Source organism: Sebastes fasciatus, chromosome 18 (assembly GCF_043250625.1).
Source record: "Sebastes fasciatus isolate fSebFas1 chromosome 18, fSebFas1.pri, whole genome shotgun sequence".
NCBI classification, from domain to species: Eukaryota; Metazoa; Chordata; class Actinopteri; order Perciformes; family Sebastidae; genus Sebastes; species Sebastes fasciatus.
In genome coordinates this window covers 6,587,607-6,731,785 of record NC_133812.1, presented here as the reverse complement: position 1 = coordinate 6,731,785, position 144,179 = coordinate 6,587,607, and the positions used below count along the sequence as shown (strand labels likewise).

Below are 144,179 nucleotides of genomic sequence, written 5' to 3'. Positions count from 1 at the left end.
CAGAACGTTTATTTTTTTCCAGCGTGTTTTTTTTTTTGAGTAAACAGGCGGACACACTGAACGTCAGGCTGCTGCAGAGTGAGTTCACTGCTGTGACCACCAGCAGCCATCATCTCATGTCATGTTGCTTTATGATACATCAGCGGACTAATTTGCCTAATCTTCACCGGGCTTCAGACTGCAGTGAAAACACAGACAACGGTGGGCTGAAGGAACCTTTTAGAAAAGTAGTTCCAGGGACTAAACCCGGCAAAACCTTTATTCTCAAAGAACACTTCAACGTTTTGTGAGCGATAGCAGGTGTCAAATCACTGGTCAAACTGGGATGAAACTTGCTGGAAGCCACTAATCCAGTTATTTCATGCTGATTCCAAGTCTAAAACCAAAATGAATTAGTTCCTGTCTTGCAGTACTGTTGACGGAGTCTTTATGTTGGAAAGAAGAGAGCAAAACTTCTGCTTCCCAAGTCACTAAACATCAGCAGAACAGCACTTTAATCTTCAGGCAATCATTTTATCATGCATTTAGTCGACCTTTCCCGTAAATCACAGCTGAGTGATCCGATCGAACTCTGCAGGATGTGGAAAAAGTTTGCGGTATAATGCAGAGTGTTGGTTTTTGTGTTGCTGGAGAGCAGCTCTGTGCTGGCTGCTGCGTGTCCCTACACTCAGCCTCCCTGCAGATGTGCACTGCAGCTGACAGCTGCGTCGGGGGGGCTGAAATAGAATGAGCAATTGCAGGCAAACATTTCTTGTTAACAATCACAGTTGAATAGTGATCTGAAGGTTAATTTGGTAATCAGTGAATCTGCAGTAATGGTAGCTGCAATAAATTATGACGACAGGAGACATTTATCATTGAATCAAAAAGGACAAGGATGTTTCCCAGCTGAAAGTTGAAAGGATACAAAAGGGAATTCTTTGAAACAATGCTTGAGACATGGAAAAGTATAGTGATTAAATACTATATAAAACAATACATTTGATTAGTTTTATCTCTGTTTTATTTATTACTTCTATAGTGTGTCTCTATTATGCAACCCTGTCTCCTAAAAATTATGTTCCCAGTAGGGCTGTCAAAGTTACGCAAATTTGTTTTAACGCCACTAATTTCTTAACACATTGGCGCAACTTGCGATTTTGATGTTGTAGTGGCTCAGTTTCAAAGCTAGTGAAGATACTGGTATCATATGAAAATAGAAAACCTAAAGAATCCATTGGTACCATGTCATACTAGCTTGCCGGGAAGGAGGTTAAATAACGCTCCAAACTTACGCTCAATTTTGGCGAGGTAAAAAACTGACATGGCCATTTTCAAAGGGGTCCCTTGACCTCTGACCTAAAGATATGTGAATGAAAATGGGTTCTATGGGTACCCACGAGTCTCCCCTTTACAGACATGCCCGAACAGATGGAAAATGTGCGATCAATTTGCGATTAATCGCGATTAACTATGGACAATAATGCGATTGATCAAGGTTACATTTTTTAATTGGACAGCCCTAGTTCCCATACAACTGAACTGCATTCTCCATTACGTTTGGAGGGAAACACTTTAGTAAGAGATCATGATATGGCTTTAAAAAAAGTATGTTTGTTACGTAACTGAAGTTACGTTTTACGTAATGTTAAAATAAGTCAAAGTTTTGGTTTCACACGGGACATGAACAGCGGTCTCCTGGGTGTAAGAGATGTTAGTTTGACCCATCTATCCAAACCAACCTCCTCCCTACATTGACTTTGATTAGAAAACTATTTGTGATGCATCAAAAAACAAACATAATCCTGGGGAAAATACGTTTCCCTCGAAAAGTAATTGCAGTTTTGTTGTACGGGAACATAATCTTCAGGAGACCAGGTTTCAGTTTTGTGTCTTTCTTTTGTCTTTTATTGTGAAGCACTGTGGGAATTGTCCAATATGAACAGAATTCCCAGAGATACTGGGCTGATATGTGCCGCAGAACCTGCAGAAAAGGCTTTGCCACACAAGCCGTCTGATCCAAATCAAAGCAGAGGTGCTTGTTTATCTGGCCTTAAGGCTGACGATGGCCCTTTAGCACCGTGCACAAACATACTCCGAAACCTAGTTTACATTCAATATACCACATCAAGGTCATTAGGGGACATGTAGGCTATACATCATAGCTGTGAGCACTTATTCAAAGGGGGGAAGCAAAGCACTCAAGGGCAGCCTGCTTTTCCAGCATGAGCTGCTCTTTTACTATATTAGCTGGCCTCAGAGCCACCACGCTGCTCTCAGCTGCTCAAACAAACATCTCCCTGACCGGTCCGGTCTATCTGACAAAGTGAACACTTCTGCTCCAATGTGTGATCCAAATTCTGAGAGTGGAAAGCACTTTTTTTCCTTTTTTTTCTGCAGTCTTTTCCATTAGACCCATGGGGGGAACACCGTGCTAGGATCAATACAGGCCCCATTAGGGACCCCTATTGGGTCTGGCTTCTGAGCATCGACCCGCCCGCCCCGGTCGGTGAAGAGACCCTACAGGGCCCCAGCGGCTGCTGCTGCAGCGCTCGTCCATCGAGCTGCAGCTCCTATAAAGGTGCATCCCGCGCATCACTAACCTCTCATGCATTCTTAGCTGAGCGCTGTTATTATTACAGTCATTACTGGGTACTGTGCGAGGCGCGCTTTTATCAGCTGTGTTTATTGAAATCAAGCTTCCTGCGAGAGACAGCCAAGCAGCTGTTAGCCAGTAGGACCGGACCATTATGCATTCAGTGTAAGAGTTGCAATGAATTGTGGGTGATTTCGGAGGCTTTCGAAACGTTATCCGCAAATGTGTTTGTGCAAAAATAAAGCAGAGAAGGGACAGATGTTAACAATTGGTGTTCGTTTTCTGAAAATCTGCAGAGTCTAATCATTCCTAAAGGGATGGCATGTCACGCACGTTATATATCAGTTTGTAAGTAATCTCCTGGTAGCGCTTCCACCACAGCGACTGCATAAATACTCATCTATTATTTTGTTTGCCCGTCTCCACTCACCCGAGCCTTTGGGATCCTCCATCTATTCATTCTCCATGAATAATGTGGCACATCTCATGTCAGATGGAAAGATAATAGTGTCACAATGCTGGCCCCACATCTCCCGCTCAGCACAATTTACAATAGGCCATTCTGTGATTTCCCCGCCACTTCATGCCTCGCAGTGCCGCCCAGTGAGAGGGTGATTTGCAGAGAAGCACGTCCTGACCTTACACAGGCATACACCCACTCAAATCACTCTTGTTGACCTCTGACTGCTGGGATGCTACTGATCAGTCCTGATTGGACTGGTTCGTTCGCTTAGTGCAGCTCTGCTGACGACCTGCGGGATGCAGAGTTGCCTTAAGGGAGAGTCACTGGCTGTTTAGTACATACGGTGCAATGCCAATGAACTTTGCTCTCGATGAACCAGTCGTTCAGATTGTTCTGCAATAAAATAAGACATACATTTAAACAGATAACATCTGCAATCAATGCTGCATGAATCATCCTGGAATTCTCATTTGGCCCTCATTCTCTCTTTTCTGCTAAGTGCCTCGAGTCTAGAGCATGGAAGGTCATCCTTGACGTTCAGATCAGTATGTGTGGCATAATATCTCAAAGTGTTTAATTGCAATTAATCACATGATTGTCCATCGTTAATCGTGATTAATCACAAATTAATAGCACATTTTTTATCTGATTATAATGTACCATAAAGGGAGATTTGTCAAGTATTAAATACTCTTATCAACATGGGAGTGTTTATGCAAATATATAGTACCTGTATATATATATACAGGTACTGCATTTAGCATAAAACATATGCTTAAATCATAACATGGCAAACTGCAGCCCAACAGGCAACAACAGTTGTCAGTGTGTCAGTGTGCTGACTTGACTATGACTTGCCCAAAACTGCATGTGATTATTATAAAGTGGGCATGTCTGTAAAGGGGAGACTCGTGGGTACCCATAGAACCCATTTTCATTCACATATCTGGATGTCAGAGGTCAAGGGACCCCTTTGAAAATGGCCACGACAGTTTTTCCTCGCAAAATTTAGCGTGAAGTTTGGAGCGTTATTTAGCCTCCTTCTTCTTAGTGACATGGTTGGTATCAATTGATTCCTCAGGTTCTCTAGTTTCATATGATGCCAGTATTTTCACTCTAGCTTTACAACTGAGCCCGCTACAACCTAGTAGTGGCATTCAAATTAATTTAAAACATGTTATTTTTTACATTAACTTTGACAGCCCTAGTCTTAAATCAAGGCCTACTTACAAGCATTTTATGAGCTTTCAGACGCATCTCTCGGTTTTCAGCAGCAGATGGAAGCAGCTTAGATGACGTCACATGGAGTCTGGAACGTTGGTCATGTGATAATAAGTGGTTGTATCAGTGAGGAGGAGGACAGAGCAGTGGACGAGTTACGGGGGAGCCGCCAAAGCATTGAGTGGTAGAAAGAAATATATCAAATCAAACTGAAATCTAATGTCACAGGAAGTTAGGTTTAGGCAACAAAACTACTTGGTTATAGGATTAGGGAAAGATCGTGGTTGATGTCAATAATTTGACCAGGTCTGAATTATTAACATAATTGGAGTATATCTTCTGAACCACTCCAGTGTGGTGAAAATGTAACTTTCCCAATGTCTTGTGTTTGTGTCTGTCCCAGGCAGCCTAAAGCCGGTACCACAGAGACCTACAGTAACAGTGCTGTTACAGATGAAGAGGGTTTTTACAAAACTCATTCAGTCCACTTTAAGTTTGAAGCAAACCAAACACACAGCACTTGTAATTAGAGTGAATATCAACACATAAACTATTCAGTTTTTTTTCCAAATGTCACTGCATTACCGCCACCCAAGTGAATCTGTTGAACTTTTCCAAAAATCACTCCGTGGTATTACAAAAGTCATTCAGTCCGATCATCAACAGAGGCTCTTCTGGAAGCTGTTGAGGGAGGTAAAGATGGCAGCAGTTGCTGGAGACCGCTATTTATTTGTACCTGCTGATAATACAGTACACAAATATGTCAAACAAAGGACTTCCACCCAGGAGACCGCTGTTTGTGTCACGTGTGAAAGTCAACGTTAAGGTTTTTCCTTAGCTGTGTTGCGCAACTTCTGTACTTGACGGCAGTTATGTAACAAGCGTGCTTATTTTACGTAAAAAATTTACTTATTTAACCCCAATCACGATTTTTTCCTACACCTAACCAAATAGTTTTTTATTGTGTAAGTGAACCTAAAGTTTAAGTAAAACTAAATTTTTAAGTTTATTTTGAAGAGAGCCTGTATGCATGTGATCTATATAAAGAGATTCTGCATTCGCATGTAGAATCTGTAGCAGTGGGACAAGATTTTGCTCTCAGAAGTGATCTGATTTCCGTTTGTAGTCCGAGTAGTATTGACCAGTTATTCTTGAGCAGGCTTTGGTTAAATGCAGGTAAACAGTCCGTGTGGAGAGCAAAAGAGACGGAACACATTGGCAGAAATGCAATCTGGGGACCCGCAGACTATCATCTGACAATGATTTAGCTTTTTGTTGGTTTAAAATTTGCTTGTAAACTGGCTACTAACTGGCAATGAGCAGCGCACGGAAAAGGAAGTTTTGGCCCGGATACCCACTGGCTACACCGGAACCCTAGAAATGTAGCCCCTTGCCCCCAGAGGCTTATCCGTGGTCAGACCGATAGCCGAGGGGTTCCGAGATTGGTATGCATGCAACGAGCAGAAACTGTATGTTTCCTATGAACTACGCATGTAACAAAAAAGTGACACACCGTCTCTGATACGTCCAAAACTGACGCTAGAGGGTTACCTAGAGGGGTCATAGTTTGAAGCGAGTTGGGAGTGAGAAGTTGTTGACATATTAGCATAAAACTGATAATTAAGGTCTTAAAACTATAGCCTCTGACATAGGGAGCTTTAGTGCTGCATATTCCAAAACACGTTATCAAATGAAATTAGCACAAACCAGATGACACAAAATAGTCCCGGGGTTCTAAGGGTTCTGGGGCAATTGTCCACTTTTCCTGGTTGGTAATTTAGTCTCAGCCAAACGACACATTATTCAACACCAAATTATCTTCCTTCAAGTGCAATTTTTGTATCAAGTTATTTGTTGTATTTTCCTTATCTACTTACTTCATTTGTGATTAAATACACTTTGCAGTTATTATGGTATTCTGTATAATCATCCTGTAACTCTACCTTTATATTTGCTACCTTTATTTATATTCCATGCCTCATAATGAATATAGTAGCTGGCCATAATGTATATTATATTATGAATTTGTACTATATCTGCTCATTTTGCTGCTGTGACACTCCTATTACCCTGAGTTGGATCAATAGTGTTAATCTTATCTTGTTTTATCATCAATTTGCCACCATTATTCTGAGAGATTTATGGTAATACTGAGCTAACATGCCAAATAGTAAATGAAAAATAACATATAGATAACCCTCCCAGTATATTAAAACAAAACATTATAACCATTAAATTATATATTCTATTTCTGGTCTGGAAAAATGATTACTGTAATAGAAGTGATTGGTTTGGTTTTACTCTATCAAACAATATATACATAAAATACAAACACATTTACAATCTAGAACACAACTCAATATTACTACCACTAAAACAGTCTACTAAAACTAGCATTCTTCTGGTCATGATTATTATTGAATCCATACACTGTAATATGATTTCCATGTAGTGCATTAGTCTGTGTGGTGGATCTCCTGAGCTGGAACCAGAACTGAGCTCCTCTCGGCAAGCAGCTAGCTAATGGCAGCAGCACCATCACTCATTCTGCTCCGCTGTGTCTTTGAAGAAACCATCGGATCTGCCAAATCCATCAACCTTTCCCACAGAGGCATTTGCCAGCCTGTGAAACTGATCATCTACCTTGGGGATTGCGGACCATAGCGGTGGAGTGGTGGTGGTGGTGGTGGGGTGGTGAGCTATATTTTACTGCCTCCTTAAATAGTTACCGCAGGAAGGTGCCACAGGCCCGGCCATAAAAAGGACCCCATGAATCCGAGGCAGCCGGGCCACTCTCAATCAGCCCGCAGCATCCTGAGACACTCTGAATACAGACGTTTGATAAAGCGGACTGTAGCTGCAACACTTAATCAAGATGGAGTTTAGTTTGAAGAAGAACAGCAGAACGGTAAATGTAATGCTCTTCAAGGTAAGGCGGTCAGATTTGCATTAGGAACACGTTATCCTCTGATTTGCCAGGAACAAATGATTGTAATCAACCTGTGGTGTACTTATCTATGCTATTCTTTATGAATAACAATATCTACTTTAGTTTCTCACAATGAAATGTTGTTTAAGTCTATGTACGATAGATAGACTTTAGATCTACTATTTAACACTCATTTATAGAGATGTTCCGATACCATTTTTTCCTTCCCGATACTGATACCTGAACTTGCGTATTGGTTGATGCCGAGTACTGATCTGAATAGGACTAATAACAATAATCAATATCAGTGGATATAATAGAGTGATAATACACATGCACAGTACAGATCATGCAGGATGTACGGATCATATAGCTGTTGTTGTTCTTGTGTAACGTAAATTAATTGATAAATGATATGATAACGTGATACTGGATCGGTGCATAGACTCGCCGATATCCAGCAGTTAAAGCTGTATCAGTGGCATTTCTGATACTGGTATCGGAATAACTCTACTCATTTCATTACCAAGAGTTTAAAACCCATCAAAGTCTGCTGTTGTTTGAATAATGTGATACTTCATCTCTCACAAGCACTGAAATAGTTGAATAATAACCAGGACCTGCATTCTTTACCATTTGTAGTGAGACACAAGTTAATTAGGATAATTTTTTTTCTTTCCACTTCAGGACAGTTTTGAAAATGTGCCATGTTGTCCAGATGTGTTTGGGTAGGTCATTTGGATATAACCCTGTTGGAATAAAGCATTTTGATTTGTTCTTGAACTTGTTTTAATGAGTTGTGGGAACTGCTGTACCAGAAGGTGATAACATAGTAAAAATAGCATCAAACTAAAGTCAGAGCAAGACTTTCAGCTCAGTGTCCCTCTGAATTACATCCATATTGGACAGTTCTGCACCTCATGATTTATGTCAGTATCGACGCAAGAAGTAGTGTCTCTTTTATGTGGCGAGGTGGAAAGTAAGGGTGTGGCGGCTGATGTTCAGACAGGAGTTTGTCTCCTGCTAAAGTTCTGCAATTAACATTCACATTTTTTATTAAGCTAATTGTTTACCCTGAGATATATTTATCCCTTATGTCACTCTTTCTCCACCCCAACACAATGGAGGTGAATGGAATTCACTGTTGACAGCAGGGATTATTTCTTTTTTGCTTTATTTTCTAGAAGAAAATACAAACCGTGCAGTCATTATATTAAAGGATAACTTCGGTATTTTTCAACCTGGCCCCTATTTTTCCATGTTTTTGTGTCAATGTGACTAATGGGGACAACAGTTTCTGAATTTGGTCCAGTATTGAGGGAAAACGCTGTGCAGCCACAAAACGAGCTGCGAGGGCAAGTGAGCAGCGTCAATGTAACGTTATGTTCACTATAACTGTTTGTTTTTACCACTGACAGGCTCAGATTGTTATTATAAGTGTCTGACAACATTAAGGAAAGGACCCTACAGAGAAATAAAACCTTTTTCTTTACCTTTCTTGTCCTGCTCAAGGAGAAGTCTTGTTGTAAAATCTGATTATCCCAGTAGCCTGGCTCAAATAAATATTTTCACTCATTCATTCAATTCAAAGACCTCATCCATATTGCCAAAATTATCTATATATTCAGCCCTGACACTGAAAATATTTTAGACAACACCAAGCTACGCTTTCTGTACTCCAACACAAAAAATTCTGCACGTTTCCACCATGGATGTGTTCCACTATTCCACCGTTGTCTTCCAGCAACGCATCACCTCGCCAGATTTCAGAACAAAGACTTCTCCGTGAGCGAGACTCTTTCCATAATATCTATTATTAACATCATGGCTAAAACAAGCACTTTTTAGTGGATGTAAATGACGATGCCAGCTTTCTCCCATAGCACCATATTGCAGCCCTTGCAGTGGCTGCCGTCTACAGCCCTCACCCTCAATACTGGACCAATTTCCGAAATAGTTGTTGCTATTAGTCAGTTAGACACATCCAGGTTGAGAAATAGTGAAATGACCCTTTAAGCACTGAATTGGAAAGAAATGCTGCAGTTGGGATTTTTTTTATGCTTTATTGGATACTGTAAGAAGCACAAAGGAAATTCTATTCACCTCCTTGTTATTGGGGTGGAGGAAGAAATCTCAGAGAGAGATCATATCTATCTGTATAAATAAAATAATAATAAATAAACCTGCATGAATAGATACCACCAGAGGTAAGAGAGAAAAAATAGAACAGAAACGTTCGCCTTGGTGAAGCACTGTGGAGCCTCAAAACACAATAACACAACTCTCTCAAATATGAATATACATTATCCTAAATATACTGACATTTTACAATTTTATTTAGTTCATGATTTAGCCCACTACACACCAAAGTTCCTGTCCATGCGTAATGATGGGACTGTCTGTGCAATGAACAACTCCTTTACGTCATTTATGGTACAGTAAAAAGTGTCAGTTATTACTGTATTAGTTTATTAATGTTATTGACTTCCATGCATACAGCAAAATTGAAGCTCTCCCTATGATAATCAAATTGACACAACAGAAAAAAATATGTTTAATTTCCTGTGATTGAGCTTTGATGGAGCTCCGGACTGACTCAGCATGGCTGCTTAGCCAAATCATTTCACTGTATAAACTTCTAATATGAAATATCTTTTTTCAAACACAGAACACTAATTACCCTTATAGATCTGTGTCGAGAGATTTAAATAATTAAGTTAAAGATGCTGGGCCTCTTAGTAAATGAGCACTTCTTTCAGTTTGGAGACGTACAGATTGATCCTGCTGCAGGTATTTATTCAACTTCAAAGGTAAGAATCCTACAACAAACACAATACTGATGTTTCTACCATACATATAATATTATATTTTTCATGGATTGTCTTTGTGGCTTCCTCTCATTTGGCATGGGTTTTGTTTTTGCAGTGTGAGACAGTCTGAGACGGCGCCAGAAAGTGTCTCTCTACCACCAAAAGCGTGAGAGTTGAATTGATTTAAACATGCAGCAGACACAGAGAAACATTAGCATTCATTTGGAGTTGTGCTGTCTAGTATGTGACCAATATTCATTCTCCTTTTTAGCTCTGTTTTGGCTCCAACTCCTGAGAAAAAATATCTGGCTCTTTAGCTGCTAAATACTCACCAGCTAGAGTGGATATATGAGAACTTTGAGGCAGGTAGCGTACAGCTGCAACCTGTAAGATAGGAATGAGCACAACTGAGGCGCTGCTTCACTGAAACCAGTACTGATTCTTCATTTAGATTACTAAAGACAGGTTCTCCCTTTTAAGGTTTTCAGAGAAAATGTATATAAAAAAAGCATGACTTAATCTTGAATAATCATATTTATTTGGGTTTTTTTACACAAAGGAATTGCAACACATTGTCATTCCCAACTCGTCACATACGGATGCTTGGTCAGGACCACTTTTTAACCCTCTGAGACCCACAATAGACACGTTTTTGTATTTTATTTAGGGGGAGATAGCAGGTCAACAGTAGATGTCACATAGAAGTGGTGTACATCATCTGAAAGCTGAGAACTTGAAGATGAATTTAAGATACAGCTCAGCACTGTGTGTCAAGTTCTTCTAGTCATAAATCAGAAATAAACATGAATTCATTATTTAAAATAAATTGTAAAAGTGTATAAGGGCTTAGAACATTATGATTGAAGTATATGATTTCCATTAGCATGCTCTTCTCTCCTCTCTCTCTTCCATACTCCAACATTGAGTTATGTCTCATAAGTTGTTACACAGATTTGGTGCTAAATTTAACAATTAATTTTTACCAAGACCTGGAGGAACACGATAGAAAAAGCCATGCTGTGATTTGGGATCAAAAACATTTGTCATTTTGAGATTTCTGCAAGAATTGCATTTTTCGGCGATTGGATGGCGAGAGCTTCTGTTATGTAAACTGCTCAGAAACCCCCTTATTATCAATCTAGCTAGGAAGGCCACCCATCCTCTGAATGCTCTAGGTCTCTAGTTTGTGTTTGTAAAGTTTCCTGAGGCTGTGATTATCCTAGAGGTCACCACAGGTCATTTTATACAGTGAGGTCAAGTTTCAAAAAATGGTTTCACTACAATGAAATGGCTACTATGGGGACTAACATCATCACACATGAATACAGTTGGGCTCATTGGATCCACACGAGTCTCAGCTTTACAGTGATACCAAATGTATGTAATTCAAGACTGTTTAGGAACCCCAGTATGCAGAAATATTCAAACACACCATCCATCCATCCATCCATCCATCTTCAACCGCTTATCCGGGATCGGGTCGCGGGGGCAACAGCTCCAGCAGGGGACCCCAAACTTCCCTTTCCCGGGCCACATTAACCAGCTCTGACTGGGGGATCCCGAGGCGTTCCCAGGCCAGAGTAGAGATATAATCTCTCCATCTAGTCCTGGGTCTTCCCCGTGGTCTCCTCCCAGCTGGTCGTGCCTGGAACACCTCCCAAGGGAGGCGCCCAGGAGGCATCCGTGCTAGATGCCCGAACCACCTCAACTGGCTCCTTTCGACGCAAAGGAGCAAGGACTCTACTCCGAGTCCCTCACGGATGACTGAGCTTCTTACCCTATCTCTAAGGGAGACGCCAGCCACCCTCCTGAGGAAACCCATTTCGGCCGCTTGCACCCGCGACCTCGTTCTTTCGGTCATGACCCAACCCTCATGACCATAGGTGAGAGTAGGAACGAAGATTGAACGGTAGATCGAGAGCTTTGCCTTCCGGCTCAGCTCTCTTTTCGTCACAACGGTGCGGTAAAGCGAATGCAATACCGCCCCTGCTGCTCCGATTCTCCGACCAATCTCACGTTCCATCGTCCCCTCACTCGCGAACAAGACCCCGAGATACTTAAACTCCTTCACTTGGGGTAAGGACTCATTCCCTACCCGGAGTAGGCAAACCCACCATTTTAGAATAAGCAAAAATGTTTCATCATGTGGGGTAGTAGACTTCAACATGTGGTTGACATTGACATTGATGTTATGTAAGTTAGATACGTTATGTTACTACATTAGGTTTAGGCACCAAAACAACCTGGTTAGGTTTAGGAAAAGATCATGGTTTGGGTTCAAATAAGTACATTTGTGTTATTTATGTAAGTTAAGTAAGTTACGTTAAGCCCAACCATGATGTTTTTCCTCAACCTAACTAAGTGATTTTGTTGCCTAAACATTACCATGACCGATTCACGGCAATGATGTGGTGCTAAATGACACGCGAAAAGCCTAAAATGCATTATCATGACACGCGGAATGTCCTTAAAATGTTGTGTTATTGGCCATAACTTGAAAGTGGATGCAGACTGATCCTCCAACATTAGACCAATGACGGGGTATTGTAAATTAAATATATTGTATGGAAAGACTCACATTTATTTTAAGGCTTAAATTGGAAAAAGTATTGAGTACTGGGAAAAATAGATTGTGTATTTACACCGTTGATTGAAATGTGACATTGCATATTAAGATGTATTTACAAAAATGTACTGTGATCTGACATTGTAACACCCATGATGACCTCATGTTCTTTGTTCTCAAATAAAAAAAATAAATATGTTGTGTTATTGAGATCAGGTTGTTGCCACGCTGCGGTATTTGATGGGGATTCATACAAATCATGAGCTGGATCAGTGTGGTGATCACCTACCTCCTCTCAGACGGTTCTATCTGATGATTTAACACCACTGCTTATTATTTACTTTTTTTCTTTTTCTTAAAACCAGAGTTGCTTTTCAGATGCCCTTGTAACTGTCACTCAGGGTTCTTAATTACTTCTGCCATAATTGTTTATCCTGATTTGCCGATCAAGAGCGGCTTCAGAGGAATGCGAGTACTTTGTGCAGAAAATGTGATGTTTACCCTCCTAATGATGAAACCAGAGAGAAGATTAAGCCGAGAGACGGTGTTTGATTTTCAGATTATTTTGTTGACATGTGACACATAGAGCCTGAGTAGCTTTTTACTCAGGATTGCACACAACATTAAAGGGAGAATCAAGGCAAAGTTCTGCTGTTTGGAGAAGTAGAAAGCACCTCATCATCTTCACTATACAGCACACAGTGAGTTTAAACAGTTCTGATGGTGGCTAGCTGGGCTGTGGAAGTGGGAGACAGGGATATTTGGGATTTGAAGGATCCTACTCTGATAAATACAGTTAAAAAGTGTTATGACAGTGATGCATTTGATGTTGTTTTAGCTCTGCACTTGGATTTGAAATGAACCAGTAAGTATAAGATTAAAGTCAATTTGAGGGTGTTTCTACAGTGTAGAAATTGCAACCTGTTTTCTGACCCACAAACACCAGCTGCTGTCAGCTTCACTTCTCACTTGTGTCAGGAGCTGTCTGTTCAGATATATGTTTTTGATTGAATCAATTTTCTTTTTAACCTACCATACTTCAAAAGTGAATTTTGAGTCTGTGAACTTCTTACTAGGAATGTATGAACAAAATATATCAAATTATTTATTAATCAAATGGTGTTGTTAAGGTTTGTGTTTCCAGTTCTTGTTTTCCAGTTGTTATTTTCTGTTTTTTTATATATATATATATTTGTACATACATATGTGTGTGTGTTATATTGTATGTTACATGTTATATTACTGTCTAATTTCATATAATGTTGTGTATTATCCCTATTTTATAAACTGATCAGATGTTTTGTATGTAAAATCATGATCTGTAATGTGATTTGGAGCTACAAATAAATGTATTGGAGTAAAATGTATATTTCCTTCTGAAATGTAGTGGAGTAGAAGTGTGAAGTAGCAGAAAAAGAAAAAAAAATACTCAACCAAAGTACATGTACCTCAAAATTGTATTGCAGTTAGGTTTATCTGCTGCATTCACATGGAATCAGGCAGACGGACAACACATTCTGGACGGCACGGGACTAAACAGTCCGATGGGATGGTAGGACGTGAAATCAACACGCCAGAAGCAAGAACGGCGTTGTTATTGCATGCAAAATGACCAAATGATCACGGCCTTGTACCGACCCTACATGTATAGGAGCAATATCCAATAACTGGGGGGAATTTGTTTTCTCCAATTTTGAAACATGCAAAAAAAACATAAAGAACTGTATTTACGACTTGGTCTGATTAGAAAAAACTTTGGAATTAGAAACTTTCAACAATATCCACAACATAATGAGAATGGATTGATGCTCTCCTCCTACAGGCAAGTCGATGGCTAAACTTTTGATGAAGCACCGACTCCTTCTTCGGATACAGGGCCCCTTTCCCCAGAAATCACCTCTATTTTTCTTCAAGACAAGAGCAACAGATTAGGCGTGAAAAGTCTACTTTGTTGCATCTGTAAATACCACATTATATTTCCCCAAAGGACACACCTGAACTGTGAAAAGCAAAGCCTTTGTTTTCTAAATGGGTCATGATCTGTTTTCCCCGTGGAGTCCAACAGGTAAACCATTAGTCAGGCCTGCACGTTCTTCCTAATCAATTTACACAGTTTAAAACCATTCATCTCCATATCCCCGTTTGACTTCTATATTAGATGCAAAATGTCAGATACTGTAATAACGGGGAAGCGGGGCTCTGGATTATTGCAGAATCGCCAAATACAAATGATTTCTTTCCCTGTTATCTTCCTCTGGCAGTCTGCCAGGCTCCACTGTTTTTTTCCGTGGCAGTATACATCAGCGTATCGGAGAGATGTAGATGAAGACATTTTGTACTCTGAGATAGAAAGATCCAATATGTGATCAATTACAGGGTGGTGATAAACTAACAACTGTATTATAAACAATATTTATCTGCAATAAACTAAAGCTTTGTTTGTATTAAGGGGTTCTGCCATACCGGCAATGATTACGTATATAGGCTCCGTATCTGCGTCAAAGCTTGATGGAAACACATCTCGGAAACACATCTCTCCTACTGAACAATGATGCATTTGTAGTCACAGTGCATCTCTTGTTAAGGCTGGTCCAGAGATGTTGAAAATGTGAGAGAGCCCACACATAACGACATGTTAAATTTAACAGTTTTGTTCATATAGTGCAAACAATTTGGCCAAAACAGCACAACAAGAGTCCGGACTAAAAAAAAAAACAATCTTGCAAAATGTCTCTTGATCAAACGTGTCTTTAGTGTAAACAAACATGGCGGACGACTGGCAGGAAGAATTAGCGATGTTAGATTTTGTACCACTTTGTACTGAAAATTCACAAAGAAAAAAAGGAAAATAATGGATGATGTCATGGAGACACATAACACAAATCAACAAGTTGGTCCTCCATTTCTGAGCTCCATCTTACTACTACTTTATGTTTCGTGTTTATCATTAGCTCATGCATTAGCCGCGGCCACCATGACAGCGCTGGTTGTCCTTCCTTCTTCAGTCAGCTTGGTTCTCTATTGGCTATCGTTCTTTCCCACGTGACTGTCAGTCCCCACACACAACTGGATATCCCATCGTAATTACTGAACGTTTAATATTTGAAATCGGTGTGGCTGCCAGGATGGACTTCCGAGCCGACCCTGACATACCTCACACCGCAGGAATATCTGTAAAGATAATCTTTAGAGCCATCAAAAAATGGGGGCTTTGCTGATGATTGTCAGGAGGGGGGAATCGGGCCCAAAATCGTCTTGATTCGTGTTGATTAATGCTTCCAATACAGCCTAAAATGCTGGATCAACACAGGTTCAGGTATCAGAATCGGTATCGGGAAGGAAAAAATGTGAAACATCTCTACTGGTTACCATACTCGACTATACTACCAAATATATACATAAAAACAACGGTTGAAATGATAAGTGGATTAGTCCATTAGAAATGATTGATAATGGGAGGATAATGGATCCATTATACTGTATATTTCTCCAACAAGAAGATTTTTCTTCATTTCATATCTATGTTAATTATTATATGCGCTGGGTTTTTCCAGCACTGCATACAAATCCAAATCATGTGACACTGACAGTGATGTAGCATGACTCTTAGATCAGGTAAGTTGCATGTTGTGACATGATCAACCTGAAGCAATAAGGGACTAACCACTTTCAAGTGAAGACACATCATGATCAACTTTTGACACTGTGAAAACAGAAGAGTTGGAGAGATGAAAACATTACAGAACCCTCTTTGTGGTGTACTTGGCATATTTATGATCAGTGTGGCTTTTGTAGCTTTCTCAATACAGCATGCCAAGATGTGCAGGTGTTCATACCTCAGCGATAACATTTAACGCATGTGGTCTTGGATGAATAATAGCCTTTTAGTCTCTGATGATGGGTTTGAACAAGTTCTCTAAAATTGTCTTTAACCCAATTTAGTCAGTCATTTCATGTGGAATACACTATTATGTGAATGTGGCAAAGAAATCCCCCAGGGGAACAGTTGTTTCCATCCAGCTGTTTTTATGCGCATAAGGAAATCTGAGTGTTTAAAGTTTTTAAAATGTTTTGACACCTTGAGTGGAAAAGTTGGTGTATCAATGAAAACAAAATGCGACAATGGAAAATCACCCAGCAAATGATTCATGATGATGAAGTATATGACTTAAACGTCACTGGTGGAAGACGAAAACTTCCGATATGTGTGGAGCGATGAGGCGACTGTAATGTTCCTAAAATTAATACATGAAATTAACAGAAATGCCATATTTCTTCACGTTTTCGACATGGTTTTTCATCGTTTCAGGTCTATTAATTACATCATCCTGTTGCGCCGCCTTCTTCTGCACATGGTTGATGGCACCGATTGGAGAATTAGCGCCACCGACTGTTTATCTTGATGAACCAACTCCAAAAATTTGGAGTGGATGAAAACTCACATTCATTTTCATTTTCTTGTGCTGTTTTTCTGGAGATTTGGTTAGAATTTGCACTAAATTTGGATGGAAACTTGGCTATAAACACAGAGTAGAGTAAACAAGGTCTATTATAGCTGTTCTGGAGCTTTTTACCATATGACATGACCTTCATCAGCAAATAGAGTCTGCTCATTGTCATGGAATTGAACAGTCACTGTTGCTTTTTCTTTCTGTGTGCTTGCTGCTTAGTTGTAAGAATAGTTTCCATCCAACTACTTTTTACCAAAGAAATAGTCCCTTTGAAAACTGTTGAAAGTCTGTTCTGTTGATTAACCAGCGTAACGGGGACCCTGGTTCTGGATATTGGTGTCCATTATTTAAAATGTCATTGGTAATTTGGGTGAACCAACCCTTTAAGTTTCTGGGCTCCCAACTTGCAACTTGGCTAAAGCCTCGGTTATACTCCCAAACAGATGCGTACACAAACAGTTGAGGACACCACTAATGCGTAGTAGTTCTGTTTATACTGTTGGTTTGGAGGACGTGTTCCAGACATGTGCAGTAAATCGCTATGCTACCACTTGTAGCGCCAAATTGCTGTGACCACAGACTTTTAACTATGGACTTTTAAGATAAGTATCCATCTTTAGATTTTAAAGCCAGGCCCAAAGACAAAGCACCACTTTCATACTCCTACTCCTGCAATACTTCTGCTGATGGTCGAACCATTTAAGCAGGATCAGACTGTGCAGTGTGAGCTGATGGGAAGTTGAGGAATAGCCAGAGAGAAAGACGTGGAGGGAAGCCAAATTCATGTGGAAACCAAAACTCACAGAGAGAGTGGAGCAGAATTGGAGACAGCATGTTGAGCCACTACCGAACTTACCAAAATAAATACCAAAACTGACGAACGAGATGATCAGGAGAGATCCATTCAAGCTCCCTCAAAGAGCTGGAAGATTAAAGTACAAAACAGGGACGTTTGGAGGACTGTTTGGACAGTTCTGGCTGTCTTATCATGTATGCATGTACAAACATGCTTGCAAGCATTGGCCACACAGTCTCACAATACACACACAACCATGACAGCTATAAGGAGAAATAATAGAAAGTATACTGTATTAGGATTGGTGTTCATTTTATTAACAATTAATGGGGTGAAATGTATCTGTGAACAAACCTTTTTCTGTGAAGAGGACAAGACGATGAGGCAAAGAAAACTTCATGAGACAAAAACTGTGACTAAATGTTTATTGTTGACATATAAATAGGAGACAAAATTCAAGTTGATCCATGGTCCACACATGCCTGGGTCTTCTTTGGATCTTCCTCATTCGCCAACCCAGTATCCCCCGTAATTATGTCCATGTTGGATGACTCTGCACCTCATGATTTACGTCCAGTGCCAATGCTCAGTGCTAACGCAGGAAGTAGTGTGGTATTTATGTAGTGAGGAAGAAAGGAGGGCATGGAGGTCGACGTAGTGTGTCAGACTTTCAGGCAGGAGACTGTAATTCACATTCCGTCACAGTCCTGCATAACCCTTGCCTTTTTATTAACTGTAACCACTATCTTCCTCAACCTTGCCTATCCGTGTGCATTGTGTGTATCTTCGAGGTCTAACACGTGTTGATTGCATTTCCTGCTGTCTTTCCTCATTTTGAAAGCATGTTTTGAAGATTTTAAATCCTGCGTTTGTTTACATGTCAGATAGCTTGCGGTTTTCTTCTTCTTTCCTGCAATTGTTGGCGCATTGCTATGTTTTTTTGCATGTTACCCCTGCCAACTGTCAATCATTGGAATAAAGTGAAATCAGCCGCAGGAACGTCATTGTATTGCCCGTGTGCACGTGCGTCTTCTTGCACATGCGCGATCAAAGCTAAACTGGAAACCATTCTTAAAAACATGGTTCCATAGCGCTACCAGTGTGGTCAAAAACTCAAGGTACCTGTAACTATAGTTTATTATTATAACCATGTCCTAACCTTACAATGGCAGTGGGCAGAATGTTGTTGGCATCATTGGGCAAACATTTCATAGTAGCCTTTCAGCATATTGTAATCCAAGTGTTCTGAGAGAAAACTAGACTTCTGCTCCTCCTCATGGCTCTGTTTTCAGGCTTTAAAAAATCGATCCCGTGACGGAAGACTATGACCAATCACAGGCCGTTTCATAGAGAGAGAGAGAGCGTTCCTATTGCCTGTTCATTCAACGGAGGAAGCTGTCAATCACTCGCGAACTCCGATCAAATGGTCAAACTAGGCAGCACTGATCAAATATGAATCAATATTCTGTTACTGTAATGCCTATTTCTCTCGTAAGATGTTTTCAGAAACATCTTGTAGTGTACTGTAAAATGAGAGAGTTTGCTCTGACTGGTGGGCGGTGCTTGGTATTTCCTCAACTGATCTCAATATGGCTGCCAGGGTGTTCAAGGTGACTCTCATAGACGGCAGCTGGACGGCAGACTCCAGATCAGCTCTGACTGGTTGTTTTCCTCCGGTCTGTGAAATCTTGCAGATGCCGTTAGGAGCACCGGAGGACACCGGAGGACACAGACATACATGATTTTTTTCAGATTACCTGTCTCATGCACTACTGTCAGGATATAGTGACCGTTTTATAAAATAACTTTTTTTAATCATATTTGCTCCAACCTGCCTACTGCAGCTTTAATTGTAGTTGACCAACCCGTTCTCATTCCGTCACATACGGACGCTTGGTCTGGTCCCCTTGGTGTCATTTAGGTTTAGGAAAAGATCATGGTTTTGGTTCAAATAAGTATGTTTGTTAGTTACGTACATAAGTTAAGTATGTTACGTAACTTAAAAAGAGTTTTGGTTTCACACGGAACACAAACCAATCCGTCCTCCACCTGCCCCATGCTGACTTTCTCGCTCTTTTACGTCAGGTGCTCTGGTCGTCTAATAATGTCGCGGATGGGTTTATATTGTAGTTAGTTGAAAGCCTTGCTTGTCTCATACAGACGCTAAAGGGCGCCTCTGTGGGTCGGTATCAGATGCTGAAGGGCACTGACCAAGCGGTGGTATTTGACGAGAGTGAGAACGGGTTGGACTAAAATGTCCATGGATTTCATGGACTAAATATTGACTACAAATAAGAAAGACGTAGTTGACTAAATATGACCAAAACCCACATGGACGTCTGATGTCAAGATTATAAATCTAAAAATACAGTTGATATAATGAACACCACCCAGGATATGAAAATGAGTTAGCGATGATAAAAAAAAACACTGCAAAGGACACCCAAAACTTCTATAGAGATTGTATTATATTTCCAAAAATATATGTACAGTCTATTACAAAGGTTACAAAGCAAAAAGAATTGTCTATGTAACAAGAAAATTGTCTAATTAAATGATCTTACAGTTCTGCTGTTGGGGAAAATACTTTTGACCAGTGAATATTCTCAATACTTTCATCACAGAAAAATAAATAATAAATTGACATTTTGTATAACTGTACAACAAACTAAAACGCAAAAAGAAATCAAAAACAAAGTCAAAGTAAAGATGGAAATCCTATCAGCTGTCTTTGGTCCTAAATGAAAAAATTATGTACAACTGAAATCTTGTGGGGTGACAATAATTCATCTGCGAGATAGAAAAATATAGTGCATTTTCAATGTATTCAGAGCTCTCTACCGAGTAATATGTGTAAAAAACAATATAAATAACATTTACAAGTTTTACAATTAGTACATATACAAAGATCCCTCAAATCTCGTCTCCCTCTGACACAATCGACAGTGCTGCACTCTTTGGAATTATCCACCACCTCGCCGAAGCGGTGAAACTAACTTCCAACTGCTGAACCACAAGATTTGAAAAATAACTTCATACTCTATCTGCTATTCCTGATTCCAACCATCTACATCCTGCAGGTTTTTTTTTTTTTTTCTTTTTAACATTTTATATTCTTTTTTTTCTGTTTTTGCTGAAATGAGCCACAACAAAACTTTTCTTGTCCAGAGTTGAGAAACCTGAAGTTTAAAATGTGGATGAAATGAGCTGAAACAGACAGTAAAGTGACTTCTGTTGGTGAAGGTTGCAGGTGAGTTGGACGTTGAATCGATTGTATCCTGGCCTTAATCTCAATTTGGCTCAAACTGCTGTTTCCCCAGCACAGGAAAAATAAAGGACAGAGGCCTTCTACCCTGGGGTGTGAGGGGCCTCCAGGGGCCCCGGTTTTAAAATCAGAGCCGTGAGGTGGGGGGTGAGAGAGAGTGCTGCCTGTGAACTGGGGAGTTTTGTGCTGACTGAATGACTTCATGCCGGTATTCAATTCAAAGGTCTGGCCAAGGCCCAATTGCTGAGCTCTGCTGTATGGATAAAGGGAGTGTGTGAGTGTGTGTGTGTGTGTGTGTGTGTGTGTGTGTGTGTGTGTGTGTGTGTGTGTGTGTGTGTGTGTGTGTGTGTGTGTGTGTGTGTGTGTGTGTGTGTGTGTGTGACACATGGGGCTCAGAGCTGGTCAGGGCTAATTCCTGGTGTCTCCTGACAAAGGTGAGTCCCACAGTGAAAATGGATCAAAGCATACATCCACACTAAGCTGGATCATTCTGAAAACACAGTTTACGTATAAAAACATCCACACTAGCTTTTTCAGGAAAAGTTTGTGAACCGTTTAAAGGTTAGGAATAGGGGTCAGGGTTATAAATGATGATGTGTTTGATTGATGGTAAAAGGTTTTAGAATCATTAAAATGCTTCAGTATGTTTTCCAGTATCACATAAGTGAGTAAAAGCGACTGGCACTTACTGCATTTTAAAGACTGTAAAACCTTTTGCCATCATTTAAACTATAACAGCTAACCTGCTGGTGGATCTCTGTCCTCACGAAGCAGCAGGACAACAGGAAAACAGGACATTTGTCTCCTTTGGTCGGCGATCAAAAATCACAGCCAAAGTCCGGTTGAACAGCGGCCTGCTGGGTCTCAAATGGTTAAACCTCCTGGTTTCTGTCAGTATTCATACCGTGTTTTCATACAGCCGTTGATGTTGTTTCTGTTGTTAGACAATGGAACTACAATAAAATAGTAATTTGATTTACAGCTCATCAATATTACAAAAAGAGTTGCCATTCTACGTTTCTGCAAACCACGGATACGTTGAATGTTGATGTTTCTGAACCAAAAATACGTTTAATATAAGCCTCGTATTATGCTTGCGGAAACGCAATGCCACGTGGTTAACGTTGTGAAACGACTGGTTAGGTTTAGGCAACAAAACTACTTGGTTAAGGTTAGAAAAAAGGTCATGGTTTGTGTTAAATTAATGACATGACAACGTAATGTAACAACCATGTAACTATCATAGATAAATAACAACCGCCCTTAGTGGACTTTCTTATGTAACATTTTGAAACAAGCGCAAAGTCAACATTTACTTTTGGTTTCACCCGGCACATGAACAGCGGTCTCCTGGGTGAAAGTCCAGTGTTTGATGGACACACCCACCTTTACTGGATTGTTATACTCGTTATTGTACCACGTAAGTTTTAATAACAATCGCTCAATATACTACGTCACTCGCTCTGACAGAATGCAAAAACGGCGACATTCAACATATCCCTGGTTTGCAAAGAAACGTACGTATGCCAACATTTTCTTCCTGGCGACTGGGCTTCTGAAAGAATAAGTTGATGAATAAATCAACAGAAAATGTAGAACTGAATAAACATTTAAATCATTCTTTTGGCAAAAAGTGCCAAAAATGTACAGGTTCTGAGTTCAATGTGAATGTTGGCTGGAGTTTGTAGTCCTCTACGCTAGCTAACTGAATATCTCTGGATTTTGGACATTTAGTTGGACAAAACAAGACATTTGAAGTTGTAAATTGGGCTTTGAGAAATCACTATTATAGAGACCAAAGCATTATCTGGTCAAATAATTGGCAAATAAATTGATAATGAAAATATCCATTAGTTGCATCCCAAATAATTTTAAATCATCATAAACAGGATTAATGAGAACACCAGTATTGTGTGATCAGCTACGTTAACATTTAAAATCAGTGATCACAGAGAGGGTTACGCCCAAATTATACTTTCCGAATTCCACGCGTCCATGAGGTCTGCGCAGACCATCTGCATCTAGCCCAAAAAGTATGACTGTATATGCAGACAGTATATGCTGAAAAACATACGTGAACATGCACAACTGTGCATGCCTTCTTTCCATCCATTTAAAGATTATAGCTGCCCCTTTAAAGGTGACAGACTTCACTCAGTAGAGTCTAGACAGGCTCACATCTTCCTTGTTTCTCTACCTTCCTTCCCTTACTTCCTATCCTCCCTGGAGACCCTTCTCTAAAAGCTCCACACGTCTGGACACAAAAAGGGCCAAAACAGAGAGAAAAAAGATGTGTTTTCAAAATGTAGCTGGCTTAATGTGGATGCAGTTGAAGACATAATTGAGAGAATGAAGAAAGCTAGTAATGGTTTTACTGTTTGTCAGTGAGCTCAAGGTTGATGATTCCTGATGTGGTTATGCTTTTTTCGATGCACTTGATGAAAACAGTTGAAAGAAATAACTGTAGCTTTGAAAATATAGATTTATCTCATGTCACAGCAGCAGTAGAATATACGGTTGTAATGGTAACACCACTCCAGCTGAATAACTGCATGTTCCTATCAAAGAATACTGCACTAAAACATACTTAACATGGAAACTTTCTTTTTTTTTTTTGCATTTGAAGTGGAGACAGATGGCACCGAATAGGTTGATTGGCTTTTAGCACATCTTATGCAAAGCCCCCTCGTCTCTGTTCTCCATACAAAGCCGTGTGGAAGAAAAGAGGAGCAATCTTAAGAGACACTTTAATGCATGTTCCGTCACATCTACGCCTGTGAGGGATGAGCGGCGCAGACGCATGAATAAATAAGGGAGCTGCATGGCGTGCCTACAGAGCCGCGACGGTGGGATTTAACAGCCTGATCTGCGTCTGACTCGAGCCCCGTCGCTTGGTCCTAATTTTCAGAACCCGAACCCTGAAGGGGCTCTTTGATTTCTGGACAACGCGTTGGTGTCGGAAGATGATGTCAGCATGGCTAACTGGCACCTTTCTAGTGTTTCAAATGGTGCCTCTTTCATCTCTGCAGCCACTCAATTCAACATGTCCACGCCGCGTTAGATTTTCATCAAACGTTTAGCATATCATAGCGGCAAAATACGACACGATTATTTCGTTTGATGACTTGGCACGGCCGTTTTCTGAGCACTTTTCAAACCGTTTTTTTAGGTCAAAGAAGTACATTCCTTTCCTTTTCCGGCGGTGACTGAATCTTTCCAAAGGGTTTGTCTCAGCACAGCCAACGTGATAAAACCTAGCACCTTAAAAATCTCAGGTGAGGACCATTTCGACCTGGTAATTATTGCTCTGTTTAAGTCCGTCTCTTCTTTGCTGACTGTGTCACTCGTGGCATTAAACCGTGCCCGTGCACTTGATTTCACCAGTTCAAGTTCCAGATAAAAAGACATCACACTACAAGGAAGACAAAAACAAAAACATAGGGAGCTTGTCCACCCTTTAAATGAATGCAGAAAGCATTGCCATTGAAGTGCCTAAAATAGTGGCAATACGTAATCTAACACATTTTAAGGCAGTATTACGTCTACAACGTTCTTGGATCCACCCTAAAAAAATTGTATTTGCAGCTCAACAATGCACCAAAACAAACACGTGTGTGCAACATTTTAGGCAGAATGACGGCAAAAACAATTTGCGGTGGCTTCAAATTCAATAAAACCGTTCAACAGTGCTGCAACATTCTACTCAATAACCAAGTAACCGTTATGCGTTTCCTGTAGTGAACACTAAGACAAAGGATATTGCTACTCTGATATAAAAGTCTGTTGATTCAAAGAACAATTCGCCTCCTCAGTGTTGCACTCATCAGGAAATTCCTTAATAGAAAAAATTGAAAGGTTGAAACCATGTCAAAAAACCCAAACAAGCGTGTGAGGATACCATTTTCACTTCAACAGCACATGAAGGAAAACACGAGTCACTGCAAACAGTTCAAACAGTCCAGCGTGTGTCAGCAGCACGAAAAGTACCTTTGAATCTGCACCTAAAAAGTTCTGCTCTGTTTGGATAAAAGAGAGTTTACCCTGTTGTCAACGTCAAAAAAACTGCTGCATGGTGCCACAATACGTCACTGTGGCAGAAGAAAAGAAAATTAACAAATTTGAAAAAGAAACAACTGAAACCACCGCAAGTAGACAAGTTGTTTTTGTTTTTTTTGTTCTTTTTAAAGGAAATCCATAGCCATGGTGTGCACTTAAATCATTCATTAAGTTAAAGAAACGGAAGTGAAAAACTCCTTTCCAATGCGCCATTTGATATGTGGTTGAGTTCATAAGCGCTTCTAAAAAAAATAAAAATGAAAGGAAGTAAAAAGAAAGTCATCTCGTCCAGGTAGTTTCTTTTTTTGTTGTTGTTTTTTGCCCTTTTCCTCCCTTTAGTGCCCTTTGAAGAGGCGGACCACAATCCTTCACTGAGGAACAAAGGAATGATTTCACTCCAGACACAGCCGGAAGAGTCAGACATAACAGATGTCCGTTTACTTTGACGATAATCCCGGTTACGTCCCAGGCACTGCTCCAGATAAGTTCTGTTTTTTTCGTTTTTTGCGCCCCCGTCTGACGCGGTCTGTCGTCGCAGTTCGTCACACCTGGACACCCGTGCCGTGGAGATGCAGCATCTGGGCTCTCATAGTCTGTATGCTGCTCATGATCTTTTTCTGATGCCCCACCAGCGTGATCCCCAAGCTCATCACGTCCCTGGAAGACAGGACAACACATCAATCAATGCACTGGACCACAGTGAGGGGCCAAACAAGTGCGATTTACAGCCTCAGCTTTTTCATTATTGTGAGTAAAAGGGTACAAAAAAGGCAGCTGAATGCAGCAGGCTTGTTTATGAATCTCAATGATGAGTTTTAACATCAATGTCAAGGATGATGTGGCAAAAAATATGATCTGAAGTTTCTTTTTTTTTTTCTTGGGAAGTATGTTTGGAAAGTTTATTTGAACCCTTGAGCATTTTATGGGGATGTGGAGACGAATGTTGACATCTGATGGTCATTGGAAGTTCTGAGTAACAACTCAATGGCAAGCCGCAGTCTGGGCTGATACTCATATTCAGCTGCTTTCAACTAGTAATAAACAGTAAAGAGTTCACACAAGTTCATGACGCTCAGGATGAGGACCCACCGCATGCAATGTTGCAATGTTTGATATGGCATGGTGACACACCCAGGGATGGGTATCGTTTAAATGATTAGTAGCACCCTTAAAGTGATACTAATACCAATAGAGTACTTCATTTGATATGATATAACAGAATACTGTATCACTTCCAATAATTTGTGTAGATGTTTGCATTAAAAGCCAACCAGGATAGGGGAGAACTACTATACCCTTTGCGCCCAAAGAAGGCTTTTAATGTGAAACATCCTTGTAAGTGTTGAGTGTCATTGAGGGTAGCTTATCACCCAATGAAAAAACTCCAAATTAGAAAAGACTGGAAATATTTAGTGTGAGAAAAAAGTTTTTTTTTCTGATAGAAAGACTTTGAGTAATAGAGCAGTCAGTATACAATGACTCCATTGTTGAACTGATGGAATTAGTGCTGTGGAAATGTACATTACACTGCATTTATCAAGACATCAGATAAACATGGAGGAGGTGTTGAGTTTGCATTTACAGCAAATTAAAACCGGAGCAAATCAATGAACAGGGAGACTTCTTACTAAAATATGTATAGGATATACAGTATAAGTATAGTAATGAATCAGGGAAGAAAAGAAGGCCTGGTTATCTCTGCAGTTTGCTCTGCAGGGTAAATAAAGGCCCAGGCCAGTATTGGAAAAAGTATGGTAGGTTACAGAAACTCGTAGATGTGTTTACTCAGGTTACAGCCCGGACACACTAGGAACTTCAGGAGCGTCTCACAGCAACAACAGACAGTGAAGGTGATCTATTTACAGTATATTGACATCATACCAGCAACATTACTACAGTTTCGAGGTCTATCTGTAGAATATGTTACGGAGATGAAAAAAAGTAAAGACTTATTTTTAAATCAACACTTCCTATTCAATTTCAAAATAAAAGCCCTCAAGCATTTTTTCTATGGACAGAATTCCTTCATTTGTTAACATGATGCTTTTATTCTGAAATATGAGCAGTCAGTGCTGTGGAACTTGTAGTGACTTGGAGAGCTCCATGAATTGATAAAGTGTGGGGTTTAAATCAACACTTCCTGCTTTCATTTAAAAATAAAAGCCCTCAAGCGTTTTTTTCTGTGGACAGAATTCCTTCATTTGTTAACACAAAGCTTTTATTCTGAAATGTGCCGGACAGTGTTCTAGAACATGCAGTGACTTGGAGAGCTCCATGAATGAATATAGTACGGAGTTTTAATTGTGGATTATTACTATTATTTACAAATTACCCCAAGTTTCTTAACCTTTCTCAGTCTAAAATAAATATAAATTATATTTATTATGAAATGAAATGGCCATTAAAAGGCAAACTCTATGTAGAACGAAAGGGCTGACAGCAACAACAGACACATAGCTGGTGTGAACGCCCGACGCGTGTATCACGCAGCCACCCAGCCACCACGCGCTCCTGACGTTCCTTGTGTGTCCAAAGGCTTAGGATAGAAGGAAGTGAAGTGTAGGTGTAATCGCATTCTAAATGTGGCTGGCATTAATGCTCTGTACTGATGCCTAACCACTTGAGGGCTTCATATCTACTTACTCGATTGACATCCTGGCCACAGATTCCAGGGAACTGTAGCCAGCTGCTGTGAAGTTGTCTCTGTATCGCTCCATCTTGATGGCTTCCAGCCACTCTCCCACTGAGCGGAAAGCGGTGAAGTCTGGTGTGCTCTGATCTAACAGTGGACTAATTGGTCTGCGGGATGAGCACAGAAAGATGTTTATGTCTTATGTGAAAAGGAAACGTTCTGCTGAAAACACAATCAAGCAGGAGACGAGACAAAGCGACGACCAAAGGCATCCAGCGGTGCAGTAAATTGCGAGAAGGGGGGAAAAAACTAGCTGATTGGAGGCTTCAATCAATAAGAAATTCACAAACAGATGCTGCATGTCAGCTTTCTGCTTCTGGAAAATATTTCTGTCAATACATTGTCAATCTGATTACATTCACCACATACAGTCTCCATATAATAAAATGCTTTTTAACCAGCTGTAACCTCTCAATCTCACCTCGGGAAAGTATGTTCTGACTGCGAATAGAATTCATCTGACAAACGTCAGAGTGAGGTCTGGAGTTCCCACTGCACTTTAAAGTACCAGGAACTCATTACAGAGATTGATTTAAAAGCCCTGCTATTGACCATAAAGCCATGGAAGCTGCTTTGGGGTATCGATCCCCTGGGATTTATCTTTCATCTGTGAACTACAGAGGCTAAATCATCCGCTGGACACTTTGGATCATCCACTAATGCACTAAAATAAAAGTTCAAATTCTTTATTGTATGAAGGTTCACTCTGAAATGATTCATTTGGGGTTTTATTTCCTCACCTTGTACATGTTCCCACTGGGGTTTTCAACGTATTAGGGTTGCGGATCATCTTATCAAGGATGCCAACTATCTGATCGAATTTGGGACGTTCGGCTCTGTCTTTCTGCCAGCAGTCCAGCATTAGCTGATGCAGGCCTGGTGGACAGTCCATTGGGGCTGGAAGACGGTAGCCCTCCTCTATCGCCTTTATGACCTGGAGAATGCACAACAGATTAGTCAGTCATTAGTATCAGCATTTAGTATCATCCTAAACCCAAACACTTTAGTATCACCCTAACCCCAAACCCTTTGGTATCAGCATTTAGTATCATCCTAAACCCAAACACACTAGTATCACCCTAACCCCATCCCTTTGGTATCAGCCTTTAGTGTCACCCTAACCCCAAACCCTTTGGTATCAGCCTTTAGTATCACCCTAACCCTAAACCCTTTGGTATCAGCCTTTAGTGTAACCCTAACCCCAAACCCTTTTGTATCAGCCTTTAGTATCACCCTAACCCCAAACCCTTTTGATATCAGCCTTTAGTATCACCCTAACCCCAAACCCTTTGGTATCAGCCTTTAGTGTAACCCTAACCCCAAACCCTTTTGTATCAGCCTTTAGTATCACCCTAACCCCAAACCCTTTTGATATCAGCCTTTAGTATCACCCTAACCCCAAACCCTTTGGTATCAGCCTTTAGTGTAACCCTAACCCCAAACCTTTTTGTATCAGCCTTTAGTATCACCCTAACCCCAAACCCTTTTGATATCAGCCTTTAGTATCACCCTAACCCCAAACCTTTTTGTATCAGCCTTTAGTATCACCCTAATCCCAAACCCTTTTGTATCAGTCTTTAGTATCACCCTAACCCCAAACCCTTTGGTATCAGTCTTTAGTATCACCCTAACCCCAAACCCTTTGGTATCAGCCTTTAGTATCACCCTAACCCCAAACCCTTTTGATATCAGCCTTTAGTATCACCCTAACTCCAACCCCCCAATTCCCTGACCCTCAGCCTGTAGTACTCATCTCTATGAGGTAGCTTATGGCAACATTTAATTCTTCAGTTTGGTTGCTGAGATCTTGGAATGATACCAATAGACAGTGTCCCTACATCTCAGCAGTGAAGTTGTTGAGCAAGATGTTATAATAGATCATAGCTGATAACGGCCAAGACGAAGGATGTGGTTTGTTAAAAAAAAAAAAAAAAAAACAGACAAAGGATGTGAGATCCAGCATGTAATACATTAATGAATTTCCATTTGATGGTTGATGGTCATGTTGAAAAGTTTGTGTGATTTATTCTTTTCTCTCATTTAATGATCCTGAAGAAAAGGTTATGTATTATTTTATTTTGCCTTGATTATTGTAGCTCTCATCTCTTTGGGCTCAGTCGGAAAACAATCTCCTGCCTTCAGCTAGGTCTTTAACCAACTCTTTAGGATCATATTACATGTCATATTACTTGTCCTTGTCCGTCTTTACTGGCTGCCTGCATGTTTTAGAATGGATTTCAACATTTTACTGATAACCTTTAAGGCACGACAAGGGCATGGTTACACCGTAGATATTTAGTACGTTACACGCCACAGTGCAGGCTAAATTGTGAGTTTATGTGTAAACAAAAGGCTATATTTAAACAGCTCTGATAAATAATAGAAAAGATCTTTCCACAGAGCCTTTAAACATAATCTATTGTCACTCTGCATCATGCATGCAGTTTAGCACAGAGTTCATTAAAAGTCAATGCCGTGAGAACAGTGGGTGCAGCGGACACTTTGATTTGAGCCCCTAGCTCCCCGTCCTTTATTGTGTGGATAAGGAGCTGTGTACGCTTCTGCATATATTCATCAGCTATTTCTGTCAGGACCGCTCAGACGAGAATGAGTCATGGAGGGAAAAGGTGTCAAAACACTGAAACTATTGGGAAAAATGCAAATACCGTTCTTCCTGCATCCCCGGAGGATGTTTGCTGACATCTTGACAAAGTGCAAAAAATTTCTGACATTGATGTCTGTCAAGTAGCAGAGCGTCAAAACACCACATACGCTACATTTAATGCATGGCCATCTTGTTTAGCATTTCTAACATCTGATTGTTGCAATCAGCATGCTTTCGCTTTGGAGCGCCGGAGAATCTTAATAATGTTTAGGCCTGATGCTGTGGGTGCTAAACACCGGGCGCCATATAGGAATCTTACGGCCCGAACTAACTCGCCGTCTATCATCAATCAAAATGTGCCAAGTGTCCGACAATAAGGAACAGCTTCAAGTGGTCTGGCGCAGTTGGACTCCCTCAGTGGGAGTTGGCAGGAAGGCAGGCAACAGCACTCAGAGAACTGCGGGTGAGTCAATCATTATAGCAATTTGTGACATTTGTAAAAAAGAAGTGTGGGACTTCAAAAGTAAATGTGTTCTTTGAAGAAGAAAAGTCTGGGCAATGTCAGGGGGTCAGCTTTTGCTTTGTCTTGATGGTAAGGCACCTTAAAGATACATTCTCTGATTTAATTACAACACCTACTAGAAACCTGAAATCTCCACATTCTCCTTTCCAGCTGTACTGCACTGAGTTTCACAGCATCAGCAGTCAGGTGGGAGAAGGTTCTGGGACTTTGAAGCTGTGTTTGTTTTTCCACGTTTTTTTTCAGTTTGAGCTGTATTGCCGGAGCTAGAATATCTTGTTTTGACTGCGTTGTGCTTCACTGAGTTCATTTAATTCAAAGTGACTCCTATTAAAATAATGTGTATTGTTGTATTACTCTGGGATACAGCTACAACATGACATGTCATTGACTCATGTTCAGGTTTTGTAAACATCCAACATTAATCCTGCTATGTTTTACGTACAACCAGAGAGATGTAAACTAATTTCCTCTCTTGCAGTATGTGAGTGTACGGGGGCATTTTACATGTTTCATTGACGGGTGTCAAAACACCTATAAAAGGGATAATTAAAGGAGCACTCTATAATTTTGTATTGCACTCCATAAAGTTGGGCGTTTGTGAGCGATAGATTTAATAAATAAAGTGGTCAAAATCAAAGCAGCAGAAGCCGACATATCCTGACGTTTACACACGAGCATGCTCTAAAAGCACTGGATCCTACATTTCCCATAATGCAACCCACAACATATTTTCATTAGACCCTCGCTGACTGGTAAATGACCATATATTTTGAACACCACACCTCCACAGTTTGTAACGCAGGCTTTCTGTTAAAACTGTCTCTTGGTCCAAGCTCAGATAACCTTGATGACATCACTATGACATCATCAGGGCCACAGAAGACATTATATAACTTGTTCCAGAGGTTGAGTACTGAGCATGAGGATTAAACTAATCTTGATGTGTAAAATTGATTAAGTGTCCCTTTAAAATCAGAGTGTATCTATGTCTTTACATCCTTGACTTCTATGTCTAAAACAAAACGAGTGCAACGCAAACTGCAAAATATGCACGAGCTGCTGGCTGTGTAATTGGTTCAACACTGCTACTCACACTGGTTCACATTACCATAAGTAATTATAAACTTTTAAAAGGCATTCGAATCAAAAGCATTCTGCATGACAAGTGTTTTCCAGTCCTGTTACTTATACTAATAGCAGCATCAAAAATCCATGTTCTCTGGACTTCATTTCAATGCGTGTCCCATTCCAGGAACTGTTCCTCCTTCAAATGGATTCAGACTGCATGATTATAGCAAGACTTCTTGAACTAATTAAACCCAAGGTCACCGTCCCCGGCGAGCTGTTCTCGTGAGGGTCCTGCAAGAAGGCCTCAAAGAAGAGCTACAAACTGGGATTTTTGTCTGGGATTCTCTATGTTTTAGCGGGATGACTTCATTAGAGGATAATTAGGGATGAATCTGGGGAGAATATTTGCCCCCTTTCAGATGATCGTTAGTAAAATAGTTGTTCTCCCAGATTGGAAGTAATGCATAACCTCCACTGTAGGAACACTCTAACTAAACTAGCTTGTTATTTGTGAGCAATACCGGATTTATGGTTCAGAAACTCGTCAAAACATGTCAGAACATAGTAAAAGTACCCCTTTAAAATCAGAGCATATCTGTGCACGCTTTACAAAGCCAACTCTTTTTTTTACTAAAGATTATGATCGTTGGTTATGAGGCAGTCCATCAGCAGAATCACAAAGTAACTTATTGACTTTATATCAGGCGGTAACTTACGTCTTGATTGGACATATCCCAGTAGGGCCGCTCCCCATAGGACATGACCTCCCACATGACAATGCCATAACTCCACACGTCACTTGCAGAGGTGAATTTACGATACTGTATGGCCTCCGGCGCGGTCCATCGGACGGGTATTTTGCCGCCCTGTTCAGTAAAACGCAGGTCAGTGGCTGGAGTAAAGATCAAATTCATTATATCCTGAATCTTCCCCTAAAACATCAATTAGAGAGAGTTTTACAATTACACACATGGTCAAAACACAAAGAAATTCCACAAACTTAAAGGGGACATATCATTACAATGTATTGTGCACATCCATATCTGGGTATTTGGAGTTCCTACCAACCCACAAACTGTGAAATAAGACAACCCAGTCAGTTATTTTTGTGGGCTGTCTAGATCAGAAATCATGTGATTCAATAAGCCAATCAGATGTGGCTCCCCTTCCTATGTCACACGCAGGCCCATTAACATATACCGTCCACAGCTTGAGAACTACCTTTGCAAAGGTACAATATATTTTTCTTGCAAGCCAATCAGAGCAGACTGGGCTTTTTAAAGAGACAGGCGCTAAAACGGAGCGTTTCAGACAGAGGGTGAATACAGGTATATTCAGACAGACAGGATGAGAAAAATAATGTGTTCTTTGAACATTAAAGCATGTAAACATGTTCTAGTAGAAACCCAAAATACAAGTATGAACCTGGAAATAAGCATGATATGTCCCCTTTAAGCAAAAATACTGCCACCACTTTCTAATAAGGCATCCTTTGTGGGTTTTGTAAGATGTAACAGATGACTTTAATAATGGTTAGTAAATCATTTATTGAGGTTTTAAATAAAAAAATTATTACTCATTAATAAGAACAAAAAGGTTGTGTACTATCTCATCGGTGGGTTATTAACAGACAAAAATGCCATCAGAGCTCAAGGAGCCATTTTTGCTTCTTTTGTTCGGCCAACATTCTCAAAATTCTCAAATTTGCACTTATATATACAAAGAAAAGAAGCAGATCCTCACATCTGAGAAGCCAGGACCTGCACATCTGTTGGCCCATTTTGACTGACAAATTGATTATAAAAACATTATGTTGGTGATTAATTTTCCGGCCATTGACTAATTGTTTAATCGCTAACTATTTTCCCCATATTTCATATGCATGTATATTAGGGCTGTCAATTGATTAAAATATTTAATTGCGATTACGCATGATTGTCCATAGTTAATTGTGATTAATTGCAAATTAATCACACGTTTTTTAACTTTTCAAAATTAACTTTAAAGGGAGATTTGTCAAGAATTTAATACTCTTATCAACATGGGAGTGGAGAAATATGCTGCTTTATTCAAATTAATGTATATATGTATTATTGTAAATCAATTAACAACACCAAACAATGACAAATATTGTCCAGAAACCCTCACAGGTACTGCATTTAGCATAAAAAATATGCTCAAATCATAACATGGCAAACTGCAGCCCAACAGGCAACAACAGCTGTCAGTGTATCAGTGTGCTGACTTGACTATGACTTGCCCCAAACTGCATGTGATTATCATAAAGTGGGCATGTCTGTAAAGGGGAGACTCATGGGTACCCATAGAACCCATTTTCATTCACATAACTGGAGGTCAGAGGTCAAGGGACCTCTTTGAAAATGACAGTTTTTCCTAGCCAAAATTTAGCGCAAGTTTGGAGCGTTATTTAGCCTATGTAACGATTAGCTAGTATGACATGGTTGGTACCAATGAATTCTTTAGGTTTTTTAGTTTCATATGTCTTCACTTTAGATTTAAAACTGAGCCTGCTACCTCCTTAATATCGCAAGTTGTGTTAATGCATTAAATTTGCTTTAATGCATTATTATTGTGATTTTAACAGTAGTTTGGTGGTGTAGTGCATCTATTTCCATCTTTCAATGATATCCTAAGGATCTTATTGACATTTAGTTACTAATGTTGTGCATCTCTTTTTTGATTTTGGTTTGGCTCAGCATCTGATTGGTTGTTCATCGTGGCTCTCGTATAAATATGCTGTTGTTTCATATTGTGAATTTGATGCTTGCATGCAAAATGTCCATGACCTAAATGTTGCATTTGTAAGTGTATTAGTCAGTGCTGACAGTGCACACATTATGACCTAGCAGAGAGATTCCCCAACCTGGCAACCCAGAACTTGTTCTTATTAATGGCTTATGGCTGATTTATAAAGCATTAGTAAATGATTTACTAACCATAAATAAGGCATCAGTTACAACTTATGAACTCTTCATAAAGGCTGAATTGTCAGAGAGTTGTATGGAAACATATCTTGTTTCACATATTAAAAATGGTGCGGACTACTTGGCCGTGCACCAGTGCTTCTGCTCTATTTTCATGCACCGGCTGTGACTTGATTAGAGGATTCAGACAGGGCTCTGGGTAGGGAGAGCAAGCACTTTAATTGACTCACAGTTGTTGTGTAGACAGCCTCGGGATCGTCGTCTATCACCCTTGACAGGCCGAAGTCAGACACTTTACATACGAGATTGCTGTTGACAAGGATGTTTCGCGCAGCCAGATCTCGATGGACGTATCCCATATCGGAGAGGTATCTCATTCCCGCCGCTATGCCCCGCAGCATCCCCACCAACTGGATGACTGTGAACTGACCGTCGTGTTTCTGCGCGGCACAGAGAGAAAAAACACAGGCAAGTTCAGCCATCTTCACTGACCATGAGGGGAAAATGTAGGTCACAGCACTGCAGCAGCTCTAGCACAAGATTTATGATATGTATGCGATGCATAGATCCTACTGCAGACCGCCTGCTCTCTGGGACACTTTCTAGCAAAAGCAAAGAGAAGTTACAAAAGATGCTGCTTTGAGCCTCCTGCGCTTTCGAAGGTGATACTCACCCTGAGGAAACCATCTAATGAGCCGTTCTCCATGTACTCGATGACAATCATCACCGGCTTTCCTATACGGAACACAAAGACGGACAGAACAATAAGATCAATAAGATGATTCATTGATACCTGAATTTGTTTTGCTTACAAAATGTTCCACAATAAAAACAACTATGCCGAAACTGCTTCCGAGTTATTTTTAGCTGCGTGTTTCATTGGGCTTTTAATTAAAGGTTACCATCTGTTCCTTTTATTACTGTGTCTAAATGAGAAAATGTTAAACAAGGACTGTGGCTAATTTAATCAGATATAATGTCACTCTAACTACGGCACCGTTACCTCCCAAAGCTAAATGCGCTTCGATGAAACCGATCTTACGGGATTTTTAAACCATCTCAAACGCCGAATTCACACTTTCATTTCACCTTCAAGTGTGATTTCTAGGGCTGGCAATCGATTAAAATATCCAATCGCGATTAATCGCAAATTAAACCCATATTGTTTTCAGCTGTTCAAAATGTACCTTAAAGGGAGATTTGTCAAGTATTTGATACTATCATCCACATGGGAGTGGGCAAATATGTTGCTTTATGCAAATGTATGTGTATATTTATTATTGTAAATAAATTAACTATAAAAAACAATGACAAATATTGTCCGGAAACCCTCACAGGTACTGCATTTAGCATAAAAAAATATGTTCAAATCATAACGTGGCAAAATCAACAGCTGTCTATGACTAGCTCAAAACTGCATGTGATTATCATAAAGTGGGCATGTCTGTGAAGGGGAGACTCGTGGGTACTCATAGAACCCATTTACATTCACATATCTTGAGGTCAGAGGTCGAAGGACCCCTTTTGAAAAAGGCCATTCCAGTTTTTCCTCGCCAAAATTTAGTGCAAGTTTGGAGCGTTAATTATCCTTATTCCTTAGGTTTTGTAGTTTCATATGATGCCAGTATCTTCACTCTAGCTTTAAAACTGAGCCCGCTACAACCTCCGAAAGATCGATTGCGTTAAAGAAATTAGCGGCATTAAAACGAATTTGCGTTAACACGTTATTATCGCGTTTAACTTTAACAGCCCTAGCGATTACCTCTCGTCACGACTCCCTCCAGGTGCACGACGTTCGGGTGGTCGAACTGCCCCATGATGCTGGCCTCGCACAGGAAGTCCCGCCTCTGCTTCTCCGTGTAGCCCACTTTCAACGTCTTGATGGCGACCGACGTGTCCCGCTTTCCAGGCAGCTTGAGCCGGCCGCTGCACACCTCCCCGAACTCTCCTGTGTGGGGATGAAGCATTCATGAGTGAGGTGGTTAAAAAAAACAAAACTTCACAATGACAAATTTATTAGTGTATTTTGAGACAAAGCAGCTGTGCAGTGGTGGAATACAAATTGGAGTGCGACATCTTGTTATACTCAGGGGAGTGTAACCAGGACCTATAATAAGACATGCTAGAGATGCACAGACACTGTCATTGACCGCCTCTGTAAAACCCATGTGGCAGCAATTTCTCAGCTGTGGGAAGATCTCTGTGACTGCCTCCACCAGCCCACACGTTAATTGCAATGAACTTTTCCCCCCCCCTTTGCAATAGCACTATCAATATACAATGCATAAAGCTGTGTCAAGGTGTAAATATCTGGCTGTCAGCGTGATATATGAGAGCACGGAGTGACTACACAGCGAGAGAATCAGAATGGGCTCACCTGCTCCAATAACCCGCTCAATTTTAATGCAGGAGGCGTCCAGCTCCTTGGCAAATTGATGGACAGCCCTGTTCGGGTCCTCGTAGGTTTCAGGGTCAATGTAGGTTTTGGTGCCTGGAAATTTAACTGTAGAAAGGTAAGAGGATTACTGTCATGATTAAATATGCACGCTACGCACCGGCGGGCACTTGACAGGCAAACGATTACTAAGACCAGTGGTTCAGACGGAATTGCTGAACAGACAGTGGCCGGTGTCAAAAAGGGGGTTCTCACACAGGGAAATCTATCAGGAGTGGGAAGCAAAGATTTGAGTAACCTTGGACCTTTAACCTCCCTGCAGCTGAGACTACCTCATTGAAGAATAATCTGGCTCACCGGCCACGCTGGTTCATATACTTATCATGCCTGGTGGTCTATTGACACCTGATGTCACAGAGGGGGTTGTTTCGCTACATTTTTTAAAATCCAACAGCAAGTAGATGTTTTCTGTAATAATTTGAATTTTACAAATAGCTGACAACTTCATTGTTTAACTACCTTTACATAATTAAAGGGAACATATCATGAAACACTTTTTCAGTGCTTTTTCTCACAAGCCAATCAGAGCAGACTGGGCTTTTTCAGGAGGGGGGCTTAAAGAGACAGGCGCTAAAACAGAGTGTTTCAGATGTAGAGTGAATGCAGGTATATTCAGACAGACAGAATGATTAAAATAATGTGTTTTTTTTTACATTAAAGCATGTGAACACGTTCTAAGACAAATCCAAAATACAATTAGGAACCTGAAATTGGGCATGATATGTCCCCTTTAATGTTGACATCTTAATTCCACTTTATAGCTTTTACTTTGAAAACTTGGATTTATGTGGTTTAAATCCCCCTCTTTGATATTTTCAGAAGGTAATTTGAAGTTCTGAATCAAAGTACTTAATTCTTTTAGTAGGAGTTAAGATAGAAGATTCAAGCGTACGGTGTTTCCAGTGACTCATCTTTTTTTTGTAATATGAGTGACTGGCCTGATAGGACAGAAGTGTGATCAGTTGTGTTCAGGCTCGATTGCTTGTCCAGCTATAATGTTCAAATCTAATTTTAAATCTGGTAAAGTTGAATTTTCTGAGTTCACCCTAAAAATATAGAGCATATACTGAAAATTTGAAATTGCACCAATTGATACAGCCTTCTGAAATTCACACTACATACATTCAGATAGATTTTCAAAGTAAAATATTTCAATGCTATAAATACATTTCAACATTAAGATTTCAGTGGTGATTACAGTTCGGTATTTAGTTGCTGATTAGTTTCAAATTCTCGCAGCATTTCTTTTCGTCCAAATATTTTTTTTTTGCAGACACTACTTAGTGCTGGGAAAAATGTTTTTGTGTAACATTCTCAGATCTTAGAAACATAATAAGATGGAATTGAATATAAATACAAAGCTAAAGTAGAAAAAGGACACTGCTCCAGTAATTTTCCCAGTAACACTAATGTGAGAAGAGTTCATGAATACCCATGAAGTGAGAGTGTGAGCAGTTTGTAACGAATAAGGAAAACAAACAAGGTTAGAGTAAGGCCAGAGATGGGGTAGTGGGGTTTACATTTTGAACAAATTAACAGCAAATTACAGTTTTATGCACTATTAAGTGAACACACCACTCATGGGGGTGATTACACTACGCATTTTAAACTCCACTGATAACAATATAACCTGTCAACTTTAAAATGTAATGAGCTGCTACAGCCATAATACGCTGATAAACGCTGGCCAGAAACAACAGAGTAGAGCACTTATTTATGTGTGTGGAAGGAAAAGGCAATGTGGCCGATCCGATGGCGTAAACACAACAAATGCATTGTGTTCCAGTGAGGGGACGCCGGCAGCTGAGATTTCCCTCCACTTGCTCCCATAATTGCTTCGTCCATCCGAGATGTCAGCGGATCTGATAGCAGATGTCTTATCGGGACTTCCTCGCTGCTACATGGCAGACAAATTGGGTCTACATGTTGAATTTTGCGCTATCTAGCCTCCTCCGCCCTGGCAGCCTCTCGTCATTTGATATTGCACGGCGGATCGCTCCATTAAGCCAGACACTAGCCTTGTTTGTGTTTTTCTCCCAGTTTTTTTTTGCTTCAGTAGGTGGGACCTGGGGTGGATCTGTCAGATACTTAGCAGTGGCCAACCTGGGCTCACCGGCACTGCCTCTGCTTTAGCCGTACACATCGTGACAACCCCTGACCCTTTGTTTCCAAATCAGCAGTTCGCCTACAGCGTGGATCATTACGGCTCTGCTTGGGGAAGCTGTCTGCAGCTGGATCTCCAGGGGCATCATTAGGGGTGGTGTATCAGTGTTAAAAAAATACCCTCTTACTGATAGAAGGCCCCTTCAACGGAGCAAACACCAGAAACTCTGTCGCTCACTAAAACCACCTGAGTTATCGCTTCTTTTTTTTATTTTTTAAGAGAACACTCCTTCCTCACGGGTCACCCTCTACTCCCTCCCTGACAGCTGTCACATTCATGCGTTTGTAGTTTCCCAAACTTCTTCATCTCCACAGACTGAGTGCAGCCAATCAGCAGCAGATTTTAGCCCGATTGGTCCCAGCTTTCACTCAAATCAAATGAACCGGGATCAAACGCTCATGCCTGTGGGCGCTAATGGGTTTTAAGGCACCCTTCCTGCTCAGTATGCAGTGATTGAGATGTCTATGCGCGTGTGTGTGTGTGTGCACATACATGTGTACGTTATGTGTGCTGATGAATGCAGGCACTCACACTGGAAGTAGAGCTCCTCGTCTCCCTCCTGATCAGCTTTGCTGTACCCGCAGTGCCTGCACAAGGGGGGAGAGGAAGAGAGAGGCAGAATCAACTGATTGTGCCGAGGAAATGAACGCTCTAAATTACAAGAATTTTAATGCGGCAGCTAACGCCGCGCATGACAAATCTCCGGTAGGAACCAAGCTGAGCAGCAGGAGCCGTGAACCCCAAGCAGCCTATATAGCCCGGCTCGAGCATCTATAATCACGTAACATATCAAATAACACATGCACTGTAAAGGACTGTTCAACATGTCTGGTAATATCAATTTTGTAATATTAACATGTTGAAGGTTCCCCTCGAGCAGGTGTGTTTTGCCGCACAAAGTTGGTCTTTGAGCAAAAAAAAAAAGGATGACGTGGGGAAGGTGGAATAAGCCACAAGTGATGGACATGCACACACTGTTGATGAAGTGACACACGTGTAGTCTCCACTGTTCATTCTGTAAACTACAACTCTAAGAATAATGACTTTATTATGGGAATGCTGATTCTGCGGTATTGTTCTTCTAAGATTTCTTCAACTTCTATTTCAACCATACATTTTTTGGACATTAACTACTTCTGCATACTTTGAGCTACAGAAACCATTCAACTATTAAAATATTCAGCTCTTTAAGGACATTAGTGCTACTACTTTTCTTGTTGCTACTATTTATACTTTTAAAAATATTCAGCTTTTTTCACAATTTTTTTTTTAAAGGCTCACTCGGCCAAAATACTACTTTAGTTCTATTACTTTATCCCACCTTTGACAGTATTACAGTTTAGCTTCCTGCTTTTCTAAAAATGTAGTTCAGCTCTTTTTTTGGGGTCATGCAGTTCAGCTTTCAACTCTGCCTGTTTTACAATTCAGTTCCATATTTTCAGCAATGCTCTGCAATTAATTTCAGCTGTCAGCATTCCCATGCATTTTCAGCAGGAAATGCATTTTTTCTAGTTTAATATGCTGGGCTCAGGAGAAAGCTAGTAAGTGAACTTTGAGTTATCTATATATATTTTCTTCCAGTCAGAATTGCTATCAATTGACATTTGCTTGATCTTATACTGTAGATGTTCTATTCAAATTATTTGAATTTGTTTGCCTGTGTTTTGATTTGATAAACAAGAGTGCCAGTCTTTCAGAGATATAAAACCAAAGCTGACCTTGGGACAGTCTATGTAATAGTTTTCTTAAAAATGTACTGATAGTGTGAAACAAACAGGCCAAATTTCATAGATTTGGTCACTCGTATGGTTTTCCTTTTTTTCTCATACAGTAGCAAAGTGGCAGTTCCCAAAGTAATAGTCCATTCATTTCCCACATAGTCAATGTTGGTGCCTGACAGTTGGAGCACTTGAAGGCTTGGATGTGCATTAAACTTGCATTAAATGTTGAGCAACTGCATTAGAAAATACCTGGTTGTTTGATGAAAAATTAATTGCTCGAGAATACATTAAAACTTAAAGGGTAACTTGGATATTTTTCGACGTTGACTCTCTCTTTTTGTGTCTACGTGAGTAATGGGGGACAATGGTTTTTGACACTGGTCCAGTATTGAGGAGAACGCCGTAACCAGCAGCCGCTGTACGGGCTGTGATGTAATCGGTCGGGGTAGCACCTCACCGTCAATGTAAAGTTATGTCTACTAAAAATGCTTGTTTTTGCCACTGACAGGCTCAGATTGTTATTATAAGTGTCTGACAACATAATGGAAAGAACCCTACAGAGAAATAAAACATTTTTCTTACCTTTAGGTAGAAAAATACCGAAGTTACCCTTTAAGGAAAAAAGTCAAGGTGCAGCCAAGATTTTCTTACATGTAGAGCTAACTGCGAGCGAAAGCTAATGATTGTCATACAAATTTGACAGAAAAACATGATTTTTCAGTAATAAAGTTGACATAATTAAAACTGATGGTATTAACATGAACTTATAGTGACATTAGATTTACCACGAGACCCCACACTGTGTTTCAATGTTGAGGAACACTGAGGGAAACACTGAAGGAAAACACTGAAATGGGAACTTGTTTATGTGTTTTGAGCTTGGTTTGCATCACTAGGGTCACTTGGGTGATGCAAACAGGAAGTATAATGTTAAGCACAGTATGTATATGTACATATAAAAACAAATTTGCATTAACACTTACTTATCTATATTATAAACATTTATAATATAAATAAGAACGTTAACGTTAACGCAAATTCTTCTTTTGTTTATTTCTTTAATGCATTAAAGCAACTTGCGATTTCACAAGCTAGAGTCAATATATACATATACATGGAATATCATATGAAACTAGAAAACCTAAGGAATCCATTGGTAACAATACTAGCTTGTCGCGAATGAGGCTAAATAACGCTCCAAACTTAGGAAGAAAAACTGGCATGGCCATTTTCAAAGGAGTCCCTTGACCTCTGACCTCAAAGATATGTGAATGAAAATGGGTTCTATGGGTACCCATGAGTCTCCCCTTTACAGACATGCTCACTTTATGATAATCACATGCAGTTTGGGGCAAGTCATAGTCAAGTCAGCACACTGACACACTGACAGCTGTTGTTGCCTGTTGGGTTTGAGTTTGCCATGTTATGATTTGAGCATATTTTTTATGCTAAATGCAGTACCTGTGAGGGTTTCTGGACAATATCTGTCATTGTTCTGTGTTGTTGATTGGTTTCCAATTATAAATATATACATACATTTGCATAAAGCAGCATATTTGCCCACTCCCATGTTGATAGGAGTATAAAATACTTGACAAATCTCCCTTTAAGGTACATTTTGAACAGATAAAAAAATGTGTGATTAATTTACGATCAATCGCAATTAACATTGACAATTGTGATTAATTGCATTTTAATATTTTAATCGATTATTTGTGATTATTTGCAATTTGTTATTTTTGATGATTCCACTTTGAGAAGACATTGTTTACTGGCAAAAAAAAAATCTAAATAAAGACCTATTTTGATTGTACTGAAGAAAAATTCAAATTTAGACAATTGTAAGGCAACATCAGAGGTTATAAAGTGCATCCTTTTTACATGATTTATACTCAGATTTATGGATCTTTATCTCCAACTGACATCAGAGATACTGCTATCAGTGGCAAGTGAAAGTCGCCCTGATACCAGTGGGATGGCAATGACATCAGCTTGACTAATTTATGACTCGGAGCAGAAGGGGGGAGGGGGGGGGGCATTTTTGAGACAAAACGTGGAGCTAATTCTGATGAAGCCACCATTAAAAGCAGGTTCTGATGAAATGGCGTTCATGCAGATGAAAACACAGATGAAGTATGTGAGGAACTGATGATAATGACAGTCGGCTGGGTGCTTTGTGGTGGTGGAAAAAAAGAAAAGAAAAGTCTGTGCCATACTTCATCCTGCCCTCCAGATCTCTCTCTCTCTCTCACTCTCTCTCTCTCACACACACACACACACAAACACAGACACACGCAGGAATGCAGAGCCTAAGCTTTCTCGCTCTGGAGTACTTGTCTCATAATGGCTCTGCAAAAATAGCTTAAAAATTTTGTTGGGGCTTGGAAGAGGGGGGTGGGGGGTAAAAAATGATGCATCACAACCCATTAGCACAGCATGCCACGAGATGATGGGTGCACGTGTGTGTGCGTGTGACGGCTCCGCAGGCGTGGAGGCCTGTGAGTGACAGAGAGGCTAATTGACAAGCGCAGACTCACAGGAGCGGAGAGTCAATGGGGCCCGCGAGAGCGTACCTTCTCCCGATGATGAAGCCGAACACCATGAACACCAGGATGATGGTCCCCGCCACGGCCACCACCGCTATGATGATGACGGGGTTCTGCTCGCTGGAGACGATCGCAGCTGATGAGACGGACACACACACACACACACAGACACAGAAACACACACGGACAGACATGCAGAAAGACAGAAATGCTCAGTGTGAACGTCAGCACATCAAAGACTACAATCTGCAGGACATAATTGAGCCCAATGAGAGGCGTGGAGATTGATAACCCCCCCCCCTTCTCCTTCCCTGTGAGAGAGAGGAGGAGGAGGGACGCTTCTATTTTTGAGCCGTCCTTATACACACGGCTCTACTGTTTCAGAAAGTGGGCTTAATAGTCCCAGACGGCGACGGCGATGCCCTTCATCTCAAACAAAGACACATTCAGGTTGGATTGTTTCCCATTCAGAGCTCCCACAGTGCTCAGACTGTTTGCGTTGACAAACTGCCGATTGCTCCCGAAGAATGACTCGCCGAAGCGTCGTATAAAGTCAACGCGAGTGGTGTATGATGGGGGGAGAAAATTCATGCATTTTAAATCAAGTGGATCTGCGCTGTATAAATACTTTGAAAGAGAGTGATTTATTTATTTTTTTTTGTGTGTGTGGCCTGTCTGAGGAGAGGCTGAAATGTGTGGCGACATTCGATCAGCTGTTTAAGCTCAATCGAGCTTCAATATCGCACCGATGGTCTATTTTTGGGGAGGAATTAAGAGCAACCGGACTGTCATATTACACACTTGCAGGTTCCCCCTCTTGAGGCTAGTGGTCCAGTGTGCTGGTCAAGGACAGTCTGACTGGACTGCAAACTTCTAACCTTGTTACAGGACACACTTTGCATGCGGTATGAGTAATTAATGTGCCCTTTTATGCAGAAATGTTGAATGTCAGGTGAGTGGGGGTGTTTTTGGGAGGGCTGGTAGGATGCTGGGGCTCAAAACTAAAGAGAAATGGATGAAACAATGACTATGGAGGTATTTTTTTTACAAATTAGAAGAGGACTAACCACATCCTGACTATAATTCAAATCTTCTCATTTCACTCTGGGAAACAAAGCTATTAAGCATATTCCCCTTGATGTTGATGTTCCATTATTTAAGCAAATGTGCATTTTTTATAAAGGAATTTAACTAGAATATTACTGCCTCCACCAACCAGTCAAGTTGCAGTTTACATCTAAGTCTGACCAAAATGTCATCACTTCGTCATTTTATCCTATTAGACATTTGTGTGAAATTGTCATAATTAGAATTCTTGAGTTATGGCCAAAAACATGGTGGTTTGTGAGGTCACAGTGACCTTTGACCACCAAAATATAACCAGTTCATCCTTGATTCCAAGTGGACGTTTGTGCCAAATTTGAAGAAATTCCCTCAAGGCGTTCCTGTAATATCGCGTTCACGAGAATGGGACGGACGGACACATAGAAAACATAATGCCTGCCGGCGCGGAGGCATAAAAACGACAGAATGTCGCCTAACCTCATGTATATCCATGTTAACAACATCTTATAATGCTCGACATTATGATCCATAACACAAACAACCTCACATCTCTCACCAAAAACTCACAATAACACAGAGCGACACTCGGGGCAGAGCTAATGTAACTGATTAGATTTAAATGAGTGTATCCTCATGACGCTACAGTAGCTTGTCCTTGTGCTTAGTGATTTCTCCCATGACGTGTTGTCAGCATAAAGTCAAAGCAATTTCTGTTTGCTTTGCTTGAAAGCAAATTATTTCCCTGGGCTATTACTACAGGAGCTGGAAACAGGAACAGGTTGTGCATACATTTTGGAGTTGAAAGCCTGTGTTGTAAAATGATGTGCTGATATACCACTGTGGTCAAACTCTCGCTCCGTCAGGCGCTTGGCATCGGTGCTTTTGGGAGACTATTACTGCTACTACTAATGTTCTCTGTGGGCTTTTTTCATTCAGGTGATGATCAGACAGGTGCAAACTTGCAAGAAAAGTGGGGTAGAGGTTATCAAATGAAAAGACTGTCGCAATGATACATCGTTAATCACTGAATGCCAAACCACTTTCACACAGATTTTCACTGTACACACACTCTGACTATTACTTGTATTATGTATTAGGCTATGGAATACCGTATTAATTACGAATCATTCATTTGATCTAGCTCCAAGACAGTTAACAAAGCTTGTTTCACGGCCCCGGCACACCGACACAACACCTCTCTTTATCTTCTTATAACCCACCTGCCCGTCAGCGACGGGCCTATTTAGCATACCAAAAAGGAGTGAAAACTAAACAGAGGAAGGTGGGGACACTATTTATTTTGTAGCCAGCAAGGAAACGAAAAGAAGCACACCCGACAACACGGAGTAGGAAGAAGGGAAAATATGTATATTTATTATTTTATAACTGTTTATGTCAGTTAAAGTGCCGTCTTCCTTTGACGAACAAAGTTAGCAGACAGCGAGCAATTGACTAAATGTTTTGATTCTTTTGATCGGTGGACTCTTATTGACTCGTTAACCGATTATTAGTCGATAACTGATTAGTGAGTTTCATTGAGCAAAACAGACAACTGAGTCCTCAGTTCACCCGACCGGGAGAGTTACTGTAGCGGCCACGATCCTGCGTGTATTGTCGTGGACACATTTAGCCACTTTCCCAGTAAGTCTCCACCGCATCATTTAGTTTAGCTGCGGGGTGGTCAGCGTAACGTTAGCGAGTGTCCGACAGACCGTGTGTGTGTTTGTGCTACGGTCCCTAACAGCTCGTCATTCATTTTACCATCTCGAGTCTTGAAGTCTTTGAGCTTCAACATCACATCAGTCAGGTTTTATCTGACATTCAACAACAAATCTAGTAAAAACTGATGCAAAGTTATTGAGGATTAAACCACACTGGATATCTAAACATTGAACAAAGTATCTACAGATATAACTGCAAAGATTTTGGAAGCTGTTTATATCTGGTCAGGGCCCTTTTTGTTCATTTCTGAATAATATATTCACATCATCCCTACTGCATATAAAACACGTAATGCACAAGTAAAGCAGCAGTAATTGTTCTTGCATTAGTAACCTGTTTATGAACCCTACCTGTGGCCTCCTCCTTGGTGGTGATCTCCAGTCTGGGGCCGTAGGTGCCGTACCCTGCCTCTGTGAAGGCCCTGATCTGGAAAACGTAGGACGTGCTGGGCTTCAGGTTGTTCACCGTGGCCGACGTGGACTTGGACCTCACCGTGGAGTACACCCGGTCCTTCTGATCCTGTGCGAGGAATAAATCATGTTTTATTCATGAATGAAACTGTCGAAAATAAAAGAACGTCCAACTGCCGTGTGAAAGTCTGGTTAATAACCGAGTCCCATTGAAGTGTTGTTATCTTTAACGTCTTTCCTTCGAAAATACTGCAGATGTAATTACCTCCACTTTGTAAAAAGGAATTTAACAATGTTTCATCCGACTACATACACAGTGTGGCAATTTAAGATGAAACCATTCAAATTTAGGAGTCATTTTAATATCCAGTATTATAGGTTCTAAAATGCCTTATTAACACTTTATTTACGTCATGCAGCTGCAGAGAGAACCAGACCTTTATATAAAACAGGCTGGCATTATATATATTCTAGTTGTTCTTTTTTCTGTTTTAGTTTGCTGTCGCCCTCAACACCTCCATGTTTATCTGCTGTCTGGATACATTCATTATAATGTGCATTTCTACAGCACTAATTCCACCAGTACAACGGGCATGTCATACACGCCACTCTTCTGCTCTGAGATATACTGTGTTTATTCACAATTCAATTCCAATCACTTCTACTTTGCTGTTTATTAAATCACTGTTATGCTACCGTAAAAGAAACCTCCTGCACAGATGTTTCACATTAAAAGCATTGCAGTGGTTTTAAAAAGCAAAATCCTACCATTTTATGGTAGACTTTAAAGGTGCCACATCAGCTGAAAGTGTTGTGTTTCACTGACAGTGGGTTAACAGCGATAGAAAAACAGCAAAAGTTGAAGCAAATCAATATTTTCTGTTAAAAATACTCAATACAAAATAAAATTAGTGCTGTGAAAATGTGTCCCAAGGCTGAATAAACGACACGGAAATTTGAAATACTCGCCTGTGAATATTATTTGTCTAGGGCTTTTATTGTGAAAGGGAAGAATGGAAGGAGTGGATCTGGTCTGCGTTGCCTTCATCAAGGTTGAAAGGAGTAATAAAGTTTGTAGTCCTGGTTTGGACTACGGAGCCTCTGTGTTCTTTGTTTCATAAATATAGGCGCAACTCAACCGGTTCCGCACACCGGGATTGGTTGATGCCTTTATTCGCGTTGTGAAAGCTAAGAAAGTTTTTCGAAGCATAATATTCGAGTTCTGTTTGAAAGTATTCATGACAAAAACAACAGTTCTGAAAAATATATTGGCGTGCGAATTAATCATACGAAAAAAACAGGCCTTTATTCTGAAAGTACCATATAACCTATTAGGCTATAGTGCAGCAGATGCCCCCCCCCCCCCCCTTTTTTTGAATTCACCAGCTTTTATTTGAGAATTTACAGAATAAAAAAAAAAAGCAAAATAAATTTTGCTAAATATTTTCTTGTACATTTCAGAACATCTCTCATTTTAACTGAGATTATCATCTCAGCATCAGGCAGCCTGCCACCGAGACAACATCAACAACACATGACAATATCTTCTTCACTAAGGTGTTTGGATGCACGGGCTGCACACATTGTGTGCTCGATTGTTGATCTGTAAATGTTTTGCTCGGCGAAAGCCCAAATGGAATGCCAGGGTCTGTTAGGGGTGTAGTTGTTGTTTCCAATTTTCCACTTTTACAGCTGGGCAGACCACAGCCACAGTACGTGACATAGGAGACTGATTCGCCAGTGTTTGTGAGAGGCTGCGGCCAGCAGGACTGGCATCACATCTCTGCTATATGCCCTGCCTTTGATTCTCTGGGTTAAATTCGCTCCATTAAACCTCGCTGTAAAAAAAAAAAAGCTGATGTGTTCAGACTTGAAACACATGGGAAGCAGCGGTGTAATCTATGTGGAAGGGGGGGAAAGGAGATAACAGTAACAGATTACTAATTCTGGCAGTGCAGCAGCCACGGACTGTGTGTGTGTGCCAACATGTGCGTGGGGGCGGCTTTGAAGGACTACAGCCTGATTAAAATCTTATGAGCATCTCATTCATTATTGCAATTATGAGACAAAGAAGGTACTTGCAGAATCTTGTGAATTCCACTCACAGCAGCATGCAGATAGAATACAAAATGAAGAGTCGGCAAAAGTGAATGTGAAGTGAGAGATGGAGGGGAAAGGTTTTTCGGAAAAGAGGCAAGGACGCAAACAAAATCTACTGCCGAACTCACCTTTTCGTAGTATTTGATTTCATATTCGGTGATGACGCCGTTGGGTTGCTGGGGCTCCTGCCAGGAGAGCTGGATGCTGCGCTGCTGCACTTTCTCCTTGATGACCTCGCTGACCTGGGACGGAGCTGTTTAGACAAGAACATGTCAATAAGCGGATGAGAAACCCTTCTCTGCATGCACACACATACACCACTCCTCCACCAGCACTCAGCGGCCCTGGCCAGCTGACTAATATTCATGGGGATGCTTCTAAATGTTTACACCTCATGATCGAAATTTCAATTGCGGTGCAAACAGCAGAAGATAGCGGTACCCCAGCCGGTGGGAAACTGCCACATGTAGATTATGAATTCAGTTCAAGTCATTCCAACATTTCCAAGCTGGCACTTCCTCTCCCTGATGACAGAACTATTGAGAAAACCTCTAAGTGGAAAGGGGTGTACCTGGAACCTTCTGACATCAGTCTTACACCGATTGTCTCGGGCTCTTTGCGTGACTTATTTTAAGTGTCTGGCTGCCTGGATTAACTGCTGCCCCGTTTACATTTGCTAAACAGCGCACACACAGTTCTATTCATAGTTGTCATTATAAATGATGGGAACAACCTTGTGTAGTGGGAACTTAAAGGAGATTTATGCTCATTTTCAGGTCCATACTTGAATTTTGGGTTTCTACTAGAATGTGATCACATGCTTTAACCTCTTAAGCCCTAGGGAGCTGGAGGGTGTGGTTCGCCTAGACAGACCAAAATAAATCAAGAATAGCTCCACAACTACCAGGTCGATACGCATGATCTTGGTCTCTATGGATAGGTAAGACCAAAGATAATTCATCCTTAGTGGAAGTAACATTGTGACTGTTACTATGTCTGAGTAAATTGTGATGAACCAAAGGAAGAATTTACATTTTTATCCTCGCCTAAAATGTTTTCTAGATTAGACAGTGGATAAAACCATTATAGCAATGATGCCATGCACAGATATGCCACTGAATTCATTCAGCAACTACTTGACTACAACTGTGCCAAAGAAGATAGAAATAGCACAAAGCACATAGATTCTACGAAGGTTTTAGTCAGGATAGGACCAGGAGGACTCTCCATTTGGCCACTTGGCTACCCAAAGTGTGCCAAATGGGTTTTCTACCTCTTGAAAAGGAATCTGGATATATAATACTACTGATATCCACTACAGGAGGCTTTGTGCTCACAATGGAGCCTTTGGCCATGACATTTACCCTGTGCATCAACACATTCTACCATTGTGCACAGTATAAAATCAATAAAAATTGTATAATTTTGACTGCAAATGGAGTTGCTTTATTATAATAATGAAATATGATCAAGTAAAACTTAGATAATAACACATAAGATGCACCTTTGCAAAGGTAGATCTCAAGCTGTGGGCGGTATATTCTAATGAGCCTGAATGTGACATAGGAAGGGGAGCCACGTAACAACGTAACGTACCAATCGTGAAAAAAAACATGGTTGGGCTTAAAACTACTATGATCGTAGTGAAAATGACACTGAATGTTGTGAAAGTGGGAACTTCTTCTGACCAAATGCAAAAAACGTCGACATTCAACGCATCCCTGGTTTGCAGAAATATTAATGGCAACATTTTCCAATGCAAACATTTTTTTTCCAAGCATGATCTAAACTTAAGGTTTATTGATGCATTTTGATTTTAGTGTAGAGACCGCCTTATTTTTTCTTTCTAAAGTTCTTTAAACAAGTGGATTTTTATTAGAAAGAAGTTCAAATAGCCCCATTGCACTGACTTACTTCTCAGACTTCAGGAGAGTTTGCAGTGGAACAACTTCCATTACCTTTACATCATCACCATCTTGATTATAATCACCATCATTTTGCAGCACTTTTCTTAAAGACCTCAGTGAAAGAAAAAAAAGAAAAAATGAGGGAAGCTTTTTAGGTTAGTAAATCTCACCCCAAGGAGAAGATGCTTTAAAGGAAAAAAAAAAAAAAGCTTATCTGTATCTGCACTCTAAACAAACCCAAAATCCGCTCTGTAAACATACTGTGAAATCTTGATGACTCATGCTGCTCTCGGGGCAAAACATATTAATTAACACGTCTTAGCAAGTTTGAAAAGGCGTCCTGGGGATGGCGTGAACTCCAAAGTAAAAGCCACTTGTCAGAAGCTGTACTTTGATTCTTACTTTCCTGGGTCTTTCACGGATCAGAGCAGTGCCTTCAAAATGAAATGGGACGCCTGCGAATGACGGATTTGCACCAAAGGAGATGTGAATTCTTTAGTGGCAGTGTGATGATATGAATTTAGTGGATCAACTCATTTGGAGCAATTTACAAATGATGAAACAGAACAAGCTTATATTTCTACCGTTCCAAAATCTGCAAATTGTACAGTCAGCCATGACTCTTTGGTAGTGAACAACAACAACAAGCAAGAGACAAAACCTCTTTCCCTGGACCGGCACAAGCTGCTGAAGTGTTGAGGTGTCATGCTCAGTGACCCAGTGGGAGCGGACCTCTGTAGCCTTAATGCAGCCTGACCCTAGATTGTTTTAAGATGACCTGCCACTAATGACTCCGGCTGGATTAAAACCTCATTAGGCCTCATCGGCATTCCTGACAGTAATGCGCACGACAGCGGACACCCAAGACCTTGTCAGAAACCTGCTGTTGTGACATGTCCCCTCATAATCCACCCAAAACACAGAGACAATGCATCCTTTCTCAGCGCAGTCGGCCGGTCAAAGGGACGATTGAGTTTTCTCTCCCGAGCCACAACAAGCAGTTAGTGCAGCTTAACTTCATCCAATTTGGCTGCTTTCTCTCCCCCCGTCCAGACGGAGTCCTTGAAATATGGACCTTTCTCCTCCTCGATCCTTCGGGTTTATGGGCACTAAATGATGCTTCTTGTCTGTGTTTACTGCTTTAATCTGACGTTTGCTTTCATCCCCTGCAGATGTCTTTTTCTACCCTGCATGTGCACAGAGGAACACTACTTGAGGAGTGTTTTTAACTTTTATAATTCTTAATTTGTGACTATATTCATTGCAACATTAATTTAAAGTAATACTTTTGTGGCAGTGATGTTTTAAAATGGGAAATCACATTACTAATTGAATGGCTATTCAGGATTATACAACATGCAGCGTCAAAGACAAATGTTCTTCAGGAACATAAAGTGTCGATTTTGTTGTCTGCGTGACGTACTTCGGGATTTTTACTTTTTTTCTTCTTTTGAAAACCAATCGATAAGAAATAAAGAGAGCATTGAGGCTGTTTTGAAGAAGTAAGGACAAACCCCCCACACATTGATTCACCCCAACACTGCTGCTGATACAATTCAAACCCTGTATTTCTTCCTTCCATAAATAAAAACCTACTGTAGACTTGTCCCTGTTGTAAAGTAGTACACTTATCTTTGGACTTGTCTGCCTCCAACTTTGGCCTTTAAAGGTACTATATGTAACTTTCAGAGAATCCCTGTTATCAATAACACCAGTGGCTGTAAATATGTGAAAACTAAACTAAAACACATCTATTTGTAAAGAGGCTAATAGCATGAAAAAGCATTCAGAAATATGTCAAAAATATCTGAAAATTGTCGGGAAATTATTTATAAAAAATATTTAAAAAATGATGGAAAATTATTAGTAAAATATGTGAAAAAACAGTAAAAAAAATATTCGAAAAATATGTGAAAACTAAACATTTCCTTATATAGAAATCAGACTACAGGCTGTTAAAGGCAACCGAGAAAGTCGTGGAAGGTCTCAGTTTTTTAGTTACATTACAATCTGAACTATCTACTACTTCTGAAGTATCCAAAAAGGGTTTGAAATGTCATCCATGATTACTTGTGATGAACACAAATGGAATTACAACAATGCAATCCTACGACGTTAAAGGCACACTCCAGCTATTTAGTATTGACGTTCCATAAAGTTGGGGGACTCACAAGAGACTGATTAAAAAGAATGGTAAAAAGTGATGCAGAAGAGGCAGAAATCCTGACTTTTAGTCTGGGACAAGCTTCAAAAACACTGGCTTCTGTACTTCCCATGATGGAACTCAGTAGTGTGTTTAAACTAGTGGGACCAGGTGTGTCACAATAATGAGCCCGGGGCCATATGTGGCTTTTGAATATCCTGAGATATTTGAGATATTTCTCACTTTCACTCCTTGGTATGGCTCACGCTCCAAAAATGCTGGATCCCACACTTCCCATGATGCAACGTGGTATCGACTCAAACTACCAACCAACCGACCAGATGTGGCTTCTTTTGATATCCTGAGATATCTGAGATGACTTTTAGTCTCTAAACATGCTGGATCCTACACTTCCCATGATGCAACTCGGCCGTATCTTTGGTCTGTCCAGGGTCTCAAACTACCAGACTAGGGCACACTCTTGTAATAGACACAACTTGCACCTGCTGAGTCACAGCAAACCTAGTGTTTCGGCAAACACGCCAGTGTTAACATTCCTTTGAATGTGGGTGGTGCGTTTAACCTGGGGTCTGAAAAAATTCACTTTTGGAGAAACGCAACCCAACGTCATGCTGTGGTGGCATCACATAACTGGTGATCCAGATCTGTTGAGGGAACAAAAGGCGTTAATTGGCGTGCAGTCGCTTGGTGTTAATTGGCCATTAAGTGACACTGATTTGATGTAAATACACCCTAAGACTGGTTCCTGTTGCCAAGTCGTACTTAATTTTGACCTTTTACTTCCTCAAATCAAAGTTTGAAATGCCATACCATGTGCATAGGAGTTATTGTACTAATTAAAAAAAAGAATTATGGCTCTTGCTGACAGATGAAGTAAATCTTCATTTCTAAAAACCACATGATTGTCAGAGACACATGGTTTTCAAGCAGCAGCAGGGATACTGCCTGAGCCACAGAGCTAGGGCACAGCATGAGGAGCTACTTTCCCACACAGCGTCTTCTCCCTCCAGAGTGTGACGCAGGCTCAGGCGGCAGATCTGCCCCATTTACCCCCCTTTGGCCCGCGGCTGTAGTAGCAATGACTCAGCTCAGCCCCGCCCCGCCCCATCCTTCACTCCCTTTACCCCGCCACGGGTGGCAGAGCGCCGGGGCCCTGTGTTTCCACAGAGATCATGAGATCAGTGAGCAGTATTAGCAGACGCAGTGTTCCACGGGCTAAAAGGTGATCATTCCAGGAAGGTGATTTTCAGAACTGAAAAGCAGTCATTCTCAATTTCTCGGGGCTGTGAATGAAGACCAGATTTGAGCATTAATTCTAAGAGCAACCTGCTCCTGTGGCTCTCTCCGTCTCCCCCGTGGATCACTCAGGTAGTACTGTGTGACAGCCATTAATGACTGACTAGATATCACCAGAACCAGTCAGCCACTCTCAGTCTTTTAACATACCTGCGGGGCTTAGCACGGCGGAAAATTGTATAATTGTTATGCCGGTCTTAAAGAGACTGTTTGGGAAGGCATTTGTGCATTCACTTGGCAATATTAGAAAATGTGTTAGTGACCCCGAACACCTTCCCCTGTAAAGCTAACTGATCCAGAAGCCAGCCGCCACCGTGCTCTGCATTTGAATATCTTATGAATACATTAGACGGTACGTTTTAATATCCTCTTCTTTCACTCAGCCGTCCGATTTCGTCTCCGAGGCGAAAAAGCAGAGCGGGAGGTAGTTCATTACATAAGCGTCTTTCTCTGCCTGCGTGCTTGCCTCATGGACCGCACCGGCGCTATAAACTCATATATTAATTACTGCTGTTTTTCAAGATGCGATCGTGTATCTTAACGCCAACGGCGCCGTCATTGTTGAGGTGCACATAATTGCCGGCGTTTAATAGTGTTTTAAAGGTTTTTAACAGGTTTTTAATTTGAACAGGAGATTACAATGTCTCCTTGAGAAAATAATAATAATAAAAAAAGAATCCTTTGGGCCCAATATGGGCACATAAACAAGCATAAAGCACAGCATCCTTACAATTGAAACAGTGGGAAGGGAATGTGTTGTGTGACAAAGGAAACCGACTGTACTGTTTGGTGCAACAACTGACACTCTGCGCTGGTTTAAAACTAATCTGACACATTATTAAGAGTAATTTCATCATCCTAAGGCTGCATCGTTTTCTATCAAGAATCTATGTTAACATACTTAAAATCCTGCTTTGCCAGCTGGCTCTGCTCTCCATCATATCAAGTATTTCACACACTGTCTGCGATTGATGCATTTAACATACTGCATAGGTACTATTCAGTTTCCTCTCATCGCTGCAGAGCTGAATATTTACAGTTCAGGGTTAGTCTGGTTGCTACACTGAAGCCTTTTTAACTCATCGTCTCCAGCAGCCTGAGGAACAAAAGCCTGGCGACAGTTTGGTTTGGCTGGGTTGAAAACTAACGAGGTATGACATAATCAAGATGATGCCATAACAGAGCAGAGCGAGGCTGCTCTTAAATGTTGGCATCCTGTGAAACAATATGGACAGTTAAGGAGTAGTCGCTGCATGATACTCTTTAAAAAATGGTGATTGTTACAGATACAAGTAGTTCTCCCTGATGGGGATTATGAGACATGAAGTTAAAGGTGCACTCAAGCAATTTAATACTAGACTTCCATAACGTTGGCAGACTCACAAGAGACAGATAAAAAACATTAATGGTCAAAATTGAAGCAGCAGAGGATGAGATATGATGATTTTTAGGCCCTAGCAGGAGGCAAGCCTACATTTCCCATGATGCAAATTAGTAGTGTCTCAAACGACCATCAGGGGGCAGATAAGACATTTTAAATATCCTGATATATCCTGACTTTTAGTCCCTAGCATGGGGCAAGCACCTGGTCAACGTATCCTCTATCAACAATTTGTATGATATCTTATGAAATGTTATATATATATATTGTGCATTTTCCGAATACGAATGTCGAGCAACACCAGCAATCAGTGTGCCCGCGCAAGCCCCTGCAGTGTTTAGGCAACAAAACTACTTGGGATAGGTTTAGGAAAAGATCGTGGTTTGGGTTAAAATAAGTAGGGAGGTGCCGTTACTTAAGTACGGAAGTAACGTGACAAATAAATCAATGTTGACTTCTGGTTTCCTACGAGACATAAACAGAGGTCTGCTGGGTGAATGTCTGGTGTTTTTAGACCCATCCATCCAACCCTGACCTCCTCCCTACGTGGACTCCGTTGCTCTTTATACTACGTCACCTCTACTGGCCCACGATTACGTGGATTACATACAAATTGATTACGTGGGTTGTATACTAATACTTTTTTTTGCATGTATAGCTATACAGACAGCATATGAGAACAGACCGGCGTGGCAAATGCACCGTTTGTAAACCCAGGCTTTTTGTAGCCTGAGCCGAGATTATTTTCTCCGACTTGAAAAGACTCAACAAAGCTCCTCCAGAGCCACAGAAGACTAGTAAAGTGACTTTTATGTGCACAATTGGTGGAATTCCCCTTTAAGGTCAATGCTAGGTAGTTTAGCTCATGGTTAAACGAAAACAACTTTAGCTGGAAATAAAGACTTCACTCAGGCTGAGAAAAAAATAAAATTGCTTGCATGAGTTGAGAATTGTGCGTGGCTCGCTGGATTTGAAAGCAAATGTATCTGAGCAGTCGCACCCCCTCCTGTGACCTCCACACCCTCACTCTCCACCAGTGTTTCAGTGTCAAACTGCTGTCTACTCCCGGCCCTCTCCTCTCCATGTAATGCTCTCCTGGTGGGGGTCGTTTGTCTCTCCTCTTCATGGAGGAGGCAATTTGCATTTTAAGACAGCGAGATCATTTCACCAAAATTTCATGCGACCCCAGCTGCTTTTTACAGCTGGAATGCCTGCATATGTTTGTGCACAGGTGTGTGGGTGTTTACTTGCCTGTGTGAACCCAGCAGAAAGTGTGTGTGTGTGTGTGTGTGTGGGTGGATGTTATCTGCCCCCAGCTACTCTCCACCTGTCTGTGGAGCTGGCCACACTGAAGCTAGCTTGCAGCTTAGCTCTGAAGGCCATTCATCCAGTCACTGAATTAAAAACAGAATCCCCCTTTAGTAACCCAGTGAGTCACACAGTAAAAAGGATGGAGGACAATAATAGACCCGGGCTCTGATGAATGTGAGGGGAACTGTCAAAATTGGTGTGACAAGTTTCTCGCTCTTGGGCTACAGAGCCAGTGTCTCGCCGGTGGCATTGAGACTCCGCACGGCATTGCGTTTCAACCAGCTGCCCACCCGGTAACATGTCACCTCAGCTTGGACCCAAACATGGAGAAAAACAGAGGACCGATGCAGTCAGCAGCGCTTTTCCATTTTGTCATGATCATGGCTTGGACAACATCCAACAGTAGTGTTTCAAAGAATTTCAAGGCCACGTCCAAAGACATAATCATACTTTTGTCATGAAATGTCTATGTGCAATGCTAAAGGTGCATAGTGACAAACTAATATGGCCGACCTGAATGCTTCGAAGCTTTGAATCTTCGACTGTTGCCATGGTAATTGACCTCCAAATCAGTATTCTAATGCTTCTTTTTTTGTTTTGTTTTTAGGTATGTAATAATAAAGTATAAATCCCAAAATAACCCATGAAATAAGGAATAATCCTGCAACATTTTTTTCATTATTCATATTCAACATTAATTATTATTAGTTATTCTCCGATGGATATCGCTGCATCCCTAGTTATCAGCCGATTGAATGGGTGCTATCAGCGGTTATCAGCCTCATAGATATGGGTTAGAACAGACCTGCTCAACCTACTAGTAGGTTCAGAAGGCCGTTATCATCTATTCATGTATTTGATCACTGATAAAAATACAAGAAGACAACGCCAGCCTCTAGTGGCTGTAGTAATTATGACAGGAGTAAAGGAGGAAGTCAGGTGACGTAGTATAAAGTCTACTTAGGGTAGTGGTTGGGGGCAATGGGTGGGTCAAACAAACACAGGACTTTCACCCAGGAGGCTGCTGTGTCCCTCGTGAAACCAAAGTCAACGACTTATTTAACCTTAGCATTAATTTAAACTCAATCCACGATCTTTTCCTAAACCTAATAATGTAGTTTTTTGCCTAAACCTAAAGTTATTTTGTTTCGATCCACAACGTTAACGTTAATGTTTAAATTTCACTTTCACAACGTGGTAGGTGCATATTAGCCCGATGACGCCCATTCAAAATGTGTGGCTCTTTCCATTATCAGCAGGTAGCTGCTTTCAGAGAGAATGGTCTAATAAACCCATGACTTCTTTGTTTCCCCTCACTTTTTAAACCAAACCCGCACCCTTGTAGGTATCCACATTATCCAATTTAATCAATCCAATTCTGTTACAAGCTCTCCATTAGAAAGATCATATGGAATGCGGCCAGACCCAGCTAAAGCTGCAGCGTGTCCTCCCATCAAAGACTAACGGTATCATCTCTGGAACATTTTGAAAGCCTGATGATTCCCTATTCACCGCCAACACTTCTGGTGGAGGTGCATGAAATACCCTTGAACCAAGTGTGTTTGAAAATAGAGTTTTAAAGAGCCTGGCAGAGGACAGAGTGCTCGCTGCATAACAATGCCGGTCGAGGCGGGGACACCTTTAGTGACCATGCGGGGGGGGTCAAAGGCGGCTCCGTTTGAAAGCAATTAGCTAGGCCTGATTTGAAGGAGACCTAGGCTGGGTCTTTCATGTTCTATAGGGCTGACAGCTCCAGAGGTGATGGGATGATTATTAATACATTTCTGATGCTTTCACCACTGACAGCTCAACACAGCCATCACATCCCTCCTCATTATTTCCCAGTTCAAGGACCCTACTATCATATATTCACATCAATTCTCTGGATCAACACAGAGGTATCAAATCCAATTCTGTTTGTCTTAGAGCTTTTCCATCTTAAGTGTAATAGTCAGCTGCTTATCAAACGGTGGCGGGATGTGTTTGGCCATAAAGGAAATGCATTAGATGTCGATGAGAATTTCTTCTTCAGCTAATAGAATCCCTCCTTGAATTCTCCCTACGCTCAAGCAAGTAAATGCTTTTTTTGGTGTGTGATTTGCTGAGTGCATCACCCACACCTAACAGCTTAAGTATAGCCCTGCGCGCTGCTGCGAAGCCAGGAATCAGAATCACAGTGGAAGGTCAGTGGGGGAAATTGCATTCATGCTACACTGACATGCACACACAAGGCGCACTGTGCATGATTGCCCCTCCAATGCCTCCTGACAGGGAGTTAATTTTAACCCGCAGTGGTGTTCCACGCCGCGCGCTCTCGTATTATATCAAAATGCCATTCAGTAGTGTAACAGATGCAGAAATCATTGGTCAGCTTTGTTACATAATTGTTAAGCCAGCAGGGACCCCGCTTGTTGAAGAAGCACTCAGCTTTCCTGTGTCAGTGTCCAAATTAGGGAGCAGGGCTGGCAGCCTATCATCAGCCACTCTTACCACATACTCCCTGATTTCCTCAGCTAGAATGGGGTCTGCAATCGCCACATGTATTTTTCCCTCATGTAGGGCAAGAATAGAGTCATCGCCACTCCATTGTACCATAGCCGACATTTACATAATCATATACCGGTAATGGCGAAATGATGGACCTGTTCACACTGAAATGCACGGGGTGATCATTTCACAAATGGACAGGTTAACGGAAACACACCGGCAAGTTATAAAGCTCACAGTTTTTGCCCTTTTTTTTAGATTTTCACGGAAAATAGACATTTTTAAAGACCAGGTTGAAGTCATTTTCACCAGATTGAATGACTCAGTGACAACAGATGTAATCTTCTATCGCTGTGTATGTAATTTTATATCACAATTAGAGCATCTTTTTTTTTTTACATAAACAGATAAACAAATTATTATATTATAAAAATAAAATTATTAAATTGTTATTTTTATTTAATATTATAAAATTATAAAATGATATATATATACATATATATCATTTTATAATAATTAAATAATTTAATAATATGGCCAAAAATGTCATCACTATATATATATTTTTATATTGATCAATGTCGGTAATATCACTCATAGTAATTAGTAAATTTTACAGGTTTATTGGTTTACTTTTTTCCCCTGTTGCATTCATTATGGAGGAGACATTACACATGCAAATCAAGTCACTGAAATATTGTGTTGACATTATATAACACATCTACATCTATTCAATAAGGTAATCACATGTGCATTATACTAAATGTAGAAGTGCAGTGTATTCTGGACAGACCCCTAAAGAAACCAGAAGTTTAATTATGGTTTATAATATAAAATTATTTATTATCAGAACGAGTTGTTGAGGGTTGATTACATATGTACAGTTACAGTATATATACAACACTTTGTGTTGCCGTCTCACTTCTGCACGCTATATTGAGCATGTGCATCAGAGACTGAGGATAAAATAATTCAATCGTTCGGCTCTTCTAGACTTTCCAAATGTTTTTGGACCAAATAAATGATAAAATTCTGATAGTAAAACGAGTCATTTCATGGGGTTGTGACGCTCAAAACTATTTATCTGTTTTACAGCCGCCGCAGTAGCGACGGAGTAGGCTATTGGCTGGTTGTCTAGTGTTTTTGTAGATAGACATTGACAATGGCCTCTAGTGTCGATAACAGTTTAAGATATATTTCAAGTGACAGAAAGTGAGAGATTTGGAAAGGCAACGCAAAAGGGCTGATTATTATTATAATCCTAGAGAGACTCATTCAGATTTGAAGGCGAGAGTCAAGTTCTGCGGTGCACAGGGACACATATAAAACCACAACCAAAACTTTTCTCTAGCTTAATCGCCAATTGCAAAATGTAATGTTTCCTCTTTTTCACAGTTTCCCACAGATAACATAAAACAGCCAAGCAAATACGATCACCAGCAATCAGCTGAGACATATTTTAATAATGCCAGGTGTGAACCGCAATTTCCTCCTCTGCCTCGCAGAAAGCAGGTCACGTTTGTAGAAAGTCATAATGATCAGCTGGACAGATGGGGAGCAGCAATATGACTCAAAGGACAATGACATGGAACATAAATTCAGTGCACGCTGCAGCCTGATTGTGCCAAAACCGTGCATTTACCACGGACATAAAGCTGAGCCTCTTGTTTTAAAATCCTTAACCGCTCACAGAAGAAACACACTTGTTTGTAATAAAAGTCCCCGGCTGCCAAATAAGAAACATTTGTTGACTTATTCTGGCAATTGTAATTATAGTGACAATACACAGCAGGCCCGCATATGTGTGCGCTGGATGTGACGTGATGCGAGGTGGCGGCGTGGTGAGACGGAGCTAAACGCTTTGAGATGCAGGCTCGTTTTCAGGGAGGTCGCTGGGAATAAATGACAGGGTCAGAAACGGAGGAAAAAGCTCCGCGAGTTTGTAAATAAACCTTGGTTTTTGTTCACAGACAAACGTTTTCCATCTGGACCCACTTAATCAGAGTAAATCCCCAGGAACTGCTCGGCTGCATGATACGCAGCCCGATATCCTCAATCTCAGTCGCTGAATTTCCCTGAGATCTGCGGAATTCATTGCCCTCAGACGGTCCTGATGAAGTCATAAAAACACGCCAGGCTTGTCCATATCCCCCCTTTGATGGTGTGTTATAATGATGCTATCAGCACACACGGACTGTCAGGGAGAATACACTGTGTGAGACAAACAGGCACAGGCCAGATGAGGAATGAAAGCACTGGTACTTGTTATAATGTACACGCTTGGCTTTGCTTATCCGCCGCTTCGCTGACCTTTCTGCTACAAGCAGCTGCAAGGCATGTCTTTTCAAATACATGACCGGGGCTAAGCAGAGATATGCGTCTGCATACACAGCGGCTTTATCATTTATCTTAATAAAACAAAGACTGCGGAGCGAAAAAGGCACAGAGCCGATTACGGCGGCTGCGGCGGTGGCTGTGGATATTTACAGGAGCTGCTAAGCAGCCAAACAGCCTTCCACCTCTTAAATGTCAAAGCGCAGCCTGAGGGCCCCGCGCTGCAATCTCCAAACTCTGATTGGACATCTGAGCTCTACGGGGATTGATAAGTGAGATAATTCACAAAATGCACTGTGCTGCGGACCGATGGCGCACACCGGGTCACAATCCTGAGGCACTGCTATTATTTCGAGGTTCCAACCCCTATGGTCCCACTTATCTGTGGCTTCACACAGAGGCAGCTGCTCTCGTTCCCTTATTATCGGCGAATAAATCTGATGTTTGGCATCCGGCATGAGAAATATACAAATTTCAAATTAAAGTCAGCGCCGCCGTTTTGCAGAATGCGGGGGGGACATGTGATCGCTAAGAGCTGGCATCATAAACATCCATTTATTATAGAAATACCTCTGTCATCAGGATGATGATCATATTAATCAGTGCTCATATGCTCTTTAATCACAGTCCTGGACAGATTCCATCCCAGGGAAATCATATCCACGGCCCCCTCCAGCCGCCTCTGTAATTTCGCACAGTGGAGCAGTCCAGTCCAGCACACTGCTGATTGCCAACAGATCTAGGCCAGGCCTGCAGCTCTCCGAGACACCATGCCGTTAAATCAGATCGGAGCCCGAGACAGATCCGACAAGCACTGGAAATGACCCCGCTCACACTGCTGTGGACAGTTGCGCAAGGTGCAGAATGTACTCCCCCCGGTGCCGTGTGGTCGGGTTGCTGAGCACCTTGAATCTGTCAACAAGTTCAGCGCTCTGCCAGGTGAAGTGACAGACACACATTCCAGGTTTGGCTACTCCAGCTACTGGGCTGCTGTTTTGATATTTCATTTTTGCAAGAAAGACAGAGAACAATCCGACGCGCAGAAATGTTGGACAAATCTGAAAGAGTGCAAACATATCTCATACTAAAAGGGATCACCTTCATCTCAAAAGTGAAAATAAACCAGCTGGAGACAACAACAACAACCACAAAAAAAAAAAAAAGACTGTTAACCTCTTAAACCCCGCTGAGCCCTTCAGTTCAGACTCACACTGTGCGGTCCAGCTTTGTTCAAAGCTACAAACCATTATTTTAAATTCTAGTGGAGATCCCGACTTCTCCAAAGATACCAAATATGTCGGACTGAATGCTGGGAAATGTGTATACAATGATGAACAATATATCTACAATATTTCCATTTCTAAAAAATGGTTAAATCAAGGATGGATCAAGCAGCAACTTTCGGTTCCGATAAGTGAAGCCACTGCAGAAGTGCCTTAAACCTACATTTGTTCTAATGGCCAGCAGGGGGTGACTCCTCTGGTTGCAAAAATAAGTCCCAAATGTTCATAAAAAAGATACTTACACTAAATATTGGCAAGGAAGAACTGGGAAGGACATTTTCAAAGAGGTCCCTTGACCTCTGACCTCCAGATATGTGAATGAAAATGGGTTCTATGGGTACCCACGAGTCTCCCCTTTACAGACATGCCCACTTTATGATAATCACATGCAGTTTGGGGCAAGTCATAGTCAAGTCAGCACACTGACACACTGACAGCTGTTGTTGCCTGTTGGGCTGCAGTTTGCCATGTTATGATTTGAGCATTTTTTTTATGCTAAATGCAGTACCTGTGAGGGTTTCTGGACAATATCTGTCATTGTTTTGTGTTGTTAATTGATTTCCAATAATAAATATATACATACATTTGCATAAAGCAGCACTTTTGTCCACTCCTGTGTTGATAAGAGTCTTAAATACTTGACAAATCTCCCTCTAAGGTACATTTTGAACAAATAAAAAAACAGATGATTAATTTGTGATTAATTTGCAATTAATTGCGATTAACTATGGACAATCATGATTAATTGCAATTAAATATTTTAATCAATTGAAAGTCCTAGTTTTAGGATCTTTATATCCAGGCGATAGTGTGTTAAAATAGTAATTAATTCCAAATAAATTTCAAAATACACAACAACGAACGAAGCAAGTAGTATTCCAGGATTAGAATACTAGCTGGGCGTCTAGGGAAAAAAACAATGGAGATGTCGTATGAAACAACCAGTCATTTAGTTGATCAACAGAGAACAAGTGTGTTCTTAATGTCAAAGGAGCATCTCACTGAAGCAGTGACTCCTGATGTCTCTATTCTGAAGGTATTAGGTCACATCCACGCACAGGTGTGCTCTCCGACTTTTATTTTCCTAACAAATCCAACACTGATCCAATAAATACCTGCTTCGAAGCTCGCGACACCTAATTCTGCCTGAGAAAACAGAAACTGGAGGGCGATGATGACCGGGAGGTAGAGAACTCATTTTAACTGTACACGCACAGTTTGAGTCTACCGAGTGCATCTGCAGGAAATGGAGCACTGCATAGCCAAGAGTAAATGCACCTGGTGATAGGACTGGAACGCCCAGCCGGCTCAGCAGCAGCCCTGTAATCAAGGGGACGACCTGATGCTGGCAGCCGCGCTCGTGATGAGTAACCCCCCCCTCCTCCACTCGGCCAGACACTCCAGACAGGCCTCCATCCAGACGGCATGTGGGAGAAGAAAAAAAAAGATTGCACAAAAGCCTACTTAGTGGCTTACTGTAGTTTTGGGGATTGGCTTCTTCTGCGTCTGTCATCAGCGGTGAGCTTTTCTATCACTCATCTGTCTGCTATGAGCTCACTTGATGTCTTCTTTATGCGCAGACAAAGAGCAAATGACAGGACGTGAAGGGAAACCAGACGGCAGCGCACGTACGCTTCTGACTGGGTGTGTCGCAACACACTCGACAAAAAACGCCGAGCATATTTGTCCTGGAGGGAAAACTTTACAGCGACGACAGCTCGCGTGTATCACAAAGTGTTGAGCCTTTCATTGATGGACCTCCTGAGCCACATCTTTCTCTTCTTTATGTTCTGTTAACTTATGGAAGCAGCTAACTGATTATGATTAATGGCCGCTAAGCACAGAGACAAGCAGCGACTGGATCTCAGTGGGACTACCGTGGGATTTAAAACACAAATATATCACATGCTTTTTTGAAACAATTTCAGCGTCGGTTTGCCACAACTCACTGCTTGTAACAATCTGTTTCGATCAAATTCATAACTATGATTTATTATCGAGTGTCACGTAAAAGCTGTTTGCGCCGCTAAAAAGCAGCAGAGTCTAACAAGAGCTGATTATTCCCAGACTCGGGACAACAGCGCCTGCCCTCTAAGCCTCCCGACAGTTTTCAACCGAAACTGCGCTGAGTGATCGGCTGCTTGTAGAGACAAAGCCAGCTCTCAGGTTGCCCGGCTGAACTCGGCACGGATCGGCCCCCGGCTCCCTCTGCCCTACAAAGGCACGTCCACTGTCCTTTGTCCCACCTACGCCACAACCCCTCCCCACCCCGCCATACCCACATCCAGTCTACACTGGCTTCCAGGGTAAGTGACTGGCCGTAATCGCCGGGCACAGAGTCAGATTCACTGCGTGGAGAGACGCCCAGCGATGCTGTAACACCTGCTAGATAAACAGGAGGGCTCCCACAGAAAGCCTCTTTCCCATTGTTTTCTGGGGGAAGAGGATCATAATGATGCTCGGCTTTAGGAATGACCAAATATGACCTTTGACCCAGAGGAGGAGGGATGCTGTGGTGGGAGATGCCGATGTTTGCTACTGTGCTTGTTCTGAGTTAAAGGGATAATCTGCTCTAAAGCATACACCTGATTAATGAGCCCCGAAGTTTTTTTTTTAGCATAAAAGAGTCAATTAAAAGCAGATCAAGTATTGTTAGATAATTTTGTGGCCCTGTCTTAAAGAGGGGTCCTGTGTCAAAGTCAAGTTTTAAGGCCTTAACTCTCTAAGACCCGCGGGATCGCAGGTCATCGCCATCCAATCGGCGAAAATTGCAATCTTGCAGAAATCTCAAAATGTCAAAAGCTTTTTGAAACCAAATCACAGCAACGCTTTTTCTATGGTGTTCCTCAAGGTCTTAGTGTGACTTAATGTGGTATTTTGGAGGGATTATTGATCATTTTTATCAATTTTCCAGTGGTAAAAAAATGGTTAAATTTAGCAGCAAATCTGTGTAACAAATGGTATCAACCCCAAAATTGCTGCAATAACATGACTTGCTGTCAACAACAACTTGACACACAGTGCTGAGCAGCATCGGAAATTAATCTTCAGGTTCTCAGCTTTCTGATGATGTACACCACTTCTATGTGACATCTACTGTTGACCTGCTATCTCCCCATAAAGACCCCCTGGCTGTACCCCCCTAAAAAGACAAAAACGGGTCTATTCTGGGTCTCAGAGGGTTAATGGTTTTAGTTTAAATTTTTAAATTACACTGATTACACTCTCACGGTATAGATCCTGTATCTAATGATTATTTTCACTAACTTAATTATCTTTTGATTATTTTTTTATTTTTAACTAATCGATTTATTCTTTATTTACAAAATGTTCATAATTGCCCATCAATGTTAACGAAAGTGAAAAATGATTTGTGTATTCGGACCCTTGATTCGGATCCGCTCCAAAATGTAATGGGTTCAATAAATTAAACCAGTAGTTTTTTTTCCGTAATCCTGCTGACAAACAGACAAATATAAAAAAAATATATAAACATAAAAATAAATACGTGACAAAGAGATCAGCAGTATGGATTAATTTCCTTATTTCAACAGAAAATCGATAAAATGTACATAATAATAGCAAGGGACGAAAAATGTTTCGTGATCTAAAAGGTGTTTTGACAGCTGCCATTTACACTGACCAACGTTCACACGGGGAGCCCTCCAATCATAGAAGAGACAGAGGTACAAGACTCTCCAGCCAAAGAAGAAGCACTCCCACCCTTTCTCCACCTGTGCATAAAACCACAGCTGACAGCAACAAGTTCACACCAGCTCTCAGTGGGCTGTCAAAAGTCTGGGAAATGCAGGATATCACTTACTCACTTCACGATGAGGAAAAAACTGAATATCCCCCCCTAAAAAAAATGAATTACAATATTTCATCACAGAATTTATTCAGTGATGTATCGGACAGCCCGGCTCGTATCTGCAGCACGGTGTCTTCCTTTAAAGCTTATGTTTTAAATTCATAAATCTTAGCAGAAATGTTTATTTAGAAAACAGCCGCGGCTTCTTTGAATGTTTTAGTTCTTGTCTGAGAAATGATTTGCTGTCTGTGAAAAACCTGTGAAGTCCATGTTCAGTATGTGCGAGTGTCGTGTGAACAAAGCTCCATTCTTCATCAGCCTGAGCCCTGGCTCACTATCATTATAATGATGTCATTATTGCGAGATAATTAGCCTTGAAAATGTATCTTGGGAAACAATCTCATAGCGTCTACTTTCTCCATCCAGCAAAGTGTCTCTGTTTCGCTGCCAACTATATATTGGACTTGATAATGACTCTTTTCTTTCTTTGGCTGGTTACAGAAATTTACCTCACACAATATCTGCCGTGATCACTTCGCCTTAGTGCGGGTAATACGAATAACAGACACTCTAATGAGATGTCAGAGATCATCAGTGAAGCCGGGGAGGAAATAACGGTGATATTGAGAAGGACTTCAAAACACTACTATGAGCTGAGCAACATAATACACCCGGCGCGCTCAAGGTGGCACCTCGTGGCATTAAGCAATCCAAGAAAGGTAGTTTTTGTAACAGGTCTATTAGCTGTATAATGTTTTCTCATTTTGGCTGTTTCATGGCTTTGTGGTGAGCTTATGGAGAGCTGCTTTAAACGGCAGAAGCAGGGAACGGTCACATAAAACTGCGGCTGAGCAGATGAATCGCTGCCACAAAGAAGCCTGTGGGAAGCGCTGTACCTCCTTGAAGTCGGGCAGACTGATTAAAGTTTGCAGATTGGCCAGACGAAAAGTAAAAAAAAAAAAAAAAGCTCAGTCTGTACTTAACTGCATTTTTTCTCTAACTGGGAATCATATTTCTATTTTCTTTAAGAAGCAGGTACGAAGCTGTCAAAGTGGTTATTTTACGGAGAAGAAATAAAAATTCCTTAATCTTTCCCCGCTGCAAATACCGTGCTCTGGTCAAATAAATCCTCAGCCTGCACATGGAAATAATCAGCAGTCAATGCCTTGAACACATTGTGTTGTCTCCTATAATGCCCGGCCTAATGCAACTGCCATTAGTCACACAGGGACAATTAAAAAAAGCTGCCCCAGCCTGTCCTTTGTGAATCCGTCTGAATTGCCTTAATCCTTCATTATTAAACTCAAGAAGAGTTGGTGGGACCATTCGTATCTATATAGCGGGCTGCTCTGCGCTGCGCTGCAGCCTAGCTGGGCTGTGTGGATTCAGGCTGAGAAAGCAGCAGCAGGGGGTAAGGCAGGGGGGGGGGGTGGCTGTTTTTGATGCAGATTCCCTACTAGAAGAGGACCACCAGCAGCGTGGAGCACAAACACACACATACACACTCACACAGCGCGCTGGTTTGTCAGTATATCAGGCTGAGCGTGGCCTTGTGGTAGTGTCGGTGTAGTCCCCCGCTGATGCGATGGAAGGAGGTTTAGGGTTTTACTCAGAGCTCTGTGGAGGTGTCAATCTGTCCTCAGCTGGATTCAACAAGCCGATGAAAGAGTTGAATTCATATTTAACATTTAATAAGTTCAGCTTTTTTTTTTTTTTTTGGTAAACGAAGAAAGACTTTTGTAGAAAACATGCTCCTCAAAGTACGTAAAACTAAAAGGTATCGGGGCTCTTTTATTGGACGATATATTGTCCCAGAAATAATTGTGATAAACAATATCACTGTCACTTTAAGAGAAATTCTGACATCATGTTCTAAAATGTTGGTGACATTCTTATGTAAACACAACAGGCAATATCGAGGTCAAAGATGATCAAGGTCATGGCCATATATCGTACGATAAGTCGATGACGTAAAAAGGATCAAGGTTCATGGCCACATTATCAGCCCTGTGATAGGCCGGCGACCTGTCCAGGGTGTACCCCGCCTTCGCCCAATGTCAGCTGGGTTCGGCTCCAGCTGGCTCCTTGAATGGTTTGTATGCTGAGAAGAAAAGGTGCACATTCTTCTCGCTCATCTGTTCAACATTTATATGAGTTGTGAACTTGTGTAGGGGGACTTTAATTCCCCGACCTGCCTGCCCCTTTAAGAAGTAGGACTGCGCTTCTCCTTAAGAATTTGTGGGTAATTTTTTTCCTGCTGTACTGAGGGGAACGGTTACTTGTTTGCTTCACTAACAATATTCCTGTTTTGCTTATGCCTCTCGAGAAGGTACATTTGATTAATATCTTTTGTCAAAGCGATTCGACTGAGATTGAAGCCACCTGAGTTAAAGTGGCACTAATTCCAGAGCTCCTTCCTGATTGTCCACAGACAGCAGGTTACAGTGTGGAAAAGATCTTTGGAGACAGCAAACTGGTGTGTTAGGAAAATGGAGGAAGGCCAGAGTTTTGTGTACCAGAAGATTTTTTTTTTCTTCATTAATTGTGTGCAGAGAACCCGAGTTATAAACTTAATGAAATGGTTTATGTTTCTCCTTTTTGTGGCCGGTCTGGATAAAATTAGTTTTTCTGGAAAATCAATCCATGCATGCTGGGCCATTATTCCCACTCACACACAGACTGTGTGTATTATGCACATACTAAGGTGATTTTTAATACAAATTAAAACTTTGACTGACTAATAGGGATGCACCGATACTGGATCGGATATTGGTGACAATGGTGCCGATCTATTAAATTCAATTCTATAATTATATGCTATATATACATGATATACTGGAATTTTAATTCCTGTATAAGTTTTGACTCATTTGTGACACATTAAAATGAAAATTCCTGTTAATTTTGAAGATGTTTTTGCCAAGCTGTTGGTGTACAATTTATTATTTTACTAATAAATAACAATTGACTAAATGTATGTTATGTCATCTATGTATTTATTTGTCACATTTTGTTTTACAAAGTTAGGAAAGCGATGTTTAAGTCCAGCCTGATGTTGCCTTACACATAAAAGAATGATCCCACTCAATTCCACACAGTGAGGGATGCAGCTTATTAGCCCAGGTAACGCTATCGGTATCGAGACTGAAAAACTTGAATCGGCGCATCCCTACTGACTAACCTCACGAACCCAGTCTAACTAAAACACTTCAGCAGCTATTTTAGTCACAATTTGTGAAAAAAAAAAGTTTTTAAAAGATAAGACACAAAAATGTCAAAGTTTCCACATGATACTTAGGAGTTAATGGCTCCGAGTATACACACAGACGGTCTCAGTCCAAATAGGATAACAGCACCATGTGAAATTGGGCCAAAGCAGCTTAAAGTTGCGTACCAAAGCGAGCGACAGAGGGCTTTGCAAATTGAGAGATGAAGCCCAACATCCTGATTAAGGCCGGCAAGGTGTCACATCATTGTCAGTCTTTGTGTATTGGTCGCAGGATTTGCCACTACTGTAATTGGTGATCTCCGTCTGATACGCGGCGAGGGAGACGAGGCTTAAGACTTAGTGGGAGGGCCAGGCCGAGACATTTTTGCTTTTCAGGGCGCTGAGCTTCTCCCCAAACCACCGTCCCAATTACCCCGGGAACAATGACAAGACAGTGGCTTTTGCCTCTTTGTGTCAGACGTCCGGTATGTTTACTTTAGCGTATCTCCAGCCCACTTTGTCACCAGTTAATTGGAGAGCGGGTGAGTTATTCGAATGCAAATGCCAGACATGTTCACACAATTTAAAGCAAGCTACCTTCAGTTAGCATGAGGTGACAAAATAACAAAAAAAGCGTGTTGGCATATGCATATGCTTTCAATGTGTGTGTGTGTGTGTGTGTGTGTGTGTGTGTGTGTGTGTGTGTGTGTGTGTGTGTGTGTGTGTGTGTGTGTGGAGGGGGCATTGACTTTACAGTATGCATGCACTCGTCTGCAGTGGCTGTCAGACGCCGCACACTGAATTCATCTCGTGTTATCAACTGCGATTTAATTTCAGCCAGAAAGCCGGGGATGTTATCTGTAATGTGTCAGATTAACAAGCCCAAACAGCTGAAATACATCCAGTCGATGCATTAAGTCCCCGAATCTCAAGCTAGACGTAATTTAATTTTGCATAATAGACAAAATCAAATAACGTCATGACATTAATAAGTGATTATCTCTCTTCCTGAGCACCAACGGAGTGTTTTTACAAACCTGCTGAAAACACAGGGGTCTCCTTGCAAGGCCTCCTAATTCCATCTCTCATCTAGACGTCTACCGCCAAAGTACACTGGTCTTAACGCATTGTGACATACTTTTTGGCAGCGTTCGACGGCGAGCCACCAGTGTGACGGGGGAGATGATTTGGGAGGAATTTACAAATTTAATTAGCTCGGTCTCTAAGGATACAAGCTCGTCCAACTTTCATTTAGATGTAATCTTTCTTCGGAGAATACATTTCAGCACGCAGATCTCACAGAAGAATAGCTCCTCTCAGTCTCGACGCTACGCGACATGCAGTAGACGCTGGCTGCTTAGTGTAAAGTGTAATGGCAGAAAATCTGTGAAAATAACACACACACACGCCCAGGACTGAAATACGGCAAAAAAATATCACATTTAGGGGCAATTCTGGGGTCATAATTTGGAGTGATTTTGGTAGACACATTTGGACGCTGCCATGATGGTTTACTTGCCACTCTGCCAATAACAACATACAATAATAATAATAATAATAATATAATAACAACATACTACTAAAAAAAAAAATAAAGGATTTTTTTCTATCTCCCTATTTTGTGCTAGCAATCAATTTTACAGATTACAAATTCATAATAATAACTTTTTTTTAAAACAATATGTTTAAGATTTTAATTTTTTTCCCAAAAAAAGAGAAACAATTTAATCAATACAAACATTATCAAGCCATCAATCCCCCCCCCGCACCCCCCCCAATTTTTTTTTATCTATAATGGAAAAGGAAGGAGAAAAAATAAATCAATTAATTTAAAATAAATGAATAAAAATAAAATGAAAATGAAAACAAGAAACAAAACAATAAATGAATAACTAAACTAATTATGTAAAAAGGTTACAAAGCCTCTCCAACATTTATAAAAAAAAAAAAAAATTCCCTAAGATTAAACATCTTCTCTGAAGGTAAATCATAATAATAATTTTAATAGATCACAATGCAATTTAATGGTATTGTGTGAGCTGGTAACAAAGCATTCTGGGAAATTTGCAGAACCACTGAGTAAGGTAAGGCAGGGCAAGGAAGAGAATGTGCACCAAATAACTCACGAAGCAACTCAGAACATCACAAACTGCAGAGAGTATCCTCAAAGTCATATAAAGAAATATTCTGTTTCCTAAAAACATGCTCTTTCCCCACAATCACTCGCCTGTGAGCCGTTTCTCTTAAGGTAACTGATCTGTTTCCAGCTAAAATCACAAGGTTAAATGGGCAATCATTTTCTCCCAGCAGTGCTTCGGTCAGTCCCAAACACTTCCCACCGACTCTTTGTCCCCGGCTGTCCAAAGGACGCGGCAGAATGAGCAGAGAGGACAGACAGGGTGAAGGAGATCATCCGATACAAAAGGGACTGGGAGACTTTGCAAAAAGCTCTTGGCCGTGTTACCTTGTCACAGCATCCCTCACGCCCTCACTAACTTCCTCTCGCCCAGATGTGGAGCCCATCTGCTCCGCAGCCAATACCAACGTCCTATCAGATCCTCGGCTGCCATAATCTTTTTACTGGTGTTTTATACCAAATAATTAAAAGCAGCCCACCAGATGGCTCTTCGCTGCTTTGATAACAAAAAGGTTTCTGGTGAGCTCTGGTTTAAAGCAGAAGGAGTACAGCTGAGGAAGCTATAGCAGGTGTGCAGGACTAAACTAAACTAAGTTTTGGTCAGGCCCTGAAAGAATTTCAGGCGACAGCTTTTGGGGGTCAAAAGGTCGTCCGTAATTGCCAGCGGCCTGTTTGAGTGGAGGCAAATGGACTTTCAGAATTTTTTTTTTTTTCCCTTCCTTTCTCCAAAGCCAAAGTGGTCTGCCACAAACTCATTATGATTTCCAAGTGTGATGATCTGAATAAAAGGGGAGAGGGGGGCGGGGGGTGAAGCAGGGGGTTGAAGACATAATTAGTTTTCCTCACTGCAGGAGACAGTATGCTGATGAGACAATGAAAGACAGAAAAAAAAAGCCGAGCTGTCAATCTCCCTGGATTCTTTCATCTCACAAAGCACCAGTGAGCAATGTTCACATAACCCACCCCACCCTCCAAAAAAAAAAAAAAAAAAAGAAATCCCCACGCACCCTGCAGCCGAAATGCACGGCTGTGTTACACAACGCAAAACCTCCAGCCAGTTTCACAACCATAAACCAGTCCGTAGACCTCGGGAGGGGAAGACAAGACAACCGCTTTGAAAGAAGACACTTTCTAGTAAACAGAATCCAGGTCACGTTAAGTGCTAGAAACGAATCCCGATATATCTAACACCGTCTTTATCAAAGATCTGATGACCCTAACCCTTCAAGAACGCTTTGAAAGCCGAGTACAAAGTACACAAAATATGAAGAAGACACATTAATCAAGCAGCCTCCTCAGCACTTAAAGGAGAAACCTTTAAGAGCAGCTTTTAAGTGATCACATGATTGATCACAGGAGCGGGAGTAGCCAATCTAGACGCATGGATGAAATCTGCCTTTTTTGCTCATTCTTGCATTTTCTCTGTGATATATTATTCTTTAAAATCAAATATAATTGAAGTTAATCTTGTATGTGTGAAGTATCTTCAGTATGCACAACCAAAGCACAATATAAACTGAAATGATAAGGTCCTTAAAGTGGGTTGTCTGTACCACAGCTATCTATGATCCAGGCTGGCTGTTCTAAATCAAGATAAGACACCTCTAGAGATCTTAAAGCTGGAGAAATTATTATTTTTTTATAGACACTAGGGGGCAACGGAACAAGCTAAAAACAAAACATTTGACGTTTTATCACCTTATAAAGTTGTTATACGGCTAAAGCGTATAGCAACGTTTGGGGGTCATTCCTGTTCCCAGGGTCCTATGTAAGAGATCAGTAAGGACTATCTTCACAAATTACTAATGCATGACGGGAGATGGAAGTTTCAAATGCAGTTTGAACGGTAAAAATCCGTCAAACCACTATGGAGATATCAATGTCTAAAGAGGTTTTCAAGGAGTAAGGAGTACAGGCTACTGTAGAAGATGGAGATGGGTGAGTTCGTCATTTGACCTTGAGAAATATTCATTGCTGAGAACATAAAACCATTTTAAAGGTCTCGTTAATGTGTCATATTAAGAGGATATTAAGCTGGGGAACATAGAACATGTTCCCAAACTTTGCCGATTTATGCATTTACCAGACACGGAGCAAAATTAGCAAAGTAGCTGAAGATTTTGACTTTATCTTTCACAAAAATTAAAAAAAATGTTCCATAGATAGACAGACACTCTCTGGGCTTTGAACAATCCCTCTGCACCACCAGACAAAATACCATCGCCTTCAGGAAATGGCGATCAAAGTTCAGCTATTGACTGAGGATTGCTTTTGTGTGTGTGTGTGTGTGTGTGTTTTGTCCAGTAGGGGGAAAATCCGCTGCTATTGGGCACCTACGGCATGCAACTCTGCTTGGCTTTTTATTACCCTTGGAAGTCCTTTTAACTCCTTCGGCAGGAAATGAAACACTCGAATGGCTCTATTGCAAAGTGCCGGAGCCATTTGCAGCCAGGGCCGTGACATTCCCGAGCATGTGTTCCATATAAAGAGAGGCTCTGGGAGTCACAGGTGCATGCTGACAGAGTGCGTGTGGTATGTGTGTGTGTGTGTGTGTGTGTGTTTGATTGAATGTATATGAGAGCAGAGAGGGAGTGCAAGCAAGTGAGTAGATAAAGAGAGAGGAGGAAAGAAAGTATTTTGGTGTTTACCGAGGCCTTACAGTCACCCGTGGGCAGTAAGCGGAGAGCTGCCGCATTCCAGAGCCAAAGCCAGCTGCCTTCACTGACCGGGCAACGCTCGAAAACACACACAGGGGCAACTTTAAATATGGACACTGAAGTTTCAGCTTGAACTTTTCAGGGAGGGAAACAAGGATGTCGACTGCTGATTTCCAGCCACGGTGTCCTTACTTCTGCCCAACAGAGCTATAGCTAACAAGGCTAACAAAGCCATACCAGAACAGATAAGGATGTAGCAACAAAAACCCCTGACAGTACTGAAAGTACTGAAACAAAGATGAGTTTTATTGCTTATGAGTTTAACTTTTCATTTGTAAGAATAAGAACATTTTTTTTTTTTTTTTTCAAAATTTACATGATGTTCCTTTAAAGATGCAGCAGGTAGAAATGGAGCAAATAGGATTTAAAAAAAGTTATTATTATAAAACGGTCGCTATATCCTGACAGTAGTGCATGAGACAGGTAATCTGCAAAAAAAAAAAAACATGTGCGTCTGTGTCCTCCGGTGCTCCGAATGGCATCTGCAAGATTTCACAGACGGAGGAAAACAACCAATCAGAGCTGATATGGAGTCTGCCATCTAGCTGTCGTCTCTGAGCAGCTGTCAATCACTCGCGAACTCCGACCAAACGGTCAAACTGGCAGCGCTGATCAAATATGAATCAATATTCTGTTACTGTACTCCTCAAATGTTTTCAGAATTATCTTTGTGTACTGTTTAGCTGTAAAATGAGAACGTTTGTGACCCGGCAGCCATGTTGAGATCTGTTGAGGAAATACCAAGCATCGCCCACTGGCCGGAGCACAGCCAATAGGAACGCTCTCTCTCTCTCAAAGTCTCCCGTTACGGGCTAGATTTTCTAAAGTCTGAAAACAGAGCCATGAGGAGGTGCAGAAGTCTAGTTTTCTCTCAGAACACTTGAATTACAATATGCTGAAAGGTTATTATGGAATTTTTGCCCAAAGATGCCAAAAATATACTGCCTACTGAAGCTTTAACATCAATAAACAATAGTTATAGCCATCCCTAGTTGCGTTTCCTTTTGCACCTGATGCATTCTTATGATTTATATGGAATATTCTAAAGGGCCAGGCATAGGCAAAAAATATGAGAGAAGAAATATTTTTTTTATATTTCATTTTGCATATTGCATAAGTTTGACGTTTATTCTTAACATTTTGACTTTAGTCTCACCTTTCGACACTCAAAATGCACAAAAAGAAATGTTTTTCTCTTTATTTTGTTTCTTATGCCTGGCACTAATACTGAAAGTGTGACCTTTTGACTTTTATCTTGAAATGCAAAATATAAAAATCTTCCTCTTCATTTTTTTTTTCACTTATGCCTGGCCTTAATGCTCTTCCATAGATATATAATGCCGAACAGCAAACTTTCACAGCTTCATCAACCAGCTTCCAACCTCCTATTATTATTATCATTTTGAATAAAAAATCATCAAGACTTAAAGAAAGTAGACAAATTATTGGGTGCGTTGCTCTGCAACAATGAGGACTTTTCTGCTCAACTTGAGAACACTGTGTGTTCCGATTGCTCTATAACGCTGCTAAATATGTATACTCTCATCGCAGCTCTTTTGTTCTCCGGTCACACTGTTATTTGTCCCACGCCTCGTCTGCCGCACCAGACTGACTACCTTAATTAGTGGCGCTCTCTGAGAGACATTAATAAGTGTCCAACAAACCTGAGATGGAATATATTAGAGTTCCATTTTTGTCGACAGTGACATTTCTCATCAACTACCCCTCAGGTCTGTAATTTCACTGAGTGAATACTCTGTGCTCGTGATCTGTCACCCTGTGGTGGTGGTGGCATGGAGACGGCAGCGGCGGCGCTCGCACTTTAATCTGGTCATGTAGCGTTACTTATACATGTACATGGGAAATACAACCCAATTCAGGTGCACTGTGTGTTGCTCTTTTATCAAGGTTAGCTGATGCTTCTTCACAAAGCGTGAAGATATGTCAGATACACTGTATACATTTCTACCTACACCCTCCACCAATACAGATGAATAGAATTTAGTTTGTGCTGCTCATAGCTATTAAAAACTGATATATAATATATATATATATATATATATATTATATATTAAGTATTTTCCTCGCAAAAATTTACTGACAAGCTAGTATGAGATGGTTTCCTTATGTTATTTAGTTTCATATGATACCAGTATCGTCACTCTAGCGTTAAAACTGAGCCTGCTACAACCTAAAACAAGTTATTATGGCGTTAACTCTGAAAGCCCTAATGTACCATATATATATATATATATATATATATATATATATATATATAAAAAACATCAAAAACTGGACAAATCAAACCCAAATGATCTTCATGGATTATTTTGTAATTTGTGTCAGCCGGCCCTTTAAGAGGAGACACTACAGGTGAATTGGGTAAACAACTTAATAGATATCACCATGAAACTTTTCCAGTTAATTACTTACATTATGACAAATATATATATTTTTTTGTATTACAAGTTTTCTTTGAATATATATTTAAATATGCAAATGAGGCATTGTCTTATTAAATATGGGCCAATTTGCATATATTTCCAGAACAGAAATCTGAACATTGGCTAAAGCCAGATTCAAAATTCTTGTTTTATTTTGTTGACATACTAGAATCTAAGGTTTTTACTGAGGGAATTTGCAATATCTCATTTTATCTCTCCATGAATCAGAAAATACCTTCAACAGCCATAAATAAAAAAAAGATATGTTTTAGGAATAAAATATTATATAAATAATGCTATGAATGATACATGAACAAACCCTTCAGAGTATAGATAGGAATGAAACTGGAGAGTTCGGTGGATGTAAGTGCAAGCTACTGAAGTGGAGATTCTGAGAAAAAGCGGCCTTTAAAGATATGGATTATAAAATTCCACACTACAGGTGAATAGGTTAAAACAAGTTAACTAATAGATACCACCATGAAACTTCAACAGTTGATTATTTACTTTGAAATGTTATGTTTAAATATGCAAATGAGGCATTATCTAATGCTAACCTTTGGTGAATTTAGGAGAAATCTACAGATGCACATGCAATGTTTTCACCTGGGGTGTCTCCCCCTAACATATAGAATGCCCTGATTTTGGACATTTGACATTATTTGTCCTGAGGATTGTTTAAAGTCACATTAAGAGAATAAAAACTGTCTCAATTGTCAACGCTGCATCATTAAGTAACAGAGTCCAGTTATGCTCGGCTGTAGCATTCTGAATGAACTGCTTGTGTTTGTTTAGCTTCCTTGTAAAGACAGATTTGGTGATAAAGGGATCATAATAATCCGAGCCTCGCTGACACTTTGATAACTTTCCACATTGAAGGCATTTGGCTGATCATTTGCACCCAGAGTGACAGAGCAGATTAACAGTAATGGGTCTTGCTTTAAGACACTTCGACAGGCTGTTCTGTGAGGTGAACCTTTACCTCGATGGACTGTCACTCTTAACCACTCGGCCAGCCTGCCGCCAACATGTAAACATGTGTATGTCTAGTCAAACATTTCCATGCCGGAGCTTCCTGCTTCCTGCCCGCACAGGAAACCTCAGTTTGTTGACAGAAGGGTTTCAGATATCGTAAAATACACACACAGAAATTTAATATCCACACAACGTTGATAAGTGCAGCGATGCTCGGGGAAACTTGTTTAGTGGCCAACTTCTGCCAGAAAAAAAAAAAGAGTTGTCAAATGTCTCGGCTGATAAATGCGAGCGGCTGACGTCTGTGAGAGAAAAAGAAGAAGTGATTCGAGAAAGGTGAGGGTCTGACTGAAAAGCTGAGTTGCTGTGTGGAAGGTAAACAGCAGATTGACTGCCAAAGAAAAAACATTGCCTCAATCTCTTTCTGCCGCCTCGCAGAGGTCTGAATAATTAAAGCTGTGTCTGTGTCTGCTCCGGGGGAACCCAGCCTATAGGATGAAGCTGAATGTGAATCAGCGCTCCCTTTTTAAACCTCCACATATTCCCAACTGAGGCCAAAACATCAGAATGCTGCAACTTTTCAGACAGCTTTCAGAGTGAAATAATACCGCTCTCTGCAAATGTTCCCAAATTAAAAACAGTATATCCGAAACCCAAACAAGCAGGGCTGGAGACAGAGTTTCTGCGGAAATAGACAAAAATAATCTACAGGAAATAAGGAAGTCAAAATAAATACAATTGTATATGGATTTGTCTGATTATCTCCTTTAACATGATATTTGAGCCAGTAGAACCACCTGTTATTCAGACGTTGGTACATATAGGAACAAGGAAAATAAGGATATTTCTGCACGAGTGTCTGAACTGCACGTCTTCAATCTTCAAGACACTTTTTGCTGATTTCTTGGTTTTCCTTTGTTCCACAAATGGATGCTGACTCCCCTTTTTTTCTGATCCTCTGTAATATTTAGTTGCGTGTTGCATGCTGCTGCAGACATATATCTCTGTGATCTCTAAGAAGCTCTAGAAGTATGATAATATTATGTTGCTGAGGGGTGAAAAAAGAGATTTCTAGTTTCTTTTGAATTCGACTAGATTTGCTTTATCTTACGCCAAAAAAATATGTGGCAAAGACAGCACATGCACATGCGGTTCTGTTTATACTACATTAGAAATGTCCTAAGATGTACAGACAGAGCGTTCAGGACATGGACAGACATGGACAAAAAATGTATGTCACACAGACCGAGTAGCTTCGGGGACGCCGAAGGTATAATTTGAGGTTCCCTTGTATCTTGGCATGAAAATGAAAAGGTCTTGGAGTAGAATATTTTTACCAATACACTCAAAACTGGGCTTTTATTACATTTGCCAACCGGAGGCCAAAATATCAACTCAGCAAACAAGAGTTCTTATAAAGGCTGTTTATTGATCTTTTCCTCACTGATCAGCTTTGCTAACGGTGAATTCTTTCAAGGCTTGTGACATGAAAATGGTCAAATTGAACCGATAAGGTTGGCATCATTCTATATGTAACCTGTCTTATTTCTAAGGGTTCCAAAAGAGCTGAGGTTCTACCCAGATCAGCTTCTGAAGAACCCTTTTTTGAAGAAAGTCTTTTCCAAGGGTTCCTTGTACGACTGAGGGGTTCCGTTAAGGGTTCCCTTTTCATCTAAAGAACCCAACCCTTTTTGGAAGAAAGAGTTCTTCAAGGATTGTTGAAAACGTGGATGTTCAAGATCCTTCCAGACCACCACCAGATAGTTGGCCCCAGGTTGGGAACCACTGTTCTAGATGAAACCTTTGGAATATGAAAGGGTTTTCAGTAGAACCCCCTGGAATCCTTAGAAGGTAAAAAGGTTCTGGATAGAACCTTTGGCAGATTGTTCTAGGAGTAGCCTTTTATGTTTCAGGTGGAACCTTTTATAAAGGGAACCTTTCATACAATGTGTGTGTTAATGGTAATGAAGGAACATTTTGATTTTGATAGTGTTGGACAACAATGGAGCTCTACGGCTCAGAGGAAGAAGATATATTAGGCTTTAGATTCACACACAGTACTTGTTAGCGGGACACACTCATTGTTGGTTTGAGTCTTTTCATACAATTTGTTGACAAGAAGAAAAAAATCCATGCTGAATATCAACACAAAATGTCAGCTATCTGCCGCTATCAGCCCCCTTCTAAAGCCGTACTGGTTAAGCGAGGCCTATTCTTACCGCCCAGCACGGATGTGTCTGCCTGTGTCCTTTCCGAGGCAGTGAAACAGCCCGTTGCCTCTGACAGGCTGCCTGCACAGAGAGAAAGGACTGTCCAATGGCTGCGATAGGGACCAAGCGAAGGGGAAAGAGGCAACGCCAGCTTCTATGAGGGAGGGCTCATTCAAGCACGGCAGATTCGGGGGGGATTTAGGGAGCTCGTCTGCCAGCAATAAAAGGCTGAAACAGGATACTTGGTGAGATTAATTACCTAGATAGGCCACGATAATGCCATTTAAATGGGAAAGTAATTAAAGTGCACCTTCCATGAAAATTATTCATTGCTGACGGATTGGGTGACAGACAAATCAGGAGGCATTTACAGAAAAGCTACAGGTTAAGTGCTCCGAGCTGCTGCTCTGAGACCACCACAGTTTTATTGCAGCTGTTGAATCTTCCTGCTTTGCCCAGCTCTCATCAAATTACTGTGAGCATGTGGAGCGGGAGGGGGGGGGGGGGGGGGGGTTGGAGGGGGTGAAAAGAATGGGCTCCCAGGTAACGTAAAACCGGGGACAAATGCTACAAAGGAGGATCCGCTTAACTAGAAAATTACACTGGCTGGCACTGGTCAGTGGGGACTGCTAGGAATCAATCAATCCTTCTGTTTAAGGCCACCGTGGCAGATTAGAACACAAAAAGGGATAAATCAATGGCCTTATTGTTCCCCAAGTGTTACTTTCACAAATGCACTGAACAATATCCATTTAGTGATGATAAAGTGTCAATAACGTGGCCATATAGATTACCACTGAGGGGCTGGGGTATCAGTTTGCGCCCATGAACATTTATTATTTTAATGATCATTGCTCCCTTGTACGGAGGTGAATAATTATCAAATCATGCAATAAACTATATGTCCCTTTCTGAACTCCAGACGCCGAACTGCCGGTGACGCAGACACTGACTGAAACAGCCAAACAAAACGGGAATATTTGCTTCTCACGCAATGCGAGGGGGCACCGAGGCTCTTCAGATCAAAGTAGAATGTTCAGTTTACATTCTTGTGTGTGCCTCGACGCTTCCCCCCCCTTTTGCAATGAGAGATTGCACTGAAGGGAATAGCCTGTTATTCTCTTTGAATGTTTAATTAGGTTTGAACTTGAGGGGGGACTACTGTATAACATCATCTTACATTCACACTGCGCTGCACAACAAATGTAGCGAGGAATGGCTCGAAATGAATACAACAGATGAGTCTGTCCGCTGATTCGGAAATTCCTCTAATTGTAAAAAAAAAAAAAAGTGTGGAACTATTGGACACAGAGCCGGATTTAAAATGCAATATTATGACTTGTTTGTTATCATGCGTGTGTAATCATCTATGTTTTGTTCATTCTTCGCATTCGAAGACAACCAAGTCCAAAGCTCCTTTTAGACATTCAACTTAACCAAACTTAACGTAGCTGTTAGCATAGCTGTTGTCAAAATCGCAGGGCAGGACGCTAAATTACGAACCCTACTCTGAAGAAGCAGAGGCCCTACTCTGCCTCTGATTGGCTAGCACTTGTTGCCTTCATTGGGTTGGGTTGGTTAGGTTTAGGCATAGGGAGTGAGATTGGTTAGGGTTAGTGTAAGAATATCAGGGTAAGCCAATCAGAAGCAGAGTAGAGTAATGCCTTTGCCGCCTAAAAAAATCTAAATTCTAGGCTGTCAAAGTTAACGCGATAATAACACGTTAAAGAAATTAGCGGCATTAAAACAAATTTGTATTAACGCTATGATTTTTAGGTTGTAGCTTGTCGGGAAAAAGGCTAAATAACGCTCCAAACTTACGCAAAATTTTGGTGAGGAAAAACTGGCATGGCAAGAGTTGGACTGAACCGTTTCCATTTCTATCCATTGGTCATGAAGGTCCTGAACTGACAGCGACCAGTCGGGCTCAGTCTGCACCATACCCGGTATGCCTTTATGCCTTTAAGGTAATATTTTAACAGATAGATCTAGTAAACAATGTTACAGATTACATGTGTGAAGGGGCTTCACACGAAGACAGGTCAGAAATTTGACATGATGTCTTTATCTTATCAGGTGTGTTGGAATAACGACCACTGCATTCTGAGATATTTCTAGTCCAACTTGCCATAGCCTAAATAATACATTGGCTCAGTCTCACCCACCGTTCTCTGCTCTGACTCACCCGTGGAGCCTACTTCAGAGCACAGCTCAACTATTGTACAAGTTGCTATCTGAGTGTAACAGGCTTTGTGCTGCTGGCTAATACAAGCAGTCAGCATTAAAATCAATTTACACCGGCTCTTCCTTTTACTCATTATGTTGTGTATACCTCTTGCTGATCACCTAAACCCTATTTAACTAGTCTCAAGCTGAACGTGTACACACAGCATGTACACACACGCACAGTCACATGGGTCCTGTAGCCTTTCCCATAACCAATTTCAAATCCTATTTCTGTGCCCTTCTCCACAGTGATTTTTTTTCTGGCTCAGGGAGGTGAACATCCGCTTGAATAAATATTAATGGTTATTCTATAAGCAGTGCCCACTCACAAGTGTGCTGGAAGAACAAAAGGCCCTGTTTACAAGTGTGCTTGAGGAAAGCTAAAGCATGGAGGGCCTCCGAGGGCCTCCGAGGGCGGCTCTGTGTTGCCGTCGACTCACAATGGAGTGCTGATTGAAACACACTCTTAACTTCCAGCGTACAGCGGTGGCGAAAATCCTCGACATGACGGATTTCCATTCAACCGCTGCGAGGACGGAGCTGGAGAAATCAAGCTTATGAACTCACAGCCTCTACTTAAACTCATTTAAGACCGAGCTGAGAGGTAATTAGGTTTCTGGGAACAATAAGCACTCAGCACCTTGTGTTGGAGCTCCAGCCTCGCCTCGCCTTTGGTGTAATTAGGGGAGGTGTGAATTCCTCATCAGATGGATCACCATCTGCATTCACACACCGTGTGTTCGTTCCCCCAGCTACGAGCCCATGTTACATGCTGATTATCATGCAGGAGGTTTGTGATGGGCAGTGATGGGCTTCTCTTTTTTAAGGTTCTTTCAGTGCTGCGGTGCTCCGGTGCCTCGACACGCAAAAAAAAAGGTTAATCAATTCTGAATGATGAGCCATAAAAGCTTTAATAATGCAGTCATTCTCTAATGAGTGGTCCTGCATGCTCGCTCAGGAAGGGCCGATTGTTTTAGGAAGCTTCGGCGTTCCAATTACAAAGCTCTCAAGCGTTCCCTGACCGTCCAGAGAAGGGCTCGACACAGCGAGGGTCCGGTGAGCAGGACAATGAGCCCTGCAGTGTGGAGCTAATGTCTCCCAAAGAAGGGGAAACAAGAGAGACACATCACACGGCCATCGATGTCAACCGATAGCTGACTATTGACTTGCACTCCAGCCGAAACCTGCAGAGCTTTCACTGCAGTCCCACCACTTTTTCTCAGATCTCAGAAATCTTATTCTTTTCAATACCATCTTTTCCAGCCTTCATTTAAAGGTATTATTCAGTCCCAGGGCTGTGCTACTGTTGAACAGATGGAGTGGGCCGCCTTGCCTTGAGGAGCCACTAACCCACAAGGAATGTGATTAGTCTGGGTTTCAAAGATGACTCTCAGTATCATGGTCTAAACAGAGTTTCAGGACCTGTTCAGACCTGGTATTAACATGCATCCTGGGCGATCTGATCACAAGAGGACAGCTCTAAGTACAGGTGTGAACGCACTCAGGACACATTGAGGATACATTGAGATCCGATCGCTCAGACCACATTCAGAGGTGGTCTGGGCCGCATGTGGCCGCATTCTTTTAGCAGTGTGTACGCGAATGTGTCCTGGGCCACATTGAAGGACCGCCTACTCATCTGACGTCCCGCTGGGATCCGCGGGATCTCACTGAGCTCGCGACGCAAGCGCTCGTCTGCCTCGCAGCATGTAAAAGGCCTCTGTGATCTACTGTATTCTGTCGGTACATCTGTATTTTCTTTATAGGCTATTGCAACATATAAAAATCAGACCAGGCACGGGGAGTGCATTACTATCATACTATCTGTGTTTTTGTTCCGGTGCTTTGCACAGAGCTGACACCCGCCCGCGCGGAGGTCCGCGGAGGTCCCCGGGGACCGCCGATAGACAATGAACTCATGTTTTTATGTTAATACAATGTGCCCTAATACGTAGGATATTATTACAGACATTCCTGTAAACTTACGTTGCAACATTTACTATGTGTTTATTTGCAAATAGAGCGGGTAAGTGAGATCCAATCACAAGTGGTCACTCAAGACGCATCATGTGGAGACGTATTCTAATGCCAGGTGTGAACAGACGTACTTAAAGCTGTCCACTCTGCCAGGTTTGATCAGGCCTCAGAGACTACAGTCCAGAGATTTGGAAAATCGAGGAATCAAAATGAAAATTATCACATTTACAGATTGGCCAAAACTAATAGATATCAAATTTATTTTTGGAATTGGTCAGCAAAACGATCAGCGACCTGATCCACGCCGGCCAATTACACTGATTATAGTGTTATAGCACATTAAATGGTGCCACTTACTCAAAATAATAAACATGACACCATCTTGGCCAAGCACGCCACTCTCTTTCACAATAGCTAATGGCTAAATATTCCGCCGGGTTAACTGAGTAATTGTCTGTTGTCAACATGCCACGTATAATTATGAGTGACTCTAAAAGAGCATGTGTTAATTGTTTTTTTATTTTCTGGCTTTTTTCCTGCAGGTTGTCCTCCTCCCGCCATCCTCGTGTCCTTGGCCAGACAACCCCTCGGCACATTCCAGCGCGTGTCTCTGTCACGAACCGAGCGCGGCGAAATACATCATCCCCGACACCACGTCCCACACACATCCATTCAACTAAATGGCCTCGTTCTTTTTTGTCTCTCTCGCAGACACAAACATCTAGTAAACTGAGATATTTACTGGGTAATAAATGTTTTTGGTAGCAAACCAAGGCCTCTGGAGGGGGATGTTTTGAAGAGAAAAGTGACATGTGAGCAGGGGACATATCATGAAAAACCTTTTTCAGTGCTTGTGCACATTCTTTTTGGGTATCTGGAGTTCCTACCAACCCACAAACTGTGAAATAAGACAACCCAGTCAGTTTTTTGAGGGCCGTCTGGGTCAGAAAACATGTGATTCAACAAGCCAATCAGATGTGACTCCCCTTCCTATGTCACATGCAGGCTCATTAGAATATACCGCTTGAGATCTACCTTTGCAAAGGTGCATCATATTTTTCTAGCAGGCCAATCTGGGCTTTTTCAGGAGGGGGTCTTAAAGAGACAGGCGCTAAAACGGAGCGTTTCAAACAGAGGGTGAATACAGGTATATTCAAACAGACAGGATGAGAAAAATAATATGTTTGTTTGAACATTAAAGCATGTAAACATGTTCAAGTAGAAACCCCAAAATACAAGTATGAACCTGAAAATGAGCACGATATGTCCCCTTTAAAATGATGACCTGAATTTGAATGATTAATCCAATATGATGATGACGTGAAAAGCAGCAGGACATGATTGGCCGTCCTGTGGCAGGGAGACGGAGCTTATATATCCAACTAAAGCTCCAGCGCTCTCTTTTTTGCAGCCTTCTTTTAATCACCATAGTCGGAGCACTCTTTTGGGCCAACTGTGTTTCATGGATGCTCAAGCATGAAAGAGGAATCTTGTTGGTTGGATCCATAGAAATAATGAATAAAAAAGGCTTTAGAGTTTGTCACCACAAACTACAGCATTTTAATTACGGTAGATTCCCTCGAGACTGGAGCTGCAAATACAGCACCGGTACCACTGGGAGTCCGCATCATTGCTAAGCTAATAATGTTGGCCACTGTAGTGCTGATATACACATGAAATTAATCTGGGTAATATGCATACTGGATATATTACCGGATAATATCAGACTATGGTCATTAATGCTAATGGGAATCATTAGCGTAGTTTGCATAAAAGGGGTTTTCAAAATTAAATTGTCAATCGCCTAATGCTCTCTCAGCTGGAACAAAGGGTGAACTGTGCATAGACTTGGTGTGAGCCAAACACTTCTGTCTTCAACTTTTAGAGGAAATAGTTCAGCATGATGGGTAATGTGGTTATTCACTTTCTTTCTGTGAGTCAAAAAGATCAATAAATGTCTGTGTAAAAGAAAAATGTGCACTTTTGTACTTGACGAACATCAGTTTAGTGTCTTTGGCTATAGCACTGGTTCCCAAGCGCTAAATTCCGAATCCTAAAGGTCTTACTCTGCCTCTGATTGGCTAGTACTCATTGCCTTCGTTGGTTGGGTTTAGGCTGTCAAAGTTAAAGCGATAATGACACAAATTTGTTTTAACGCCAATAATTTCTTTAATGCAACTTGCGTTTTTAGGTTGTAACGGCTCAGTTTTAAAGCTAGAGTGAAAATAATGGTATCATATGAAACTATAAAACCCTAATGAATCCATTGGTATCAACCATGTCATACTAGCCTGTGGGAAGAAGGTAAATAACGCTCCAAACTTACACTAAATTTTGGCAAGGAAAAACTGGCATGGCCATTTTCAAAGGGGTCCCTTGACATCTGACCTCAAGATGTGTGAATGAAAATGGATTCTATGGATACTCACGAGTCTCCCCTTTACAGACATGCCCACTTTATGATAATCACATGCGGTTTGGGGCAACTCATAGTCAAGTCAGCACACTGACACACTGACAGCTGTTGTTGCCTGTTGGGCTGCAGTTTTTATGATTTGAGCATATTTGTTATGCTAAATGCAGTACCTGTGAGGGTTTCTGGACAAGATGTGTCATTTTTTTGTGTTGTTAATTGATTTCCAATAATCAATATATACATACATTTGCATAAAGCAGCATATTTGTCCACTCCCATGTTGATATGAGTGTTAAATACTTGACAGATCTCCCTTTAAGGTACATTTCAAACAGATACAAAATGTGCAATTCATTTGTGATTAACCTTGATTAACTATGGACAATCTTGTGATTAATTGTGATTAAATATTTGAATCCATTGACAGCACTTGTTTAGGAATGAGGAGTGAGATTTGTTAGGGTAAGCCAATCAGAGGCAGAGTAGGACGGATCATGCCTTCGCTATAATGGGAAAAATAATATCGCTTCCCAGACACTGTCAGCTTTTACATTCCTGTTTGTGTATGGATTAAACAAACCAGATACAATGTACTAATAAATTTAATGTAAGAGTCCTTACCTGCTTGGCCAGTAGCGATGCTAACCGCAGCGAACAGCCTCTGCGTGCGGCTCAGTTCCGACACCCCGTTGACAGCCTCCACCTCAAAAGTGTAGTTGGCGTGGGGGAGCAGGTCCACGATGGTCACATAAGTGTCCACTAATCCTGACTGCGCGGGAGAGTATCCCACATTGGTCCCACATTGAACACACTCCTCGGGTTCCCAGCTGCAGCGCCGGCATATAACCCTGTAGGTGACGTCGTTGCGGCCGCCCGTGTCAGCCGGCGGGCCCCACTCCAGGCTGACGGTGGTCTGGTTGATGTTGTAGACCAGGTTCTGTGGCGCGGAGGGAGGTCCTGTCAGAGGTGGACACAGAGGAAGCCAGAATTAAATAACTGAGTGCCAAGGAAAGTGACAGCCAAGAGTGTGCATTGACTGAATCTGTGCTTTCACTGTTCTCTAAGAAAAAAAAACACACACACTACAGGACATGCCAGCTCCAGCCCTAGAGCCAAACACTGACACTCAATTATAATAAGACTCAGATCCAGAAAAAAAAATAGTACAGGTACAGTGAAAGGAAGTCAGCTCTGGCAGGCACCAAGGTCAGTGTTAAAAGGCTGTGAAATCAAGGAGTGGAGCCCAGAGTTTCAAAGGGGGAATAATTTCATAGTAGAGTTCATTCACCACAGTTTTTATGTCCTGTCCTGTTTTACAGTGTAAGAGGGTTTTCAGCTTCATGTCAGGCCCACTTAAATACCCTAGTTATCACATTCAGAACCATTCCAGAACTTAAAATCATTCTTGTCTTGAAACTAAAAGTGATGAGTTTACTAAATGTCCAACCGATCGTTTGCTTAACTCATTAAATTAAGAGTTTAAAAACAATTATTGTTAACTTATTAGCATGCCGACATTCTCCAGAAAACCTTCTTTGTTTTTTTTTGTTATTAGTCATTTTATTTGATGTGTCACAGCACTTCAACCTTCAAACATGTCATGATGGGATCACAACAGCAGCTCACAACGCCCTTGCTTGGACCACACCCATCTTCAAACTCGGCCTTTTTTTTAATCTCAACTACAAACCTGTAAAGTTTCATGACAGCATATTGCACATTTGTGACGCTATCACTGTGACAAAATCTGTCCACAGACATATAAACACCTGGGAAAGTAGTTAAAACCTCCTCTGTGGTAGTTCCCGCTACACCAGGTGTCTCAAGGACCATATTTTTCCACGATGACTCACACAGACTCACAAGGTGAATAACCAGCCGCACACACTGTCACGGCTGGTAATTATGCATGAGCAGTGATCCTGACTTAATTTAGATGCTAGCACGGCAAAACCTGTGATGACTGGGCAGTGTGACATATTAGTAATCTGACTTGAAGCTTCTTTACTTAGAAAATGAAGCTTTACTAGCAACTCTCAGAAACTTGACTTAGCAATTATTAACTGACCTCAGTTTCTTAAATTTCTAACTGAAAACTTTGTTCTTTTGGCCACTTGGGGGGAAAACTATTGCCTGTTTACACATTCAGTAGACACAGCGCAGATATGGCAATAAATTAACTTTAACTTGCAGTTGTGTTCTGTGCCACATGATGAATGTGAGTCCAATTTTCACTCTCCTGCAAGATCTGTTTTTGTCTTTAGCTGCTATGTTCCACTATGTCAGTCTCTAACTGTGTCTTGCTGCTGTTTGGTGCTGAGCAGGTCGTGCACAGTGAGTTCAAAAGCTGCCTGATGCTGCTGGAAATGAGGTTGATGAGAGCACAAAAGTTGCTGGCCGTAAAAACCAAAACAATTAGCTGAAGGATGCTATAAAAAAAAAGCTCCTCAGAGCTGAGCCAAGTTCCTCATATTTAAATTCTGAAACAACCTGACCTCATGCATTCAAACGCAGCTACTGATTCATCCAGATGGACTAAGGGCTTTGTTTACATACCGATTGTTAACAGCATCAAATGTGCAGCTGCTATGAAGTCTTTCCTGTTCTCCAAAAATATACAGCTATCCCAGCTGGAGATGATGGCTTTACTGGGCTGCCTTAGAGAGCTAAATCATACAGACAGCAGGACACTTAAAGTTAACGTCCTCCAAAAAAAGACTCAAAGACTGACTCGCCCACAGAATTTATGAACAAGATTTAAACCTGGATTATCACCGCGCCGTAACTGCCGTATACAGTTTCACTTGACACACAGTAACGACTAGCTCCGTGCCATTAAAAGTGCACAGGACCACAGACCGTTTGCCTGTAAATGCTCACGTAATGGCAAAGAGATTAGCTCATCCCGTAAAACAATGAATAACAAATTGCTGCTTTCATCTTTCAAATTCCAGGCTGTTGGCTTTTACGGCCCAGATGTTGATATAAATAAACTCCCACCGACGCAGTAAAGATTATATGACTTGTATTCTTTGTTTATGAAAGCTTTAAGAACATCTTCATTTTTTGTTCTCCGGGAGATTTAAAAAGCGCTCTACTTTCTCAGGATGTATTCTTCGAGGGAATCTCGGGGAGGGACCTCTCAACTCATTAAATTTGTCACATTAACTAACAAAATAGGTCATGCATATGCATAGAGCCCAAACTGCTATCGCAATATTCGGGCTCATTAATACAGCACTTAGTTGTTTTTCCCCGTTCCACCCATTAGAACCGAGGACTCGACGGAGACATCCATATTCATGATCATCGGGCGAGATAAGAGACCGTGGACTGGGAAGATGAAAGAGCCACCTGTGGCAGGTGAAGTGGAGAGGAGTGACTGCTGATAGCGACACTCGACTTCAGCCTTGGTATTGACACTCGACCCGCGCTCTCAATCTTCCTCACAGACAAAGAGACGGTGTGCCACGACGCATACACACTTAGACACACACACACACACACCTCCAGGTCTGAATCTGAGGGGTCTTTTATTCTAGCGTCTCCATGGCCACGGTAAGCGATGATAACATCTCATGCTTTGCTCGTGCCACTCTCATTTGGGTCTCAGGTGCCACAGATCAAAGCGGTGATATCTCGGCAACAAGAGGCGAAAAGGAAATTAGATTAGGCTGACCCTGGATCTGTGTGACCTTTGTTTTTTGTGTTGTTGTTTTTTTCAGATGAACACTCTTCTTTTCTTCCTCTAAAGGCCTCAGTATGCTTCAAAACGGAATGCTTGACGGATCACCTGACATCTGGAACTCCTACCACCTTTACACCTGGTGTTAAAATGCGTTTTGGGTGATCGGATTTTTAATCAGTTAGTGCTTGACCACATGAAAGTACAGGTGTAAATGCACCCGAAATGCACTGAAGACGGATTGTGATCCGATCGGCCAAACCACCTCCAGGAAGTGGTCAGGGACGCATTGTGACCACGAGTGTAAATGGAATTGTGTTTTCAATCTACATACAACAACTATGTGGGCAGTAGTGAACATGAGGTACGGATCAACGGTCGGGCGGGTTCGGGTGCTTAGCCACTAGAAAATATCACGGGTTTGGAGGTAGGGCAGGTTAAAAAGTGACAAAGAAGCATTCAGAGTAAGTTATTAATAACTTACAGTAGCATTGTGTGCAATAGTCCACCTTCTCCTCCTCTCTCTGTCACTTTCTCTCGAGCACACCTAACAATTGACCGACCTGCAAACCGACTTAGTAAGGGACAAATGTGCTACTATACTGTATAGTTGCCGGTTTGCAGGTCAGGTTTGGGTAGTAGATTAACGCATATTTTTGCGTGTCGGGTGGTGCGGATTGGCTCTCATAGCGGCTCGGGTGGGTATTAAAAACACAGTTAATCGTTCACTCGACCCGCTTGGTCGGCTCTCAATCGGATCTTAATGTGTACACTGGAGACACATTTGTAACAGACAATCCCAGTGTGCAACACCATTTAGAGGAGAGACGGTCTGAAAGTGTACAATTTAGCCCCTTTCCCACTGGACAAAAAACTCACTAACACGTGGCTTTTGTCTTCAGTGGGAAAGGTTACAATCGACATTCATTCCTGAGACAAATGACTCACAGGTATTTATCGGCTCCATTTCCGATCAGCAGTGATGGAAACATGACGCCCAGGTGGACACACTAATTTCCGCCCCTTTTCCGGCATGATGCTGTGTGAGGCGTTTTGAAGTGAATATACAGTAGGGCTGTCCCGAATACCATTTTTTGGGCTTTGAAGTTCAGTGAGAAATATTCAAAGGTGTTCGAAGCTTTGCAGCGTGGCGCGGTGCGGCGTAGCAGGCTGACACACACACACACATCTCTACACACAACAAACAGCAATATCTGTCTGAGAATAACTGATAATGTTGAATATAAATAATGTTGTGGGATTATTCCTTATTTCATGGGCTATTTTTGGATTTGTATTTTACTTTATACTTACATATATAAAAGAAAGAAAAAAAAAGAACAAAGCATTCGAATACTGATTTGAGGGTTGATTGCCATGGCAACGGTCGAAGCTTCGAAGCATTTGGGTCAGCCCTAATATATAATTAATCAGATCAACAGGGATTTGGATAATTACTACAATGTATTAATGTACAAAACATAATTAATATGCTCTCTTTAAAGCAACCAGACTCCAGTCAGACTACAGATATTTTACCTCGCTCATCATCGAGACACACTCTATTGAAACTCAGACAGAAACAAAATAGAACTCATCAAAACTGTCTTTGACAGGCTTTCCACTGATCCAACAATCACCAACTGTGGTTTGAGAGTTTGAAGAGTAACAGATATAAAAACTAAGTAACCACCGTAACACTTTATTACTCACTGTTTACTAACCCTGCTTTGGCAGGCGTGTCCGTGACGTCAAACGTGACACACCAGCAAAAAACTAGAAAGGCATATTCGTGACGATGGGGAAAGAAGTCTATGGAAGTATCCACACTTTTCCTTTCAGACGTGGTGAGATGACTCATCATACTACCCAGTTATTTTTAAGCATACTGAACCCCCTCTTTCTCTTTCTTCCTCTGTCTTGGCGTCACTTTGTTTCTCTGAATATGCTCTGTCTGGACTCGGGAATATGAAACTCTGCCCCCACTTCACCTCCGGCGCAGATCTGCGCTGCAGACTGAGCCTTCCGCTGTCTTTCTGTCTGTCTGCTCGTCCTCATAGCTCAAGGGCTTGTCGCTCTCCCTCTTCTTTTTACTCTTTTTCTCTGTCTCTCACTGGCCCCGCTCTGTCTTATCTTTCCGTGTTCTCTCCTCTCACCCCTCCTCCCAGTCAAGTTTCATTTCACGGATTAGGCTGCCAGAGCCCCCACAGCCTGAAATGTCTCAATCCCTCCAACGCTGCCACTGTCACCAAGCATGGGTGAGTGTGTGTGTGTGTGAGGGTATTTTTGTTGTTGTGCATAAATATGGATGCATGCACAGTTTATGTTTCCTGCCACATCATTTGCATGCTAACATGGAACAGATTTTAAAGCCGAACCTGTGATTTTGTGGAATAAACAACTCCAATGTGTAAAAATGGTCAAAAACAGTCCTCAGCATCCACTACATCTAATAATCCACCGTATAGAAAGCATAGGATAGTAGCGGATCGCTTTTAGGTCATGTTCCAAAGCCCATCTCCACTCTGTGCAGAGTTGTGAGACCTGAGTAAATCCAAGCTTAGGAGAGAAGAATCCGGCGCTTATCTGCCTTGAGAGGTGCTCCGGGCTGCCTTAACCCACCGCAGCCTATTAGCTGGCTGTGCTCTAATTGGGGAGCTGTGGGGAGAGGGGCGGCAGGGGTGAGTGGTATTCAAATCGCCCATGAGGTAATCCTCACTCGACAAATGTGTGTTGTGACCCCCGTGACCTAGCCTCTAATGATGTGGCTGCAGCAGGACCTGTAGGAGTGAAGCCATGCAGAAGAGGAGGAGACGAGCTCCAAGATTTTTTTTATTTTTTTTTATCTGAAGGGCCTCCGGATCCTGCTGTAATAAACAACATTTCAGTAATACTTCAGTACCACACTGAATTCAATAATGGATTTGTGACTTGCACAAAATGTGAGCTGCACGCTAAAACTCCATTTCAGCCTGTGGAGAGATGACGACACATGGACAGGAATAAAAAGTGAAAGGAGAGCATCACTAAGACAGTGTTAAAACTATGAACATATTTTATATTTATATATGTAATATTTTTAGCAAAGATAGACTTTGTTCCGCACCGTAGCTACTGAGAAATATATGCAAAAAGTAAAAATACAAAATTGAAGTGTTGATAAAAGCATCTACCTGGTGCTCGGTGCTTGTCATGTCTGTGAAATGATGCCCATTGTGACTTGTCAAACTGTGAGTGTGATGTCTTCATATGAACTCTTAGATGTCCTTGCATGTGGTGGTATTTGTGAATCTTGTTGTGAGTGAAGTGTCTGCGGTCCCTATTTGCATGTCCAATTACATTGAGGATAAAAAAAAGCATGCAGCAATTTACATTGAATTTGCATGTGCATGTGCATGACGAGGACGGGGTCAGAGAGGCTTTATGTGTTGATCAGCATCATTTCAAATTATTACATCTAAGTTAATAACAGCATGGCATTCAGATTTGGACATTTCACTGATATGTTGTGTGCTTTCCCCGGGTTTATTACAACCTATCAGTTCTATTGATTACGTCAACATTGTACTCACTAAAGAAAAGGAAAAGGGCATATATATAATGGATGGGTAGACTAATGTAATCATCATCACAGCAAAGCGAGCAACTTCCCACAGGCTCCAGACCCATAAGCCTCGGTTATACTCTCAAACGACACGTACACGGACAGCTGCGGACAACACGGACGCGTAGTAGTTCTGTTTACACTGTCCGCTTGGAGAACACGCTCCACATCGCTATGCTACCACTTGTTGCGAAGTGGCTGACAAGTCTGGACAGTTCCGCGTGGTCACAACAAATTAGCGGTACGTGGACATCGGCACAGATCCTACATCGTACACACTCTGATGACGAAATTGATTCACACGAACCCTAACGGACCCTCGCAGACGCACAAAGTATAACTTTGGCTTTAAGGATGCCAAGGCTCCATATTAATTGTGCAGCAGGTACTTCGTGGTAATTTGATAACTTACTAATGTGTTTTGTTCATTCATACATGCATCAGGCCTATAAACTGAAATGGCAAAGACATTCTTTCTGTTTTACATCTATACCATAACTGTTACTAGAACCTTTACCATACTTCCTTCATTTTTTACCTACATATTCAAGAGGTCCTGTCTGGTTAAAGGGAGTTATGTCAAAATCTAGACTCAGCATCTGAAAAATTTACGTTGATAAAATGCGTTCATAGTAGGGCTGTCAAAGTTAACGCAATAATGACGTGTTAACACAAATTAGTTTTAATGAAACTTGCGATTTTTAGGTTATAGCAGGCTCAGTTTTATAGCCAGAGTGAATATACTGGCATCATATGAAACTAGAAAACCTAAGGTACCCACTGGTACCAACCATGTCATACTAGCTTGTTGGGAAGGAAGTTAAAGAACGCTCCAAACTTGAACACACTTTTTGGCGAGGAAAAACTGCCATGGCCACTTTATGATAATCACATGCAGTTTGGGGCAAGTCATAGTCAAATCACACAGCTGTTAATTTATTTCCAATAATAAATATATACATACATTTGCATAAAGCAAGCATATTTGTAATTAAATACTTGACAAATCTCCCTTTAAGGTACATTTTGAACAGATTAAAAAATGAGTGATTAATCACAATTAACTATGGACAATCATGCGATTAATTGTGATTATTAATCAATTGACAGCCCTACTTTATAGTGTATATTCTTAAATAAAGTTGCTTTCAATCAAAATATAACCAAAGAAACCATCTGCACAGCTATAGAAGTATAGCATGATGCCCAGAAATAACAAAAACAAATGGATTATTAGTTTAACACTGGTTCTAGTGTGGTATCAACACTAGCCCCTACATTCTGCAGCCCGTTCACAGTCCCCTAGCAACTCCAGGCAGGATGGACCCTCTGACGGACGTCAACTTGTCGAGGTGGCACATTTTCAAGGGGTGCGGGGGTGGGGGGTCGGGGGAACTGGGAGGAGCAGACGACCGCTCACAACTGCCCTTTTCAGCCCCTAGCTTGCACCAGCGCTGCCCACAGCTGTTGCGTGATTGATGCCTATACTCCCCAACCTGTCAACAGCTCCTGTCTTGTGTGTTGCTTCTGGAGAAAACGCCTCCCCATGGCCGTCCCCCATATATCTCATTTTCTCACAACTTTGCATATGAATGCCGTGGACAAACATTCAAAAAACACCAAAGTGTTTTTTCTTCCTTCCGCCCCCTCTCAACACATATAGGGAAACAATGGATCCGGAGCTATGTTTTTGGAACTTCTTCCCTCATCTTTATTCAGCGTGGATTTGGCTTTCCATGTCCCCACATTACATCTTCATCTCATTTCCTCTCAAATCCTCATAGACACATTTCTTAATCTCTGTGCGCCAGAGATCCATCTCACTGTTTTGCTAAGGCCTATACGATATGGTAGCTTTACAAACCCCTATTTAAAAAAATCTGTCAATCAAGCTATTTGTTCAGGCAGTGCAAATTCATTTTCAATTACTATTCTCTCCTGGTCTGGATAAGGCTTGAAAAAAGGAAATCACAGTGACTATTGGTCACACCGACTTAATCCAGCGATGAATGAGGAAATGCACGTACAGAAAAGGCGTGCGAAAAATTGTGCCGGGTGAATGAGGAGGAGGGCGAAGCTATTCATACAAGTTAAAAATACATATTTACATATAATGGTATGGGGTCATCAAGTGTAGACCCGAAGTTAATGAAAATGAATAATGGAAAGTGTGCATTAGGCAACTTCAGTAATTACTACGCTACTTGGCCAAGGTGATTACCCAGAGGGGAACAGCCAGAGGACACCGCAAAGAAGTGGGAACTTTCTCCTGTTCTGTTCTCACCGCCGCATGCGAGTCCTCCTGCCCTTGTTCAGCGGGAGATGTTAGAGTGAAGCGTTAACATCCGATTAGGATGGTTGGAGAAGTGAGTAATGGACCTGTCTGTTAGAACAGGATCTGTATGGTTGCCTCTGTGCTACACGGAGAGATTGGTGGTTTGTGGTCATTGGTCGGCCTCAAATTAGCGCAGTTTGAGTTATGTCCTTGTTTGTGTCAGACGGTGATGGGAATGGAGTTCAACGGACAAAATCTGAGCCATGTATAAGAGCTTTAATACGTTCAGCAAGACTATGTAACTTCCCCTCAACAGCAGCCACTCCATGCAGCCATAAGTGACAGTTGTGGGATAATGCCATTTCATTTTCCAAGAGTCAGTTGCTGACGCCGTCATTAACAGGTCTGACTCAGAGCAAAAGGAATCTCACCACAAGCAGCAAACAAACATGTCTTCTGCTGAGGTAGACTTTTTTGCAAGTCACAAGTAAGTCTCAAGTCTTTGCACTCAAGTCCCAAGTCAAGACTGTCAAGTCCCAAGTCAAGACTGTCAAGTCCCAAGTCAAGAATGACAGGTCCCGAGTCACGATAGTCAAGTCGCGAGTCAAGATAGTCAAGTCCCATGTTAAGACAGTCAAGTCCCAAGTCAAGACTGACAAGTACCGAGTCAAGTCCCAAGTCAAGACTGATAAGTCCCAAGTCAAGACTGAAAAGTCCCAAGTCAAGACAGTCATGCCCCAAGTCAAGACTGACAAGTCCAGAGTCAAGTCCCAAGTCAAGACTGACAAGTACCGAGTCAAGCCCCAAGTCAAGACTGACAAGTTCCAAGTCAACATAGTCAAGTCCCAAGTCAAGACTCACAAGTCCCAAGTCAAGACTAACAAGTCCCAAGTCAAGACTGACAAGTCCCAAGTCAAGACTAACAAGTCCCAAGTCAAGATAGTCAAGTCCCAAGTCAAAACAGTCAAGTCCCAAGTCAAGACTCACAAGTCCCAAGTCAAGACTGACAAGTCCCAAGTCAAGACTAACAAGTCCCAAGTCAAGATAGTCAAGTCCCAAGTCAAAACAGTCAAATCCTAAGTCAAGACTGACAAGTACCAAGTCAAGACTGAGAAATCCCAAGTCATGATAGTCAAGTCCCGAGTCAGGACCCAAGTCAAGACTGACAAGTCCCGAGTCAAGTCCCAAGTCAACACTGACAAGTCCCGAGTCAAGACTGACAAGTCTCAAGTCAAGACAGACAAGTCTTGAGTCAAGTCCCAAGTCCTATACTTTGAGTTTTGAGTCATAATGCACTCTTTACCAAATTAACAACACAGTAATGATGTCATAATGCATCCATTTTACAAAAATCATGAATGCTTTTTAAAATTTCTATTTATTTGTTAAAAGAAGTTTGTTGAAACAAGTGCGAATGACCTTTATCATTAAAAAAAGAGAGATCTGGGGAATTAAGTGTTGACTTGCTGGGAATGACTAGTGTTAGTGAAGTCATGAGTCATTGGTGTTAAAGTCCAAGTTGAGTTGGTTTGATTTGTCTACAAACCAATGGGTGACGTCACAGTGACTACGTCCACTAATTATATACAGTCTATGGTTTGAACAATACTGAAATGTGATTTTAGTCTGAATGCCAGCATTTAAAGAATATCAAAACATGATTAGAACAAGTATATAGTATGTTGAAGGTTTATATTTTAATGACAAATAACGCTTGTGGAGAATCATAGCTCATTAACAATGAGAGAGGAAAAACTTTCTTATCCAAGTTACCCTCCATTTTACCCACTGTTTTAATTTAAATGTTTTTCCTGATAATATATTATATCAATTATGCATAATATAATATAAAGATAATAAACCCACATCCAGTAGAAACATTATTTTGGAAAGCTAAGAAAAGGTGCAAACTTCCAAAGCATGTGCCAAATAATTCATGACCGAAGAAGAACACACACCGGTATCGTATAAACACACCTGTGTGTTGAAATAAATGGAAATACTTTGGCAGAGACGGAGACGCTGCTCAACGAGCTGCTTTACAGACGCGTATAAATGACACTTTTTATTTGATATTTACAACATTAAATCCAAACTCCAATCCGTGTAATCCTCTCTTTGATTCTCTGATTTAATGCATAGACAAGCCAATGCAGCGCTCGTAACATTTGCATAATATCTCACCAGCAGTCTCTCTCTGTCACACACACACACACATACACACACACGTTAGAGATTCTGACTTGGCCTACTTTGGGTGTTCAGGGAAAAAGCGGCAGCGCTCAGGATGTGAACCAGGCATGCTGATTTTCCCGCGTATGCATATCTGTTTTTGTTGTTTTTTAATCCACGGAAAATGCGACAAAATAAATTACCACAATCTTAAAATGTTAATTTAGCCACACTCTTTCTTAATAGATATGTCAAAAAACAGAATGACGACGGTGCGCATTTAGCAGCCAGAAGCCCGTGGGCCTATCCGGGAGTCTTGTGATACATTATCAGAGGAATGAAGCCGGCTCACAGATAAGGTGTAGAGATTATGTTTAGGGGTGCTGTTTACCTCGGCAGATAAAGCAGAGTGTTAACGTTGCCCTGCTGGGGTTTGACACTCCCCCATTGCACAGTAGCTGAAAGCAACAGAGAGAGAAAAAAACATCCAGGAGCACCTTGAAATAAACTTGTTTGAGAATGGATTTGGAGCAAATCAGCCCCACCCTTTCCGACTGAATCCCCCGGCCTGTGTAAATAAGCCATCAATGGCTGTCACATAACTGTTACACTGGCCAGGACAAATGAAGACGCAGGGCGCTGCCTGGGCTGCCGCTGCTGCTGACTGTAATTGCAATCTTTCAGACGGGAAATGGCAAATTGCTCCTCTCATCATTAGCAACCAGCTAAGACAGAAAACAGACATGCAAGCCTGCAAACATAATTATAATGACATACTGGGAGGCAGAGGAACTGCCACGGAACACATCTGGGCCTTTCATGAGACCAGTGCAGACTGGCTGAGCAGGTCTGCCGTGGGCTCTGGACTGTGTGTTTTTTTTTTTTTGTGTTTCCTCCCATGTGCGTCTGTTTAAATTCAGATCCCATGAAGTGATCTGCACTGTGTTTGCTTGGCAACGGAGCATGGCGGACTTACTTGTGCAGGCCACAGACGGAGGGTCAGAGAGTGCTCGGTAGTAGCCGTCCTCGCAGTCGCAGCGCCAGGAGCCCTCGCGGTCGTTGAAGCTGTGCGCCGGACAACGAGAGCACTGAAGGTCCTGGGAGGAAGACTTGTAGAAACCACGGCCGCATGCTGTAGAAGAGGGGAAAAAAAACACACAAGGGTGAGGCCCGAGGCAAAGAGAGGACAAAACAGAAAGTTATAAACCCTGTTTGCACAGACAGTGTTGTGTGTCATGTAATTTATTAGCTCATAAATCTCAGCATAATGACATCTGCTCAAATGAAAGACAGGTGATTCATTTTACAATTTGTCATATTAAAAAAAATTATAAAAAGATGACTGAATAGGGCGGTGTTTCCCAACCTTTTTGTTTTTCACTTTAAATATTTTAGTGTCTGTTAGTCACATATTTTATAATTAAACAGTTCCCCTTCAAACTGCTCAAATTGAATAATTTTCAGAGGTAAATTAAACCACTTTTTACAAAAAAAAGCAAAGTTGTGTAGCAGAACTTAGCTTTTTCGTCTCTCGTGTCCCATTATTCATCTTGCAACCCCTAAGATTTGTCATGTGACCCCCGTTTACATAAGCCAGAGTCCTCTGGTGGAGAGGACAGCTCAAAATGTACTTCTAGTGATACAAAGTGCAAATGTTTAAACTTCCATATTTTAAAGTTTAAAAAAAAAAAAAAAAAATGAAATCAATAAATGTCTCAATATTCACTTCAACATAAGTGCTTTATAGTTTTTGATAATGATCCCCTTAAATTTGGTTATCAAAGAACTGTGACCAAGATATGTGCTAAGCAGTAACTAAGCGGTCAGTAATGGATTAATATGGCCATGCTGGTATAAAAAAAATTCAATTATACCCACCCTCTAATATCCGGCCGACATTACGGTCTTAAGTGGCTAGCGGGCTAAAGCTAGAGTGAAAACGTGGTATCATATTAAACTGGTACCATACATGTCATACTAGCTCGTCAGGAAGGAGGTTAAATAACGCTCCAAAGTTAGGCTACATTTTCACAGAGGTCTCTTGACCTCTGACCTCAAGATATGTGAATGAAAATGCAATTCTTGCAGAAATCTCCAAATGTCAAATGTTTTTGAGGCCAAATCACAGCATGGCTTTTTTATATGTTGTTCCTCAAGGTCTTGGTGTCTTAATGTGGTATTTTGGAGGAAATTTTTGATCATTTTCATATATTCTGTGGTAAAAAAAGTGGTAAAAAACATTTAAAGGATGAGAATGGCCATCATATACTTCCATCATAATGTTCTAAGCTCTTTATAAACTTTCATAATTTATTTCATTTAATTAGTTCATTAATATTTCTGATTGATGACTAGAACAACTTGACACACTGTGCTAATCTGATCATCTCAAATAAATGTTCAGGTTCTCAGCTTTCAGATGACATAAACCACTTATAAGTGGCACATAGTGGTGACCTGCTATCTCCCCCTAAAGACCCCCTGTACCCCCCTAAAAAAAGACAAAAACGGGTCTATGTGAGTCTCTAAGGGGTTAACCAGAAACTTAATAGATACTCGGAAATTTTTATTTAGTAAACCCCAGCTGAGTCAGGTTCACATAGCAGTATATCTTCTGATGACTGTCTCCAGGTGATATTAGTCCTGTGCAAACACAGTCTGGAGGAGTCCTCACCTCACACCTGAATTCCAATCACGACGAGGGCATGACAGAACAAACCATTATGTTCCCATCTTGAAGCAGCCAGTATTTTGACTGAGCCTGCCCCCTCAGGCTTCATCGAACAGAACTGAGTCATGAAAAAAAGGATCGTAAATATCCCATTGGAGACAGAATAAACTACAACCTCTCACTTCTAGAGGTAAATAACAAGGCTGATGAATCCTCAGGCCGGTAAAGAGGTCCGACTTGTTTATAACGAGTCCTATCTCTGAGAAGAAACGTTCTTCAGTAGAGCAGAGAGATAAGAATATACATATCGAGGACGAGCACCTGGATCATTTCAACATTTTACCTTTGACTAAGACGGTAAACAAACCTGATGGATTGATATGACTAATGAAGGAAGACTCATCACCAAGCGTGTGGTGAGATAATCATCTCACCGCAGGCCTGTCTCCTACAAAATCATGTTCCCATACAACTGAACTGCATTCTCAATTACGTTTCGTGGGAAACTTACTTTCTCCTGGATTAGTAACAGTTTTAAACACGTCATTAAAGTTGTGAATTTAAACCAAAACTACTTGGTTAGATTTAGTAAAAAATATCATGGTTTGGTTCAAAATAAGTACATTTGCTACCAACAGTGGTCTCCTGGGTGAAAGTCCTCCGTTTGTTTGACCCATCCACCCCAAACCCCTCTCTACCCGGACTTCTGCGGTGTCATTGTATGGGAGCTTTATTTCTAAGAGACCAGTCCTGCACACATCGGTGGCATTTTTTGCAATTAATTCGCACATCATTATATTTTTTCAAACTGTTGTTTTTGCTATGAATACTTTAACACAGAACGCAAATATTACACTGCGAAAGAGTGATGTACTTTATTTCAGAATTAGGTCGACTTTTCTGAGCTTTCGCAGCACCGGTAAAGGCATCAACCAATCAGGTTGTGCGGAACGGGTTGAGTTGTGCCTGTATTTATGAAACAACAACACGGACGCTTCGTAGTCCGAACCAGGATGGCAAACTTTATTACTCCTTTCAACTGTGACAAAGACAGCACAGACCAGATCCACTCCTTTCGTTCTTCCCTTTCACAATAAAAGCCCTAGACGTATAATACCCACAGGCGATCATTTCGCATTTTTTGTGTCATTTATTCATCACGCCCCCACTGTGTAAAGGCCTTTACACCCAAATTATTCACCCGCCTATAATTTTTTCTAAAGTTACAAATGAATCCCGTGACAGCAAGTAAAGACGGAGAGTAAAAGGCAACACAAGACTGATTCATACTGTAGCGACTCACATGCATTTGTAAGAAGTAAAAGCGTCTATTCTGGGGTCTGGCTATTTTAGCCTCAGAGTCTACTAATCCACAGTGACCGGCTGTGTGTGTGCGAACCAGAGCTAAGCCTGGCGAAAAGCTGCAATCCAGGCCACATGATTTCTTAAACAATCTGCGAGAAATCTATACTTCTGTGAATAGCTCTGCATACAAACTATCAAATTATACATAAAATGCATTTTTCATGAGCCATGGGGGAAATGAGGAATGGTTGTCATACTGGGTCTCCCCTCCATTACAGATCTGGGTTCTGCTATTTCCTTTTTTTTTCCCAGGGAAATATATTGGCCACCATCTCCCATGACAGGTCCGGAATGAGAAGGATAGAGGGATCTGAGTTTTCTTGTTTTACCACTTCCAGAGCGTCATGAAGACGAGGCCGGGGCTCAGGGTATCCCCATTTCAGCTACATGAAAGCCCTGTCATTCTCCATTTATCGCACTGCCACAGCCTCGTGAAACAAGACCTTTTTTTTTTTCCAAGAGGGGAAAAAAAGACATGATTTTATCTCTAATCTTTCTTTACCTTTCCGAGCCGGTAATTGAAAACAGAGCCACAAGGAGGCTGCGAGCGGCGGGTCTTGAATGCTGACCGGGCGAAAACACATATACACACGGTCTACAAGTGCTTACTCATCATATTGAGCTGCTTTTTTTTATCGCATGTTTCACTTCTGATGAGCGATAGCAGTTGACAAACAGCAAAGGAAAGCATGTATCTGATACGCAGTGTAAACGCTCCCCCATGGATGTTGGTATTGACAGTGAAGGGCTTTTCTCCAGCATGTTAAAGAATGGCTAGATCCCGTTTAAGACGGGTGCTTTCTCCCACCATGCCGGGCTGTTTAAACATTCTGATAAGACAGCGGGTCTGTTTGCCTTTGGGTTTCTGAGAGCTCATCTGCTGGGTGGCCGGTGTGCAGAGGGGGGGAAACCCGGCAGGGACCGAGGCTATCTCCCACCGCGACAACCACTCCGGCAGACAAGAGCATCCACAGCCCAGATCAAGACGCGCACAAGGCCGGGGAGTGGGGGGCGGCTTACGAAAGTCAACTTCACTGGATAACTCCAATTTACTAGCACTTATCTTCATAGCTTTCGCAATATCTCTGTTGGTTAGCGTTATGCTTTTTCTCCCTTAATAACAAATACAATACCAAACTCAGTCCGATACCGTGTACTGATCCAATAGCAGTGCTCATTTTCTCCAAAAAGCTGTAAACATGTCTGTATAATGAAGATCATTCATCACCTGCTAAACAGCACAGCTCGCCACAGTGTGTTTTTTTTTTTTTTTTTAACTCCAGCTGGTAAAGGCTTTTGTTAAAAAGACATTATGTAGTTCCTTGTTTACCGAGCCGCTCTCCTTTATCAGGCTTTGTTGAACATGGAACAAAAGCAATTTTGTCCATTCAACGTTTCAAAACAAAGCTCCTGAGAGAATGTGCAGAAAATGTCTAAATCTAGTACTAGGAAAAAAAATAAACTTTAGGGAGTAAATATTTGCAGTTTTTAAATTAAAGAGTAACTTCTCTATTTCTCAACCTGGACCCTGTTTTCCCACGTGTGTGTGTGTGTGTGTGTGTGTGTGTGTGTCTAAGTGACTAATGGGGACAACACTGGTCCAGTATTGAGGGAGAGTGCTAAACAAGCTGTAATGCGATTGCTCGGGGGAACACCTCACCATCAATGTACATCCATTAAAAGTGGATTGTTTTTGCCACTGACAGGATCAGATTGTTATTATATGTATATGTATATGTATCTGACAACATTATGGAAAGGACCCTACAGAGAAATAAAACCTTTTTCTTTACCTTTTGCTTGATCCCATCTGGTTAATCAAAATGTATTTCTTGCAAAGCACATGCAGGAAGTGGCCTGGTATCAACAGTAGCTCAACAGAAAACTATTTAATGTGACTACGTGTACCTGATCTGCTGAAAATGGTTAGTATCGGCCCCCGTGTTAATGTAACTGTCCAACACGGTCTCACAACAGTTTGTGAAATGGAAACGAGTTAGGTTTGGAAATAGATCGACTTGGTTAGGTTCAGGCAACAAAACGAATAAGTTAGGTTCAGGAAAAGATCGTGGTTTGGGTTAAAATAACTCCGGAAGTGCTGTAACTTAAGTACAAAAGTTATGTGACAAATAAATCAACGTTGACTCGTGGTTTCACAGGGGACATTAACAGCGGACTCCTGGGTGAAAATGTTTTTTGACCAATCCATCCACCCTGACCTCCTCCCTACACGGCCCTCTTCACTTTCATCTTCCCAAATCTCAGAAATTACTTTGGTGAGTTCAGTGTTACTGATGGAAACGATGGCCCAAACTCCGAAAATAAGAGCCTGTTTTAATAAACTGTATTTGCCCTTTAACTCGAGCTCACGCAGCAGAACACAGTTCATTTTCCATGCTTTTTTTCCCAGCAAAAGCCCATGTGTTTATCAGTGCGTCCGACTAGGTTTGGCACCCGGAAATGTTTACAGAAGCAACAAGGCGGCAAATGAGGCCTCAAAAAATCGAATGCCTGTATGACACAGGCAACTAAGTGCTTCTGCAGCTCTATCCCCACCACTGGCAGTGCATTGAGTGACAAGTACAAACACAGCCGTCCCAGCCCAGCATTCCTGTCCCGGCAGCAGCAGCAGCACCAGCAGCAGCAGCACAGCACACACTGACTCGCTGCTGGCGACTTTCCGTTCCTGGCACCAGATGCTGAAAAGACACCCTTTAGTCTGAGACACTAAGATGGGATGATAGTGAGTGAGAGGTTCTTTGTCGACTGTCCCCTTAGCAACACTTTTCCTTCTGAGGGGAAATATCTACGATGCAATTACACCAGGTCTGTTCCTCCAGTAAACTGACAAAATGACTGACACCTTAACTGGCAAACACTGACACACAAACATGTTAAAGCATTGTACGAAACCCCAGACTCTTTGCTACTTTCACTGACTTACAGTCCAACATGTAATTACATTTGTAAGTGGAGTGACTTCTTGAAAAGAGGGCCCATTTACGTAAGCTTGGCCCTTTTCCGGCACAGATAAAGGCAGACTAATGGTTGGTGCTCGTTGACACGGGCCTGTTAAAAAAGCTCAGCGGCAGACACAACAGTCGGCTTATTTACGACACTGAGAAATTAGTCAGTCCTTAGAGAGGCGGGTTGAGGTTAAGCAGAGAGGAAAAAAAAAAAAAAATACAAGTCTTACATTCCAGCCAGCTCCTCGGCAGGCTACGGAGCCAGCATCTGTAATTTCCCTTCCAGTGGTCAAGCACTCTCATTCAGTGATGTGTGGGGGGACAAGCTGCAGTCAGCAGTTTTATACAGAGAGAGGAAGAGGAGCTGGAGAAAGGAGAGGTCCTCGGAGTAGTGGGATAGAGATAATCAAACACTCTTGTGACTATAGCATCTCAATCACGGCACACATTGGCCCGGAGAATAAAACAAAGTCTCCTTATCTTATGCAGACACACATACATGAAGAAAAAACACGGATTTCTGTATTTTTCTAAGATCGGTTTATTTCCTTTCCCTCCGAGCTGAGCTTCTTAACATTCTTGAATTACATCCAATTTCTCTCACGCTTTGGCGGTGTCATGACACTCTGGGTGAGGGACAGAGAGGAGGGGGAGCAGCCTGACATATCCCTTCCTGGCCAAAATAGAAAATAATTATTTCCCTTGTCTGGGGGGTGACGCCATGGCACTGGGTGATTTTTTTTCCTCAGTTAATCTTGTGCCTTGGCTGACAAATCGGATTCCAAATTTGCCCTTTTAGTTTTCTGTGTAGTTTCCTAGCTTTCTATGTGTTTGCTGGGGCTGGTTAGTGAAGTATAATGTGAAATACGACTTTGACATCAACAGTCAAAACTAGGGCTGTCAATCGATTAACATATTTAATCGCGATCAATTGTATGATTTTCTATAGTTAATCTCAATTAATCTCAAATGAATCGCACATTTCTTTTATCTGTTCAAAAATGTACCTTAAAGGGAGATTTGTCAAGTATTTAATACTCTTATCAACATGGGAGTGGGCGAATATGCTTGCTTTATGCAAATGTATGTACATAGTTATCATTGGAAATTAATTAACCACACAAAAAAAATATGCTCAAATCATAACATGACAGATATTGTCCAGAAACCCTCACAGGTACTGCATTTAGCATAAAAAATATGCTCAAATCATAACATGGCAAACTGCAGTCCAACAGGCAACAACAGCTGTCAGTGTGTCAGTGTGCTGACTTGACGATGACTTGCCATAAACTGCATGTGATTATCATAAAGTGGGCATGTCTGTAAAGGGGAGACTCGTGGGTACCCATAGAACCCATTTTCATTCACATATCTGGAGGTCAGAGGTCAAGGGACCCCTTTGAAAATGGCCGTGACAGTTTTTCCTCGCTGAAATGTAGCGTTAGTTTGGAGCGTTATTTAGCCTATTTGCCTACAAGCAAGTATGACATGGTGGGTACCAACGTATTCATTAGGTTTTGTAGTTTTCTAAGATACCAGTATCTTCACTCTAGCTTTAAAACTGAGCCCGCTACAACCTAAAAATCACAAGTTGCGTTAATGCGTTAAAGAAATTAGTGGTGTTAAAACTAATTTATTATCGCGTTAACTTTAACAGCACAAGGCAAAACCTGTAAAGTGTTGAATCTGGCCGAACCGGACCAAGACAGCTGTGTCACAATTGTAGTCAAATTCTGACCGATCATTCTTAGTCTGCTTCGGTTTATACTATGTTGGGTGTCTGCATAGGCGGATGTGTTCGCAGGGGTGCGGTTGGCGCGTATGATCCATGTGGTCGTATACGTTGGGTTGTATGTGGATGTCCGCAGATGAAGCGGACCTTGTGGCCGGATGACAAATCCACACTTTCGGACCCTTGTGGCTATGTGGATGTGGAAAACAAAGTATCAATACAAGTACTGTATTGGTGCCGGCATCCTGTCTTGGAGAAACTGAGCATTCCTTGCTTACTTACAACCCACAAATCCAATCAAGGTTACAACCCTTATTACTACTGAGCATGGAGAACTCTAGCTGGTCCAAACAGGGCAGCTGGGATATTGAGTTTCTCCCCATGTGTCTCAATATCGCCGCAGACGGGGCTCAAAGTGAGCTGCAGTGTGGGAATGTGGGAGATTCCCTCTGATTTTTTGCAGACTGCCAGAGAGAGAGCCAGGGTGAGAATGACTAGTGTGGGCCTTTCTGTCTCCACGGTCCTAGCATGATGAGTCCTGTCAGGGCCGTGCCTCCCCCCTTCTCCAGCTGCCCTCCCGTCCGGCCTGATTATGTGTTAAATCCGCCCGTGTGTCGGGATGGATGTGGAAAGAATGCACGCGGAAGGGAGCCGAGCGGGACCGCGGAGACCCGGAGAGAGCAGCCTGGAGATAGCACCCCATTAGAGTGATAAAAGAGGCAGAGGGAGGAGAGCAGCCGACAGGACCAACATGCAGGCCCCGCCGCTGATGAATGCCAGGTGGAACGGGTCAAGCGTGATAATGGAAACAGTTTATTTTCTTATTTAAAAAAAAAAACACCATTGCTTTCGGTAAAGCGCTCACCATGGCCGCCGCCACTCCGATAGGGAAATGTCTTTATAAATATCAGCTCTAAACACAGGCCTGGTGCGATGGGGAGCCTGTCGCTTGTGGTTTATAAGAGTATGTTTCCTCCCAGAGTCTTTTCCTTTGTCTGCATCATTCTGACATCCAATGCTGAGCGGGCCTCTACATATACCTCTGAACTTTAAAATGTTCTAGTATCTATATTGTTCTATATTCTGGTGCTGATTACAGAGATAGGTATAGCACTGATACCAAAATGGTATTACCTCACCTTGTTGCGCAAACATGTTTTTCTAGTTGAGCAATTTCCACTTGCTGATGGGAAGTGGACAGAAAGCTGGTTGGTGAGCCTTTACTTCACAATATTTTATAATTTTTTTTTCCCATTAAACAAAAGAAGCCAAACTTCTCAAATGTATGGATGTACCGATACCGGTTCGGATATCGGGCCGATACTGACTCAAATAGCCGGATCGGGCATCGGTGACAATGGAGCCGATCTATTGAATTCAATTCTATTATATTCTAATTCAATTTATAAACTATATACATTTTATACTGGAATTGTAATTCCTGTTTAAGTTTTGACCAATTTGTTGCTGAATTAAAACAATTTACACCTGAATTATAACTCAAAAAGTTGCTGGTGTATGATTTATTATTTAATAATAAATAACAATTCACAAAATGTATATCTGTATTTTGCTTTACAAAGTTAGGAAAGCGATGTTTAAGTCCAGCCTGATGTTGCCTTACACATGAAAGAATTATCCCAGTCACTTCCACACAGTGAGGCATACGGCTAATTAATTAAACCCTGGTGGGTATCGGTATCGACCAATACCAAGAGCCCAGGTTTTGCTATCGAGACTGAAAAAGTCAGATCGGTGGATCCCTGCTCAGACACAAGGCAGAATTACCAACCAGGCAGAGCAGACAACTGCCAGATTTACTGCGTGTCAACTAGTTTTGTGCTAATTTGGGAATGTGCAACACTAAAGCACAATAGTGACAGGAGCTCATAAAGGGGATCTTCCTTCTAGGGGGCCCTGACTTTAAATGGATCCTGTGTCAAAATCTAGTTTCAAGACCTTCATTTTATGAGTGTTGTGAGTATACTGTATGTTGTATATTCCTAAATGAATGTGTTTAATCAGGTTTTCACACATTAAACCGGTGGCCAGGTAGTGTTTTCTACTAGGGATTGGTCATCGATTTTTGATTTTTCGAATAGTCGTTAAATTATAAAAAAATCAAATAGTTTATGCGACTCTTCATCCTCATCTTAAAAATATATATATTTCCCTTGTATTAACTGTCGCAGGCGATGCCTGGTAGTAACGTTACTAACCGGAAAAACATCAAGGCCTATGGAAGGAGACTGGGACACGGGCGGATGTGGGTATTACACATGCGCAGTGTAACTGGAGATGCGGTTGTGCGTTGCGATTGGCTCAATTTCGACGAGTGAGTGAGTGGGAATAATGCAGTGCTTATTCGAATACTAAACGACTAATTCCCAGTTATTTTCGAACAGTATTTTTGCTTGGAATACACATCCCTATTTTCGACCATAAGAATACCAGACTTAGAGATGTTCCGATACCTTCCGATAAAAACACGTAATTGTAATGGACAGCTAACGAGTGAGCCATCTCTCTTCTTTTTCATCTCTGTTGAGAGTTGTACATGCTCAGCACCGATCGGGCAGGATGTATGGATCTGGTAGCAAGTGTCACATGTTGTTGTTGTTGTTGTTGTTCCTGTGTAGCGTAAATGAGCTGATAAATGATATGATAACTTGATATCTGATCCGTGCATAGACTCACGTACTCGCAGATACCCGATTCAGCCTTCTGGGCTGTATCAGTATCAGAACAACTCTAGTTAACAGGAGCCAGAGAGCTCATGTTTTTGCTCCTCGGCAGGGTGATCTGCCCATGCTCAAATGTTAAATGTTGTCTAAACACAAGCAGTCAGACAAGACATTTGCCTAAATGAAATCTAAAAGTCTAAATCTGGTTAAAAGTGACTGAATAATCTAATGAGAAAATTCAAAGGCAGGGTTTGGTTTTGTGCTACCTGTGAAAAACCGAATGTATTTTCTCACTAAAACGTGTCTGATCGCTTCTATTACACTGCAATCCATTGTTTATACTGTCATAAACATTCTCTGTCAGCTATTTCAAAATGCCCTGTGTCTAGCTGGATGTTCAGACAACCATGAAATGCTATTTAAAAACCCAACTCCTGCTTCATGTTTCTCGGTTTTACTTTCAGGGCATATACGATTAGGACCATGACCGTGCGTTACGACTATAGAGAAGGATGTCAATAGCTCGCGCAGAGCTTATTTCTTATGCATTAATGTAGCCTGAGGCCTATGTGTGTTGCTCTGATTAGATGTGACTTATGTTCTTTGCCTCAATAAATAGTAGGCCTGGGTGTGGACATACATCAGGCTCTGTTTACTGGCATTTTATGCATGCTGAACTATGGCTGCATCTCTTTTATGGACTAAAGCCCGTGGTGTTTTCCCCCACAATGTAAGAGGCAGTACATCTTGTGAGTAATTTCAGAGCAACACAGGCAGGCAGACCTGGAAAAAAAAATCCCAGCAGAGTGTATTTCTTCTACTTGAAAAGCCAAAGGACAGCTCAATTGATCTCGTCTCGCGGGTGATGTGTGGACTTTTGTAGCTGCAAAGGTTTTCGGAGAAATCAAGTGCACCCGGAAGGAAGGCATGAGTTATTTATTAAGCTCACTGCAGTGCTTGCTGGCATTTTGTTTACAGCTTTGCATCATCTAAACTGTATCCAATGTATGCTAATATTACGATGAAGAAATTCTTGTTTCGTTTTCAACATTGTTTTTTCATCTGATCACGGGAGCAACAAAGGAAGCAGCAGGTGTTTGTCGAATTCTTTTCCTTTTTTCAATAAAGAAAGAGATGCTCAGCAGCTGGGTTTTTTTTGCCCGCAGACATGTTAATCTCCCACCTATGAGGGGCGAGGCGCCTATACAGCTCCGGGAAACAGTGGCAGATCACACAAAGAAAAGGGAAAGAACTGAGGCTGCGCTGAAAAGCTCTTCACGCAACGGAGATAGAGTTTCAATGTCAAACCCCTTCCACAAAAAAGTTCATTTCAAACACAAACGCGTCCCGTTGGCTTTGGAAAAAATAAAGGAACCTAAGACATCCTAGGTTAAAATAAGGCCAAAAAAGAAGTCCGATTAAAAGGACGAACATATAAACGGTTAAAGAATCTGTTGTCAAATTGTGCTGGATCCTCCCTTCACCCCACGCATACTTGGAATGGCTCTGTCTGGCTGCTGCTACACTCCACACATACAGACAACCGACCCATTCATCCGAGGTACCTGTGCTTAGCGGGAGATAAGTAGCTTTCCATGAGAAACAAAGAGAAGATTAGCATTCCCTTACACTGCGTTGGAGGGCATGCAGCTTTGCCCTCTGAGCAGGGAGCACTGAAGGAAGTGGCTGCTCGGTTGTTCACAGCAAAGATCAAAGCCAGACACTGATTAAGTTATACTCCGATTTGAAGCTAATGCTCCTGTTATGTTGCTCAGGAATGATACATGAAGTTTAACCTGAAAGTGGGACAGTTTGGAATTAAACAGCTAAACTAATGAACACGTAATCAGGTCCAAGTCAAGAACACCGTCACTTACGGTAATCTATGTTAATATTAATTTATATTAGGGCTGTCAGAGTTAACGCGATAATAGAGCGTTAATGCAAAGTTGTTTTAACGCCACTAATTTCTTGTAGCGGGATCAGTTTTAAAACTAGAGTGAAGATACTGGTATCATATGAAACTAGAAAAACCTAATGAATCCACTGGTACCAACCATGTCATACTAGGTACTCTTCATACGTGAAGGAGGTTAAATAACGCTCCAAAGTTACGCTTAATTTTGGCGAGGAAAAACTGTTATGGCCATTTTCAAAGGGGTCCCTTGACCTCTGACCTCCAGATATGTGAATGTAAATGGGTTCTATGGGTACCCACGAGTCTCCCCTTTATCATAAAGTGGGCAAGTCTGTAATCACATGCAGTTTGGGGCAAGTCATAGTCAAGTCAGCACACTGACACACTGACAGCTGCTGTTGCCATGTTTGTGTTTGTGCATTTTTTATGCTAAATGCGGTACCTGTGAGGGTTTCTGGACAATATTATTCATTGTTTTGTGTTGTTAATTGATTTCCAATAATAAATATATACATACATTTGCATAAAACAAGCATATTTATCCACTCCCATGTTGATAAGAGTATTAAATACTTGACACATCTCCATTTAAGGTACATTTTGAACAGATAAAATGCGTGATTAATCGCTATTAAATATTTTAATCAATTGACAGCACAAATTTTTATACCTTAGTGGTATTTGAGGTCTTTGACTGTGATTTCTGCTTCCACGAGATCCCTATAAAACTGCTTTATGACATTTTGTTATCCAGAATAACAAGGACAGTGTTTCTGGAAAGAGATATTTCTACAGATGTTATTTAAATATCCCTTTTTCAATGCTTTGAACACTACAGTGATATTCATTTACCTCCATTTTACTGATCTTGAGGCAGAAATCTCAGAAACGGATACTTCAAAACTTAATAAATCTGCATAGCTAGATACCTCCAAATTTTATTTTATTTAATTTTTTTGTAATTTGGCTGAACTGACCCAATAAAGACCAAATAAGGCTGGTGATAATCTATAGTTTGCTAAAAACTACAGTGACTAGCTGTTAAGGAGACTATTTCAAAAGAAATTAAAGTATATATTTCTGAGAGTTTTTTTCTGTTTTTTTCACCCCACTACGATGAGATTCACAGACGTAACAAAGTCAGAAAGTATTGAGAGACAGGTGTTGTTTTTGGTCTTTCCATGTGATTTGTTGACAGAATAATGTCACTCTTATTTATGCTTTCCTTCTGAGGATACATCTAAGACCATCAAACAAAGACATCTACAAATCTGAGTGAAATATGAAGGAAGAAGTAATATGATCTCACGAAAAGACAACTGCTTCGGCTGCATTACAGTCTCTGCTGACAGCAATTCAAATTGTAAATAACAAACTTGAACACCTGTTTTCTCTCTCAGCTCTCAGGTTGATTTATCGCACGGATGTGGAGGTGGAAAATGAAGGGCATTTTAAGATTAAAACCATTACATCAGTGAATTTACAGCCTCTCGCTCCTGCCTGAGCCGAGCTGTGTCTCGAGTCTGCGCGCGGGCCCTCGGAGGAGGACTCGGCTTCCTTCAGCTATAGCATGCGGACTGAGCTTTTTGAAATAGATTCTCAGTGACATGGAAAATGTCCCTTCCTAATCGTCTTTTGTTTAGTTCATTTAACTCGCATGGAAACAGGAGTGGGCCCTTAAGGCCAGCCAGGCGGCTACCTTTAATGGATGAGGTGGTCAGCTCTAAAAGGGAGCTGTGCTAAAAGACACCGCCGACGAGGGGAGGACTCTGCATTCAGGGGATGAAAGCACGGGGACCAAAGGTCTGACCGATCCAAAGCCCCCTGCAGCCCAAGCAAAATCGCAACTGAAAATGTCCCCAGTCAGCAACTGAGCATTATCTCTGAATTGTGCCAATGCCTACCAACCCTACTGACCCAGCCCCCGCCCATCCCAAACCAGCCTCCCCCTGCTCTAGTCCCAGAGCTGTGACAGACAGAAAGGAATGGAACAATGTCAAACTAGGCGCTCGTCACTGCAGCAGGTCCACAGGTCCCCGTGGCCTCCCCCGACACACAAAGACATCGGCTTGGCCTCAGATGTCCACGAGTGTTTATGCAGATCTGGACTGCTCTTAAAGAGTCATCCAGAACTTAAAAAAACAAAAAAATTTAATTCACCCCTCATATGTATTATCACGCTATGCAGATATTCCACATAGGTAGACCGAGAATGAGTCATTTCCATTATGCTCTGGGAATAAGTTCTTTTATCAAATTTGTTTTTAAATGTGTAAACAGTCTCGCTCCAGCTGCACTTTGTCCATATGTAACAAAAAAATGAATACCAATAGATAATAGCCACTAGGGGATCAACAAATGGTAACTGCAGAGTGGCACAGCGCAAAACAACCTTCGGTCTGTCATCTTTTTTCGGTAAAAGGAATTCATTTTTGGAACGCCTACCAACAGAAATAAAAAAAAATACAACCAGACCTGTGAAACACTGGCTGAAACTAAACCAAACCTGTGATCACTGATTATTGATTGGGGAACATACATATGTAAATATGTGATTTTATGTATGATGTTGTATTATGTATTTTTATTTTTTCTTAAAAGCCTAACCATGGACGAGGTCTGCAAATTAGCTGCAGCTAGAAGTCCTATATACAATGCATCGGTTGCACTTCAATGAAGTGTAACAATGCCTACATGTATTGTCCCTGTCAAATAAATTAATAAATATAAACCAATACAAAACTTTGTTACTATTTTCTGACATTTTATAGATCAAACACTTAATTAAATAGTCTCCGGCAGGTGATTACATTATTAGAATAATACTTTGATGAACCCTAAAGTTGTCTATTATCCCACTGTGGTTATGCAAAAATTGGATTGGCAGTCATTTTAACTCAAAAGTCTCTGGAAGAAATGGCAGAATTTCCTGCAACAGAGCCCTCCTCAGCACATTTGAAGTTCTGCTTCCTCTGCTATGGATGTAGGTGGAAAGAAAAAAAAAAGTGTGAAGTTATGTAATAAGTTATTGATTCTCCTCTTAAAGGAAGATTGAAGTACAGAGCCAGCGGTCTGAAGCCTCCCAGAGGAGCAGCTCCACTGACAACAGGGCCCTCCCCGCTGCCTCTTAAGGTGGCCGGACCCCGGGCCCACTCACATATCACTTTCACCCTCATGCCACAGGGACACAGCACAGAACACCAAAGACATTGTCTTCTGACATGGAGTTCGCCTGTCTGATCACATCCCTCTCGAGCAGTCGGCAGGCAAGCAATTACAAAAAAAGACATCTGTGCCACAGTTTGGATAGCTAAAAAGGGCAAAAGCTTAGAATCGCAAGAGGTATGGAAGCGAGGATCGATGGAGATGTCTGAACCTGTTAGTGCGAGTGGAGATGAGGGGCCGCCGCACCGCGGGGAGGGCTCTTTTGTCATGCAGGGAGAGGGGGCCGGAGAGGTGACTCTTCTGGCGATCAGGGGTCAACTGCTGCGATCATCCATCTTCCGTCTTGACAGTGTCCTGTCAGCCGCGGCGCTCATGTTACTAAACACAACAGGCAGGCCTCCATTGTGGCGCTGCGCTGGTCTGCAGCCATGTGTAAATGAAGTTAATATTCACTGACCTCATGCATGGCCACATGCGGACCCCTGTGTCACCTTGGAAATAACGCTATCTGACGCAATGTCACAGGGGTCTCCCCGTTCGGGGGGCTTAACAATGTCTCTTTACCGGTAGAGCTGACCATATGTCTTTGTTTGTGTGAGAATGAGGACTGTTTGCTCGGATTCTGTCTATTCATGCGATGCAGCGTTGGGCCTCAACTTTGGACTGGCAGGTCAGATTCCAAGACCTGGATACTGATTAGTCATCACTCCCATTTTCTTTCAATGCTGACTTGAAGGAGCATTAAATAGCGGTTGGCGCAATTTGTGTCTAAAATCACACCTTTTATTTTCAGAGAAATAACCACGTCAAACCACACACACACCATGAACACACTAAAGTAAATTTGCTCCCAAAAATCATCAAATGTAGACTTTTTCTGCGCTATCAAAAGTAATCCAGTTGATTATTATCGGTTTATCAACTTTTTGACAGGACGAAGCCTTTGAAAGTCCTGTCTACATGGTCTTATACCCTTACATCACTCTCCTCTTTCCATTTACATACAGATGTTCACCCTGTTTTGAAAACCTTTACCAAACAGGTAGAAAAGAACATGTAGTGTATACCACTGACATCCCAACTGGTGTTGTTTCTGAGTAGACTAAGTTAGTCAGAAAATAACAATATATGACTACATAGTGGCTATGCAAGGCCTGTCACGATAAATAGGTTATCGTACGATATATAAATATGACCTCGACCATTTTTACGTTATCAACCTATCGTACGACATGACCTCGGTCATTTTTGCATTATCGACTTATCGTAGGATATATGGACATGACCTCGATCATTTTTACGTTATCAACTCATCGTAGGATTTACGGACATGACCTCGATCATTTCTATATTATCAACTTATCGTACGATATATGGACATAACCTCCATCATTTTTACGTTATTGACTCATATGATATATGGACATGACCCTGATCGATTGGACATTTTTGTTAACAGAGCCTGAGAGTCAATTTTATTAATTGTTTTGGTTGTCTGGTTTTATTTTTATTTTTTTTATTTATTTAGTATATTTTATTTATTTTATTTCACATTCCAATTCCAATGTCTGAATATTCTTACAAATTAAAAGTGCATTGCACTGTGAAAAGGTGTACTTGCATTATTATGCTATCAGTAAATGACAATAATGTTGTTTATTGCAATTATTTCTGGGACAATATATCGTCCAACAAAAGTAGTTGTTTCTTACAGGCCTAGCAATGAGGCTGTAAATAAAGGACGTGAAAACTGAGCACAAAAAAACACACAAGTTAAGAGTAACGAAGCAAAAACTTACTAGTATTTGGAAAATATTCCCATGCGATTTGTTTGTGATGCTCCTAATAGTGTTTTCTAGTGTTTACAGAAGTTGAGTGGACTGAGCTTCTCCATCAGCTGCTTGATATTCATGTATGCATGAGTCAGTAGCTGTAGCTTATCAGCAGAGGTGAGAGACAAACCCATTACCAGCGAGCAGACACCGGCAGCCTCGTGTCCGTCTGCAAGCTCCGTTCTGGTGTGTTTTAGATCCATCTTTACCTCATCATGATATCTATAAACCTGGAAACCAGCTGGAGCAAATAATAAGTCATGACATGCCTTTTGTTTTCTTGTCTTTGTTTCAGCATGCGACTTGGTGCATTTCATATGAATGTAACTTTGAGACAAATATTTACCAAGCCAAAACGACTTTGTGAATGAGCCTCCCGGTGAAAGCTTTTTTTTTTTTCGCAATTTAAAATGAGCCATTTGTATTTAATTTGACATGTTGACAGGGAAGCCGGATCCCACAGAAAGCACTGCTGGCACCAGCTCAACCAACTGTATCCCAGGAAACAACTTCTCCTTGCTGTTACTTCTCTTTTGGAAGTGTATATTTAAGAAGGCGGCACTGGATGTGGAAGTAAAATAAATACTTTTTTTTTTTTTTATTACGGCTTGCCAAATTTCAAACATTCTGCCTTCTCTCCATCCTCTGAGGAAGTAACTGTGGTTTAGTTTGTACTAATGAGAAGGAATTAGATCAGAGCCACAGAAGAGCACAGGGCTACAGTAATATCTTGTGGTGATGAAGACAAGTCTACATTCTGTTCTCAGTAGAGCAACTTCAGCTAAAATATAACACCCTTTTCATTGCCCCTTTTTTTTTTGTAATTTGAACAACCATTGTTCTCTCTGCTGCAGAAACTTGCTATGAAATCACTTTCTCTTTGTTTTGTCCACTACGTACAGCATATAGAGCACAGAAGAACCTATTTCTGGGGCTGTGTAGGAAATCAGTACTAGGGTAAAAACAACTATTAGGACAGCAGTGGGTGCAGCAAGAAAGTGAATACAGAAACTCTTGAAATGGGTAATAGATAGGGCTGTCACCATGTCAGATTTTCACTACACGATTATCCTGGCCATAAGAACCCATGATAATGACATTATCGCGATATCTATAGAAAATGTGTCAGTCAAATTCATCTTTAACTTTCTTTATTGTGTGTTTTTTCTCCTTTTTTGGCAAATGAATTATACTGAAAATACAAGTGTAGGGAGGTGAAGAGAGAGTCTGTAATCATAACTGTATATATAAAATGATTTAAGAGGCACTGGATTAGTTATAGAGATGCACCACAAGCATAGGGATGTCACTTCCACACAGTGAGGTATACAGTTTATTAATTAAACACTGGTATCAGATCGGTACTCGGTATCGGCCGATACCAAAAGCCCAGGTATCGCTATCGGGACTGAAAAACTTGGATTGGTGCATCCCTACTTAGTTACACAATATTATACAACGCTAATACTATACAACGCTTATCGTCAAAATCAGAGGTATGTAATCCATAAAGGAAATGACTATTAGTTGGAACACTAATAATCCTTGACATCCAACTAAAACTCTGATTTAAACGTATTTAGAGCCGAAAACAATTATTTAAATAATATTTTCTAAGCAAAAAAATTGCAAAAATCCCAAACCAACTTTACAAATGGGAATATTTTCTGTTTTTCTTGGTTGGACAAAACAATGCATTCAAAGACGTTGTCGAGGGTTATGGCATTTTTTACTATTTGCTGAACCAAAAAATTAAGACAATAGTTTAAATATTAATCAACAATTAAAATAAAAAAAGGTTGTTATTTGTCAAATTGTTTAGTCTGTGAAATGTCAGAAAATGATAAAACAAAATACCCATCACCAGAACCAAAGCTTCAGATGTCTTGTTATGTCTGACCAACAGTCCAAAACAAGCAAACATGTTCCATTCACGATGCTATAAAACAAAGAAAAGCAGCAAATCCACCAGAGAATGTCAGCATTTTACAAACACATGACTGAAATGATCCATCTGAACAATTCTCCAAACCTCAAAGTCCCCCCCCCCTAAGTGATCGGTCTTAGGACGCTGCGTGCCGACCGTATTGGTAGTAACACCCTGAGCGGAGAACAGCACATCTGTGTGTCTGACTGCTACCCGCCAGGCCAACACAACACGGAGGAAAAGCCCTGGGCTGTGGCAGAATGCTACTATTCACAGGAAGCAGACACAGGCAGTGACAGGATGAGCTCCCATCCATCACCAATTTATTTCAATCTTGAGTGATTTAGGTCCATTTGGGTCTCTTGTGGATTCGGCGCACACCTGTCATTTGCATAATTAAGCTCTGGAGCAGTTGTAAAAGACAGCCATTTGGTGTATTAAATTCACACCTTATCAATCAGGGGGAGCATCAAGATGTATGAGGACCTCCTGTCTCTTGGCTTCCTGGCTTCATTTGAAATGCTAAATGCGGCTTTTTTTTTTCTTTGCCTGGAGCTGGGCCTCGCCGCCTGGTGGCTTCCATACACGTTAGCTGTCGTGGTCAGAACCCCGACTGCTCAGCCCTCCCTCCCTCAGGGGCTCAATCATCAATCAGTCTCCAACTAACTTCTGTCCAACTCCCTGACAGTTGAGATGGATGGTGCCAGCGTCTACAGGATGCTGTATCCTCTCATTAATTCTCTTGTTAGCATGCACCGATAGCAGAAAGATAGAGAGCCTGTTTTATCTGTTTTTTTCCACCAGATAGAGGCCTCTCCCGATGTCTGGGCGGGGGTCAACAGTTAATCATTTCTCAGCCACTGGTTACTTAGTGCCACAATGATGTGATGTGTCAAAATCGGACAACATACATTCCCGGGATTGAGCGAAACAAAGACGCCAGTGTCCCCCCACAAGGGCCCTCTCTCTGTCCAAACGACTCTGTGGCTCCATTGCCACCAGTAGCCAGCGCTGAACAAGACCAGCGGATGAATGGGTGCTATTTTCACAACACGCACTTCTTCGCAAAATGAAGGCCCGCGCAGGCTGCGGGGACACTTCAACTGGCCTTTTTCAACACCCATTACACTGAGACCAGTGAACGCAGCAGGCGGAGAAGAAGAGTGACATTTACTGCCAGAGATTCGCCACACAAAGAGTTAAAGAGAGACGGGGGTGGGTGTCGTAGGGGTGAAAGACAAGGGGTCCCTCTTCGCTGACGGTGATGAATGAGTGGATCACAACACGTTTTGCATCCACAGAAGGGGGCTTCCTCGGATGACATGGCTGACAGGCTCAACTTCGCTCCACCTGCACCCGCCCTCCGGCGGAATATTTTACACGGCGGCCATGTTGTAATCATAACACACTGCACTGTCTCGAGGCATCAAAGCGCCAGTCATGTCCTTCAACTGGCTAGGGCTGTCACCGTGACTAACTTCTGTTAGACCGTATATTTTCCAAGAAATAATTGCAATAAACAATGTTTTATGTCATTTTAACACCATGTCATGCCACTGATATGATGATAATATAATCACATAATAATGCAAGCACACCCTTTCAAAGAGAAATTAACCTTTAAGAATATTCAGACGTTGGAATTGGAATGTGAGAATAAAATATCCTAAATAAATAAACATAAATAAAATAAAACCACACCAACTAAAACAATGAATAAAATGGACTGTTAACAAAAAAGATAATTAAAAACATATTAAACATTTGGCACAGGGTTATGGAGAGTTATTCCATCAGTTTCATCGATTTTTAAGTGGTAGCAGGTTCAGTTTTAAAGCTATAATGAAGATTCTACCAACCATGTCATACTAGCTTGTCGGGAAGGAGGTTTAAATAACACTCCAAACTTACGGTAAAGTTTGGCGAGGAAAAACTGGCATGCCCATCTTCAAAGCGGTCTCTTGACCTCTGACCTCCAGATATGTGAATGTAAATGGGTTCTATGGGTACCCACGAGTCTCCCCTTTACAGACATGCCCACTTTATGATAATCACATGCAGTTTGGGGCAAGTCATCGTCAAGTCAGCACACTGACACACTGACAGCTGTTGTTGCCTGTTGGACTGCAGTTTGCCATGTTATGATTTGAGCATATTTTTTATGCTAAATGCAGTACCTGTGAGGGTTTCTGGACAATATCTGTCATTGTTTTGTATTCTTAATGGATTAACAATAATAAATGTATACATACATTTGCATAAAGCAGCATATTTGCCCACTCCCATGTTGATAATAGTGTTAAATACTTGACAAATCTCCCTTTAAGGTTCATTTTGAACAGATGAAAAAATGTGTGATTAATTTGCGATTCATCGCTGTTAACTATGGACAATCATGTGATTAATAACGATTAAATAATTTAATCGACTGACAGCCCTGGTAACAACATATTAAGTTAGATATGAGTGACAACAACAACCCTCCTCTCTCATTCGGCTTAAACCCAAAATGTTCCACACCGGAGCTGTGGAGGATAAAGTAAAAATGATTGAGGTCGTGTCTATATATATTGTACAATAAGTCGATATAGTAATTATTGTGACAGAGCTATCAACTGCATCTCAAACCCTCTGTGCCCCACACAACACATTTACAATGTTTGAGATCTGAGAGTCTGACAATTTAATTCCTTTAGAGAATGTAGGGAGATCAAATCTACAGAAAACAGTTCAATGAAAATGTGCTTTTTTGTCGGTGGCTAGTCCAAGTCCAAAAACATCCTGGCAACAGCACACTGATCCCTAAAGACCTCAGATTGCTCCAAATTTCCTGCCGCATAGTCCAACAGCATCTATAACCCCCACTCTCCAATGATAGAATCAGGGGGGGTTTGATACAACTTGTGTTACTTTACGAAACTGACAGTCCGACGATTAGATCCATTTCATGCAGCGGTTGGTGTAATTGTGAAAGTAGGAAGGGTTTGAACTTGTGTTTTTATATTTCTCATACAATTATTTCCATCACATTTCATGTGCACAAACCAGTGAAACACCCAGAATGCTTTTGAGGAGAGACTATTCAAAAGTGTGCACAGTTATCCCTGTTATCTCCCCTCTCTCTCTGACGGCGAGCTTTTCCTCCCCGTGCTCCCTTTTCATTCAAAACAGGTATAAACACTTTAGCCTTTACACATGTTCTGACCACTCTGTTTGTACTGAACTCTTTATACCAAAGGTGCGGCATCACCCGGAAGGCGCCATTATAAAGATGTGCTTTTTACACAACCAAAAGACAAGCTGGTCCGAAGTACAAATGCCAGGATTCCACATCGGTCACAGCCACTTGGACTTATTGCTCTGCTGTTCAGCTGATAGAAATACTTTGAATAGCTTTTAGATTGTGCTCGGGGAAAACTACTGAATGGACAATTTAATGTCAGTGGAGCCGCTGGAAGGAGTGCTGATGGTGCACCGTGATTCTCATTTTATTTAGATTAACTACCCCTTAATACAAAAGGCTTCTCATGCCTCGGTGGAGATAAAGCTCATAAAGGTGCAGTGTCAAGGCTGGAATCTGATCCACACGCAGACTTTAAAAACAACCTGAGGGTGTGTTCGTCGTACTGCCGTCTATATCTGGGTGTTTTTGTTTTAGTCGACATGTGAGAAGATTCATTAATACAGATGCAACAGTCCTCTGTTTTGAGGGGCTTTTGCACCATGATGAGGAAAGGTATAAAATTACTTTGACAAGCCAGAGCTATTGGATGCCGCGCCGCACATCGCTCTCCCTGTGGAAATGAATCGTGGGCTTTCTTTCCACCAAAGGGCACAACTGGATCTTCCATCTATGCATATTAAAACGACAAGAACAATAAAAAGCAGGAGCTCCGCGAGCTTGAATCGCCGATAGCCTGCTAACATTAGAGACAACTCGAGGCCGGGCTGTGTTGCTCTAAATTACATGGCCTAATACATTTCATTAACACACCTCCCTCAGTGGGGTCCCTAATGGATGACAGTGTGGCATGAAAGCTTGTCTTTGCCAGGGACACTAATTTGTTCTTAGACACATTCCATTCAATTATTACTGGCTGCTGCTCTCCTCATAAGCTGCTTAGATTGAGGTTGTCCGAAAAAAAAGGAGAAAAAAAAGGCAAGGCCGGCCACTTAAATTGTGTGACCTAACTCACCCCCTTTTAATCCACGCTGATTTTTATCTTTCAAGTCAGGTGCCCGCTGAAAATAATCCTCGGAGCATTCAGAGTGACAGTTATTGTTAATTGTAGCGGCACGATCCGGCACCACAACACCGTGCAGAGATGAGCCACAGCCGTTTGCTGGATTTGCCCTTCCTGTTAGGGCTCCGTCATAAATATCCTGAGGCCTAAATGCCACAGTACGACGGCTATTTGTTTTCCCCTCTCTGTCGGAGTCATTTGGCCGTGGTAGAGCGATACTGAAAAACTGGCTGGACTTCCTCTAGACCTGTGTTCCCGGCTAGTGATTGTCTTGGCTCGTTGCCAGTAAGAAAGACAGAAGTATTGGGAGCTGAACTCACGTTATTGTTTAATCCCAGTGTCAACAGAATCACGGCTACGAAGAGCCTCGTAATCAATTAACACGGATTTCAATTATTACACTGTTTGGCCTCCATATTTTATCCATCTTTGCTGATGTCAAATCAGCTTGCTTTCATCCCGTTTGCCAACACGACTATTCTGCCAGTGATGTCTAAATTGTCAATTATTAATAATCAAATAACAGTTTATTGTGTTTTTTTTGTTGTCGTTGTTGTGTGACATACAGGATGCCTTTGACTGATTTCTAAAACTTAATTCAAATGTGTTTCGTGACAAACAAAACAAAACAAAAGGTACTCACGTTCACATGCATCGCCTTTCTGATGAAATCCAGCTTTGCATATACATTTTCCAATGGGCACGAGCCATTCCCCCTCGGCGCTGCAGTGCATCTTGGGAGCGTTGTCGGCCTCCTCCTCGGCGTCGCTCACGCACGCTCCCTCGACCTCCACCAGCGAGGAGAACTCCGATCCCGTCACCGTGTCCGGGAACGTGGCCAGGTTCTCGATGATAGACCAACACTTCTTGTAGTAAACTTTGACGGACACCAGCGCAATGCACGCCCCCACGTCCTGGAACGCCAGGTAGAAGCCCCGCCGCGACAGGGGGCCGATTATGCGCACTTCCGTGTTCAGCTTCATCTTCCTCTCGCCCAGGTCGCCCTGGGTGAAGCTCTCGTCCGCCGCGATCGTGTCAATTTTCACGTACTGGTTCTCCCGCAAGTTGCGTCCCATTTCCGAATCCGTCTCCTGGTAGTACAAGTTGAACGTCTCCTTGCAAGTGCCCACCACGCCGGGTAGGCTGTTACAATCCCTCAAGGTGAACTTCAGTTCCACAAAAATCCTCTGGGCATTGCCCTTCTCTATCCAGTTAGTCCGAAGCCAGTTATTCTGATTGGGCTCCATGACTTGGCAAACCTGGTATGTGCGAATGGGCGTGTAGTTCTCATCCAAGCCGCTGATCTCTTCCCACTGAAACAAGAAGACGCACATTAGTGGATGAATTAGAGGACATCACCATGTAGATGTGAGCGCCATCAAACTGAGACGATTGGCAATCAAACTTGGAGGCAGCTGCTCTGTAATGAATATGACGAAAGGTATAAGAAATACAGTCGTTTCAGACTCTACTGTATGCAATAAACTGCGGCGAATGAAGGGAGATCAGCATTTTTATCGCACAAACACATCTTTAGAGAAAGATTGTGCTCAGTTTATCTGCTTCTGCTCACATTATTTATTTACAACGTTTCTCACAGCCTGCGTTTAATCAGACTAGCAGGTTGGAAGTGGGGCTGCTTAAGGCCTTTGTGCTCTGAATGTCAAAGAGTTTAGTAGCATTCTTTACCTTTCATTCTGACATTATAGTGGGCAGGAAAATATCTACTGATCCTAGTGTGTGTTTCCTCTAAATATTACTAGATGTGGGACATCAGAGAAAGCGTAGATATGGTGTGTACATCCTTGTGGTGCAGACATTCTGCAGACTTACCCCATTGGGAGGATAGGAGATCCACTCCAGTTCTGTCTGCTGTGCCTTGGAGTCCAGCAGAATCACTAGTGACAGGAAACCGAGAGGGCAGGTGGTTAAATCTCATCGGGACAACGGGTTCTGGGTATTAACTGATGGGGCCACACATCCATATCTATAGCGTGACCTAATTTCTAGCGGCTAAAGCTTAAAACATTCAATAAGGATATATATATATATGCGCTGCAGTAGCAGCAGCAGACAGGTCCTCGTGTCTGCGGAGGGGAACTTTCTGAGACAATGACAGCGTGCACGAAGAAGAAATAAAGAGACTAAATACAGAGGCGCGCGTTGTTGGGAATCATTACGCAGAAGATTTACGCGTAGTTATTTGCATTAATCTTGGGTTCATTTTTACGCATCCGTTTATTATAACTCACTGGAAGTTGGTGCGTTGAGGTCAAAGCAGATAACAAAGTACATGCGCTTATAAACTCAAAGAATGTGTTCGGTCCCTAAATACTACAGTGGAACCAGCTGACACGCGGCTTGTTTTGCAGTTTTAATCTGTAAAGGAGATTTGGTGGTTTATGTTGCGGAAGCGTGGGAGAGCGCAGAGCGGCACCACGGCAGTTTTTATTTCTCGGGAAAAAAATGATTTTAATTGTATTTAATATGAGCAAGCAGCTCCATCAGCAGCCAGGACGCATCGCCGAAAAAAAATAAATAAAAAAAATGCTCATCTTATATACAGTCTGTCTGCGAAATCCCCGCATATAAACGCAGAGGATTTACAATTCATATCAGATATTTACATCCACACCGCGCGCGGTTATTATCACACTGTAGTTTTTTGGTTGGTGATAAAATCAATACCTGATGTGTGATTTTCTGCTTTTACGCATGACATAATTCCATTAATTCAACCAGAATCCGATCAATTAAAAGTGGCAATTTTCATCCATTTGGGGATATTTAAATCCCCTCTTATTTTTTTATTTTTTTTTACAGCCTTTGACTCTGATTCAATCTGAGCTTTCTGAGGTTTAGATTACGGCTCAATCTGCCGTGTTTTCCCTCCTGTAAGAAACAGACTGAGGCCACTTTGTGGAGGAAATAATCCTCCGAAACTGCGTCCAGATAGACAGCTCACTCACTCACACTGGTGGAGAGGCGATCGATCCGCTGATATTACCTAGTTTCGTCGTGATTGATTGTTAATCTATAAGGAGCAGTGGCTAATTATATGCCGATAACGCATAACTGGGCGCTGGAGTAAAAAAATAAATAAAGAAACAACCGCTAATCCGCGTTCTACTGCGTTTAATCGCCGTGCGTAAAAACACCGAGAGGTCGCTCGCAAAACAGCCGCTGTCATCCTCCCGCACACCGGCCTCATCTGACCGCACCGGACCGGGTGGCTCTATATAAAACACAACAGCTTTTAGAGTCATTAAAAACGTGAGATTTAAAGAGGAATATGGAGCAAAAGCGAGGAAGACTGTCTGCTGGATTTTGGGTATATGCCGGAGAGATGATGATGGGATGAAAAGAGAAGAGTCCAAACTTTAAGAACTTACCTTCCTTCGCATTCTGTGCTCCTCCGCTGTCTACATGACAGCATAAATGAAGGCAAAATGTAATCCACAGACACGGGTTAGTATATGTGGAGAGCATGGTGTAACAGCCTAGTAGGAGTTCAATCTATAGACCGTAACTCTCTGTGCCACCGTCTCGCGTGCTTCCCATTGACGACACTAAACCGGCTCTCTATGTACAACAAGCCGCCTGGTCCACCACTCTAATAGCGGCGTCTGCTGCCGCTGGGAGGAGACTGGGGCTCCGGAGGTGTCAGTCAGAGAGACGGGCGGAGGGATACTCCAATGGCAGTGTGGAGGATAGGAGCGTCATGGATGATGGAGGGCCAATAGGCGCGCAGGGAGGGAGATGTTTGTTTTTGGGGGGTGCGGGGGGGGGGAAGGGGGGGGGGGGGTGCGAGGTGGAGAGAATGGCACAAGTTGGTTTAGATGTTTTTGGTTTTCTTCAGGAAAAAAGGGCAGGAGATGGACACACACACACACACACACCACAGAAGCCTTCTGGGTGGGTGTTTGGGGTAGTTCCTCTGACAAACAGTGAGCTCCCCGGTCTTTAAAGAGTTAAACTCAGAGAGTCTGTTTTATCACCAGAACCATATTCATACACACATTTTACATTTTAACCTTTCAACATTTTTACATTACATTTCATGTCAGAGATTAATAGCATTTCTTTTTTTTTTCTTTTTTGTAATCTATTTTTTTTCCGAAACTACTTAATAAAATAAGAAAATATATATATAAAATAAGTATATATATATATATATATATATATATATATATATATAGAGAGAGAGAGAGAGAGAGAGAGAGAGAGAGAGAGAGAAATGTTGACCTATGATACAATATAAACAATACAATTACAACACGTTCAAGGCAGTATACGGTACAATCAAGGCAGTGAGTTATTGCACAGTAATAAGAGCACATATTGCACACATGTATCACTAGTGCAGTTGATAAATTAAAAGAAATAATGTATCTGAATATAAGGTGCGGTAGGATGTAAACGTGCTAAATTAAGCTGATATTTAAACTGATAAACTGATATTTTTTGTTTATAGCTTATATATGTATATTGGTAAAATTGTATTATTTTTATTCTTATTTTATTCTAACATTTTGAACTATTCTATTGTTATTTTTACTGCTTATTTGCACCAACAAACCAAAGCGAATTCCTAGTGTATACCTGATATACCTGGCAATAAACACGATTCTGATTCTGATTCTGATTCTGATAGGATATAAGTTGACAGATAGCTGATAAATTCATATCAGAGGATACATTATGCCAATAAAGAAAGAAACAACAACCGGATGGCATAGGTAGCCTACACACATGCAATCGTCTTAAGCCTATTCATTTACAAATTACCACACGTTTCGCGCAGCCGTTCAGCGAGGCAGTCGCCACGTGCTCCCGACAGTCCCCGTGTGTCCCGGGCTTTCGTTGTCACCTCTAATCGTTGTTATCTATTTTCTTATTTTCCTGATATACGACAGTCTTTCAAAGCTCACTGCTTCCTGGTTCGTGAATGGTGAATTTGAGGTTTGCATTATTTTCAATACAGATTTTAGACTTCCTTTCATGCTGTCAGATAACTAGCGGTATGTAGAGAGGCCGCATATTGGTGGTCAGAAGGAGGAGGCAGATTGCCAACCTGTCTAGAGGCAAACTAGAAGGGGCACTCGAAGAGCGCAGACCTCAACCAAGACCAATAGTCCAGTGTTCCGTGATATGCAAATCTGCAAATGCAACCACTACATACACCCTGGATATATTTCTAGAATTATGTCAAAATGTGTCCCTATGATTGCATGATACGTGTATTTACATTTCAACAAGTGAAAAATTATTTGTGGGATTCGGATCCACTCCAACTATTTTAAAGATTATACATAATGTATTACAATTATATATATTCCTTTAGAAATCATATAATAGTTAAGACACAACAACTAAACCCAGTATTTGACACCACTCCAAACCAACAAATACACATTCCAATAGGCATTACAGTAACAGAATATTGATACATATTTGCTGCCTAGTTTGACCGTTTGATCAGAGTTTGCGAATGATTGACAGCTGCTCAGAGACGGCAGACTCCAGATCAGCTCTTACTGCTTGTTTTCCTCCGGTCTGTGAAATCTTGCAGATGCCATTAGGAGCACCGGAGGACACAGAGGAACATGATTTTTTTTCAGATTACCTGTCTCATGCACTACTGTCAGTATATAGTGACAGTTTCATAAAAATAACTTTCATATTTGCTCCATTTCTACCTACTGCTCCTTTAAGAAAATAAAGCATAAATATATAGTTATAATTAAGTAGTTAAAGAGTTTCAGACATTATTAAAGCTTTTTTCCATTCAGCTCCTGGATTCTAATTTTTGACAGCGTCTTTAATGATTGCGCCAAATATAGTATTTGATGGCGAGACATTAAATGGTGTTTTTTAATCTGTGGAAGGTCACCTTAAGTAAGGGAGAGTCCCACTGAGACGACAGCACCTGATTCATTATTGCTCTGCTGCTTGAGAGACTTTCAGCGTGAAGATGGAACCGCCGGGGGTCTTCAATAACAAACAAAGATAAAAAAAAAAAAAAAACACAATTAAAAAGACTAAAGTTAATTTTCATCTTTCGTGGATGACTTGAAATACCACTTAAAAATTAAAGCATAAAGCGGAGCTCATTATCCTTTTATACATACAGCATTTGTTGCAGGTCACTAATTAATCTCCATTACCTCCCAACAAGCAAAACAGCTGTAATTATGGCCACAAATATTGATTAATAAACTGTGTACATAAAAATGGACAGAAGCAGACAAGGACTCACTTCAAGGTTTATTTACCTCTGCTTTTCTGTTTTTTTGTTTGTTTGTTTGGCCTGTTTATTATGCAAATTGCAGCTAATCCTTTTTGCCCTTGATACGCAGCCGAGTCCTGCATGAAATGTATAACTAATGATTGTTGGTATTAATCTGGATTAATGTTACCTTTATCATAAACTGCCTGTGTGACACACCATCACTACACCGAGATATGTCAGTGTGTGAGACAGGATTACATACGGTACGTTCTCCACTCGTTTTTAGGTTTTTCAATCAAAGGACAAGTTGAAGCCCAGCAGACATCTTAGTGGCTGCACATGCTTAAAGGATCATTCCAGTTTATTACAACTTGGGACTTATTTTCATAGTTTTTGATCATCATTTCTATCAGCTACGGCAGTGCACGTTCAAAACGTGCTGAATGTTTGTTCTGTGGTGTTGCTGCTTGCAGCTTTCTGCAGAACCGCTCATACAAACAACTTCACACTCGACACTGTGCTTCCTTTAGACCTGAGGCATGCAAACTCACCACTGAGGCAGTATTTTGCTCACTGGTAACTTTGGTAACTATTTTCATTATAAAATCTAGGATGGCACTCGTAGCATCGTAAAACTCTTCATTCAAACTGGACAGAAACAAAATAAAACTCACCTAAAGCGTCGTTTCCAACAATCACCAAGTGTGCTTTGGTTGAACTCACACGAAAAACGCTAAATCTACAGTTGTTCCACCCACTCACTCTCTATCTCTCTTGCTGAAGGAAAGAGGCGGGGTCATTCGTCATGAACGCGTCATCAGTTACATTGCACATGTGTTATACCCTGTGGTTTTAATGTTCTGGCTGATTGGAATCCTTAAAAAAATTATGGATTGTTCATTGTGCTACACCCCACCCCTCCAAAAAAATTCATTCAAATCCACCACAGACTTTTGGAGTAATCCTGCTAACTGACAGACAGACAGACAGACAAACAAACCAACACTATGAAATTGAAAATACTAAATTAATGAAGTCAGTGTTTCAATTAGTTCCACATTGGTTATATGCCAATGTAAATATCAATTACGTCTGTAACTGTTTTATCCCGTTCTGTTTTTGCGTCAAAAGGCTGCTTGAAAGCAGCGGGGTTAAGGAGTTGGACTCTGGGTTTGTTTTTTCCTCCCGGTGATCAGCACATCTGGGTGATGCCGTTGAATGTGTTAACTTTCCATTCACATCTCCTACAATGGTGGCGCGACGCCGACACACTGTCCTGGTTTTATACACAACTCTCTCTCCGTTGCTGAACCTGCAGGCAGGTCTTCCAGCTCCAGTTTGTCGACTGACTCGCAAGCCAATCCTCTTGTTGCGCTAACCTCAGCACTTGTTGCTAGCGAACGGAACTCGCATTACGTGCTTCAATCTTTTTTTGAATCTCTAAATATGCTATGTTCAGAGTTAGTGACGTAGCATTAAAAAAACTGCTTATGGCGGGTAGGTGGGGAGGTGAATGGGTCCAATAAACACAGGACTCAAACAGGAAGCCGGTGTTCGGTATTTTGTTTTGTAAGTTACGCTAGTGACGTTTGTCAAGTGTTTTTTTTAGTGGCGTTTCTTACGTGTTTTCCATACTTATGTTATGTAGTTTCTGTACATATTGTACTTAATTTATGCACATATTTTAAGCCCAACCATGACGTTTTTCCTAAACCTAACTAAGTGGTTTTGTTGCCTAAACCTAACTGCGGACGTGACCGTAGTTTTGTTGCGCGGCGTACAAATGACACACAAAAAGGCTAAAATGCGTCTTCATGACATGCAGAATGTCCGTGTAATGTTAATGCTATTTTTACACCTTCCTGTGAGACCACGTTAACATGTCATTTTGGTGCAAAAACTCACACGAACAACGACGGAGAGCTAGCTGTACCCAGCCTGCCGTTTGGCGGTGTAACAGTTAATATTGTAGGGAGCGACTGAGAGCTACGTTATATTAATTTCAGTATCTGTTCTTTGCTTCCATTGTGAAAGGCAGAGGCTCCACTTCCTCCTTGGAATATACTGTATAATGTCAAAGTTCAGGACAAGAGGAATCACAGCACGTGTATAACTTTACTATTTGCCATGTTGTCGCAACACCCCGACAATGTTAACAGCAGCTCTAACTCCTCGACTCATGTGGGATATCGCACTAAATTGGAAGCTGTCTGTTTCACATCATTGTACTAACCTAAACATGCTCACTGTTGCCATGGCGTCCTCTAATTAAAGCCTTCCCTGTTATCCTCATATGGAAGTGACACTAAGCGTTAGAGGTATTATGTTCAGCACTGACAGTAATGAAGCTGCCATCATCTTGCCTTGTTGTTGCCAAATTGATTGGCTAACAGAGAGAAGTGTAAGTGTGCGACATGTCAAAGGTCACTGGGAGGCGGTTGGAGCTGTGAAATAGCTCCGTGCCAGGGGAGCCTTTTCAAGCTAATTTAGGTTCAGCAGGAGCTCTGCCGTACCAGGCAACGATGACGAGGGAGTGGCTGTAAGAAGACGCAGCTGTCGCATCAAGAAGCGCTGAGGCAGAGTGTTACTGCAGACTGTGGACTGACACACACCTACTGTAATGGACCCAGTGATTTTAGGACCTCCAGCTGTGTGGACAGTGGACACGACTTCACTTGTGGCCACCACCTTTTTGTGGGTTTGACACTCCTTGTTTTGAGATATAAATCCATTATAATTAATGTTTTACAATCAGCATTTAATAATGAAGAATAACAATGCTATCACATTAGTTTTTCCTAGGGCTGTCAATCGATTGAAATAGTTAATCGCTATAAATCGCAAATTAATTGCACAATTTTTTATCTGTTCAAAATGTCAAGTATTTAATACTCTTATCAACATGGGAGTGGGCAAATGTGCTACTTTAATATATGCATATATTTAATCAATTAACAACACAAAACGATGACAGATATTGTCCGGAAACCCTCACAGGTACTGCATTTAGCATAAAAGAAATATGCTGAAATCATAACATGGCAAACTGCAGCCCCAACAGGCAACAACAGCTGTCAGTGTGTCAGTGTGCTGACTTGACTATGACTTGCCCCCAAACTGCATATGATTATCATAAAGTGGGCATGTCTGTAAAGGGGAGACTCGTGGGTACCCATAGAACCCATTTTCATTCACATATTTGGAGGTCAAAGGTCAAGGGACCCCTTTGAAAATGATTAAAATAATTAAAATAAATTGTAAAAGTGTATAAGGGTTTAGAACATTATGATAAAAGTATATGATGGCCCTACCTATTTTCTATAAAGTTGTTTGCAGCAATTTTTGGGTTGATACCATTTATTACACAGATTTGGTGCTAAATTAAAAAATGTACCACTGGAGAATTGATAAAAGTGATCAATAATCCATCCAAAATACCACATTAAGACACCAAGACCTTGAGGAACACCATAGAAAAAGTCATGCTGTGATTTGGTATCAAAATTTGGTTTAAAAAAATGGTCTCACTACAATGAAATGGCTACTATGAGGACTAACATCATCACACTTGAATACAGTTGGGCTCTTTGGATCCACAAGAGTCTCAGCTTTACAGTGATACCCAGTTTATGTAATTCTAAGACTGTTTAGGGACCCCAGTATGCAGAAATATTCAAACACACCATTTTAGAATAGGCGAAAATAATACATTTATACTGCATGTGATTATCATAAAGTGGGCATGTCTGTAAAGGGGAGACTCGTGGGTACCCATAGAACCCATTTTCATTCACATATCTTGAGATCAGACGGCCATGCCAGTTTTTCTTCGCCAAAATTTAGCGTAAGTTTGGAGCGTTATTTAACCTCCTTCCCAACAAGCTAACTTGACATGACTGGTTGGTACCAATGGATTCCCTAGGTTTTTCTAGTTCCATATGATATCATTAGTATGACTACATTACATCTAGCTTTAAAACTAAACATGTTACAGCCTCTGAAAGACAGTAAAGTAGGTCGGGGGATAAGTAAATAAAATAAAATAACAATGATGATGGAAAGGATTTCATAATTGTCAACGATAATTATATTCTTGGTCTGGAAAGAGCTTTGAAACAGCATTTCCACCATCATATAGAGATACTTCGTTTTCAGAATAATGAGCATGTAATTAATTTTTCGAAAATAGTAGAGTTAGACCCAAACATTAATAGTAAGGCCTTTTTCTGGAGGAAATGGTTCTCAGGATCTTTGTCAGCGGTGATGTTGTTAAAATATCACCAGCTCTGGTGTCAGTGGAAAGTTCCAATGTTCCATGATGGTCTAAATGTTTTAAAGGCCTTTTTAATTCCCTAGAAGAATTGCAATACGGTGCAGTGCACGTATATACTGTATATACAGTGAAAGAGCACAAAGACAAACATTTACAATGTGTTTTCCTTTCCAGAGAAAATCTGTTAAACATTCATCCAGTGTCCTCATCAGCAGGCAGCACTTAACTCCTCGGCCAGTGTTTCCTCCCTCCGGGCTCGAATTACCCGCCTCAGACAGAGTCCCACAGACTGCTGCTGAGATGTGTAAAGAAGTTGGAAATGCTTATGTACACAGTTGTATCTTGTTCCCGTGCACCTCTCGGGCTGTGTCGGTAAAGTAGCGAACAAGCCGTCCAGCCGGTGTGGCTGTGTTGCAGGCTGATCCGGGAAGAAGGGTGGGGGGCAAGTCTGAAGTCTGCCTGTCAGGCCCTGGAGGAAAACACCACCCAGAGCTTTAATAGCGACCATGAGAGGCAGCCCAGAGGCCCTGTCAAATGGCGGTTTGGTTGCGCAGGCAGGCAATTTGCTTCTTTTTATAGATCGGTAATATGGAAAGGCTGTCCCAGAGGAAATCTCAAGTGTTGAAAACTCGACTGCTATTGTTGTGGGGCAGCTCAAAGCCATTTGCACCTGACACCGTTTTGTTGATATAATCACATTCCTGCCGGAGTCCGTCTTGCGACTAAACCGGTGAAGTTTTAAAATGCAAAGCGGTTGGAGAAAAGACTCATCATTCCACACAAAATTTCCCCTGTGTTTAAAACTCACATGTGCCTCGAGTCACAATTATGAAAATTGGTTCATCAGGAGACAAGGAAGTGCATCAGAAGACCACGGTTTCTGTGTGATCCAATTAGGAGATTCAAAGAGAGAAGTGTGCAGCTGTATTTATTTATTAAGCACATTTTCTGTCTGGGAATGTTGCTCTAGTTTTTAGTTAGACAGCAGAAGTTTGGTGTGTTGCGTCTTAGTTAATGGGTCACAGGGAGTGCCGTATTGCAAACTTCAGAGTGAACGAGATATTAAAGCTAACTAATTTTTGCCGCAGTACAGAAATAAAATATATATTTTTTTGCTGTAATTACCAGAAGAACAGCAGCCAGAAGAAAAATGAGACACAAACAGGACTAATGGAGCCTCAAATGACTCAACATTCTCCTTATTAATAAAACACCACTGGAACTATATTCGCAATGCATCCAAATTAAAGACAACCACATGTAAAGACAATCCTTTTAATTCCAGTTTGATATTGCCATACAAATGAAAGTCAATTAAATAGCTGATTAAAGGGCCTTGCTCACATAAGACACTGCTTTTATAGTTTTCTAATTATTCCAGGATCGCGGCTCTTTGTTCACAAAAATCACTTTGAGTTGTGAAATGTCACACAACGCTGCAGTGTGCTGGACTGGTGACTGCTTCACTTCCTGTCCCGGCTCCTGTCAGGACGAAAGTGGGATTGTTGAAATCGTTGTTGACAAATGAAGATAGCCAGACGTCTACACTTACGGGAAACATGTGGTCAGTATCACTCCACATCATTCATGTGTGGCGACGCAGACTGGCTCTTCCACCGCCATCATTGTGTTGTTTGTTTATTTCGGAGTGATTAAAATGGCTCTCCGTTTAGTTTTGCTCGCAGTCGAGACGTCTGAAAACGAACTCCTAGTGAAACGTGAGGAGGCGAGGAAGTCACAGGAACTCCCTCTTTTAATGCAAATGTGTCAGTAGTCTGTGTTTCCATTCACATATTTTTATGCACATTTTGAAGTACCGCATTAAAAAAGCTGTGTGGAAACGGCAAAATGCAATAAAACTTCCTCAAAACCTTTTTATGCTCACTTGAAGACCTCTCTCCATTTTTCTCTCGTAGATGCTTAGATGGCCAAGGTGACTAGTTTTGTTTCCAGTTCGCAACTCCTACTTCTTCTTCTACTCTGTCTACTGGCGGATTACAGCCATGCGTAGCCTATAGCACCAACTCCTGACCAAACTACGCTGTAGCCGGGTTTATTCATTCCAAACCAGTTAATGAAAACGCACCTAAATTTCAAAAGTTTGCTTAAATTTTGCTTGACAAGTGAATGGAAACACAGCTAGTGATAATACCTCAGCTACGTGAAAGAGGTTAATAAGGTTGTCATGCATTTTAATAGTTTTGGCGTGCCGCAATATAACGTACCAACATTAACAGCGCAACTAGCGTAAATAGATAACAGCCAGTCCTAGCGAACTTTCTAAGGTACCGTTACGTAGCAAATTTTACAACATTAGGTAACAAGCGTAAAGTCAATGTTGGGCGGTCTCCTGGTTGAAAGTCCTGTGTTTGTTGGACCCTTCCACCGCCACTCCCACCTGCCTTTAGTGGACTGTCTCGCTTGTTACACTTGTTATCATACTACGTAACTTTCAATAACGGATGATCCATATACTACGTCACTTGCTTGACGTCACATGACTGGATACAAAAATGTCCACATTCAAAGTATCCGTGGTTTGTAGAAACGTACAATGCAAAAAAGTTCAACTCACTTACACGTCTATGCCTCAATTCTCGCCGTTCAGGGCATATTAACCGGTGTCCAGAATTAGCTACTTTTGCTGTATATGCAATCATGCTATGTACCTCTAAAAAAATCACTTAGCATTAGCAAGTTGGAACATTGCGAAATAAAGACATTTTAAATAAGCTTAAATTTCAAATTAAACTCTGTTTATATGAAAATGCAACACAGTCTCACGGCAGTTTGTGAAATAGTCACAAAATTTAATTCATTTGATTCGTGTACATAGACATGAATTTCCCTTTTTTTTCATGACGCTCGAAACAACTTTCAACAACATATTTTTTGTGTGTTTTCCTACAAATGTCCAGCAAACACGTGACGCACGTGTCAATTTCTGCACAAGTCTTTTCAAAATAAAATGACTTAGTTAGGTTTAGGAATAGATCGACTTGGTTAGGCTTTGGCAACAAAACTACTTTGGAAAAGAGGCAGTTTCAGTTGAAATAACACTGGAAGTGGCGTAACAGAATGGATTTTGTGCTGACTATCACGAAAAAAAAAGTGAAGTTTGTGTCTATGTACACAAATCAATACATTAAATTTCATGACTATTTCATGAATGGCTGTTGCGACTGGGCTGGAAAATAAGAATAATGACATTTCCAATGATGATTTGAGCTTTAATAAACTATTGACTTTACAATTTTCTGGTTAATGTATATATATTTTTGTATCATTTATTCTTATGTTAACTCATAATGTCTTATTTAGAGATGGCCATTTTGGAGTTCCATGACACTGGAGATGTCGAGGCACAACTGGAAACCCAGTTTAGTGATTGGATTGTACAGCTGCTCATTCGGCTGTAAATCTCTTTTTATGAAGTGATACAGGATTAACGAGGCTCCACGGGGCTCGTATCGCCCTGCTCAGGTACTGAACACATCAGACTGGTACTGTATATCACCCCCCGATTCCAAATGTAGCAACAGTGTCGACTTACTTAACTGTCTCCTATAAATGAACTTCCTCGGTGGGGAGCTCAGCGTTCGGGGGTACGGGGTGAAGGAGTCAGTTAGGGTTTCCATGTCTTGAAAGAGAAGAAGGTAGCCCCCTTGAATGTGAAGGATGCTCAGCAGAAAGGTGTTTTATTTCACTGTTTCTCCAGCTGCCTGTGCTGCAATGCTGACAGCATTCAGTTTAGGCGATGTTTGGCCTGTGTCTCCCACGGGCAGTCTGTCCAACGGCTGTCCGCAGCCCAGACACAGCCTTCAGCCACAGCCTTCAGCCACGCTGCCTGTCTGGCACTCTAGACCCCTGAGAAATAGATGTCCTCTTTTTTTTTTTTTTTTTTTTTAACAATTGCTCTTTAATCAGCTGCCCGCACAATGGGCTGACCGTTTTAGCACACAGCTGAAGCTGTTGTATAGGTATGGGAAAATGTAATTCTGTGTCCAGCTGTGCCATCCAATGTCTGATTGTTGCTGCATTTTGCCACTGGAGAAAAAAAAAAAGTTCACTTTATCTCTGTTTTGTAACAACACCCGACAGGCAAAGTGCATTTTGAAATGACTTCATTGTTGTGAGGCACACATATTAGCATAGCTAACGGCACACAAGTATATTAATGTCCCCGGAAAAGAACAAAACCATGCAGTAAAGTTCATGCCCCGTGTTCTCTTGACTCAGAGATTTTAACAGATATTGCTGAGAGGCACACAAAAGTTAGAATGTAACCTTGAACTCAAAAATATGTTTTGCCCTGCATATTCTGCTGAGCGGGATGTTGGCACAGTCATTTTTTTTCTTTCTTTCCTTTTGTAGCCAGAAGGAGTAATGTCACTGTTTGCCATCATTTGTACATTGTAATTGATTTGCCATTTGTGATGTATTTTGAAATCACTCACTAAAGAACATCTTTGGGCTGTGGTGAAGACAACCTAAATCAACATAAATCCAAGATTAACTAAGTTCAGTAAATAAGCACTGTAAATGTGAGTCATCTCACAAACAAAGCTGGAACTAAGATTCAATATTGAGAAGACTGTATTGGAGATTTGAACTGATGTGATACAACACAGGAATCAAAAGTGTTCTGGGGCAGAACAGTAAACTGAATTGGGTTACATAATGTAGCTGTTCTTTCTATCCAGATAGTACAGTATACAACTACCTATAAGCATGGATGTTCCTTTGTGACATTTGGGAACGGTAATATTAAGCAAATTGCTGTTTGCAAACATTTTAGAAAGATTTAAAAACGTTGACGTTGTCACTGAGTGCATCCTACTACGTCTACATGCTCAAATATTCAATTTTTGGCCTTACTCCGAAAAGAGGTGTTTACATGGCTAATGAAAATGAATATTCCACTAATATTCCCTTTTACATGAATACACTGATTAAAGTAACCTGGAGGTGGACTTGTTCGACCGTGCGAACACAGCCTCCCTCTCTTTCATTCCTTCTACCACCTTCTTGAAAAGGTTGGCGTTGCGATATTTCCACAGATCTCCAAAAAACCTGTTGATATCAAAGTCTTTCATAATGTTTAAAGTAGTATGTGTTTATCCGGTAAAAACCTCAATCTGAATGTGCTGTATACAGGCTCAAAGAATGCTCCTAAAACCTGAATAATATCACATCCCACATGTCTTAATCGGAAAAGGCTCCATTCAGAATAAAGCCTAATTCAGAATATTCAAATGGACAGCCTAGTCGCACAGTATAGTTCATGAATTAGTTTTCGTGCTGACCATCACGAAAACAATTCGGATGTTATTCACGTAATTGTGAACCAGGAAGTATAAAGAGCGACGAACGGCACATAGGGAGGAGGTCAGGGTGGATGGGTGGGTCAAAAAACACTGGACTTGTCAACAAGTCAAGTCAAAGTTGATTTATTTGCCACGTAACTTCCGTACATAAGTTACAGCACTTCCGGAGTTATTTTTACCCAAACCACGATATGTTCCTGAAGCTAACTAAGTAGTTATTGTGACACAACCTCCGTACATAAGTAACGCCACTTCTGGTGTTATTTTAAGCCAAACTGCAATCTTTTCCTAAACCTAACAAAGTAGTTAGTTGCCAAAGCCTAACCAAGTCGAACAAAGTAGTTTTATTTTGAAAAGAATGGAGCGGAAGTTGACACGTGCGTCACATGTTGCGAAAAATACATTGTTGAAAGTCGCGCTGAGCGTCACAAAAAAAAAGAGGCAAATTTGTGTCTATGTACACGAATCAAATAGATTAAATTTGGTGACTATTTCACAAACTGTAGTGTTAAAATGTAATATGCTGTTTACATGACCTGTATCGAATTCAGAATATTGTCATATCCTAAATAAAAGTGGAACATTAGTGTGCATGTAAACGTAGTCAGTGGTGTAGTTTATCCTGAGGTACTGCAGTGAGCAGACAGTAAAGTCAGATTTGGTAATGTAGCTGTAAAACACAGCGATGATCTTCCTCCCACTCCAGTGAGCAGTGTATGGCTGGTGTCAGGTTGCCTGCCGCACGGCAAATTATAGCAACTCTCCTCACCTAGTTAATGCATCAGTTTGCTCTTTGTTTGTTTCACCTCTGGCAGACGGGGCATGACACAACAGATGTCTCGGTAAATGAGTATGCTGAGCAAATATTGATTGTTTTCACCACATTTTAAGTGAGGGGGGAATGCAATGCACCGTTGCTTTCAGAAATTCAGCAAAATTAGTCCTTTTTTCCTTTTTGTGAATTTGCTTTTGTGGATGGGACATTATGGTAAAATTAAGATTAATATAAAAACAGTCTTGCAGATGTTATTTTAAAAACATAATTCATATTATTTTCCACCCCTTTTGGATACCTGGAAAAACATACCACAGAAAATGACTACGAGGTGTAGTAAAAACATCAACAACTGAGGATAGGATTAAGTACTACAGCCCTGCTCTCATACATTTAGCCATAAAGAAAATTTTTTTTTCATCCTTCAGGTTTCAGTCAGGCCCACAGCTGTCCAGCAGCGAGGCAGCAGCCTTGGGAGAAACTCGCTATCATTATGACATCAATCGCCACTCGCCTCTCTTTTAAACTCCTTCCTCATCACCACTCGTTCCATATGCAGTACATCAGCGCTGACTGAGGTGGAATATGGGAGCAGGTAGTCATCCTTTAACACCGGCTCCAGCCTGTGTGTATATATTAATGAGACGCCACTGGCTAGCTCCAAACTTTTCGGCTCGTCTCTGTCATTAAAACACCCCCCGTGTGCACTTTTGACTCCAGATTCCGTTCTTTTTGCCCTTTAGGGGAAACAAAAGGGATTATGTAAGATTTATAGGGATCGGCCCACATCTCGCCCCGGCCCCCTTCACTCCTTTTCATCTTCTGATTGAGATCATTATTGGTCGGAGGAGGGGGAGCTGGGAGAAAATGCTGAGTGGATCGCGGCTTTGAAGCAAGAAGATGGACAGCACTCATACATGGCTCTGCCTGAACAGGGAGAATTGAGAGCATCTGCCAATTTCTGACCTCTTCTATATTTATTACATACAGTATATTCTGTTTCTGTCTGTTTACCAGTGGTCCTGCTTACATGGATTGCATCTGTTTAGCCTATAGTTAACATTTAAACAGTAGGGGAGAGTTGAGCCAGTTTTTACTTGAGGTGTCTTTAAAGTGAGTGAATCACAGTAATGTCCCCGACAAACATGTGTTCATATATTTCAGGATGTGGTGCATCCTTGTGAATGATCACTTTGGATCTAAAATAAACACTTCTCAAAATATGACTTTTAAAAAAAAAAGTGGTTTCAACTTGCCCCCAATGAGAGGTAACTTGATCCTAGAGAGAGGATAAGTTGAGTCATAAGCGGTATCCATCAATCATACCTGTCCATCACTGAAGTGAGGTTATCAAAGAGCTCTTCCATACTGAGCCTAAAGGCAGGGGCTTCTTCTTAGAGAGGTTGCTTCAGGAGTGCGGCACGACAAAAAACGTGAACCAATCACGTCCTAGAAAAGGTTAAAAGTTAATTTTTTTATTTATCCTTTATTGAACCATCGCAGTTTAGATTGAGATTTACATAACAAGTTGAAGCTATTATCTAATTATATAGAATTATAAATAACTCAACTTCCCCCAAAGCCTTTTGGCTGAGATCACCCAACCCCAGCCATTTTAACAAACTTGTTTCCTCCAGCAGTTTACAGCTAACGTCATGTTAACAGTATAGCTTCATATTGTGACTTCCTAAAGCACTAACACGCGTATGACATCTTATCAAACTTGTCTGTAAATGTTTAGACACAAGAATCGTGACTCCTTGAACATAAAGAAAATCACATTGAATGGCAAAAAGATGTTTTTGGAACCTAAATGTGCTTACCACTTGTCACATATTGGCCTCTCTCCATCACGGGGTCAGTAAAAAAATGCATGACGCTTCAAAAATGTGGGATCACATGACCAATTTTGTCTACAGTTGCCTAGAAACAAGGGGTGGCTCGACTTCCCCTCAGGCTCGTTGGGCATCACCCAACTCTCTCCTACTTAAAGCTACCGATGCCTCTATATAATTAGCAATTTTTGGTATATTCTAATGTATATTATTGTTCTTCAGTATCTTGTTTTTTTTGTCATGTCTCCTTTGAAAATGAGATCACAGTCTAAGTGGGATTTGCCTGATTAAATAAACGTTATATAAGTGAAGGAAATACTTCTGCACATTTCCTGATTTAAGAGTGCTGACCACTTTCTGATGACCATTCTGCATAAACTCTTTTGACAGATATGTAAGCTTCTTTCACAGTAATAGCTTGGATTGACCACACTGACCTTTTAGAAGCTCCAATGAAAACGAATATCAAGTGGCGACAGTATCATTTTCATTAAAATGTAGAGGATGCAGTTGTAGCGTTGTAATTTAGCCCTTGACTATGTTTACATTGGCATTAATATGCCGGTGGCATACTTTGACTCAGAGAGAGGTCACTGTTGCGTGCCCACTTCCCAGAGCGACTGAATTAGCATGTGGAAATATGCCACTTGTTAACTTGTGTGACTTTGGGTTTCGTGTGGCTGTCAGAACCACAGAAGCAAGACTTTTGTTTGTTGTTCTGTGATGTAGATAAAGAGAGGGGGAGGAAAGGGGGGTGGGGGGTGCTGAAGAGAGGAAGGAGCGGAGATGTTCACACTGAAGGGTACAATAAAGAGTCTATTTGAGTCTGTATGGTTTAAAAAAAACATTAATAAAGATAATGAAATAGCACACAATTTATGTCCTTGGCTAACATATATATATATATATACACAGTAATATTAACTTAAGATTGTTTAGATTTTATACATATTAGTGCAGTGCCCGTTGAAAACATGTCCGTTCAGAACGGGCTGAATGTTTTGCCTGGGGTGTTGCTACTTGCAGCTTTCCCTAGAACCGGTCATACAAACAACTTCACACGCGTCATTGCGCTTCTTTGGGTCCTGAGCTATACACCTGTCATGACGTAGTTGCGTCACACTCCCATGTCGCAACCACTTACTGTCATAAACACGGATGAAATACACTCTTGTTCACGGGAAAAAAACACATAAAAGTCACGGTTTACACTTGGCGGAGTTAATTTCCAAATAAGAATATTAGTCACTAGCTTAACCACTGCGGTTATAAAGAAAATAATGAATTTAATGAGTTATAAGTTATAGCAAACACAATTTGAGTTGCAATGGCAGAGTGGTGCTGTTCCTGTGTAGGCTTTCCGCTCGTGCTCATTGACTGGGAAGTGAAGAAGAGTTATGTTGTAATAAAGGCTGTCAATCGATGAAAATATTTTATCGCGATTAATCACATGATTGTCCAGAGTTGAAGCTTCACTAGGCAGAACGTTTTTGGCATCATTGGACAACAATTCCATAATAACCTTTCAGCATATTGTAATTCAAGTGTTCTGAGAGAAAACTAGACTTCTGCACCTCCTCATGGCTCTGTTTTCAGGCTTTAGAAAATCTAGCCCGTGACGGGAGACTTTGACCAATCACAGGTCATTTCACAGAGAGCATGCATTCCTATTGGCTGTGCTCCGGCTGGTGGGCGGTGCTTGGTATTTCTTCAACACGTTCTCATTTTACAGCTAAACAGTACACTACAAGATGTTTCTGAAAACATCTGAGGAGAGAAATAGGTATTACAGCAACAGCATATTGATTCATATTTGATCAGCGCTGCCTAGTTTGACCGTTTGATCGGGGTACGCGAGTGATTGACAGCTGCTCAGAGACGGCAAGGCTCCAGCTCGACTCTGATTGGTTGTTTTCCTCCGGTCTGTGAAGTCTTGCAGATGCCATTAGGAGCAGCGGAGGACACATTACTATTTTATAAAAATAACTTTTTTTAATCATATTTGCTCCATCCTTAACCACTGCAGCTTTAACTGTGATTAATCGTTTAATTAATAACACCT

General features: G+C 41.3%; 1 protein-coding gene across 7 annotated transcripts; it reads right to left on the bottom strand.

The window, feature by feature from the left end:
* Positions 1 to 25,236: 25,236 nt before the first annotated feature.
* epha7 (eph receptor A7) lies at positions 25,237 to 127,279 on the bottom strand. Of its 7 annotated transcripts, none has more exons than XM_074616422.1 (17): positions 127,068 to 127,279; positions 125,509 to 125,573; positions 124,319 to 124,988; positions 100,145 to 100,300; positions 88,054 to 88,389; positions 49,277 to 49,401; positions 46,989 to 47,157; positions 43,843 to 43,987; positions 40,116 to 40,171; positions 37,343 to 37,468; positions 36,728 to 36,913; positions 35,639 to 35,700; positions 35,196 to 35,405; positions 32,737 to 32,952; positions 28,565 to 28,758; positions 27,776 to 27,931; positions 25,237 to 25,789 (listed from the first exon to the last, which is right to left on the bottom strand). In XM_074616422.1, exons 1-17 carry the CDS (start codon positions 127,162 to 127,164, stop codon positions 25,675 to 25,677), a joined length of 3,084 nt encoding a protein of 1,027 aa, XP_074472523.1. In that variant the 5' UTR covers positions 127,165 to 127,279; the 3' UTR covers positions 25,237 to 25,674. The 7 variants fall into 7 exon arrangements, with proteins under 7 accessions (XP_074472523.1, XP_074472528.1, XP_074472524.1 ...); XM_074616427.1 differs by having other exon boundaries at positions 32,737 to 32,886; XM_074616423.1 differs by having other exon boundaries at positions 37,343 to 37,456.
* Between the last annotated feature and the right edge of the window lie 16,900 nt (positions 127,280 to 144,179).

Excerpts from the sequence above, each read along its gene's own strand:
- epha7 (XM_074616422.1), bottom strand. The coding sequence starts at position 127,164 with ATGCTCTCCACATATACTAACCCGTGTCTGTGGATTACATTTTGCCTT. Across the intron at positions 49,402-88,053 it reads CATCGCTACTGGCCAAGCAG|CTCCGTCCCAGGTCAGCGAG; the intron begins GTAAGGACTCTT and ends TTGTCTAAACAG. Across the intron at positions 35,701-36,727 it reads GGAGGGAGTCGTGACGAGAG|GAAAGCCGGTGATGATTGTC; the intron begins GTAATCGCTAGG and ends TGTTCCGTATAG.